Here is a 144,179-nt window from a genome sequence, read left to right on the forward strand (position 1 = left end):
AGGAGTGGTTAGCATTTGTTTTAACCGTGTACAGACAGATTGAAGGAGTGTCTCCTCAGCAGTGGTCTGGACTTGATCCCTGGAAATTTGTTGTTCCAAAAATTCACTGAATAGACAAAGGGAACAAACGGGTCTGTCTAGGTGGGATATACGGTACCTCTGCAGGGAAATTGGGAGCCCTGCCCTGGGAACAACCTGCAGAAGAGACTCTGGGTATTCCAGAGGAGGTGAACAGAATAGCTTGTCTTTGTGGGAGATTTAGAGCCTTCAGAGGATCAAGGGGTTGGCATCTGGCGTGGGTTTTATTACAGTGTGGAGATTGTGAAATATATTGGTATTGTTGCTCTAGTAACCAGCAGGGCGTATGCCCCAAGTGTAAATTGGAAAACTATCCTCATCAAGTCAATGTTGAATCTAAAATTTTGAAGCTGGTGTGTGTGAAAAGTGAGACTGGGTGCCTGTGAATTGGATTGTGTGTGGGAAGAAAACTGGGAAAGAACAGTAAAATTGTATGAGGAAAAGTTTGGCTCAAAACAAGACAAGACAAAAAGGAGAAGATAATGGGAACTGGACAAAGCAAAGAAATCCCTAAGGTCAGTCCATTAGGCTGTATTATTGCACATTGGAAATATTGCTGTTTCTCAGGAGAGAAAGGAAGTGGACAAAGGTAGCATAGGCAGATATGTTTTTCTCTCTGCCTGAATGGCAGAGGGATTGTGGGCTCAGGGCTCCATCTGACCCTCTGGTATTGGCCTTAGAGAAGGAGAGTAAGACTAAGAGAGGAAAACTTAAGCAGTGTTGTTCAGCGTGTAGCATAGGGCAAAGGTGCACAAAATCTGATCAAGTTTACCAAACTGTGGCCCAGGAACAAGATCTGACAGACGATTTGCTCAGGTCTCCACACATAAGACAAGAAGGGGATGAGGATGAGGATGCAGACCCAGAGGTACCATCAGCCCCAGCCCATTCATCCCCTCCAATTGCACACCGGACTAGACAGCAGACACACATATTCCAGGCACCTCTGTGAGAGGCAGGGGGACCAGAGGGAGAAAGGGTATTGGTTAAATCTCCCTTCTCCTCAATCGACCTGGAGGCATGGGAAAACGTTGCTAAAAATTACTGCAGTGATCCAGTTAGCACGGCTAACCATCTGTGATATATAATAAAACAACATAATCCAGACTGGAACAATAGGCAATTATTATTGGATGCTCTGACCAAGACAGAAAGACTATTACTTATAAAAACAGCAGGGGATTTGGCAGAAGATTATCATAAAATCCAACAATTGGATGTTAAAGATTATTTCCCACTCCAAAATCCACAGTGGGACCCAAACAAATCAGCAGAATTAAAAAGTTGGCAAGCTATCAGGAGTGGGTCGTAAAGGGGATGGAAAAGGCCATTTCCAAAACTATAAATTGGTCGGCATTGTATGAAATTAAGCAGGGGCCCTCTGAGCCACCATGGGAATTCCTCAATCGATGAAGGGATGCAATGCGCTGCCACACACCACTGGAGCCTGGGTCTGACACAGGGACACAGCAGCCAGTCAGTTTATTCCTGGGGCAACCTACGGGGGACATAAGATGGAAACTTCAAAAGATACGGGGACTGGATGGGAGGGACTCAGAGACTCCGGTGGATGAGGCATGGAGAGTCTTTAGGAACAGGGAAGAAGAAAAGAGGGAGCATGCAGCTGTTATAAGTGAGAGGAAAAAAGAAAGAGTGGACAAAGAGCACCTAGACAAGGCCCAGCCCGGCTGGGCAGAGACCAGTGTGTGATCTATAAAAAATATAGTCAGTAAAAAAATCAAAGCCCAGAACAAAGACGTAGTGGCCCATACGTGTCCCCCAGACCCTCCAGGATCCCTAAGTGCCCCCTCAGCGCCCACTTGGGACCCCCCAAGAACGTCCCCAGATCCCCTGAATGTTCCCAACCCCATCGATGCCCGTTACAGCCATTTCTGGGAATTCATCTCCTGCCATCCCCCGCGAGCTCACAGCACCCCATAACCCAGTTCCGTGCCTAAAACTCCTGCCGTGCCCCGCGCCCCGGCTCTCTGCGGAGCGGGCGGCCACTCGCCAATTGCCGGCTCCTGCAGCCGCTGTCAGGGCCGTGTCTCCTGCAGCCGCTGTCGCTGCACCTGCAGGGCCACGTCCGGCTCTGCTGGGCTCCCCAGCACGGCCCGCAAGGACAGGGACGCGCTGGAGCAGGTGCCCAGGAGGGACAGCGAGATGCTGCGAGGGCTGGAGCAGCTCTCCTGCAAGGAAAGCCTGAGACAGCTGGGCTTCTTCAGCCTGGACAAGACACTGAGGCTTAGGCTTAGGCTTTACTGAACTGTGGCCTTCCAGTACCTGATGGCAACCTACAAGAAAGCCGGACAGGGATTTTTACAAGGGCAGGCAGAGACAGCACAAGAGAGTATGGATTCAAACTGAAAGAGAGTAGATTTAAATGAGGAATTCAGAAAAAAAGACTTTCCTGGAACACGTGGCCCAGAGAATCAATCTGTGGATGCCCCATCCCTGACAGTGTACGAGGCCAGGCTGGATGGAGCTCCAGACAAGCCGGTCTAGAGCAAGGGGTTCCCAGCCACAGCAGGAGGTTGCAGCGATGTGATCTTTCAGGTCCCTTCCCAGCCAAACCATGCCATGACTCCATGATTCTGGGATGCCTCCCCTCCTCATCCTCTGGCAGAAAAAGAAACTTGGGACCAAGTTCCACATTGCAGATGATGTCGTTTGGCAGCCTGCAACTGTCTCAACAGAGAATGAAAAGAGATGACAATACTGACACGACTTCTCTTTTCTACTTGAAATTTAAATGCTCTGCTCCTGTCCACACTGGCAAAACTGTAAGAAGAGGCAATTCTTCCCCACGAAATGCTTCGTCTCACCCAAAGAAGAAAGCCACAAGCCGACAGTTTTCTTTATTCCTGCATTGCTTTATTTGGTTATTTCTCTAATACGAATTAGCTTCGGTTTTTATTTCTTTGCTTCGTTCCGCGGGGCGCGCGGCCGCTCCTCCGCTGGGCTCGCTCCGGAGGCTCCGCAGCAGCGGCAGCAGCGGCAGCAGCAGCGCTTCTCTCGATCGGTTTTCCGTTCGACTTCTAGCTCGCTCATCCGTCCCCTTCTCCCTTTCACACTCCCTCTACTCCTGTCCCGTCCTGTCCGTGTTCCGCCTCTCCCAGCCCGGCTCATGCCGCGCCCCGCAAGGCGGCCGTGGGCGAGCCGGGCCCCTGCCCACCTCTGTCCGCACTGGCTGCGGCGCCTTTTGAAGAGCCTCTGGAGGAGCTCCTCACTCTGCTGGTGGTGGTGCTGGAGCATCATCGCCTTTTGGCTCCGCCTGGCTCGGGCCCTGGCCCATCCCCGGCCCCGAACGAGGCCCCTCCCGCGGTTCCGCTCGGAGCCGCCCCGCAGCCGCCCGGCTCCCGCCCCGTCGCCGGCAGCTTCCCCGGGGCGAGCCCGCCACCCGTCAGCTCGGCCGCTGGCCTCGAGCCGCCGGAGCCCGGGGTGGCTCGAAAAGCAGCGCCGCCAGGGGCGGGTGGGTGCCCCGGGCAGAATGCCGAGAGCGCGGTGCCGTCCGCACGGGCGGAGAAGCCTCCCCTGGAGCAGCTCTACCGGGAGGGCCCGCTGCTGGGGAGGGGCGGCTGCGGCAGCGTTTACGCCGGGACCCGGCTCGCCGACGGCGCTCCGGTAAGAGACGGGGCCGGCTCGGAGCGGGGAGGGGAGGATCGGCGGACGGCAAGCTCAGCCCGCCGCTTGTCTTGGCTTGCAGGTGGCCATCAAGTGAGTGGGCCGGGATCGCATCTGGGAGTGGGCGCGGCTGGTGAGTGAGCGGGGCCAGCGGGAGCAGCCGGCGGGGCGTGCCGGGCGGGGCTGAGGCCAGGCCCGGCAGTGTGGGAGCCGGGACGCTGCGAGGGGAGCGAGCGTGGAGTGAGCGGGGGCCGCGCAGCGTCCCGGGCCGGGCAATGTGAGCTGCGGTGGCGCCGGGCAGGGGGTGCCGAAGGCGCGGCGCAGCATCGGCCCCGCTGACGGCATCGCGGTCCCCCCGCAGCACAAGGGCGCCCTGGTGCCACTGGAGCTGGTGCTGCTCTGGATGGTGTCGTGCCCTGGCTTCCGCAGCGTTGTGCGGCTCCTGGACTGGTTTGAGCTGCCCGACGGCTTCGCGCTAGTCATGGAGCATCCGGAGCGCTGTCGGGACCTGTGGCACTTGCTGGACGCGGGGGGTTCCTGCCAGAGCCCGTGGCGCGGGGGCTGTTCCGCCAGGTGCTGCAGGCCGTGCAGCACTGCACCAGCCGCGGCGTCCTGCACCGCGACATCAAGGCCGAGAACATCCTCGTTGACCTGGCCACGGGCGAGGCGAAGCTCATTGACTTTGGCTGCGGCACCATCCTCCAGGACACGTTCTACACCCACATGGCAGGTGAGCCCAAAGCCGGGGCACAGCTGGGCAGCGAAGGTTCTCCCCTTTGCTGGCACAGGGGAAGACGGAGGGAAGGAGGGGGAATCCTTCTTCAGCCGGCTGCAGCCAAGTTGTTTTTTGGCGGGGGCAGGGGCTGGTTGTTGTGGAGCTGGCTGGGAGGGAGGGAGCAGCATCGGCCTGATGAGCTGTGCCCGTGTCCCATAGGAACACCGCAGTACAACCCGCCAGAGTGGATCCTCTTCGGCTGCTACCATGGCCAGCCAGCCACCATCTGTCCCTGGGCATCCTGCTCTATGACCTGGTCTGCGGGCTCCTTCCTTTCAAAACCCCTGAGGACATTGTCCGGGGCAAGTTCTTCTTGCCACCCCGGGTGTCTCAAGGTGGGGATATGCCTTCAAGGCATGGGAGCAAGAATGGGCTTGAGAGATGGCCTCTGGCATATAAGGGTCCTGCTCTTGCAGCTAGGGAGGAGGTTGATCTCCTGGGTTTAGGCAGAGGAGGTGGCATGTGTGCTGTTCTGCTCCAAAAGGGAGGATGGATGGGAAGCTTTGGGTGCAGCTCCGAGCACTCCTAGTGTGGGGTGGGCACTGTGGAATCTGGGAGAGCCTGGACAGGAGGTGACCAGCGGTTTCTGGTTTCTCTCTGCAGAGTGCCAGCACCTGATCAGGTGGTGTTTATCCATGGACCCTGCAGACAGGCCATGCCTGGAAGACCTTTTTGAGCATTCCTGGCTACAGGACCCCCAGCTGGCCCAGGAGACAGCAGAGATCCATCCCTCTGCACAGTAGGATCCAGGAGCCCAGCAAGTCCCAGTTGCTCGTGTCTCATGGTGCTCAGAGCAAACCCCAGAGCGTTTCCCTGTGGCCGTGGCACGGAGCAGAGAGCGCGGCCGAGGAGACGCTTCCGTGGGTCCCCGGCGAGTTGTGGAGGGAGCGGCTCAGGGCTCCCCGTCCTATTGGAGAAGTGGTGGCACAGTGCAGTGAAGTCTCCACAGACTGGAAAAGGGGAAACATCCCCCTGCAGCTCAATGGCATCGTGATGTCCCCGCAAGCCGAGGCACAGCTGGCGTGTTCTTCTGGAGCACGACGTGGAGCCGGAGAACACCATCCTCGAGCTGGCCGCTGGCGGGGCAAAGCCCACGGGCTTTGGCTGCGGCCCCTTCCTGGAGGACAGGACAGGCTCTGTGCCCCGACGAAATCAAGATGAGTCCCCAGGCGGTGCAGGGGCGGGGGGATGCTCGTGCTCCCAGGCATGCCAGGGCTCGGCCTGGCCACGCGCCGGAGGTTCCTCGCTCGGCGGCAATGGGGAATATTCATCTTTGTGCCGCCCGCCCAGCTGCTTTTTGGCAGGACAGGGCACGGATGTTGTGCAAGGGGAGCCGGCTCCTGGCCTCGCCCACAGTTTCTGCCAGCCAGCCTGGTGCGGGCTGGGGTGGGGGCAGCCTGCCTGACAAAAGCATCCATCCATGAGGATGGGGGGCAGCAGAGGGGGGTGGGTTCCAAAGCCATGCCCCAGCTGGTCTGCTTTTCAGGCCCTTGAGGAAGGGGTGGTCTTACAGGCAGGAAAGGTGGGGTTTTCCCCACCTGTGGTGAGGTTTAATTCTTGCATGGAGTGGTCAGACCCTCCCCAGGCCCGTGAAACATTGATAGCCGTGTTTCCAGGTCTCGTTTTGAATTGGCTTTCATGTAATTGTTCTTTGTTTTTTCCAGGAAGATTGCACCTTGTGCCCAGACCGGGTGGGGAAGTGCCGGCACTGGACGCACTCCATGGAGGTGCCAGCACTACCCGGGGCAGCCACGGTGTGCAGGGACATCCCCCTCAAGAAGGACGAGGACCTTGTGTGGAATCAGCTCCTCTCCTGGCAGCAGCTCTGCAGAGGTGGGTACCCAGCTCCACAGCACAGATGGCACAGGGGCAGATGGGAGTGGGCACACGAGAATCTCGCTCTTGCAGCTGCTGAGGAGGTTGCTGTGCCGTGCTTAAGCAGAAGAGGTGGAGCGTGGCCTGCCCTGCTGCTCTCCTCTAAAAATGGGAGAATGGGTTGGGAGGTTTGGGCTCTGGGCACAGCCAGCAGCCTGGGCCACGCACAGGCCCTGGTGGGACAGGGGGGACAGGAGCCTTCTGTGACTGACCGTGGCTTTCTGGTTTCTCTCCCCAGGCTCCCAGCACCTCATGCCATGGAAACGTCACCGCTGGGCCTGCCCATCTGGGAGGGCTGGAGGGCAGCAGGTGTTCATTTGCTGCCAAAAATAAATCTTTTTCTTGTTATTACCATCATCATCAGAGCATTTCTTTCATCCTTTTCCAAGCTTTTGTCCTCCCTTCTTCCATGGAAATCTTTTTCTGTCCTTCCTCTTGGTGGCATTTGGGATGGGGGGTTAAGCAAGGTGAAAAATTCAACAGCAGCTCCTGTTGCCAACTGCAGCTGCCCCTTCACGAACCCTGAGCTTCCAGCAAGGTCTGCGTGTGCCTTGCAAAAGGGAGTGGTTTGCAGGGATGGAGCTGTCACCCCTCTGCAGAAGCTGGGAGGAAATCAGAAATGGCAAAAGGCCATTTTGGCTCAAACACTGCCCAAATTCTTCATCCTTCCCCCTTCCATGCAATTGATCAAACTACCCAGGGAAAACAGCTCAATGTCCTCCAAGAGCCCATTTTGACATGGAAGTTTACGAGTTCAATGTTGGTCATATGCCTTTTTCTGGGCACCAGATGTTACCCCCTCCATCACCATGCAGGCATCCTGCCTTGCTCCTGGTCCCAGACACAGCAGCCCCACCCCTCCTATGGCCTGGTGCCCTGCTTTCTTTGTCAGCCCTCCCCACACCCTCTCACTGTTCCCTGAACTGCCCAGGAAGGAAAAGCCACTTGGCATGGCAGACTGTGTGGCCTGCTGAGGATTCCAAAGCCACACTAATTTCACAAATAACTTCTGGGATTAGCACATCCAGGTCACATCCTCACTTGAAGATATCCTGCTCTCCCTTCACTCCCCTGTTCCCCACAGACAAGAAGAAGGCTTGTGCTGGAAGAAAACTGTTCATTTTTATAAATAGAACTTGTTTTTCAAACCTCAGGGTTTTCATTCTTTTTTTGCAAAGATACAGTATTATCTGAACAACCTCTGCATATATATCTATATAAAATAGATGTGTGTGCATATATTTATAAACTTAAACAATTCTGCAACCTTGTGTCATTCACAGCAGCCCTTCCTGCTTCATAACAGAGAAGAAAACTCCAAAAAGGGCAAAAATGCAGCCCCTCTCAACCAGAGGAACTGAAGCACATCCATCAGTTGCTGGAGAGCATCCCACCAGCTCCAGCTGGGAGGCTTGAACTTGAGTGTAAATGCATCTTCTTACAGCATTTCTAGACACTGGCCATTGCTAGACAGGGCCGTGCTGGGACACATGCCACCCTCCCCTGTGCCCATCCCTTGGGGAGGGCACACCAAGCACAAGGAGCAGCCCTTGAACAGGTGGCAAGTGGTCCTCACTCTGCAGGTGGGCTGTGACTTTCTAACTCCAATACCTACAGGCAGAACTGGAGAAAAGGGAAAAAGGCAAGGAGATGCCTTTCTGAGAGAGGTGGCCACAGTAACACAGACCAGCTGCCCGGCCTTGGGCTCCTTTGTCCTCCATAAGGTTCGGCAGCTCAGGGCTCTCGCTTTGTTTCCTTGCTGCTTTTAGTAAATTGTTCTTAACTCAACCTGTGACCTTTCATTTTTTTGCCTGCAGTTCTCTTCTCCATCCCCCAGCCGAGGGAAGGGGAGGGAGAGTGGGAGAAGGGAGCAGTGCGTGGTTTGGAATGTTTCAGTGGGAGCATCACACTGGGGATAACCGGGGTGTCACAAAGGGCTCCCTGTGACCTGCCACCTGCCCCTGGCAACAGCCCCCAGGCTTTGTTGGCATGGACCCAGCCCCCAGGCTGCAGTGTCCGGCAGGACAGCGACGGGACAGGACGGGAGCACGCAGCTGGCGACAAGCCTGCGAGCACAGCTCACATCTTGTCCCGCAGAAGGGAGACAGATATTTCACCCAGCCTTCCCCTTACCGATCTTTATACATTTTCTCTATTCCATAAGATGGAGAAGAGGCCTCCAAGAAAGCCCAGGGTGGCCTGGGAGGAGGTGGCGGCTCCTCAGGAGAGCAGCTCTGCAGCGGAGCCCCCCGAGGTGACCTTGGTGCAGCCACTGCAGCCCAGTGAGTGAGGGGCCCTGTGGGACTGGGCAGGGCTGGGTCCCCGTGCTGGGATCAGGTTTCCCTGGCACAAGGGCAGCGGGGCTTGCAGGGCTGGGAGTGATGCTGGAGTGCCAGGGCAGGTAGGACACCTGCCCTGGCACAGGCTCTGCTGAGGAGGGGGACAGCAGAGGGGCCCCAGCTCCTGCTCCTTCCTCTGCTCTGTCCTGTCACAGCACCCTCTGCAGCTCGCCCTTCTGTGAAAAACTAGGTTCCGTTTCCTGGTAGATTCTAATAAGTTTAATAAAAGACACTAAGAGACAATAAAGCAAAAGGTTACAAGTGTCGGGTGCTTGGCATTCCACCAAGAACACACCATAACTCAGATATTCATAGACCTTTCATGCATTATTCAAAATCCACCCCCAACCTGAAGATCAGCATTTTCACTTTTTAATTTTTTTCCTTGTGGCTCCTTCTTGTTGGTGCACTCCTTAATAACGGTGATCAATAAACCCTTTCCCTGGAGTTCTGGTGTTCGTCACCCCGTCCTCATCCAGATAGGATAATCCAAGAATGTGAAGAATTTCCTGATTATCTTTTTACCATTCTCTGTTAGTTACATGAACAAAAGCTTTTACATCACCATGTTCAAGTTCAAGAAAAATATTTATCACACTACTGCTTCTAAGTTTTTTTAATAGCAGAACTAAAAGAAACTATATTAATTCAGCAAAGTTTTCATTTAAATTCATTTTTCATTCATCCATTTGAATATTTGTGAAAAGTACATAATACGTACTTATAACACTTCTCTCCCCCTCCATTAGATGCCAGCTGGGTACCTGTTCATGTACAGGGAGCCATGGACTTCATCCAGGCCTTTGTCAGCAGCCCCGAGCAGGTAGCCAAGGCCCGTTGGGTGGTGGCTGTGCCTGGCCAGGGGTGCTGGCTCTGCCGAGCAGCTGCTCCCACAGGGCTCTGCAGCCCAGGGCTCTGGTCCCGCTGCCTGGCTCTCCTCACTTCACGCTGCCCCATTGTCTCTGTCCCCCAGCTCCAGGACAATGACCTGAAGCTGAAGTTCCTTGAAAGCATCTGCACCCTGTGCAGAGATGTCAAGGACAGTGGCTTCTCCCAGGTCCTGAATGATTTCTGTAGCAGATACGAGCTGGGACAGATGATCCAGGTGAGGAGGCACGCAGCGCTCTGGGGAAGGGGGCAAGGACCCCCACAGCCTGTGAGGGCTCCACTCGGGCAGGGCAAAGCTCTGCTGGCTGTGGGTGCTGGCAGCTGCCAGGTTCCAGCCCAGCTGTGCCCTGCAGGTGCTGCTGAAATTGGAGCCCAAGTACGAGATCTGTACCCAGGTGCGGCAGCTCGCCATGCTCGCCCTCGCTGGACTGAGGTACTGGCCCAAGGGCCTGCAGAGCCCTCCCAATGCTCCGTGCCCACCTGCCCATCCCTGCTGGCAGCCCTGCCCCAGAGCTGCAGGAGACCTTGAGGCCCTGCTCCCAGCACCAGTGTCCAACGGGGCCCCTCTCTCTTTGCAGCACCATCGGGACAGTGCTGGAGAAGAAGAGAAAACTCTTAAGACTCTGCTTTGACAGCATCTTTTTCCTTCCTCCAAAGAGGGAAATGCAGAGACTGGAAGCAACCCTCTTTTCTTCGGTAAGTGCTGCATGAACTGGAGGAGCCTCCAGTCCCTCTGGGCTGCTCCTGGCCACCCCATGCTGCCTTAGCACCAAAGATCCGGGGCAGGCCATTGTCTAAGCTTCACTTTCCTACCCTCATCCCTTCATCCCTTGCCAGGCGCCAGCCACATCCAGCAATGCTGGCTGCTCTGCCCCCAGCACAAAGCCTGCTCCTGTGTCCCTCCCCTCACCCTGGGAGTTCAGATCAGTCTTCTGGGGATGGGAGGGACAGCAGAATCACAGCCACTGCTCTGTGTCATCCTTGCAGACTCTGCATTCCATGGACACCATGCTGGAGGTGATGGTGCTCAGCTCTCCTCCCTCCAAAATCATCTGGATTCTTCAGCACATCTTGGAGGTCTGGCCCGTGCACAGAGTCGGGGGTCAGGGGGCTGTTCCTCACTCTGGAGAGGAAGGAGCCCGGGGTTGTGTCCAGTCTTGTCCTGCCTCCTGCCAAAGGAACCCAGTCCCAGCCAGAACCAGGACACCCCCAGTGCCTGCAGGCAGAGCACGCTGCAGGGAGGGTGCCCAGCTGCCCTGGGGAAGCAGGGGGTGGCCCAGAGGCAGGAGCCCCCTGGCAGGCTTTGCTTGAGGGCACAGGAAGCCTGGAGGGACGGTGCAAGTGTGTCTCAGGAGCGGGGCCAAGCTCCTGCTGCTGCTGGAGTGGGTGTGTGCTTGAGGGGCTCACCTGCAGCTGCTCTCTTCTCTCTTCCCAGGAGCTGCTGGACTACATTGACAGAGTGGCAGTGCAGGAGAGGGTCATGGGCAGGGTTAGGCAGCTGAGCCAATTGCTTGCCCACTCCTCTTCCCATGTGTTGGTAAGGACCTGCTACCCTCCAGCCAGGCCATTTCCCCTTCCCTTTGCTGGGGTACAGCCACAGCTCTGAGATGCCTGCAAGGCCTCAGCTGCCCACCCTCAGCCCTTCTCTTCTGCCTGCCTCCCCCAGGCTGGTCAAAATGAGGACAGTGCTGCTGCCTGTGGAGAGATCCAGATCCCAGTCCTTGGGAAGCTGCTGGGACATCTCCTGTTCAAGTCCTTCAGGACAGAAAAGACAAGCTCTATGGCTCTGGATAGTCTCTGCTGTCTCTTCACATTCATCTGTCATCAGAAAGGTCAGAGAAGCTGTGGTGGGCTGCATCCCCATGCACGGCCACATCCCCAGATACACCTGCTTGTCTTCCTGGGCCTTGTGACAGCCCCTTGTTGTCCTTGGTGCAGGTGCCATCATGTCCCCAGTGCTGCTGTCCCCTCTGCTCCTGCCAGGCTCTGGATGGTTCTGTGTAGCAGAGCTGCTCCTCCATGCAGGACTCAGCCCCACTCTGCCCCTTCCCCATGGCCTCTGCCAAGCTCATGTCCCACCCTGCCACATTCCAGCCCTGCCAGCCCTTCCCCTGACCAGTCCAGCAGCCACGGTGTAACTGGGGGCTGCATGCAGAGCTCCAGGGGCTCAGAGCTTCCCGGGCCAGCAGCAGTGGGTACAGACACTGGAGACAGGTCCCCCTTGCCACCAGTGCCCAGCACCTCTTCCCGTGACCAACTGCTCCCCAGCCATTCCTGCATCCCAACTCTTGTCAGGGTGGGGTCCCCTGCTGGCCCAGTGGCTGTGACTCACCTATGGGTCCGTGTTTCCCCTCTCTTTAGATGCCACACTGCCAGAGGGCCATGCCCAGTCCCCAGCACACTGGAAATCTGAGATCATCTCCTTGTTGAATACGCCCAGCACCTGGACAGTTAAGGTAAGGAGCCTTCCCCCTTGCTGGGACTCTCACCTGTGGCATCAGCAGGGCATTTGTGTGTGCAAAGGGTGCAGAACCAGTGGGGCTGTCCCTGGTGAGAAGGTTCCCACTGTCCCCGAGCAGGGAACACTGTGGTGTCCAGGCAGCAGCAGCAGCTCCCCAGCCCTGCTGGCCACCAGCGAGCCCTGGGTCTCTGCAGGGCCTGCGCCCCATGCCCGAGAGCCCAGACCTCCTCCCTGCCCCGGGGCCATCCTCATCCTCCCCTGCATGGGGACTGTGGCCACTGCTGCCAGCTTCCCTGTGGCCACTGCTGCCAGCACTGCCCAGCACCTCTGGCCAGGGCTGCTGACACTGCCCAGCCAAGCAGCACCTCGGGACACTGGCTGGCACTGGCCTCTGATCCCTTCCTTCCTGCCACAGGCCTTTGGGAGATACCTCAGGCCTGCTGAGAGGACAGGAGTTGTCCTTGCAGCCATCGAGATCTTGGGACGCTCCAGCCTCTTGGACAAGAAAGCTCCAACGGAGTTTCTGGAGGTGGCCATGAAATCCCCTGAGCTGTGGCTGATGGATGTAAGTGGCCTGGGGCTGGATTGCCCTGCCCTTGAGCCCTGTCAGGTTCCTGCCTCCTGCCCTCCCAAAGCCAGCTGTGTGAGGCTCCTGAAGCCACCTTGAGGCAGCAGAGAGGGTGTTAGGATCCCACTTCTGACATCCAAATAACGTTAGGATCTGGTCATTTTAAGATACCTAAACCAAAGTTAAGGTACGAAAAAGACCATATGCCAAGGTCAATAGTGCAGATTAAATATAAGAATAAATGGGATGTAGAGAGGGGGGGAAGGAGAAGAGAGACAACCACACAAACACAGATTACAAACACAGACAGTCACCAGCACATGGTGACATTGCACTGGGCCTTCTGATCTTCACGGTGGCAGGGATTCTCCCAGCTGTTCTCAAGGTACCACTTCTATCTGTCCGAGTCCTGGGTATCCACAAGGCATCTGTGCTCTTGGCACAACTGGGGCTGGCCTTCTGTAAGCAGTTCCTTCCTTCTCCCACAGTTTGCCAGGGTAGGAATTTTTGTCCAGACAGGTAACCCAGATCTGCCTCACCAGGCGTGGCGTCCTGCTGTGGTTGCTGTCTGAGCTTTTCCCACAATCTGCACAGTGGCATTTTGTCCACTGTGCTAATTCCAATCCTCCGTTCAGGCCTGGAATTAACACCTCCCTTTTTGCCATCTGTGCCTGCTGTGGTTGCTTATCTTATGTGAACTTCCTTCTTTGTCAGCGCTTTGAGATGAGTTAACTGCGTCCTTTAGGTCCTGACAGAGGGATGGGCAGGGCAGCCCAAGACACGGCTGCACTGCAGTGGCAGCACCAGCCTCACCTGTATTCCCTCCAGGTGCCAAAGATTGTGAGACACATCTTTGCCTACTGCGATGAGAAAAACACACCAGCAGCTCACAGCTTTTACTCACTGCTTGCCCTGATGGCGAATAAGTGGCCTGGGAGAGTCGTTGCAACAGCTCTGGACGTTGCACCAAGAATCAGGTACTGGCCCTGAGAGTCTGGAGGGCTTCATCCCTGTGGGGAGAGGCAGCCGAGACACTCTGGCTGCCAGAGCCAAGGAACACTGCAGGATCACCAAAGGGAGCAGTGCCCTCCATCATAGCACACTTCCCAGCCCAGGCCCGCAGCAGCCAAAGCTGGCCAGGCAGCCCAGAGCCAGCTCGCTGCTCCCAGCCCCATGGGGAACACCCTGGCAGCCGTGCCCACCTGCCCGGGCAGGGTCCCTGGGCAGCAGGGCCAGCCCAGGCTGTGCTGCAGTGGCCGGGGCAGCCCTGCTGACAGCGCTGTGCCTTGCAGTGACAAAGTCTGTCTGTGGAAGGCCATGTTCTCTGTGCGCCAGACTCTGGAGAAGGTTCTGAAGGAGTTGCAAATCCAACTTCAGCACTGGCATAATGACATCATCACTGAGAAGCAGAAGTCCTGCCTCACGTTCCTGGCAGTGAGTTATCAGGAAAAGCCCACGTGCTCTTGGCCTCAGCTGCTGGTGGGAAGCAGGAGCTGTGCCAGGGAGCCCTGCCAGCTCTGCCTGGGCTCTCTGCTGCTTCCTTCCAGATGCTGGCCTCTGATAATGTGGATGAAGAGGACCTGGATCCATTTTATACCGACTTGAGATCTCTGAGGTATTCAGGAAGAGAAATGGTCCCTCTGGTGCTCAGGGCCCTGGTGACACTGTCGGAGAGAGCTGAGACGGTGAGCAGGCCGCTGTGGGGGGACAGACATGTGGCACCTGGACTCTGAGGTCTCAGGGAAGGTGGTGGCTCAGCCTGGGCTGGGAGTCAGGTGCTGTGGTGACTGCTCCAAATGCCCTGCCTGCCATGGTGCGGCCTGGGGCTGCCTAGGGACCAACCAGCCACAGGAATTCTCACAGAATGGAAACTGTTTTCAAAAAGGCAAGAAAAATGAAGCGCGTTCTCCGAGAGCTCCTGAAAATCCGGTGGCGATTTTCTTGGGACTGTGCAGTGATGGTCATGGACATCTTCCAAAACGTTCTGGGGCACCTAAAGAAGAGTGAGGCCAGCCCCATGGCTGTGAAGGTGTTGCAGAAGCTCTGGCACTTCTTTGATGAGGTAAGGCTGATGTGGGAGCCTGAGCCCCGCAGAGGGACCCTGGGCAATGACCCCTGCCCTACAGCCCAGCCCTGCGAGCAGCACTGGGAACAGGCCCCGCTCCCCTGGGCTCTCCTGGGATGGATTCCGGGCCTTGCAGCCCAGAGCTGCTTCTGCCCTCTCTGGGCTGGGACCCTGCAGCATCAGCCACCTCAGCTCAGCCACCGCAGCTCAGCCACCTCAGCTCAGCCACCTCAGCTCAGCCCCTCCTGGCCGTGGGCAGGGAGCTGCTGTGTGCGAAGCTCAGCTTTCCTCCTTCCTACCAGAAGGAAGAGTGTGTACGGGAGCGCTCCATCTGCCTCTTCAGAGACGTGCTGGGCAAAACAGTGTGGTGGGACGAGAGGGCCATGAAGAAATACGCACGGAAGTCCCTGGTCTGCCTCCTCCTTCACATGAGTGACCAGGCCCCCGGCGTGGCCAAGGTACCGATGTCACGGCTGAGCACTGACCCAGAGAGGGGAGGCTGAAACTCCCAGGGGATCCCAGCCATGGGGGTGAGGGCTGCTGGCAGCAGGCAGCGTTCCCCCCAACAGCCCCTGGGAGCCAGGGCCCGCAGGGCCGGACAGGCTGGCACGGCCATTTCCAACCCCTGCCCTGCCTGCTCCAGCAGGGCTGGGCAGCAGCCCCCCACAACCGAGGCCTGGACACGTGTGTCCCCAAAGGCTTCTCAGCTGTCCCCACTGGTGTCCCTGCAGGGCTGGGCACCTCAATCCCTGCTCCCCCTGGCTGTCCCCAAAGAGACCTCGAGGATGCTTTGGGGAGGGCATGGCCCAGATTCCTAAGGGCACGATCACCCCAGGAACAAAGCCCAAGTCTCCTTCCACAGGCCCTGGTGCCACCTCCCAGCTTCTGCCCCACAGGCCTCCAAGGAAGCCGTCCTGGCTATAGCAGAGCTCCTCAAGTGGAAAGAGCTCGAGCACCTGGCACAGACAGAGCAGATGTGGAGGATGGGCGAGTGCTTGGTGAGGATGAGCCCCAGGCTGGGCGAGGACTGGCCAGCACACTGTGCTGGGGCTGTGAGCTCTGCAGCTGGGCCCAAAGCCTGGAGCTGCACCCTTGCCCCTGTCTCAAGTAGAGCAGCCTCCTCCAGGCCCATGTCCCCTCCATGGCCCCAGCATGGGGAAGGGCTGTGAGACACAGGGGTGCTGGCAGGAGGGGCTGCTGTGGCCACCTGGGGGCCTCCTAGAAATGCCCACAGCCCTGTGCTGTCTGCAGCTGGCCAAGGACAGGAGCAGGGCTGAACGGTTGGTGTGGGACAGCCAGCCCTACCTGCTGAGCCCTCAGGCCCCCATGCGAGAGGCGGCCCTCAGGCTCATTGGTGAGTCCCAGTCCCCAGGGTCCCTCTTGGGGCAGCCTGGCCCCGTCCCCCCAGCCCTGGGGCTGCCATGGGCAGGGCCTCGGCCTCCCTGTGCCCACTGTGCTCACATAGGTGAGGGGCTTTGGTGGCCACCTTGCCCAGTGCCACCCCCAGACTGCTGAGGGGGTCAGGCAGGGCCGGGGGCCACGCTGCTGGGAGCACGCTGGGGAGCAGGGGCTGATGGAGCTCTGTGCCCAGGGCTGGCTGCGCGGCACCTGAGAGAGCAGAGTGAGGACACCCTGGCTGAGATCCTCTTGGGTGAGTGGGGAGCCAGGGCTCGGGGGAGCCGGGGGGGTCTCTGCACACACTGGGGCTCATCTGGGCTCTCTCTGTGTTGCAGAACTTGAAATGCTGCAAGCAAGAGAGAAGGATGCCTCCATCCGTTGCCTGGCAGCTCAGACCAGCTTGATCCTGAAGTCTCTAAAACAGCAGCGAAGATCAAGATCCTCCCTGTGCACGCTGTGCTGCTGGTGCCGCTGAGCAGAGAGGGACCTTGACATAAGGAAGGGACACAAACTCCAACACCTGCTGACCCATGAGGAGTGGGAAGGATGCCCTGGCTTTCTAAGGTCCTTCTCAAAGTGCAGCCCAGCGTTTCCATGACTGCTGACTCCACCATCGCCCTGACCAGGTGGGACCCATTCCCCACAGCCCCTGAGCATGGTGTGAGGTGGTCCAGAATAACCCCGGGGTCGTGGCCAGTCCCCTCCTGGCTCCTGCCAAGAGCCTGAGCTGCCCATCCTCAGCCCTTCTGCTCTTCTGCCTGCCTCCCCCAGGCTGGTCACAATGAGGACAGAGGTGCTGCCTGAGGAGAGATCCAGATCCCAGGCCTGGGGAAGCTGCTGGGACATCTTTTCAAGTCATTCAAGACAGACAAGGCTGCTTTATGGCTCTGGATGGCCTCTGCAGCCACTTCAAGTTCACCTGTCAGCAGGAAGGTAAGAGAGGCTGTGCTGGGCTGCATCCCTGCACACAGCCACGTGCCCCCGATGCATCTGCTCATCTTCCCGGGCCTTGCCATGGCCCCTTGTGTGCAGACACGGGGGCTCACGTGGGCTCTGCTTCTGTCACAGAGTTTTTGAAACTGCAGGCCAGAGAGAAGGATCCTGGGCACTGGGACCTGGCTGTCTAAAATCCTTGGAGAGGAGTCAGTGTGGCTGGATCCAAGCCCAACCACAGACCTTTCTGAACCAAATTTAGTTCTAGAACCTGAATTACCTTATATATATAATTTATACTAGTAAACAGGATGCATAAATTATATAGATTATAAATATATATAATATATGAAAATTATATGAATAAATAATATATATGTTGTTGAAGTCTATACATCAAGAGTCTCTGTGAATTCTTCAGAGAGAAATCAGAGTGCAGGGATTGAATTAAAACTTTGGATGGACTGAAGTATGGTAAGCCACTCACACATAAAATAGAGGTGTAAGTTTAAGTTTTAGAATAAGTAAGCAAGTACGTAAGTAATTAAGAGTAAGTTTTAAGTGCTTTTAGTGAATAAAGGTCTCAGATGTCAGAGTAGAAGTGCAAGTTCTAGTGAAGGCTGAAAAACATACTCCTAGATACCAGTTGTTTCCATGGAGGCTCCAGGAACACAGTTTTAGACATAGTAAAACTATAGTAAGAATATTGCTGACATTTTTCAGGTAGAACAAGATAGACCATATGTGTAGTTTATATGTAACCTGGTGTGCTAAGGAACTAGAATTCTAATCAGTTAAGTAGTAGTGGTTCGAGTTTGTGTCTTTAGCTTGTTGGGAAGTTTCTATATAAGAATTTATGCATTGGGGAGAGCTTCACTTCTTGCCATTTGCTTTTTGCTTTGCTTTTGTTCCTGCTCTCTCCTCACTGCCATCATCAACACCCAAGAAGAAGACAGGAGCTGTCACACCAACATCAGCCCTGCCAGGACCACCAGGAGCAGCTTCTGCTTCTGTTGGGGACTTCACACCAAAGTTTTAGCATGGACTTCAACACTTGTGACTCTGCCTTTCGAGACTGATGTGCCTTTGCAATAAACAACTTCATAGCAACTATTAGCTGCTTGGCTCATTAAAGAAGACAACCTGACAAATTGGTGCCTAGAGCACCGGAGATTTAACCCCACACATTTCAATGGAGAATTTGGAATATCATCTCACACTTTAGCTTTAGAAGAAACCGGCCTCATATTCAATAATTACAAATATACAGGCTATTACCTCTGAAAGTCCTAATGGTATTTCCAGGTTTGTAATGGAGGCAGGAGAGGGGAAAAGAAAGGGGACTGCCAAACCTACAATCACTAAAACTGACAAAAGAGGGTGCTTCAAGTCCACAAATGCGATCTCAGCCATGCACACAAAAATAAAGCAGCTCCAAAACACCAGCAATCACTCTATCACACTCCAACACTCTCTCTGCAAATTAATTTTTATATCACAGGCATCCCCATATTGATATGATGGCAAACTCAAATCAACACACCACTCTTTCATGAAGAAACTCTCAGAGTTCAAGAAGAATGCAAAGAACACGAGGAATGCAAAGGAATTAACCAATCTTCACCACAAAGGCATCTCCAGACAAAGTCGAGGCCAGGATTCAGTTGTAAAGGGAGATTCTGTTTTTTCCTCTCTTCCTTCTTCTGTCCAAGTCAAGATGGTGGCAGCCTATGCTACCAGACAGCAGAACAATGATTTTTCTTGAAACTACAATCTTGGCCTGATCAGCTCCTGATGCCTCCCAGGGACAAGCTCTAATACTTCCTAACCCCTAATACTTCTTGGGGACTTGAAGCCTGGAGAGGGGAAACTCGAACTCCCTGAGGTGGGGAGCACAAATCTCCCCCAGATAAACTTACCCAGGGACTCAAACCCCGTCAGGGGAGACTCAAAACCCCCTTACCAATAACTCTGTGTGGGGATTTGCATCCCTTGTCAATAACCCCAAGAAAAATAATTTAAATGATATCTTTACTTACCCCAGGGATCTTGCCTTGAGTCCCTGAAGGTCTAAAGTTGAGGTTCTCCCCGAAAATTCCTCGGTGCTGGCTGGAGATCTGTTGATGTAGAGAGCCTGGTGCAGGAATAGCTGGAAGAAAAAGGCCATAGTCAGATCAACTTAGTAAAGCTAGCAAAGTGGGCCTCAGTCTCACGGATACAGTGTCCTTGAGATAAGGAAGACACGCAGAATTGAGAAAAACATGAATGCCGAAGTGCTTAGCTAAGTCGCACAGCTAGACCAATGATGAGCTCAGATTTTGCACTATGCATGAGCTAATTAAGCATTGTATTTAATCGCCACTCTGCGTATCAATAAATGAGACTTTGCTGATGACCATATGGTGTCCGCGTCTCCCTTCTCCGACAAATGGTGAACCCCGACGTCCCTCCGTCGCTGAAAAAGAAAACGGCGGAGAACGCGCCACGGTCGGTGAAGTAGAGTTGGGGCCTGCTGCAACCGGGTCGGTGTCAAACGACGTAGGGAAGACACCCCCAGGAGCCATAAAGGTGGTCCTGGGCCATACGTGCTGCCGAAGCCGGAGAGTTGCAACAGCGCTGACGACGAAAAATGGACAGGCAAGCAGCATATGATTTATTTATAGTACATATACATATACTACATATATACATATATATATACTATATACTACATATAGATAAGTTAGGGCTGAAAGAAATTAATCCCAGGAAGGACATACCGGGGTTGTTAGCCTGGGATTATGCTAAAGGTTTATTCTCTAATCCTCACACCGTGCATGATTTAAATGAGTGGCGTAAGTTAGGGGATGCACTGTGGGAGGCGGTATTAGAGGATGATAAAACAGCAAAAAAGCTGGGAAAGATCTGGCGGGTAGTTCACAACGCGCTGCTAAAGCAGCAGGCGGAGAGAAGGGCGGCTCGGGAGGCAGTAGAGGCATATAAAAGAAATGCTCAGTATGGCGATAATGAGCCCCGAGCACCCAGCACGACCAGAGTAGAAATACCTATCTCTGGGGAGACAGCAGGAATGACAGACATGGCTAGCTGCGCTTGGCCCTCGGCACCCCCCTTAGAAGAGCTTGAGGAGGATTCCGCCGCGGCGGCGGAGACAATTGCAGAAGGCGGAGTAACCCCGCCTTCCGAGGGCGAAGGGCCCCAGACCGGCGGCGAAAAATCCCCTTGCCGGTCTGAGCCTACCGCCCCTAAGCCCACCGTGGAGCCAGCTCCGGTCCCTAGGGCGGAAAGCGACCTGTGGGAGGAGATGGCAAGACGGCGGGGGGAGGCGTGGAGTATGCTAGCCAGACACGGCTTGGAGACTGGGGACGAAAGCGCTGTTGACGCAGCGAAAACCTGGGTTTTCCCCGTCACGTATACACAGGGGATAAATCAACAAGGACAAGCCGTCCAAGTGGGAGCATATTCGCCTCCCGACTGGAAGCTGCTAGCCCAGCTAAGACAGACAGTGAGTCAGTTTGGTTTCCGGAGTGAGCCAGCTAAGCAGATGCTAGATTTCTTGTTCGATACATACCTGCTGTTGCCAAATGATATGAGAAGTATAGTGAAACTGATTTTCACGCAACATCAGCAGTTGCTATTTAACGCCCACTGGCAGGCTCTTGTTCAGGAGTCAGTTGCAACACAGAGGGGCCCGGGAAATCCGTTAGCTGGAATTACCATAGACAAACTAATGGGGTTAAGACAATACCGCAGGACAGAGGCTCAAATGATTTCGGGACCCGACAAAGTTAGGGAAGCCATGCGTCTAGTAAGGAATGCCATCAATCAAGTCAAAGATAGCTCAGGCATACCCATGTATATGGGGATAAAACAGAGAAGAAATAAATCCTTTGGGGACTTTGTAGATAAGGCTGCTGCTGCTATTGAAAAGGCAGGAGTCCCAGAGTATATGAGAGGGGGGCAGGTTTTCTTAGTTAATGCACTAAAAGAATTAGGCTTAAGGCTGCAGAAACAAGCCGAGTCCACACAGTCACAGGTGTTAGCCGCTCTTGCTCCGCTCCGTGCTTCTACGGCGGCCCCAGCCACATCGAACGACCACCGGCCTCCCTCGGCGCGCTGCTACAGATGCGGGTGGATGCGGCGCGGCCCGACGGGCGCCGCCGATCAGCCCCCGGCGGCCGCCGCCATATTGGCCCCGGTCACAAGTAGCCGCCGTGACATCAGCGCCATCTCCTGTCTACAACCAGCCACAACAGGGAGCCTGGGACTCGACCTGGCAGCCGCAGTAAAAACATCTTTGATAACAGCTCGCCCTGTCAAAGTCCCAACTGGAGTTTATGGCCCGATAAATATCAAAGGACAAGCTTATGGAGGACTAATAGTGGGACGCTCGTCGAGCTCCATTGTAGGACTGTTTGTGCTACCAGGTGTCATCGATGCAGACTACACGGGAGAAATACAAATAATGGTTTATACTCCTTTTCCTCCTCTGACAATTGAGGCAGGTCAGCGTATTGCTCAATTTATTCCACTTCCACAGTTGAGCCGGGGTGTTCAACCACAAAGACAAACCCCACGTGGAGACCAAGGATTCGGATCATCAGGTATTGCTATGCTCACAATGAATCTCCATACCAGACCCAAAAAGAAGGTGAAACTAACCTATGCAGGAGAGACAATAGAAATGATGGGACTCCTAGACACTGGGGCAGATACCAGCATTGTCTCTCCAGAAAAATGGCCCCACAACTGGCCATCGCTGCAGACCACGGATACCGTGACAGGCGTCGGAGGATTCACCCTTGCCAGAAAAACTCCTCCAGTAAGGGTCACTATAGATGGGCAAAATTTGGTGACTGTGTTGTCCGTAGTTGCGTTACCACCATCGGTACATTGCTTGATTGGAAGGGACATTTTGGCTCAGATGGGGGTCGTTTTATCCAACGAGCACCCTTTGGGGTAATTGCCATTGCTTGGACTTTCCCAATCCCAATCACCTGGACTACCAATGAACCGGTAATGGTTAAGCAATGGCCTCTAAAAAGGGAAAGTCTAATACAAGCACATCAACTCGTAAAGGAACAATTCCAACAAGGACATTTAAAACTCTCAACAAGCCCATGGAACACGCCAATTTTTGTGATCAAAAAGAAGTCAGGAAAATATCGTCTTCTGCACGATTTAAGAGCAGTAAATAATCAAATGGAGGCGATGGGGGCATTACAGCCAGGCCTCCCCAACCCAGCAATGCTCCCACAGCATTGGCCTCTTCTAATCATTGATCTAAAAGACTGCTTCTTCACTATTGCCTTACACCCTCAAGATACTAAAAGATTTGCGTTCACCCTACCAGCAATAAACAGAAAAGAACCTGATAAACGGTATGAATGGACTGTTCTTCCACAAGGAATGAAAAACTCGCCTACCCTGTGCCAACTGTATGTTGATGCCGCATTACAACCATTGAGGATACAGTGGCCCAACACAATTATTTATCATTATATGGATGATATCCTCTTTGCTCAAGAATCAGCATTTACAGACACTCAGGTGCAGGAAATTCAAAGCACCCTAGCAAAGGCATCCCTCATAATAGCTCAAGAAAAAATACAGCAATCCACACCATGGAGGTACTTGGGGTGGTCTATCACAGACCAAATCGTACGGCCACAGAAGCTCCAGCTTGCAACAAAGATCACCACTCTAAATGAGGCACAGCGACTGCTAGGAGATCTGCAATAGCTCAAGCCGATTGTTGGGATACCCAACTCCTTGCTAGACTCCCTCAGGCCACTACTTAAAGGAACTGACCCAACCGCACCCGTAACCGTGACCCCGCAACAACATGAAGCCCTCAAGGGTATTATACGCTGCATCGATGAGGGGTTTGTCTCCCGCCGAGATATCTTCTCACCCATCGATCTTACCATCTGGAGTACTGCCAACCACCTACTCGGTGCACTCACACAGCTACAAAAGAAAACGCGGGAGACACGGGTACTAGAATGGATAACCCCACCTTTTTGGGACACTATAACAGCGCTGCCCGTGAGACGCTAAGGCAGCCACCACCGAATTGGGCTGATTGGATTGAGAGCCACGCCCACCAAGAAGAACAGCCTCTCAGCAGCCGTCCTTGTTGTGCGTGTGGGGGGTCATGGTGTGAAGCCTGGGTAGCCCTAAAGTGCGGGGGCTGTGGGGACTGCTCGTGGGTGGAACAGAGAACAGTGTTTAATTTGTGGTGCTGGAGGTGTCAAAGTGACGACCTAAGAAATTCAAATTGGGGTCGGGCCCTAGAAAAAGAAGCAGGAGTGCCATATGCCCAGGTACGAAACCTATACGAGACACCAGAACAACTCCTGTTAGCTTGGGCCCGGTGGGAACTTACCAACTGGATTAAGAGGCAGCACATCTATGCAAATTCGCACATTATCGCTGCAAGGTGCAGACATAAAGTCCCACACCTGCCTTGGCCTCGGGTAGGACCAGTTAAGCCCGGTACAGACCCAGAGGAGGTATTAAATCAAAGTATAGAAGAGGTAAAACAACTGCAGATAACAGGGAGCAATACAGGGCGTAAAAAGAATAGGCCGCCAAAGAAATCAAAATGATGATCATTACACTGCTTATGCTTGCTAACTTTGCTCACACAAAATCTTTTCCAATGCAGCATGCGCCTCGGGAAAACGTATAGGTAACATTCACTAACATAACAAGACAAGAATCAATCTGCTTAAGTCTAGGAGGAGTACAAAATCCTTTTAAAACCTGCCTAGTAAGGTTGCCAGTATGGTTGCAAGAAGTTCAAGGGAATGTGCTGCATGAATTTATCTAACCACTCTGAGTCCATCCACAAAAAGATACAAAACACGCAGCAGAAATTACACAACCTAAAAGAAGAAGATGGTTGGGGCATTGACGAGTGGTTAAAAAGCCTAGGTCTTGGGGGATGGATTCGAACCGTTATTAAGTATGCTATTATGGTGTTAGATATATTCTTGTGCTTAGCTTTATTGCTACCTTGCTTGATAACATGCTTACAAAATTTTATTCAAAAGACTATTAGCAAAGCTTGGCATGCCACTCTTCTAGCTCAAAAAGAAAACGGGGGAAGTGTAGAGAGCCTGGTGCAGGAATAGCTGGAAGAAAAAGGCCATAGTCAGATCAACTTAGTAAAGCTAGCAAAGTGGGCCTCAGTCTCACGGATACAGTGTCCTTGAGATAAGGAAGACACGCAGAATTGAGAAAAACATGAATGCCGAAGTGCTTAGCTAAGTCGCACAGCTAGACCAATGATGAGCTCAGATTTTGCACTATGCATGAGCTAATTAAGCGCTGTATTTAATCGCCACTCTGCGTATCAATAAACGAGACTTTGCTGATGACCGAATTGGTGTCCGCGTCTCCCTTCTCCGACATGTTGACTGTAGATTCATGGAAGCTCTAGGCTGATCTTCTGGCTGGCTCTCCAGTTTACTGTCACAAAATCTCCAAAGTATTGGAATAAGACTCCTTAACACTAATTTGGTTTAAAGAAGGCATCATTTATTCAGGCCTGAGGTCCCACAAAGGATACTCCTAACCATTTGAGCACACACAGTTTTACAAGTAAGTGCATATTACAATTTACCCATTACCATAAAGCCCACCCCAAGTTCCCAGATCCAGTCCTTCTTTTGTCTATTACTACATTCTTGAGCCAGATGTCTTCTTCTTATCTTCTTTTTCTTGCTGGGAAAGCAGTTTTTGCGTGCCTTGTTTCTCAGCTAAAAGTTCACAGGCACAGTAAAAATTAAATTAATTATTTTACTATCACCTTGAATGGAAGTTTCCCTCCGGTTTCCTTCCCTGATCACTCCTGTTCCTGCAGAACCACCCTGATAATGGACCTCCGTGTGTTGGACATGGTGGCTGTCACCTTGACATGGCCAACACTCACCTGGACGGGGTCCTGGCAGGTGTCCAGGGTGACACAGTAGCACACAGTTGTCCCGTTGTAGGTTGGGGGAGTCCCCCTCTGGGACATGCGGGTGTAGGTGTCCTCCAACCTGCCCAGGTGAGCTTTGACCAAGGACAGCTCCAGGCCCAGCTCCATGGGGAACAGGTTGTAGTCCAGGGGGTTGGAGAAGAAGATGGCCACAGTGAAGGTCTTGGCCTCATAGACCAGGACTCCCACACAGCCACGGAATGGGGGGCTGGAGAACTGGCAGGTGTCAGAGGAGCCGGGGGGCACGGTAGGGCTGGGGGGGAAGGAGCTGTGCCCGCTGTAGAAATAGGTCCTGGGGAGGAGAAATGGGGGGAATGCGATCAGGGCAGGATGGGAGATTGTGGTGGAGCAAGTGATAGGTGGTGGAACCAGTAGGAAACAATCTCACCACCACTGGGAGGTGCTGGAAGCAATGTGAGATAATGATGGGACTACTGGGAGATGGTGAGAGCATTGGGAGACCAGCAGGGGATGGACCAACCCCTGGGAGATGCTCCCACCAAGGGATGATGACCCCACCCAAACCTCCCCCCTGCACCCCAGGGTTCCTCCCATGTTGTCCTCTCACCTGGGGTTCTCCAAGGTGACATTTTGGGTCTTGTTAGATATCTGGATCTCCACACTCCGCTCCAAGAATTTCCACATCCTGGCACGGGATTGGCTGCTCCACAGGGCCAGAATCTACTCCTCTAATCTGGGGTTTCCTCACCTCTAGGATCTTGGCCTTGGAGACAGAATTTTCTCAGCTCCGGAGTCCCTTGAATCCGTAATCTTCTCACTCCAAGGTCTCCTTCTCAGATCTGGACTCTCTTTGTTCCAGAATCTTCTTCTTGGATCCAGGATCTTTTCCTCAGCTCTGGGGTCTCCTTGGATTCAAAATCTTCTCAGCTCTTTAATCTTGTTCTTGTCTCTGGAAATTTCTTGGATCCAGAATCTCTTTGGATCTGGAATCTTCTCAGATTCGGTGTCTCTTTGGACCCAGGGTCTCGTCAGCAGTGAAATCTTCTCCTTGGGTTTGGGGTCTCCTCAGCACTGGGGTCTCCCTGGATCCAGAATATCCACCCCAGCCTCTGACCTTCCTCAGCAGATCAGTCCCTTCCGTGCCTGTGGTCTCCTCCTCTGAGCACCTTCTGGGTCTCCACTGGGATTGGGAATGTCCTGGAGCAGAGAAATCCCTCCCCTGGCTGAAAAAAATCCTAAATTCCAACTTCCTGGTTATAAAATGGAAGCGACTTCCTGGTGGTGAGTCCGGGGCAAAGTCCCCTGGGGCCTGGCACCTTTAGCTGGTGTAACTGGTTTAACTGGCTGAATTGTCTAATGCAACTTGTTTAATTGATTTCTCTAATTTATGTAATTCAAGTAATTTAATCTAATTTATCTAATCAGATCTAACTCAACTGGTTTAAATATTTTAAATTATTTAAATGGTTTGACAATAAGTTCATAACCGGTTTAACTGGTTTAATTGGTTCATGAAATTGAACAAGTTTAATTGGATTATCTAGTTAAACTGGTTTAATTGTCTCACTGCTTGAATTGGACCAAGTGGAGTAGCAGACCAGAGGAGCAGCTGGCACTGGCTCAAAGCAGCCCAGTGGGAAGTGGTGGGGAACAGGGCAAGCTCTGTGTAGGTGGGGTGGTCACTGCTCACCCCCTGCCCTGCAGCCTCAGTCAGCCTCTGTTCCACACTGGAATGGGGCTACCCCACGGCCATCGGAGAGCCCCAAAAGGGCTCTGACCCATGGCTGCCTGAGAGCCTCAGAATGACCCCAGTGACAGTGTGGGTCCCAAGGGAATCGTGAAAAGCCCATGCACACCTGGAGGAGGCACAGTAGAGAGGAGCAGGGAAAAGGACAATGGATGGTGATGCTGCCCCTCCACTTCCCTGTTTTCTTTCTTTTTGCTGTTTTTGGGTGGGGTTTTTGGGGGGGGGTTGATTGTTTCGTTGTTGTTGTTGTTGTTGTTGTTGTTGTTGTTGTTGTTGTTGTTGTTGTTGTTGTTGTTGTTGTTGTTGTTTCAGGAGGGAGGGGAGATGGGTTGTTGGGTTTTGTTTATTTTACTACTGGTTTCATTAGTAAAAAACTGCTCAACAACAGGCAGAAGCTCTGATTTGTTATCAGGAGGAAACTTTAAACATCCAGCTGAGAATCAAATACAATCCCTCTAGGAAACTGCTTGTGGCTTGCTTCCATGTTCAGCAAAATTAATCATTCTTAAAGCACTTACTCATTACAGACCTCCTAATTCTCCTGTGTACAGCAAATATACAGGTCAGGCAGACTGTCTCTGCTCGAACAAAGCTGACTTTTTTCCCCCACATCTGTGTGTCATTTTTTCAAACTATGACAGTTCATGGACAAAGTATTATCAAGAGCAGAGTGCCAGGACATCCACAGAGCTGGAGAGAGCAACATACTGGATGGTATTATACAATTTTAGATGGGAATAGGCGACCTTATTAGAAGGGGACAAGACAGGGACTAATATCACCATCAGTATCTTTGTCGGTGGCAGCACAAGACCAGTTGCTACCCACCCACCAGTGGCTCTGCAGCAGAAAACTCTACATGCTGTCCATCTCCACCTAAATGAAGTCAATTGCTGATGTTTTCCAAGTACCTGAATTTAACTAAAGCAAAAGCTGAATCCTAGAATTGCTGCATCAATTCCCAAACCATCTCTCGTGTCTTCTCCACAGCTCAGGGCAGCACTTCAATGAGCTGCAGCAAAAAAAATCCAGCTGTTGTTGAGAAAAACAGCTTTCTGATAACAACTGTGCATAGTCCTCCTTTGGGCTGAGGGTTTTTAGGATGGGTCCACATCTTGAGATATTCAAAATCCTTGCCCTGGCTAGGAGCACTTGGGTCTATATTGCAGAATGAAGGTGCTGGATTCAAGGAAAGTCAGTTCTGGGTACTGGTGATGCTCTTGTGATTGCAGGAGTTAAACTGCAAAGGAGGAGGACACGTGTGTGGACATCAAAAAATGTTAGGGCAGGAGGTGATCACTGGGGTTTGCTCCTTATCTGGTGCCACATCTCCTGAAAAAGGCATTAAATGTCTGAAGGTGCTGTGAGATAAATCCTTGTCTCACATGAGAGGGAGGTTTCCTTGAAGCTTTTATATTTGATCAATCTGTCAGTGCCCCGTTTTGGGGTCCCCTGGGTTTGACTCACATGTTCAGGATCACACTGACATTGTCCCCATTCTCATTTTGCACATTATCAGTTTTGTCAAGTATGTTCCCCACTGCTGGTGGCTGCCAGTTGCCCATGAAGGACTCACACTTTTAACAGTTTGTGGAGTAACACCCTTGATCAACAAAAACGTAACAGAAGCCCTGAGTGACAGATTAGGGTTCAGAGATGGCTGCTGGTTGTAACTGACTACAAAAACGAATCAAGCTGCCATCCAGACAAGCCACAATCACCAACAAAATCTTGAAATAGCCATTTAGTGCAGAGAGAATATAGTGCCTTGCCTATTCAGTGTCCCTATGGGGGAGAAGACAGGTTCAGCCCATAAAGCAACCCCAGGAGTTATGATGGTGTCTTCTCTGACCTCTCCCCACTGAAGCATTATTTATATTGTTTTCCATTGGGGAGGAGCAAGGATAAAGTTACAGATAATGTCCTTTTATGTTTAGGTGGAGTTTTAGTTACTTCAGTCATTAGCATAGATACGGGTGTGAAAAGTAATTGGAATTTCTGAGTTCATGAAGCAAAGTTCAGTTTCTGGTTAATATCCGGATCACTCCTCTGCCTTATTAGCTTCATTGTTTTCAACAGAGCACGTCCACATGTCCATAGCACCTCAGTGCTGCTCCATCTCGTTTCCTGCCTTCTCTGGAGCCACACTGAAACCCCCTCGTTGTTCTGCTCCCCAAGGGTGCAGGCAGCCTGTCCCTGGGGAACTGCGGCCCATGCACGTCCTCCTTCTTGCTGAACTTGGCTTTTGGTCTTCTCTCCACAATCCTCTGGCAGATGGTGAGATGCTGGGGAGTGTCAGGAGGAGGAGAAGGCAGTTCTTATAAAAATAGAATCATAGAACAGTTTGGGTTGGGAAGATTCTTAAAGACAATCTCATTGTGTCACCTGCCATGGGCAGGGACACCTTCCACTAGACCAGGTTGCTCCAGGACCCATCCAGCCTGGCCCTGAACACTCCCAGGGATGGGGTGTCAACAGCTCCTCTGGCTACTTCTTCTTCCTAATATTTGGCCTTGGAAGGACCCATCATGTGGCTGTATGTGAGGGAATTAACCCTTTGAGGGGCAGTAATAAGACACGCAGCAACGTGGTCATCTTTCAGGATAGGAAAGAGCCGAATTTATTGTAAAACACCTTGCTTAAGTACAGTCACCTGCTACTCCAGGGACAGAATACAGCTGATTGGTCCAGAGAAAGCAACACCACTTTCTTAGGCTTTCCTCACATATCCAGCAGGTGTTTATCTTTGTTATTAATTCTATTCTTATGTTTACGTTAGAGAAAAGGGGCTAGCTTTGGGAAAAACCCTAGAAGAGCCTGAGAAAATTGGGCTGGAAAAATCCTCAGAAGAGGTTTTCTTGGGCCTGAAAGCCTCACCCATCACACATCCCAAAGGAGATATTACAGGCTCATCAGCATTACTTGAGTCCCTGGGAAAGTTCTATCCTCTTGGGAAATATCAGAAGTCAGATGACACGTGAGGGTGGGAGCAGCACAGATTCCCCAAGGGCAAATGGGACTTGACAAACCTGGTCACCTCCTAGGACAGTCCCCAGCTCAGCTGGGGTGGGGTGAGCAGTGGACATGGTCTACCTGAGTATTTCAAAGCTTGTGATAGAATTTCCCACAGCCTCCTGATGAAGAAAGAGATGTGTGAGAGTCTGGACAAGGGGTCCGTGCTGTGGGTGGGAAGTGGCTGGCAGGCAGTCCCCAGAAAGTGCTGGGAAAGGGATCCTTTTCAAACTGGGAACCTGTCAGAGGTGGGGGCCCTCAGGGAGCCATATGGGGACCAAAGGTGTTTATTATCTTCATCAATGTGTGAAAAATTCATGTTACAAGAGGTCAGCAGCTACAAAGGAGACAGAAGAGTCCTGTAAAAGTGACTTCATTCATGAACAAAGGAATATGTCCAAGGAGGTCTCTCTCGATTAGTTGAAGCAAGTAAACAAGTATTCTTCTTTTATTTTTATTTCACAGCCACATCACACCCTCCTCCCTTCCCCATTGGCTGAGGTATTTGGAATGTACAGACTTCCCTATGCACTCTATAACATACGATACATGGTAATTAAAATTATCTTTAAGTCAGCTCTGGGCAGAGAAGTTAACACTCATAACCCTCGTAAGTCTTTATTTTCTTCCCAAAGTTCAGCAGTTTAGCACGACCTTGGCTGAGCAGCAGTCCATGTCAATTAGTAAATCTTCCTAAAATTAATGACTTCCCTCGTTATTTCCTATGGACAAGTATCTGGCCTTACCCACAAGGAGAGTCACACAGCCAGTTTTCAAAGACACATTAATCTTATTCCTGTCAGATTTATGATTTATGATCAAATTTATGGAGTAAATCAGTGGAGATCTCCTTGGTTACACGAGGCCCTGCAGTGTCACAGTGGCCCCTTAGCTCCATGAGTGGGTGGGTCAGAGATCCTGCACTCTCAGCTGCTGCACGAGAGGCCACAGGAAAACCATGCTCATAGTCCTGTCATCCCTTCTGTCCCCATGCCCAGACCTGCCCCACTTCTCTGTCCTTCCCTGCCACACACTGGGTGTGCAACACCTCCATGTGCAGGTGGCATCACGAGCGTGAGGCAGGGCTGGCACCTGGGCGACCCCTGGGGCAGGAGGCCAGAAGGGATCAATTCCCCCCACACTGCAGCTCCCTGTGCCAGCCAGGACCTACACCTTCCCCAAAGTGAGCACTCCTGGGCTCAGCCAGGGCCGTGCCACACTGCAGCTCCCTGCAAACCACCGTGTCTTGGGGATGGTTTATAACCCCATACCGGTTTGGGGGTTTGGTTTTGTTTTGTTTTGTTTTGTGCCCAGGGGTGGCAGCTGTCCCTGCCACAGTCCCCATCCTCCCCAGCTCTGGGGCTGTCATGGTGAATGGGAGCCAAGTTGGGGTTTCCAGTGGGCACTGGGATCAGGGTGAGAGGCAGCCCTTTCCCTTCTCGGGGCACGCTGTTTGACTGGACACACACAGCCGGTGTCTCTGACCAGGATCCTGCTGCTCCTGTGGGTTGTGCCTGCTTTCTTTTGTTTGTTTTGGGGGATTTTTTTTTTGCTTTGGCACTGTGACTGAGCTTGCCAGCTTGGCTTATTTTGCTGCTTTGCTGTCAGAAAGCCCAAAGCCAGCACGTGCACACCAGGACCCAGGAACACCCTGTTTCCCACTGGGGCTTCTCCCCTCTCATAACCCGGACCCAGGCTCCTGACAGGGCCAGTGAAAAATCCCAGGGAGCCATTTCCCTGCCATGTTTGGGAGCCAGGCTGCTGCTGCCTGGCCCTCACCTTGCCTCTGCTGCTGTTCTGGAGCTTTTTTCTGCACTGCAGCTGTTTTGCCCCTGCCTGCTGGCAGGCCCCACGGTCCAGCTGCATCTGCAGTTTCTTCTGCCTCTTTCTTGCTGTCCCAGGGGAGCCCTCCCTGTCGTTCCAGCCTTCTGCTTCTGAGATTTCCTGCTACAGCCAGAGGGGCACCAGGACTGGGTGTCCCTGTGAATTTGTAAAGGAAGCGCCTCCTCCATCCCGTCCCACGGCTGCGCCCGCCATCGTTAACATGGACAAAGATGGCGGGGCCGGAGCCACAGCGCCCCCTGCAGGCGCGGGGGAGTCATTGCAGCTGCCCCGCCCGGCCCACAGCCACCAGCGCCCCTGCCGGCCGTGACCGGAACTGCACCAAAGGGGAAAGTGCCTGAAAAGAGAAGGCTGAGATTGGGTTTTGGGGGTGGGTTAGGTTCCACAATTTAAATATCTAGCATTTAGTCAAATTTTTATTTTATTTAATAAGCAGGTTTGTTGGGGTTTTTTTTTCAATTTCACCCCCTGGTATCCATTTCTCTCTTTGGCAGAAGAAAAGGGAACTATTGAAACCCTTTCTCCTTAGAGGAAATGCTCACTCCAGGGCATTTTCTCCCAAAATTTGTCTTGAAGCGGAGACAGACGGAAGTGGCTTCAAGACCAAAACCTGAGTCACAGACAATTTTCCACTCTTTATGTCCAGAGTTGACCAAGAAATGTCCTGTGGTGGGATGCCCCTTTCCTACAGTCACTGCAATGACCAATGGCAATGACCAAGGGCCCGAGGCACCGCACTGCTGCTGTGCTCGCCTGCTCCCAGGGCTCACCACTTGCAAGCTTGGCCTCTTGGCACACCCTGAATCCTGACGTGATCCTCTTCTTCCCCCAAAAACACAACAATATCTTGGCTTCCTGCACCACCATTGCAGCTCCTTTACACAACTTCACTCACCACGGCATGCTTTTCCTCTTCATGCACCAGATGGACAGTGCCTCATTGGGATGCCCAGGGCGCCTGACCCGTGCTGCTCCTCTGGCACCACAAGCCCTGGCACCTTGGCCAGCGCATGCCCACCCCACACTGGGACCTGCAGCACAAGCTCAGTGGCCACTTTTCCCCAGGGATCCCCAGGCCCACAATGTGGCACGCACAGGGTCATGGCAGCCAGCTGGGAATCAGCTCCTGCCATCACCACAGCCTCCCACCTTGGACCCCCCTCCACCCAAACGGGCACAGTTCAGAGCCCTAATGCAAGTGACCTATTGCACAGCACACATACACAGAGAGAAAAGGTGGGGTGTGAGACAGGCTGAAGGTGATGTTAAAAACACCTGATATAAAAATATGAAAGCCCTGGGGGAGTTTTCATCAGAAATGGCCTTGATTTTTTACACCTTCAGCCAGTGCAGAGATGTCCCACCCAATACCTGATCTTAGACAGTGGGTTTAGAGCATTTCCTGACGCCTTGCTGTATTGCACCTCCTTTATCTCAAGGCAAAATATTTTATTATTAGTCTGAGTTCAGACCTCAGGAATATTCATTCAGTTTTCAGTCACTGTTACTGAGATTTGCAACTACTTAATCTAATTAAGCATTAGAACTTAATTTAAGCATTAGAACTATTTCTAACCTGTGTATGAGACAGTTCAAGCTGGATGAGTAAATCCAATTTTTTATCCTGGATTTAACCACCAAAATCCTTATCAGCACCACATACCTTTATTGTTCTTTCTCAACATTATTGTTCTTTCTCAAGGCATCTCTCATGTTATCCCACTCAGTTTCCCATTTTACTTAAAAATCTTCATGTCAGATCAAAACAATCTCTTCACTCCTACTCTAATTTCCAACCACTCTCTTATGGGTTTTCACTCTGTACAGGTACAGCTGGGACTTGGCTTCAGCTCTCATCATCTTGGCAAACTTTATGGCATGACACCAATTAGGGCAATATTGCAATGGCAAGAGGCAACAGCTTCTCATTTTCATTTACCCTCGCCTCCTTACGCTGTAGCAAAAATGGAAAAAAACATTTGATCATAGATCAAATTACCTCAGCCTGTTCAAATATTGGATCACCCTCATGGTGAAATGCTACCAAAAGAAAGTTTTCCACACATGTAATAGGAATTTCTCACGTTGCAGCTTGTGCCTGTTGCCTCTTGCCCCATCAAGGTACCTCACCAAGAAGATGTGAAAAGGAGAGAAAAAAGTAGCAAGGCCACTGAGGCCCAAACTGGTCCCTGGGTCTCAGAGACTTTGTAATGTGGGGAGGTGGTGGAGCCTCCATCCTTGGAGATGTTGAAAGGCCTCTGGAAGAGGTTGTGGCCAACCAGTTCCAGGTGAGCCTGACTGAGCAGAGGAGTTGGACCAGGTGATCTCTTGGGGTCATTTCCAACCTCAACTACTCTGTGTTTCTGTGATTCTGTGCAGGGCACGAGACATCTGCAACCACAATTTTCAGAATCTCCAAAGTCAGACAGAGCTGTGTCTGTACCCAATTCCTTCGTGCATTTACTTTTCAATTCCTCTGTTTCTTTGCAGGTGTGGTGATAGAAAGTGCATAAGAAGATGAGTGGTGTGACGTAGAGGGATAGAATCCTTTGGAGCTGCTGCAGTATTGATCACCAAGCAGAATGGAAGTCAGGAAGCAATACAAAAGTGTTTGGAAAAAGGATTATAGTGTGTTGTCCGTATCACTTCATTCCCTAATTCAGTTGTGGTTGAAGAAAGAATGGAGCTGGAAATTACATGTCCCCAGAAGAAATCAATGGAGCAATTATATGTTGCTTAGGACTTCTTCTGTCCAGGCTTCATTACATTTTTCTGGAGTTTGACCTCCCACCCTGCCTGCATTCCCTGGGCTTGCTGTGCTGGGAAGTGCTCGTGCAGCCACAAGACTCAGACAACTTTTAGGGCATTTCTACCTCCTGTGATTTGGTGGGTGATCCTCCTGTGCCATGGCAGATACATCGGCTGTGTGCTTTCAGCAAATGAAGGAAACAAGCAGCCAAAGTTCCACCCAAACCAGAGCAGCTGAATTAGCCAGCGAGTTCTACACCAAACCTCTGGTAAGAGTCCTGCAAAGTCTGGATTTTAGATGTTTGAGCAAATTTGTGTGTGTGAAGAATCTGGAATGTACAGCAGTTATTAATCTTGAGTCCCAATTTTGCCATATCTATACCCAGAATTTATAGTGCTAGTCATTTATATAGAAAAATCTTGATATCTTCAAATATTCCCTTGACATAAAACATGGAAGAAAGAAGTAAAGAAGGAGGAACAATGTTTAGGCTGAAAGGGCAGAAGAAATGTGAGCTGGTCCTTGCTGAACATTGTGCTGCTTTTCCCTGATCCTATGGGCAAGGACTCAACAAGTGCCTCATGGCAATGAAACTCTGAGAGCCCAAGTCAAGTGTCTGTGTCTGTACCACCATGGCAGGGTGAGAGGTACATTCAGATGTTCCATTCCTCCTCGGGTGGGTTTGCTGTCTGGGAGGTTTGCCAGCAGAGTTCTGGAAGGAAAACAGCCAGTGTGACCAGTGCTCCAAAGAGGGGACACAGGGAATGAGCATTCCCAGCTGCAGGCACTCCTGGCCTCCGGGTTCAGAACTGGAAACTCAATCCCACGGTGGCTTTTCCATCCCAGCAGAGCTCTGTGCCCTTCCTTGCGTGCCAGGAATTTGGAGGCTGCTGCTGTTCTTCCAGAAGGTGCTGATGAGGATGGACAGAATGGAGGAGGGACTCTGAGCTTCTCCAGGTGTTTGTGACAGAGTCAGTTCATGGGTGGGGTCACTGGGAACCATGGCCAGGCAGGAGCATGGCTGCAATGGAGCTTGAGACACAAACCTGCCTCTAACACAGCTCAGACAAGGACTCAAGGCCAAAGCTTGAGCTGAAATGGAGCTTCTGGGATGTAAATGGAGCTCCTGAAGCTAAAATGGATTTTCAGGCTATGTGGATGTGGCCCCAATGTAGCAGTACTGCTCTCTGCCTTGTTGTTAACCAGCCCTCAATCCTGCTGGATCAGAAATCACAGAGTTTCCAGTGAAAACATTTTGAGACCCAGCACAGCTCAAGCTTGTGCTTTAGCTGAATTTTCCCAATTAGTTCTCCTCTCATTTTCTGGGAAAACCAAGACCTGGAAACTGGTGAGAGCCAAGGTAACACAATATGTAAATCTCGGCACTTTGATTCAGTTACACGTCAGAGAGCCTTAAATATTTCACATTTTTGTAGCAAAAAACTCCTCTATATGGATTTCATAATATCTTTAATAAGAAGAAATAAAATAAGCCCTTTTATTTTGGCAGCATGACTTAGATATAAAGTCCAGTTTTAGTGAACTGACTCATACCCAGGACAATATTGTCAAAAAGTACCAGTTAAAACGGCTCTCAGGGGCAACGAGCAGACAGTGTTCAAGTGAAAAAACCTGCCTGAAGGGACAATCCCTTCAGCAGACAGTCTGCTTCAGTTGCACAAATTCTCCCTCTGAACATTGGGACACACTTTATTACTTTGTGGGGACCAAGTCCAGGTACGAGCTCCCCAGAGAGGCTGTGGAGTCTCTGTCCTTGGAGATATCCCAAAGCCACGTGGAGATGTGGGGTGACCTTGCCTGGTTGTAGGTGCCCAACAAGATGGTCATCAGTATCCCTCCTCAACAAAATGACAAATCACAGACAATTAGGAAAAAATACAGTCATTTTCCAGGAAAACTCAGAATCCACTGGAAGGGCTTTTTCAATTATACCATGAAGGAACATTTTTTTCCCCAAGCACAAAAAATTTCATTATTTTTCAATCTGATGCATAATGAAAATAAATTCAGAGCTGACCACCATAACAGATCTCTCCTCACCTTCCTTAGCTTTGTTAAGGAGACACAAATTAGGCAGCAGCCTGATTACAATGTGATTTGATCACTTCCTTTACATTATCCACCTCTGAAATGCAGGGTGAAGAGACTTTTTCATCATCACCAGAAAACTGCAGTATCTCAGAGGCTCAGGGTCAGGCTCTGCACTCTCAGGGCCTGTGGAGAAGAGGGCAGTGAATTTCCCTTCCTGGCAGCTGCCATCAGCAGAGCTAAAAGTGTTCAGAGCTGCTCCCTTAAGTGCATCGTAAGAAGGCACCTGCTGGTCCGGGAAGTGCAGGAAGATCCCAAAGTATTGCACCTTGCCACCCACACTCAGACAGGTCCAATAATCTGTGTAGGCCCAAGAGTTTCACCCATCTGCCAAGCCAAGGGCCCAGAAGCCATTCTCAGGGCACAGAGTCAATGGTCCTTTGTGAGACACAGATTGCCAGCCAACCCCCAAGGCCCAGAGGCTTCTTCTCACAGCAAGCACTCCCCAGAAGTGTTTTCCAGATCTGTATCCTTCCTTTGCCAACACAGAAATATGGGAATCAAATATCTTCTCATTGCTGGTCAAAAATCTGATGACACCAGTGTCAGTGTGGTGCAGGGTCCATTGTGACACTGTGTTGTGTACAGGTAAAGCCTTACAAAGTAAGGGCCTTGTTACCCTTGTGAAATCATAGCTTGGGCCTGTTTTTTTGGCTAAGTAGAAAAGGGCTATGGGAAAGTGGCTCAGCTGAATTAGAGGTAGAAAAATGTGGTTACTGGGCTGCAAAGAGAGAGAAAGGACAGTAACACACACGGACCTCTTTTGGGGGAAAAAAGCCAACTTTATTGTAAGGACATCTCGTATTTAAAGTGTGTTACGTGCAGCTAGGACAGGACAGTAGTTCATTGGACAAATGGGAAAAACATCCTTGGGACAGCACCTCAGGGTGTATCCCACGGGAAAGACACCAGCTGCTAATCTTTATGATGAATTCCACTCTGTTTTCTACCATGTTATCACCCTGGGAGACTCCTCCCTAACTGAAGCTGCAGTCAGCTTGTCAGCCTGGGAATGGAGCTGAGAGTCAGGAGAAATCCAGGCCTGGAAAGAATTTCCAAGCTGTAATTCCCTAGCTCTCTAAATGTGTGTGTCCACAGAAAACCAAGTTATATAACCATTATATGTTCACACTGTGGTTTATGGTGCTTGGTTGAGTTACATTTGTTGTGCTTAAATGGAATGCAACTGATAACGGCCTAACTGCTTTAAAAGGCCTGGGTTTTGCAATAAAGATCTCTCTCTTGCACCTGCCAGGCAGCTCTGTGTCACTCTGCTTCGTACAACTGCTGGGACCCTCTGGGAGAGCTCCCAAGGCCAGGGATTTTAACTGCTGGCAGTGGATCCTCTTCACAGCAGTGGCTCCTGTGACCCCACAGGTCCCCATTTAGTCCCCACAGTCAGACCAGGTTTCCTCCCGGCTCAACCCCAGTTCCACAAAGCCATTTATTCAGGCTGCAGTAACACAGGAACAGCTGGAGCTGCTGCACCTGAGCAGGACCCTGAACGAAGGACTCTGGGCTCATGTCATTTCTCTCAACCTTCTTCCATTTTTATTCACATTTCCCAGCCTTTTCCCCTCAAGTTTTCCACCATTTTTGCCCTCAGATTCCCTGCTCATCTGTCTCCTCACCTTTCCTGCTATTTTTGGCCTCATCTTTCCTTCATTTTTCCTCCTTTTGCACCCATTTTCCTCCCCACGTTTCCCCATTTTTCCCCCTGATGTTTCCTGTCCTTTTCCCCCCTCAAGTTTCCTGCTTTTTTCTCCCCTCACATTATCCCCCCATTTTCCTCCCTCACATTCCTTGCCATTTGTTTCTTCTCACGTTTCCTGCCATTTGTTCCCCCTCACACTTCCTGCCCTTCTGTCCCCTCACATTTGCCATCATTTATTCCCTGACATTTCCCACCTTTTCTTCCCTTCTATTTCACACCCTTCCTTTCTCTCATTTCCTGTTCTTTTCATTCAAATTTCCCATCATTTTTTGCTTTCCATTTCCCACCTTTTTTCTCCTCAGGCTTCCCATCCTTTTCCCCCCACTGTTTCCTGCCCTTTTGTCCCCTCACGTTCCCCTCCATTTTGTCCCCTCACGTTCCCCTCCATTTTGCCCCCTCACGTTTCCCGCCCTTCCCCCCCCCCCCGTTGTTTTCTGTGCTTTTTTCTCCTCATGTTTCCCCACCATTTTGTCCCCTCACGTTCCCCACCATTTTGTCCCCTCACATTTCCCTCCATTTTATCCCCTCACATTTCCCTCCATTTTGTCCCCTCACATTCCCCATCATTTTGTCCCCCTTTACATTCCCCACCATTTTGTCCCCTCACATTTCCCTCCATTTTGTCCCCTCATATTCCCCACCATTTTGTCCCCCTCACGTTCCCCATCATTTTGTTCCCTCACATTCCCCACCATTTTGTCCCCTCATGTTCCCCAATATTTTGTCCCCTCACATTCCCCATCATTTTGTCTCCCTTACATTCCCCACCATTTTGCTCCTCATGTTTCCCCACCATTTTTACCCTCACATTAACCACCCTTATCCCTCTCTGTTCTTTCCCACCCTTTTGTACTCTTACATTTGCTGCCACTTTTCTCCCTCACAGTCCCAACCATTTTGTCCCCTTCACGTTCACCACCATTTTGTCTCCACACAGTCCCCACCATTTTGTCCCCTTTACATTCCCACCATTTTGTCCCCTCATGTTTACCACCCTTTCCTCCTCACATTTTTTACCCACTGTTCTTCCCCAAGTGCCTCTGCTACCTTTAACATCAGTGCTTCCATATTGCTAGGAAATGGTGCACTATATTCATATATAGAGCTACCTGTGTGGTGCAGTCACTAATATTTCTGTAATCCATTATAAAGAGATTGTTTATTTTATTTCAAGAGCTAATATATCACTAATATATAGAATATATATTAATTATATATATAATTAATATACATGAGATAATATATATGACTGATATTATTTAAGCATATTATTATAAAAATTAGATATATTTAAAAGCTATAAAATTTATACATCACGTTTACAAGAATAAATGAGATATATATAAGTTAATTATATATATAAGGTAAGGCTGTAGAACTAAATTTGGTTCAGAAAGGTCTGTGGTTGGGCTTGGATCCAGCCACACTGACTCCTCTCCAAGGATTTTAGACAGCCAGGTCCGAGTGCCCAGGATCCTTCTCTCTGGCCTGCAGTTTCAAAACCTCTGTGACAGAAGCAGAGCCCACGTGAGCCCCCGTGTCTGCACACAAGGGGCCATGGCAAGGCCTGGGAAGATGAGCAGATGCATTGGGGGCACGTGGCTGTGTGCAGGGATGCAGCCCAGCACAGCCTCTCTTACCTTCCTGCTGACAGGTGAACTTGAAGTGGCTGCAGAGGCCATCCAGAGCCATAAAGCAGCCTAGTCTGTCTTGAATGACTTGAAAAGATGTCCCAGCAGCTTCCCCAGGCCTGGGATCTGGATCTCTCCTCAGGCAGCACCTCTGTCCTCATTGTGACCAGCCTGGGGGAGGCAGGCAGAAGAGCAGAAGGGCTGAGGATGGGCAGCTCAGGCTCTTAGCAGGAGCCAGGAGGGGACTGGCCACGACCCCGGGGTTATTCTGGACCACCTCACACCATGCTCAGGGGCTGTGGGGAATGGGTCCCACCTGGTCAGGGCGATGGTGGAGTCAGCAGTCATGGAAACGCTGGGCTGCACTTTGAGAAGGACCTTAGAAAGCCAGGGCATCCTTCCCACTCCTCATGGGTCAGCAGGTGTTGGAGTTTGTGTCCCTTCCTTATGTCAAGGTCCCTCTCTGCTCAGCGGCACCAGCAGCACAGCGTGCACAGGGAGGATCTTGATCTTCGCTGCTGTTTTAGAGACTTCAGGATCAAGCTGGTCTGAGCTGCCAGGCAACGGATGGAGGCATCCTTCTCTCTTGCTTGCAGTATTTCAAGTTCTGCAAGACAGAGAGAGCCCAGATAAGCCCCAGTGTGTGCAGAGACCCCCCCCGGCTCCCCTGAGTCCTGGCTCCCCACTCACCCAAGAGGATCTCAGCCAGGGTGTCCTCACTCTGCTCTCTCAGGTGCCGCGCAGCCAGCCCTGGGCACAGAGCTCCATCAGCCCCTGCTCCCCAGCGTGCTCCCAGCAGCGTGGCCCCCGGCCCTGCCTGACCCCCTCAGCAGTCTGGGGGTGGCACTGGGCAAGGTGGCCACCAAAGCCCCTCACCTATGTGAGCACAGTGGGCACAGGGAGGCCGAGGCCCTGCCCATGGCAGCCCCAGGGCTGGGGGGACGGGGCCAGGCTGCCCCAAGAGGGACCCTGGGGACTGGGACTCACCAATGAGCCTGAGGGCCGCCTCTCGCATGGGGGCCTGAGGGCTCAGCAGGTAGGGCTGGCTGTCCCACACCAACCGTTCAGCCCTGCTCCTGTCCTTGGCCAGCTGCAGACAGCACAGGGCTGTGGGCATTTCTAGGAGGCCCCCAGGTGGCCACAGCAGCCCCTCCTGCCAGCACCCCTGTGTCTCACAGCCCTTCCTCATGCTGGGGCCATGGAGGGGACATGAGCCTGGAGGAGGCTGCTCTTCTTGAGACAGGGGCAAGGGTGCAGCTCCAGGCTTTGGGCCCAGCTGCAGAGCTCACAGCCCCAGCACAGTGTGCTGGCCAGTCCTCGCCCAGCCTGGGGCTCATCCTCACCAAGCACTCGCCCATCCTCCATGTCTGCTCTGTCTGTGCCAGGTGCTCGAGCTCTTTCCACTTGAGGAGCTCTGCTATAGCCAGGACGGCTTCCTTGGAGGCCTGTGGGGCAGAAGCTGGGAGGTGGCACCAGGGGCTGTGGAAGGAGGCCTCGCGACAATGCCCAAGAGCCCCAGGGGGTGTCAGCCTCCCCTCTCTGGTTCAATGCCCAGCCTGGACATCAGTATCTTGGCCACACCAGGGGCCTGGTCACTCATGTGAAGGACAAGCCGGACCAGGGCCTTCCAGGAGTTCCTCCTCATGGCATTCTTGTCCCTCCACACTGTTTTGCCCAGCACGTCTCTGAAGAGGCAGATGGAGCGCTCCCGTACACACTCTTCCTTCTGGTAGGAAGGAGGAAAGCTGAGCTTTGCACACAGTGGCTCCCTGCCCACGGCCAGGAGGGGCTGAGCTGAGGTGGCTGAGCTGAGGTGGCTGAGCTGAGGTGGCTGATGCTGCAGGCTCCCAGCCCAGAGAGGGCAGAAGCAGCTCTGGGCTGCAAGGCCCGGAATCCATCCCAGGAGAGCCCAGGGGAGCGGGGCCTGTTCCCAGTGCTGCTCGCAGGGCTGGGCTGTAGGGCAGGGGTCATTGCCCAGGGTCTCTCTGCGGGGCTCAGGCTCCCACATCAGCCTTACCTCATCAAAGAAGTGCCAGAGCTTCTGCAACACCTTCACAGCCATGGGGCTGGCCTCACTCTTCTTTAGGTGCCCCAGAACGTTACGGCAGGTGTCCATGGCCATCACTGAAATGTCCCAAGACCGATGCCAAAGGCATTTCAGAAGCTCGGGCACGAGGTCCTTCATTTTTCTTGCCTGTGTTAAAGACAGTTTCCATTCTGTGAGAACTCCTGTGGCTGGTTGGTCCCTAGGCAGCCCCAGGCCACACCATGGCAGGCAGGGCATTTGGAGCAGTCACCCCAGCACCTGACTCCCAGCCCAGGCCGAGCCACCACCTTCCCTGAGACCTCAGAGTCCAGGTGCCACATGTCTGCCCCCCACAGCGGCCTGCTCACTGTCTCAGCTCTCTCCGACAGTGTCACCAGGGCCCTGAGCACCAGAGGGACCATTTCCCGTCTTGGAGACCTCAGAAGACTCAGGTTTTTGTACAATGGATCCACTTTGTTATCCAGCACATCACCATGGGCCAGCATCTGGAAGAAAGCAGAAAAGAGCATGGGCAGAGTTGGCAGGGTTCCCTTTGTACAACTGAGGGAAGGGCACGTGGGCCTTTCCAGATGACTCACAGACAAGAAAGCGAGGCAGGACTTCTGCTGCCGAGTGAAGACGTTCTTACGTAAGTCCTGCAGTTGGATTTGCAGCTCCTTCAGAACCTTCTCCAGAGTCTGGCGCACAGAGAATATGGCCTTCCACAGACAGACTTTGTCACTGCAAGGCACAGCGCTGTCAGCAGGGCTGCCCCGGCCACTGCAGCACAGCCTGGGCTGGCCCTGCTGCCCAGGGACCCTGCCCGGGCAGGTGGGCACGGCTGCCAGGGTGTTCCCCATGGGGCTGGGAGCAGCGAGCTGGCTCTGGGCTGCCTGGCCAGCTTTGGCTGCTGCGGGCCTGGGCTGGGAAGTGTGCTATGATGGAGGGCACTGCTCCCTTTGGTGATCCTGCAGTGTTCCTTGGCTCTGGCAGCCAGAGTGTCTCGGCTGTCTCTCCCCACAGGGATGAAGCCCTCCAGGCTCTCAGGGCCAGTACCTGATTCTTGGTGCAACGTCCAGAGCTGTTGCAACGACTCTCCCAGGCCACTTATTCGCCATCAGGGCAAGCAGTGAGTAAAAGCTGTGAGCTGCTGTTGCGTTTTTCTCATCGCAGTAGGCAAAGATGTGTCTCACAATCTTTGGCACCTGGAGGGAATACAGGTGAGGCTGGTGCTGCCACTGCAGTGCAGCCGTGTCTTGGGCTGCCCTGCCCATCCCTCTGTCAGGACCTAAAGGACGCAGTTAACTCATCTCAAAGCGCTGCCAAAGAAGGAAGTTCACATAAGATAAGCAACCACAGCAGGCACAGATGGCAAAAAGGGAGGTGTTAATTCCAGGCCTGAACGGAGGATTGGAATTAGCACAGTGGACAAAATGCCACTGTGCAGATTGTGGGAAAAGCTCAGACAGCAACTACAGCAGGATGCCACGCCTGGTGAGGCAGATCTGGGTTACCTGTCTGGACAAAAATTCCTACCCTGGCAAACTGTGGGAGTAGGAAGGAACTGCTTACAGAAGGCCAGCCCAAGTTGTGCCAAGAGCACAGATGCCTTGTGGGTACCCAGGACTCGGACAGATAGAAGTGGTACCTTGAGAACAGCTGGGGGAATCCCTGCCACCGTGAAGATCAGAAGGCCCAGTGCAATGTCACCATGTGCTGGTGACTGTCTGTGTTTGTAATCTGTGTTTGTGTGGTTGTCTCTCTTCTCCTTCCCCCCTCTCTCTACATCCCATTTATTCTTATATTTAATCTGCACTATTGACCTTGGCATATGGTCTTTTTCGTACCTTAACTTTGGTTTAGGTATCTTAAAATGACCAGATCCTAACATTATTTGGATGTCAGAAGTGGGATCCTAACACCCTCTCTGCTGCCTCAAGGTGGCTTCAGGAGCCTCACACAGCTGGCTTTGGGAGGGCAGGAGGCAGGAACCTGACAGGGCTCAAGGGCAGGGCAATCCAGCCCCAGGCCACTTACATCCATCAGCCACAGCTCAGGGGATTTCATGGCCACCTCCAGAAACTCCGTTGGAGCTTTCTTGTCCAAGAGGCTGGAGCGTCCCAAGATCTCGATGGCTGCAAGGACAACGCCTGTCCTCTCAGCAGGCCTGAGGTATCTCCCAAAGGCCTGTGGCAGGAAGGAAGGGATCAGAGGCCAGTGCCAGCCAGTGTCCCGAGGTGCTGCTTGGCTGGGCAGTGTCAGCAGCCCTGGCCAGAGGTGCTGGGCAGTGCTGGCAGCAGTGGCCACAGGGAAGCTGGCAGCAGTGCCCATAGTCCCTATGCAGGGGAGGATGAGGATGGCCCCGGGGCAGGGAGGAGGTCTGGGCTCTCGGGCATGGGGCGCAGGCCCTGCAGAGACCCAGGGCTCGCTGGTGGCCAGCAGGGCTGGGGAGCTGCTGCTGCTGCCTGGACACCACAGTGTTCCCTGCTCGGGGATAGCAGGAACCCTTTCCTTCACTTCTCTCCCCTCACATTTCCTGCCCTTTTCTCCCCTCACGTTTCCTGCCCTTTTCTCCCCTCATGTTTCCCGCCCTTTTCTCCCCTCATTTTCCCCACCATTTTGTGCCCTCACATCTCCCACCCTTTCCTCCTCGCATTTCCTGCCGCAATTTCTTGTGTGATAAATGTGATTCATGCTAATTAAGTTGTAACTATATTAACAAAATTGTATTTAGATCAATAGAAGACAATTGTTACAGAGTGAGAAGGGGGAGATGGGTGAGACAGGATAAAAGACATCTTACAGAGGTTGGGAGTCGAAGAAGGAGGTTAGAAGAAAGTCAGATAAGAATAGTAGAAGGACGGAGGTCTGATAAGCAGCATCTAGAAATACAGCTTCAACCTTGAAGCTGTCAAAAATGGAATGATTCCAAGCATGGGACTTAATTAAAGTAATGTTATGGAAAACATCTGCTCAGTCACACAGGGCGCCTGCGCTACGTGCAGGTCACACCTCGGTCACTGATGAAGATGATGAGCCTTCATCGGAAATAAGACCCTAAAAAGGATAAGAGACCCCCTAACCCATTAGTAGAGCATGCGCCGTGCAGTATAGTTATGTAAATTTTAGGAATAGAAACTAGGAGGAGTTTTCTAGAAACTTCTGTAGCCTACAGTCAATAAGTGGGATTGTTAGCCTGGATGCTTTGATACGTGAGGAATGGCGAACCACTCCCCGTATCCCCGGTCGGAGGGGGGCCCCTCCCCGGTCGGTTTTGCTCATGCTTTATACGAACCTCAATTATACTAAATTACTTACTGCCAAATTTTGTATATTCTTAAATATATGCACTTTGATTGTTTCATCCCCAATACTTTAATTGTCATCTCCAATACCTTGATTGTATTCATTTTGTTACTATTAAAAACTTACTATTAAATTTAATCTTGTTGCTTGATATATTGGAAAAAATAGAACATCGTTCATAACAATTTGGTGCCGAAACCCGGGAACTCCAGTCCAAGTGAAGAGTGGCTAGTTTTGGGAAGGAGCTCCCCACCAATTGTTAAGGTGGTCCCAAAGCTAGACCAGGCTCTCTTGGAGAAGGAGTTCCAAATTAAAATAAAGCATAAGCAAAAGAAGCTCGCTACAAGGAGGTGTGCCAGAAGAAGGCTCCTGTGGGAATGCTGGCAGAAAGGGAAAGGTGCCCGTAAAACGTCTTGTGCACAAGAGCCCTGTGCGAAAACAGGGCTGTGTGAGTACCACGGGGTTGGGTAAAGGGGGCGGCTGTGTGCTTGTGTGTGAGTGAGAAATGTCTGAAAGGGGAGAGCGAGTGAATACCCCAGGAGGGACTGGGAGGGAAAGTCCCAGCCCGAGAACTCAGGGAAAAGTCTTTGAGAAGGGAGCTGATGCTCGGAAAAGTGATTTAAGAAGGGAGTGAATGAGTCAGGTTCAACTATCTGTTGGGAGGATAATAGATGGAAGATTCAGTACGTGATTAAGAAAGGATTGTGGAGAATGGCCAGAAAGAGAGGTTGGGGAGAGAATAAAAGGAAAAGAAGGAATTAGGTAGGAAACAAGTGTTTGGCAAAAGAAGTGAGATTGGTATATTAAGCGAAGGAGTTGAACCGCAGAACGAATGAGAGAGAGCAAGGGAAATGTTGCTGCCAGAGATGGGTCAGAGGAAAAGTAAAATCTCTGACCCAGGGGTTGTGAAGTGTGAGAAAAATTCACAAGAACCCAGTGTGCCTGGGAACCGAGAGGGGGTTCCCAGAAGGGGAGCGAGATTCCTCAGGACAGCCCCCTGGGGATAGTGTTACAATACTAAAGTACAAGGGAATCCCAAAGAGAAAAAGTAAGCAGAAAATGATACAGTACTGTATGTTTGAGTGGACAAAAGAAAAGATTTGTGCAAATAATTTATACTGGCCAGAGTTTGGAGCATTTGAGGATTGGATTTGTCAGGCTTTAAATCTATATGTGAATTTAAAAGAACCTTTTAACCAGGCGGAAAGTGAATATGCTGCTTTGTGGCTTCCAAAGAGTGGGGGGGTCAATTTATAGTTCAAAGGCAGGAAAAAGAAGGTTATTCGTTATACCCTTTGCAAACTAAAGGACAGGCAGCAAGAAGGGACCAGATAAAGCCATGGGACTCATTAGATCACCTCCCACCCCCATACAGACAGCCTGTCCAGCCTGTCCAGCCCCTGGTCCCTGATGCACCCCCTATTCAGGACGAGCCAGTAGCACACAGAACTAGAGGCAGAAGGGAACAGGAGGAAGAAAGTGACAAAGAGGACGAGGAAGCAGGAAGGGAGGATAGATTATACCCTCTTAGAGAGGTTCCAATGGCAAATCTGGCCCCAGGACAGGGACCTATTGGTTACGTGAGTGTTCCCCTGAGCACTGGGGATGTTAGGAAATTTAAGAAAGAGATGGGCAGGATGCTAGAAGATCATATTGGGGTAGCAGAGAGACTAGATCAGTTTTTGGGGCTGAATATTTACACCTGGGTGGAATTGCAGTCTATTTTAGGAATCTTGTTTACAGTGGAAGAGAGAGCAATGATTAGACAGTCAGGAATATGGGCTTGGAATAGAGATCATCAGGGGCCAGGCCAGGGAGATCAGAAATGGCCTATAGTAGATCCAAATTGGAGTAATCAGGAGGCAGAACATAGGCAAAATATGAGGGATTTCAGGTGGATGATTATCCAAGGAATTCAGGGAGCAGTGCCCGGGGGACAAAATATAGGAAAAGCTCTGAGTGAACACCATGGGAAGGACGAGTCCCCAGCAGAATGGCTGGACAGACTGAGAAAGGATTTGCAATTGTACTTAGGCATAGACCCTGATACACCATCAGGGCAGGTCCTTTTAGAAACACAATTCACATCTAAGTCCTGGGGGGACATCAGGAAAAAGCTGGAGAAATTGGAAGATTGGCAGGACAGGGGCTTCAGGAGTTGTTAAGGGAAACACAAAAAGTGTATGTTAGACGAGATGAAAAAAAACCAAAAAACAAAAGCCAGGATCCTAATGGCAGTAGTTAAAGAAACACAAGCAGCCACAAACACAAAGAACCTGGTAGGAAAGGATAAAAAGAAAAGATCAGGACCTCCTCCAGAGGACACTAGACCTATGTGCTTTTCTTGTCACAAAAGAGGACATTTACAGAATTCTTATTCTGTGTTCAAGAGTACAGGTCCTATCTGTTGCTATTGTCACCAAAAAGGACATGTGCTGAAAGTCTGCAAAAAGAGGCAGCAGGATCAAAAGATGTTTAGAGAGAGGATTAGGGGGGTCAGGGGCTCATTTATTTAATGAGCACCAAAACATCAAAAGAATCCTTGATAACATTAAAAGTAGGTCCTCAAAGTGAAGAAATCACATTTTTAGTAGATACAGGGGCTTCTAGGTGCACAGTGAGAAAACTGCCTCCAGGCTGTAGTGTTAGCTCCAAGCATGTCCCAGTAGTAGGGGTTAAAGGGGAGGTTTTTCAGGTTCCTGTAATTAAAGATGTACAAATAGAATCTGATATGAGATTCGGGTTGAATGATTTATTACTAATACTCGAGGCAGATGACAACTTATTAGGAAGGGATTGAATAATAGCCCTGGGAATTCAAATAAAGCCCTGTGAAGGACAACTTAAAATTTATTCTTTAACTGAAAAAGATGATCAGGAGATTAGTGACACAGTGTGGTATTCCAGAGAAGTGGGAAAGTTAAACATTCAGCCCCTAAGCATTGAAATACAGAATCCAGAAATCCCCATTCGAGTAAAACAATATCCAATATCACTAGAGAGTCGGAGGGGATTGAAAGCAATAATTGAGAATTAGAGGCACCAGGGGAGATCAGAACCTTGCATGTCAGCACATAACAGCCCCATTGTGCTGGTAAAGAAGCCTGATGGCAGTTACCGACCAGTTCAGGATCTCAGGGCAGTCAGTCAAAGCACCATTACTCGTTTTCCAGTGGTGGCCAATCCATGTACTTTACTAAGCCAACTGGCCCCTCGTTATACTTGGTATAGTGCAGTGGATTTAAAAGATGCCTTTTGGACTTGCCCTCTGGATGAGAGTAGCCAGGACTATTTTGCCTTTGAGTGGGAGGACCCAGACACAGGCAGAAGAGAACAGCTTAGGTGGATGGTAATACCCCAAGGTTTCACTGAGTCACCAGATCTTTTTGGGGAGCATTAGAAGATCTCTTGAAGTCCTTTGAGTTACCTAGAGGGATTAAGTTGTTACAGTATGTAGATGATTTGTTATTAGCAGGAGAAACTGAAGAAGACACTAGGAAGGGGACTATACAGCTTTTAAATTTTTTAGGAGAAAATGGGTTAAAAATATCCAGGTCAAAGTTACAATTCATGGAGTCAGAAGTCCGTTATTTAGATCATTGGATCAGTAGAGGAAGAAAAAATTAGACCCTGAAAGGGTTTCAGGAATATTAAATATGGGACCCCCAAAGACTAAAAGAGAAGACAGTTTTTGGGTCTTCTGGTTATTGCAGACAGCAGATAGAGGGATTTAGTGGGAAAGTAAAATTCTTATATGAAAAACTGACTATAAATCTCTTAAAATGGACTGAAAAGGATGAGGAAAATTTTGAGCAAGTTAAAGAGGCCCTGCTGCAAGCTCCTGTCTTAAGCCTTCCTGATTTAGATAGGCCATTTCAATTATTTGTTAATACAACCTATCAAAGAGCTCATGGAGCAGTGACTCAGGATTGGGCAGGAAGCAGAAAGCCAGTGGGATATTATTCTAAGTTGCTCAATCCAGTTCCAAGGGCTGGCCAACATGTTTACAAGCTCTTGTAGCAACGGCATTGTTAGTAGAAGAGGTTCGAAAAATAACTTTTGTGGCACCACTGGAAGTATACACCCCCTATAACATTAGAGGAATTCTTGCTCAAAAGGCTGAAAAATGGTTAACAGAAAGTGGAATATTAAAATATGAGGCTAACTTGATAACGTCTCCAGAATTAGAGTTGAGAGTGGCAAACGTACAAAGCCCAGTCCAGTTTCTGTATGGGGACCCAGGGGAAAAATAATACATGATTGCATGGAAGTCATAGAGATAGAAACAAAAATACATCCAAATTTAAGAGAACACGAACAGCAAACAGGAGAAAAATTATTGATTGATCATCACGAGTGGTAAATGGGAAAAGAAAATCTGGGAATGCTATAATTAGTGGAGAAAAATTAGAAGTAAAAGAATCTGCTTCCCTTAGCTCGTCCTAGTCAGCACACGCCTGTGAACTTTATACATTACTCCGTGCATTGTTGTTATTAAAGGATCAAGAGGGACCCATATATACAGATTCGAAGCGTGCTTTTGGGATTGTGCATACCTTTGGAAAGATCTGGAAAGAAACACCCAAAGAAAAGTATTAATACATTAAGGATTAGTAAGTGAAATACTTGAGGCTTTAAAATGTCCGAAAGAGATAGCAGTTGCACATGTAAAAGGACACCAGAGGGGGAAAGACATTAAAATAAGAGGAAACAATTTGGCTGATGACGAAGCAAAAAAGGCTGCCTTAAGGGAAAACAACAGTGTAATTATGACTTTTAAGGAGACAGAAACACAAACACCATACTTTTCTTTAACAGAGGTAGAAGCTACAAAGGAGCTAGGGCCATCCCTGAAGGCAGGAGAATGGATTCTACCTGATGGTGGAAAAGTAGTCCCAAAACCCATAGCCCAACAGATCCTGGACAACTTATATTGAAGAACTCACTGGGGCACAAGGGCACTTTGTGATCAATTATTAAAATTTTATAGGTGTATGGGAATATTTGAAATTGGGAAACAAATCACACAAGGATGTCTCACATGTCAGAAGATGAACAAAAAGATGTTGAGGAATTCTCCCTCTGGAGGCCATGGGACAGCCTATCGGCCATTCAAAAAGATCCAAGTTGATTTCACTGAATGACCTAAAATAGGCAGGTGGAAATATTTGCTGGTTATAGTAGATCAGTTGACTCAGTGGGTAGAAGAATTTCCTGCAGCTCGGGCCACAGCTCAAATGGTAACCAAAATTTTGTTGGAGCATATTATTCCACGATTTGGATTAGTACAAGTTATTGATTCAGATCTGGGCACTCATTTTACCTCGAGAATAATTAACAGTTTAAGCCAAGCACTAGGAATTACCTGGGAATATCATACCCCATGGCATCCTGAAAGCTCAGGATGAGTTGAAAGGATGAACCAAATTATTAAACAACAACTAACTAAATTAATGATAGAAACCAAATTACCATGGAGCAGATGCCTTCCCTTAGCCCTGTTAAATATAAGAACCAAGCCCCACTCCAAAACTGGGATCTCACCATATGAGATGTTATATGGATTCCCTTACCCCCAAGACATGACAATGGATCCCTCACTAGTCGGGGACAAAACCATCCAGGGGTATCTTACAACCATCACAAACAATTTGAGGGAATTAAGAGAGAAAGGCATTTTAGCTCAAACAACTCCTCTCGATTTTCCAATACATTCTATCCGACCAGGACAGTATGTGTTGATAAAATACTGGAGAGGAGAAAGTTTAGAACCTCGATGGCAGGGAACATTTCTGGTTCTTTTAACCACAGAAGCAGCAGTCCAAACGGCAGAAAAAGGCTGGATTCATGCTTCACTAGTAAAAAAAATGATACAAAGTAAAGACTGGAAAGTTATTTCAGCACCAGGAGACCTAAAAATCAAACTACAAAGGAAATTTATAAGTTGATTAAATTTCCATCCAGATTCAAAAACATAGAGAAATTGAAATAAATTCATGATTAGGTGGAAAGGAGTACTTGGTGCCAAAAGCTACAGTCTATAAGAAGTTGACATAAAATCATTGTATCTTGGGACAAAAGGGGGATATATAACAGGAAAGATATTATTGTATGGTTTTACTGCTTGAAATATCAATTGAAGTTGTTTTGAGAAGTACATGGTTGTCATTTAGACATCCTGCATTGGCTGCCAACTGCAACCTCATTGCATTCAGAGGCTGAACAGCGCCCATGGGAAAGAATCAGACGCCTCCCTGATCAGTGGGAAAAGCCCAGATGGATTGAAAAGTTTCTCAGGAGCTTCTGATGGTCAACATTAACTGATTCATTTGAGGAGCTGCAACTCCAGAAAAAGAGACTTGTAACACCCATTATTGAGGAGGCCCTACAACAATTAACACATTGGGAATGTAATAATCATGGCTTAGAACGCTGCCCTTGGATTTGTATTGTTTGTACCTGGTGTTTTAATTAATGGTGGAGGGTAAATAGGGCAAAAGAAAAAGAGAGACAATTGATTTGTTGAAGTTGTTTAGATTGTGTATATGGACAGCTAACAACAGAAAGATTTTCAATTACCTTTATGCTTAACCATTGAGACAAGAAAATGGGACCTTTTTTGCAGCAATTCAACTAATAGAGAACCAAGACCAACTACTCCTCGCCATATTAGCTTTTGTACAGACTAAAGAACAAACAATCCATAATATTATAGACCAGTGTATTATAAATGACAATTGCTGTGGAGAAGAAATCTATGTGCCACGTCATAGATTTGTTTCAGCAGCTGATTGGCATCGTGAGTGTATCTATTGATGGTGACAAATATTTAACTACCATCCCTGAATTCAAAGCAGAAAAAGACCAGTAAAACAAACTGAAGCAGTGTGAAAACAAATTTTGTTATAGTTGGCATATCTCCGGAGCTTTAGTGGATTAGGAAAAATAGCTGATCAATCTAGGGAAAGAGATAGGGCAGTGCTGCAGAACTACAAATAATTGATGCCATCTTTGGAAGAAAAAAAGCTAAAATGGCTTTATATGAGCTTTATGAGGCCAAGGATGCCAAAAAGAGACAAATCCCAGGATAAAAGCTTTGCTACCAAGAATATGGACATCTCTGCCCTTGGTTGCAATCCAAGGGGCCTTGAGACGGGTAGAAAGTTAAATTTCCTGAGGATTCTTTTCATTGTGCTTACAATAATACCCCTGGCAACTGGCCAAAGCCATAAGACTGCATGGATCAGAAGAGAACAGGCCATGCAGGAACAAATTCCAAGACAACAAGCAGCACAAGAGCCAGCAGTAAAGAAACAAACCATTCCTGATCCCTGTGACAAATGCAGTCATTCCATGTGGGTCAAGGATAAGATGGAATCAGTTTTTGTGGCACAGTCACATGTTAGTGCTGCTGGTTACGATTGTAGCAGTTTCTTAGAATTTTGTGTGAAAATTCCAAAATTGTATTGGGTGAGAAGGAATTTGGGATTCAGTGGGAGAGCTCCTTATCCTAACAATGATCAACTTTGTCCTAGATATGAAAATTTCTTGTGTTTTAAAAAGGATGAAAAGGAAAAGGGCCAAAGAGAAAATTAATAGGAAAACAAAAAAGAAACAATGAAGGATAAGAAAAAGATCAGAGGGAAAGAGTTAGAGGAGCTGGATGAGCTGTATAAACAATTAAAACAGCACATTAGCGACTGGGATTTGCCAACTTCAAATAAAAATCTGTTTGCAGATCAGACGGAAGAAATTGCCACAGAATTGGGATTATCTAAATGTTTTGTTTGTGGAGGACTCAGAATGGCTGAAAGATGGCCATGGAGAGGTGAGGGTTTAGCTCCAGAACAATTTTTAAAATGGAATCATACACAAATTTCTAAGACATTAAAACAGCCTGAGGGTTGGGTCCTGAGTCATCCAGTAATTGGAACATTTTGTATAACTCAGGAAGGGAGAAAATACACTGAAGTGGTAGGATATACTCCTTGCCTATCTACTTTAGTAGTAAATTCAGACAATAACACAAAGACCTGGCGACCCAAGAGTCCTACTGGATATTGGGGAATAGCGAAAGAAATGGATTGTGAGTGGAATCATCAAACTGATTTGTGCTGGCATAGCAGTCCTGGAGCTAATCCCTACCAATCTATAAAAGACTTAAAATCTTATTGGGAACAACCAGAAAGCACAGAAAACAGATGGAAAGCCCCTGATGGAATATACTGGATTTGTGGGCAACGAGCATACAGTGAACTACCCTGAAAGTGGGAAGGAACTTGTACCTTAGGAGTTCTATGGCCCTCCTTCTTTGTCATACCAAGGTCTAAGGGCAATATACTAGGAACACCACTTTATGAAACCTTAGAAAGAGAAAAAAGAGAATTAAATCTCGACTTTCCAATGGCGGGAGGAAACCAAAAAATGGAAAGATGAAGAATGGCCTGCAGAAAGAATTATAGCACACTATGAACCTGCAACTTGGGCTCAGGATGGGTCTTGGGGATATAGAACTCCAATTTACCTACTAAATTGGTTGATAAGGCTCCAGGCAGTAGTGGAAGTCATCTCAAACCACACAGCAGACACTTTAAAGTTGTTGGCCAAACAGCATTCACAAATGTGAGCATTTGTATATCAAAAGAGAATTGCCCTAGATTATCTGCTGGCAGAAGAAGGAGGAGTTTGTGGGAGGTTTAATGAATCTGAGTGCTGTGTGGAAATAGATGATCATGGGGAAGCCATCACAAAACTTGCTGATGAAATTAAAAGAGGGGCACATGTACCAGTTCAAAAACGGAATTCTATCCTGAAAGCTGATTGGGGGGATAAACTTTTTGGGGGCTGTGTGGGGGAAAAAATTGGGATTCATGCTATTATGTTTTGGTTTAGGACTATTGTTTCTGCCTTTCATGATACCCCATCTAATTAGAGTAATCCACTCAATAATTCCAGGAATGCTACTTACAGCCATGCCCATGGATCCAGAATCAACAGCAAAAAGGAAAGTAAATTTCTCGATGGTACTAAAAGCACGATCCACTCACACTCGAGAGAGAATGAGAAAATGGTGATTGAATGCAAAGAGAATACCCTGGCATTGTTGGAGTCAGTAAGTCAGGAGTCTCTGAATCCTTCAGGGAGAGATCAGAATGCAGGGATTGAGTTGAAACCTTTAGATGGATTGAAGTATATTAGGCCTCTCACCTATAAGGCAGAAGTGAAAATTTAAGTTGTAACATAAGAGAGAGAGAAAATAAGTAAGTAAATGGAATAAATTCTAAGTGCTTTTAGTAAGCAAAAGGACTTAGATGCCTGAAAAGTAGTACATGTTCTAGTGAAGGTTGAAAAACATGCTAGTGTTTCCTTAGAGGCTCCAAGAACCTAGCTTCAGACATAATAGAGTTAGAGTTAAGAATATTGCTTACATTTTTCAGTTAGAACAAGATAGGCCATGAACGTAGTCTATACGCAGCCTGGCATGCTAAGAAACCAGAATTCTAATAGGTTAAGGAATAGTGGTCCGAGTTTGTGTCTTAGCTAGTTGGAAAGTTTCTATAAAAGAACATGCATCAGGGAGAGCTGGGGCTCTATGCCATGGCTTTATGCCATGTGCATTTTGCCATTGCATTTTGCCACTGCAGCTTTGCCATTGCTTTATGCCATTGCTTTGCCTTGCCTTGTATTTGCTTTTGAGACTGATGTGCTTCTGCAATAAATAACTTTACAGCAACTATTAACAGCTTTGCTTTTACATAAAAGAAGAATAGGCCCGACAGTGTGGGTGCACAGGAGGCACCCGGAGGTCCTTCTGAAACCTCACATGGCATGAGAAATGTTAATAAAATGTGAGAAGGAGTGTGAAAATCTGAATGTAGCATGAGAAATATTAGAAAAATTGGAGGCTAGTATGAAGGAACATAGAGAATACCAAGCAACAACTTTTTAGAGCACAAATCAATATGATCAAAAAGAGAAATGAGGGAATTGTGATAAATGTGATTCGTGCTAATTAAATTGTAACTATAGTAGCAAAATTGTATTTAGATCAATAGAAGACAATTGTTACAGAGTGAGGGGGGAGATGGGTGAGACAGGACAAAGGACATCTTCCAGATGTTGGGAGTCGAAGAAGGAGGTTGGAAGGGAATAGTAGAAGGACGTAGGTCTGATAAGCAGCATGTAGAAATAAAAGTTTCAGCCTTGAAAGGAGTCAAATTGGGATGATTCCAGGCATGGGACTTAATTTTATTGTGGGAACTTATGCTTAGTTATATAAAACAAGCTTAGGGCGCTTGTGCTACCTGCAAGGTTACACAGCAGACACTGATGAAGATGATGAGCCTTCATCGGAAATAAGACCCTCAAAAGGCTGAGAGACCCCTAACCATTAGTAGAGCATGCACAAAGAACATAGTGATGTAGATTTTAGGAATAGAAACTAGGAGGAGTTTCCTAGAAACTTCTGTAGCCTACAGTATATAAGTGGGATTGTTAGCCTGGATGCTTTGGTACGAGAGGAAATGTGAGCCACCCCCGCTCTGTTTTGCTTATGCTTTATAGGAACCTCAATTATACTAAATTACTTACTCTTAAATTTTACATATCCTGAAATATATGTGTTCTGTACTTTGTATTCATCTCATATACTTTGATTGTATAAATTTATAAAAATTACTATCAAAAATCTGCTGCTAAATTTAATCTTGTTGTTTGATAAATTGGATAAATAGAATAACATTCATAACCCTTCCTTCCTTCCTTCCTTCCTTCCTTCCTTCCTTCCTTCCTTCCTTCCTTCCTTCCTTCCTTCCTTCCTTCCTTCCTTCCTTCCTTCCTTCCTTCCTTCCTTCCTTCCTTCCTTCCTTCCTTCCTTCCTTCCTTCCTTCCTTCCTTCCTTCCTTCCTTCCTTCCTTCCTCCCTTCCTTCCTCCCTTCCTTCCTCCCTCCCTTCCTCCCTCCCTCCTACCAAATGATCCTCCATCACTGACCAGGATCACAAAAAATGCTCCCAGCTGCAAGGCTGGCACAGCTCCAGGAGCCTTTGGACACCTCTCCCAGGGATGCACAGCCTCACCTTGCTGGGCTGTCTGTGCAGGGCCGGGCCCTGGACTCCATGATCCCACCGGGTCCCTCCCAGCTCAGCCCCTCCCGCAATTCTCACCCTTTGGCTCAGCCTTTGTGTCCTTGAGAGGAGCTGGCAGAGCTGTTGGGGCCGGGCCAGGAGCAGGGCACCCCAACATTCCCCTCTCTGGGACACGGCAGCTGTGGCAGCCCCAGCGTTCCCCTGTCTGTGACACCACAGCCCTGGCAGCCCCAACCTTCCATCCCTGGAGACGCTCCATGGCAGCTTCCAGTCAACGCAAGGCACCGGCCACGGAGCACCCCCAGCCTGGCCTGATGGGGATTCCTCTGCACACAGCTCGGGCAAGGCCCCCCTGGACACCTTCACTGTGCCACACACAAGTGTCACACACAGCTACAGAGCTCTGCCCACAGCTGCCACGAGGAGATGATTAAAAAAATAAAACAAAATTTAAAATTATAAACCGTAATAATCAAACCCATCCAAGAAAACAAACAAATCCAACAAGAACAACAACAACAGAAACAAAACCAAAACCACTAGAAACAAAACCAAAACCACTAGAGAAGGAGAACATCTGTCCCCAATAGATCCGTTCCATCCTTCACTCCGTACACCTGCACGCACACAGGTGCTGAGACTGCAAAAAAGAGAATGCCTTGAGTACATTTGCAGGAAAAGCAGTTTTAGGACAGCCTCTCAGTTCTGACTGTTCTCAGCAGATTGAAAACGGCCCCTTTGGCACCTGCAGATCCCTTGCAAATGGCAAGTGCCACACCCTCAGCCCATGGGGGAGAAAAGGGCTCTGAATTGCCCGCCCTGGCATGTAAACCCTGTTCCCAGGCTGCTGCACACACAGGATTCTTCTGGATGAATCCAGAAAGCTGAGGGTCTGCTCTGGCTCCTCCATATCCTAAAGCTGCCTGACAGAAGAAATTTAGGGTGGGCTCCAGCAGCACAATCCCTGCTGGCCCAGGGCACAGTGCCAGGAAGGTCTCTGCGTGCCCAGCCTTTGCTCCAGCCAAAAAAAGCTCCCGGCACAGGCTCACCTTTCCTGCTCAGCCAGAACCCCCGAGGGCCCCAGCAGCAGGAAACTGACGGCTCTGGGCGGCACCGACGCTGGCAAACGCCAGACCTGGGCACTGCCAGCGTCAACAATCTGCTGGATCTGCAGTCCTGGCACCCACAAATCACCAGATCTGGGCAGTGCTGGTGCCAGAACCGGGGAATTGCCGAGTTTTGGCTTTCTGTGCATGCAAATTGCTGGACTTGGGATGTGCCAGGGTTGGGATGGATAATGATTGGGCAGGAAAGTCTCACAGATGTGTATGTATGTGACAAATGTGATTCGTGCTAAGTAAATTGTAACTATACTAGCAAAATTGTATTCATATCAATAGAAAATAATTGTTACAAAGCCAAAAAAAAGAAATGTGAGACAAATATGAGACAAATCTCCAGATGTTGAAACGGAATAGTAGAAGGGCGTAGTCTGACAAGCAGCATCTAGAAATAGAAAGTTTTGACCTTGAAATAGGCCAAAATGGGATGATTCCAGGCATGGGACACAATTAAAGTCTTGCTATGGAAAACATCTGCTCAGTCACACAGTGCACCTGTGCTACCTGCAGGTCACACCTCGGTCACTGATGAAGATGATGAGCCTTCATCGGAAATAAGACCCTCAAAAGGATGAGAGACCTCCTAACCCATTAGTAGAGCATGTGCCATACACATAGTGATGTAGATTTTAGGAATAGAAACTTGGAGGAATTTTCTAGAAACTTCTGTATTAATATGTATTAACATATAGTAGATAAGTGGGATTTTTGGCCTTGATTGTTCAGTACGTGAGGAAGGGCGAGCCCCTCCCCGTACCCCCAGTTGGTTTTGCTTATGCTTTATAAGAACCTCAATTTTACTAAATTAATAACTGCCAAATTTTGAATATATTCAAATACACATATCCAATATATTTTGATTGTATTCATTTATATACAATTGCTACTATTAAAAAAATTGCCGGAAAATTTAATCTTGTTGTCTGATAAATTGTACAAATAGAACGACATTCCTGACAGATAGAAGCATTTCCAGAGTGATCTTGATGCTGAATGTCTCCTTAGGAGCTCTGGGCACAGAGAAGAATGAGCCCCTTGCTGGCTGGCCCTGTTTGGACAACCTGCTCCTCACCCCCATCATAACTGTGCCATGATATCACCCACCTTTGACTGACAGCCTGAAATAGAAAAAAAACACATAAATTTCTCTTTAAATTAAAACTGTTCTAAAATATTAAAATATAATTATATTTTTCTTATTTATAAAATTACTATTCTATATTTTTATAACCAAATTTTTATATTTATAATAAAACTCCATTATTAGCAACCAAAAAAATCATTGGCCAATGGTTCTAAATAACACAATTTCCTTCATTAATTAAATAAGCTTTATTGATTATTTATTTCTCCCTTTTTGATAATTTGTAATATTTGTTAATTTGTAATAATTGTAGTCATTTTGTCACCTTTATTATCATCTTTTTCTCCAAAAGGATCTAGGGGGACACTTCGGGTCCAGGGAGACATTCCTGGAGCACATTCGTGGCAATTTTGAGTCTGGGGAAAGAATTTAGAAGGAAGTTGAGGACGGGAGGACACTTGGGAACATCGAGTGGGCACTAACAGAGAACTTAGAGATCCTGAGGGAAAGTCTGGGCTTGTTACCTGGGGATGTTACCTGGCTGTTTCAGGGAGGCCTTGGCGGTCAGGGAGGGGAATCTGGGGCCATTCGGGGTCCGGACGGGCACTCGGGGGCTCTAAGGGGGCTCTCTGGGGCGCGGGGTATTATGGGAGTTGTAGGCGCAACTATATTAAGGTTCAATGGAGCCGTGGAGCATCACGGGAGTTGTAGGCGCAGGTGCAGTGTGTCTTTGAGGGGCGCGGGGCACGATGGGAGTTGAAGGCATGGTTAGAATGGCGTTTTACCGGGACAGCGGAGCATCATGGGAGCTGTAGTCCCGGAAGTGGGTCTTATGGCTAGTTTGGGGCTCTGGGAAGGCACTTGAGAAACACGTTTGCCTCTGAGTGGCAGCTTCAGCTCCTCAGGGGGGAATGTATACGAGTCAGGAGGATTGAGGGGAGCCTGGGGAGCTCTAACCTGACTCTTTAGGGCACCGGGCAGGGCAGGAGTTTTCGGCGTGGGACTGGGTTATGAGGTGCTTTGAGCTCGCTGGGGAGGGCAGGAGATGAATTCCCAGAAATAGCTGTAAGGGGCATCTATGGGGTTGGGAGCATTAAGGGGATCTGGGGACGTCTTTGGGTAGTCAAGAATGGGCCCTGAGGGGGCAATTGCGGATCCTGGAGGGTCCGGGGGCACGTATGGGGCAGATGGGGAGCGGATACCGGGAGGGTTCTCTGGAGCGTGGGGCATGATGGGCGTTGTAGTCTTAGCTCCAATAGGGATCTATGGGGCCGCAGGGCATGATGGGAGTTAGAGGCAGAAAGGAAAGATGGCGCCGACTGCAGGCACCGCCCCCGAAGCTCCGATCCCCGGAGCTGAACCTCCTTGGTGGGACCTTGGGCTGGCACACACCTGAGGAGTGTGTCTGTTTTCAGTGGGGGAAATTAGGAGTTTTAGATTGCTTCAAAACTGAAAGAAAAAAAGGAAAAAACCCTCTTTGCCTGAGTGCAGCCAGTTCTCCAAGCAAAGCAGGTCCCAGGTGAGTGAGGACAGACAGGATGGGGATGGGGAATGTGGAGCAAGGTTGTCCACACTGGGTCAGACCTCAAGGCACAGCTTCTGTGAGCAGGTCAGACCTCCTGAGGAGAGACTCTGGATCAATATCATTCACAAAATGCTGCAATCACATCTGCTCTAAAGAGAACAGTGATAAAATACATCCTTTAAAATACAAATGTGTATTTCTAAGAATCTCTTTAAAATATTTCTCCATAACTGTAGTAGGAAACCTTCCTAACGAACTGCACTAGGCCAGAGGGAAATCAAGGCAGGGGCATGGTTTGTTAGGAAACCTCTCAAGAATTCAGCCATAATTGAACTCCAAAGTTTCTGATACTGTTCATGGGTCCCACTGAGGGACACAACTGAGAAAGTGTCCCCAGTTTCCAGTCACAGCAGGAAATTGGAGGCAGAGATGACAGGTGGGGACAAAGAGAAGCCAAGTCTTGGTGCCCTGGGGCACAGCAGGGTCTGTGCCACCAAGGGCTGGGAGGAGACACCTTGTCCTGAGCCACTGGGGCCTCCTGGCACAGCCCCAGCAAGGCTGGGCACTGTCACCCCTTGTCCTGCCCTCAGCATCCCCCCACATCCCAGTGGCCTCAGGGATGTGCTGGGACGAGTCCCTGGGGAGCCTTGGTCAGGAATGGCCCTGGGGGCTCCTTCATGCTCCCAGGGACTGCAGGTTTTTCAGAGGACTTTGGGTTTTGCTTTTTCCTTGGAGTCTCTGAGAGCTTTGTGCAATCGTGGCCTCCAATTATCTGCTTTAATTAGACCCTTGAGGGCCTTTCTCAGTAACAACACTCAGTGGAGCTCATTACTGCTTCAAGGTACTCAGTTTTTTTAAGGTACTTGGAGTTTCCCTTTTGACACCAACTCTTTTAGTAGTTTATGCAATCATCGCCCCAATTATCTGCTTTAACGAGTCCCTTGAGAGCTTTGTATTGACACTCGGTGGGGTTGATTAATATTTTGAGATACTCAATGTTTCAAAGGTACTTTGGATTTTCCATTCTTCTCTGACTATCTGAGGGGCTTTTGGGCAATCCTGGCATCCAGTTCTCTCCTGCAAGGAGTCCATGAGGAGCCTGTGCTGGGGATGGACCTCAGTGGGACCCATTAATGCTTTGAGACACTTTGGGTTTTTCTTCTGATTTGGACTCCTGGAAAGGTTTGTGCAATCTCCTCTCAGGCCCTGATGTTCAAGGGCTCAGCACCAAATGCACCACGGGGCTGATTGGGATCCAGCAAGTCCTGACAAACCATGGCTCTGCCTTGATTTCCCTCTGGTCTGGTGAAGTTCATTCTACTGCGATTATGGAGAAATAATTCAAAGAGATTCTTAGAAATATACATTTGTATTTTAAAGAGTGTGTTATATTTCTATTCTCTTTATGGAAGCTTTTTGTGGTTGATATTGATGCAGGGTCTCTCCTCAGGAGGTCTTGCCTGCTCACAGAAGCTGTGCCTTGAGGTCTGACCCAGTGTGGACAACCTTGCTGCACATTCCAAGCCCATCCTGTCTGTCCTCACTCACCTGGGACCTGTTTTGCTTGGAGAACTGGCTGCACTCAGGTAAACAGTTTTTCCTTTTTCTATTTTTGAAGAATCTAAAACTCCAAGCTTTCCCCATTGAAAACAGTCACATTCCTCAGGTGTGTGCCAAGCTTAAGGTGCCACCCAGGATGTTCCCCTTCATCCAAGGCAGAACCCTTCAAGGAATGTTTGAGTCCTTTGGACTCCTGAGGCCTTGCTGTGTCACAAAGGCCCCTTGGTTCCATGAGGTTATGCACTGTCACAATGGAGATTTGGGTCCATGGGGCCCCACGGTGTCACAATGCTCCTTTGGATTCTATCAGACCTTGATCTGTCACAATGGACTTTTTGGTTGCTCAGCAATGGTCTCTGTAGTTCCCAAGTGTCACAACAGAGCCTTGGTTCCATGAGGTTCACTGGTGTCACCAGGGTCTCCTTGGTTCCAGGAGCCATCACAATGTCACAACAGACCCTTGGTTCCATGAGGTTCACTGGTGTCACCAGGGTCTCCTTGGTTCCAGGAGCCATCACAATGTCACAACAGACCCTTGGTTCCATGAGGTTCCTGCAGCAGGACTTCCCCTATGGCCCAGCAGAGCTCATCTGTTCTGTCCATCAGCTGGGCCATCACTCAGGGCATCTTCCCCCTCTCAGGAATTGCTGAGATAACCCAGGCCGGACATCTGTCCTGTCCTGAGTTCTCTCTGGTGCCAGGGAGGTGGAATTCCCAGCTGACCATGAACATCTGGCCTTGAGAGCAGACTGAAGGGAGATAAGCCTTGAATTTCTGAGTGACACACACTTCACTTTACAAACTGTAAAAGCTACACAAAACTTTCACCAAGCAGAAATCTTCTGCATACTCCCTGCAAACAGGTAGGGCTCCTCCCCCAAGTCTGGATGCATCTTTGTGGTTCCTTTTCTGGAAGCTGAGTGATCTCATCCAGCCTCTGACAGCGACCATGGTGACACTGCAGAACCTCATGGAACCATGGGTCAGTTGTGACAATGCGGGCCCAAGGACACCATGGTGACACCATGGAACCTCATGGAACCAAAGAGACCATTGTGACACTCTGGTGCCTCATGGAATCAGGGCGACCAGTGTGAAAATCAGGACCCCTATGGAACCAAGGGTCAGTGATGAAGCTGTGGGGCCTGTAGAACCAAGGAGCCATTGTGACACAGTGGGGCCACATGGAGCCCAGGGACCATGGTGACACTGCAAGAAATTATGGAAGCACAGGGCCAATGTGAAGCAAGGAGAATATTGTGACACTAGAGGGACTCATGGAATCAAGGAGATCATGGTGACACTGTGAGGCCACCATGGAACCAAGGGACCATGTAACAGGTCTGGCTGGTGTCACGATCCACTATTAATACAGAGCAGGGGTCGTGATGGTTCGTTTGATCTCAAAGGTGCAAACAGGCAAATAGCAGGGGACAAAATCAGTTTATTCAACAACAGCAATGCATTTTCATTAAATGCCAACAACTCAGTTGCGATAGAGGGGAGAGATACAGGAAACAAATTATAGAGAGAGAAAAAGAAAAAGAAGGGGATGGGAAAATAGCTACCAACAGACGAAAGGGACATGCTCACAGGCCAGCCAATAGATGAGTCTTCATCCGTGGGGAGATCTCAAGGGTCTTCCCCAGAGGGTCACTCTTTTATAGTCCTTCTCCAAAGCGAGTGGCTTCTGGCCAAGAGGTGGGGAGATTTATGGACCATTGTGTGGTGCTGCAGGAGACAGGTGCGGTCAAGCAGTCCTCAGTTGGTACAACACAACCTCTGGTTGGTGCCACAACAGCACAGTCCAGTGAACACAATACACCAGCACACAGTCACAAGCATCCACCTTGGCCAGGCCAGGAAACCATTGTCCAGAGTCAGCCTGGGTGGGGGTCCTCAAGGTCTCCTTGTGATGGTTGGGAGGCAAAATCGAGGGGAACTTGGGACCGACCCTTACACCACCCCGTGACTCACGATCGTCGTCAAGAGCGCCCTTTTGTAGAGTTGTGGTGAAGTCTTCAGTTGTGGCGTCTTCAGGACTCATCCAAGTTGGTAGCATATCCCAGAAAACAGAGACACAAAAGTAGGAAAAAAAAAAAAAGGGAAAGGAAAAGGAAAAGGAGAAAAAGAGGAAAAGAGGAAAACAAACCCAATCAATTATATTCAACTTTTCATTGCTAAAAATTTTAAACAATTTGTTCAATTCTTTAATTTTTCAATTTTTTGATTAGAAATAAATCAATCTTTCATTACAAAAAAAGTAAATTTTTGATTAAACAATTTTAATTACAATTAAAAGATAATCAATTTTAGTTAAAAATCATATTTTATCCTATTTAGAATCTTTTATTCAATAACCCTAGGGATGTCAACAGTGACCAAGCTGGATACATCTGTCACAGATGCCAATTGTGCTAACCGTTTCATCATTCTCCAATTCATAATGTATAGAATTACTGATAAAACAAAACCAATTAAAACCAAAATCAAGAGAACAATGGTGGGATGACACAATTTGTTCAGGACACCTGTAGCAGTAGGTGACCACACAAATAGAGTATCCCACCACCTGTGTTCAGCATCTGTCTTTACCCTTTCCAAAACACGATGTATTTTTTCCACATTGTGATGAACAGCTATTAGAGTTTTCTGTCCGTTTTTCTTGATCATTTCCAAATTTTCGATCAGATCTTGGTGGAGCAACAATTGCTTCACCTGAGAGAGGTTCATTCCAATTGGAGTGGGCAATAGATGGTGGATCAGTGTGTGATTTGACTGCAAAAGTTGTTAAGAAGTAACTGGAGCTACATAGGAAAAATCACAGCCTGCAATTCTAGTAGTTACAGCCACAAAAATTTGAATAATTTTTAGTATCCACTACCAAATTTTCTATAAAAACACTATCACAAGCAGTTCTAAAGCATGCACATCCATTGCCTACATATACCAGTACTGTTTCAGGAATCTCGTTTGGATTGATTTTCAAAATTACAAACATTCAGTTCTGTGTCCAAGCAGATATCTTGAGCTCAGATTGCATTACTTTCACAGATAAACCCTTGTTGTTCCAGGACAATGCAAGTTTCCAAATTGACAGTTTGCCATTTCTCACCAATTTGACAGGCCCATTCCCTATGCTCGAAAGGATAGAGAATAGCTCCATCATGGTTCAACCCTAATGCAATGATGGGGAATATTGAATGCACTGAAGCATTGTGTATGGTCAGTACAAAGGCTGTGGCTGTGTTTGTGCTGGGGTCATAGGTAAAATTCACTAAGTTCCACCAGGACTGGAATTCTCTTTCAAAATCGGTGGCACTATCCCAAATTATTTTCCGGATTTCAGTGGGAAAATTGCCTTCCTCACCTTCTCTTATAATTGAAGCAGCAACCAACTGCATCCACAACTGGGCCTGGATACAGCTGAGAGCCAGAGAGATGTTATTTTGTGTAGCACAAATTGCATCGATTATCAATTTGTGGTCATTCACATTCACCTTTTCCCAGTTTGGCAATATGTTTGATAACAACCACTGTTGGGTTTCCAAAGCTGTTAAGGATGATTGCAGGGGCTGCTGTAATTTGGTTACATCTCCAGCTGTGGTAGCCAATTTATTCATTAGTACTTCTGAATCCATGCTATTCAAAATTCCCAATCCTGTTCCCACAACACCGGTTATGTCTCTTGCCATTCGTTTTTTAGAAGGATTCTGTTTTCGTAACCAGGTTGTCCATCCCTCAAAAGAAGTCTGCAGAAAGGGTGAACAACCTGGCTGAACTTCTGAGACATTATTTTGCATCAGCAATTTGATTTGTTTGAGAGACCAAGCCGGATTAAAAATATTTGTTGTTGGCCAGTTTTTCTAATTACATATGGTCCAAATTGAAAAAATCGTAGGACTCAACACAACCAGTGGTTGGGTGGTAGGTGTTACAACATTAACATCAAGTTCCCCCCAGTATTTTGTATTGTTTTTACCACACATGATTTTATAGGAAAATTGTATAGCAGTTAAGTTTAGCCAACAATTCTAATTTTGAATTTCACAATATAAAACATGGCCACAAAGTCCTGTGCCATAACTGTATACAGGTTCGGTGAGGGATCCAGACACTAATTTACAAGTTATTGTGACATCATCATGTTGTCACCATGAAAGGAGGAAAAAACTTGGTTTTGTTATCTAACACTAAGGGGGTGCTTCTTCGTGTCCCTCGGTGTTCTTCTGTGAAAAGTAAACACAACAGAGTCTGCCTCCAGGAGGCAGGAGATTAAAATGATGGAACCATCCAGCGTGTAGTGCAGACTGGAATTCTGTTAACTTCCCAATCATTTTGCTGCTGAAAAGGAAGCCACTCTGTACCTCCTTTAAACACAGCATAGGAGTCAGTGTAGATGTAAACAAGAGAGGTATTCTGTACCTCAAGTTGGAAAACACTCCAAACAACTGTCAGCTCCCCAGCCTGAGAGCTGCCTTCTCCCTCAGGAATAATTCGTTCACCAGCAGAAGTGGGGAGGGCTACTGCCCTGTATTTCCACACCTTTCCCTCTCGTTTGGCAGAAGCATCAGTGAACCAAGAATTTGCTGATTGTTCAGGGGAGAAAGGAGGGGCCACTTTAATTACCAAGGCAGGTTTGTCATGGCTATTTGCCAAGCTCTCAGTTTCTTGTATTGCCAGATTTTTTACAGCTCTTTCTATCACTGAGAAGATGTTACAGTCATGTTCTATCTGGGCATACCACTTCCTAACTGAGGATCTCTGGGCCACCCCGTGAGGTGGAGGGGTCTCAATAGTGACTGTGATGTGTTTTCTCCAGAACACCAATAATTCTAGAGCTTGTTGGATCTCTTTCCTGGATTCAGGCAATTTAATTTGATCCAGGGAGGTTAGAGTATCAGGTGGAATACCTGTCATACTTCCTTTCCACCAAATTCCCAAAAACTTCACCTCCTGAGAAGGTTTTTGAATTTTCTCTGTGGGAATTTGTAAATCAAGGCTTTCCAGATGAGAGATTATTTTTTGTTGGGTATCCCCCACTACTTTTATTTCATCCCTTCCCACCAGAATATCATCAATGTATTGATAGACATCTGTATTGTCATATTTGGGTATCTTTTCTAATTCCTGGGCTAAAGTGTGGTGAGCCAAAGCAGGGGAATATTTATGCCCTTGGGAAAGCCCAGGGCAGGTGAACTGCTTTGGCTCAACTCCCAGAGCCTGTGGAGGAGATTGATTTGGTACATTGTTCAGAACTTGTGGAGAAGTTTGCTCTGGTACACTGCCCAGAACCTGTGGAAAAGGTTGCTTGGGGGGTGCATCACTGATATAATCTTATTCTATTTTAATCCCAGGTTTCAAGTTGGGGCAGCAGTGTTGCCCACAATTTTTCATCAAAGTCAGGTCTTTTTGAGAGTGTATTGGATTAATGTGAACAGCTTCCTTCTCCTGTGTTTCTTTTGGTGTTACACCCTGTTTTGAATTTTTGTCCCATTCTTCTCTTAAGGCAGCTTTTAACAAATTATTTTCATCTAGCAACAAATGGTTCTCATGCCTTTCTTGATCTATTTGTTTTTGCAAAATTTGAACAAGATTTTGTAGAGAGTCTATAATTGTTCTTTCCTCATTTCTGCACTCAGAGCGAGTTTCTATAGCTGCCATAAGACAAGCTCCCAAAACTGAGCAGAGCATGGTTTTATTTTTGCCCAGTTTCAACTTGGATTCTTGTTGCAAAGAACATATCCTATCAATCACATTCTCCACATTAAACCAATTATTGTTCGCCCATTCCTCCCCACCTTGGGACGGTCTGGTGCTATACTTAGCTAATAGAGCATAAAATGCAGCTTTATCTGTTGTAGTGGAATTCTCAGTCATTTTGTGAAGGGATAAGTAAAAACCACAACAGGGAGGTCTATTGCTTAAGTTACCACACACAACGAAACAGCTTTCGCTGTGTGCCCCCCTTCGCTTCCCTGTGCGGGAGAAGAGACCAAACTACTTGGGAGGCACTCCTTAGTTACAAAACACCAGGATGTCTCTTCACTGCACCAAGTAGTCAAACATCATAAAACAACAATAACAATAACAACAACAACAATAACAGTGTCCCGCCTTTTGCACCAGTAGATCTTTTGTGAAATTCTGACGACAGAGCCCTCGAGTCTGGGGATGCTCCACACCAAGGTGTCTGCAGTCTGTGGGAAATCAGAAAAACCCCCCTTGCTTTCTAGACAGGCTCACCCATTCAAGGTGGCCAGCTAGGTACGGCTGGAGAGACAGACAAGGGCTCAGGAAGCACCTGGGTCACACAGGGCACAGCAGGACACTTTATTTTACTTCAATGCACAGTGATCATGGCTCCTTACTATCTCTGCTTAACACAAGCCCACTAGATACTGATGTAGCAATACTGTGACTAATGGCATCCCTTTATGGAAAATATTATCAAAAGTTAAGAAAAAAAAAAGAGGAAAAGTAGAACACACTAATTAGAATAGCAAAAATGACACATGGCACAAAGCAGTCTGGGCAGCCTGTAATGAGTTCCATTCTTAATGTCATGCAGACAGGCACTTTATTGTTTCTGGAAAGCAGTAATAAAATACACCCTTAAAAACTGGAATGGATATTTCTTACACAGTCTTTGAAATATTTCTCCATAACTGGAGAAAGAAACCTTCCTGATGAACTGCACCAGACCAGAGGGAAGCCAAGGCAGAGCCATGGTTTGTCAGGACTTGCTTGACCCCAATGAGCCCCGTGGTGCATTTGGTGCTGAGCCCTTGAAGCTCAGGGCCTAAGAGGAGATTGCACAAACCCTTCCAGGAGTCCAATACAGAAGAACCTTTCAGCTGCTGCACATCCCTGTGCCTTGGGCTGGCCCAGACTTCTTCTGGGGGATGTGTTGTACCACAGCCCTGCCCTGGGAGAGAGATTCCTTTCGCCTTGTTTCCAGTCTGGGCCTCCCCAGCTCTCCTTGGCATTAATTGTTTCTTTCTCTGGATATTCTCTACGATGTCAAAAGGATCCATCATCTCTGAAACTGCCTGTCAATCCCTCTCAGGGCTCTCCTCTGCTCTCCTCAGTCTCCAGCCCACTGAGCACAGAGCTCCTTTGACCACTATAAAGTGGTCATGTGCTTGAGGCCATGGGCACCTGGACATGAATGACAGTTCTTGTCTGTAGGAAGGAAAGCACAGAAGCCCAGGGTTTTGAAGGCAGATGAGAGGCAGTCACCAGAGGCCAAGGCAAGCCAGACCTGTTTGTGTTAGACTGAGAGCAATCCTTGCAGAGATGGAATTTGGGAGGCCAAATCCCAGTTCTGTCCATGGGCGTCAGGACAAGGACAGTTCTTTTCCATAGGAAGGAAAGTGGGGAGCCCCAGGGTTTCAAAGGCAATGAGAGCTGGCCCTCAGGAAACCAAGGGAACCTACACAGTCCTGGCAGCTTTTGTCTGGGAGCTATCCTTGCATAGATAGGGAATTTTGGAGGCAGATTCCCAATTTTGGCCGTGGATGCCTGCACTTGAAAGATGATTCTTCCATGGGAAGAGAAGGTTCAGGGGGTGTCCCTGGGGCACGCGGGGCTTGGCACGGGCGTGAGCAGGGAACGGAAAAACGGACACGGGGACAAACGGCCCCAGGGCTTCAGTTGCAGCGGCAGCAGCGGCAGCAGCGGCAGCGGCGGCAGCGGCGGCAGCAGCAGCAGCAAAACAAACAATTTTATCGACTCTCTGTTTCCCCTCTCCCTCTCCCGCTGTCCCGCACCCTCTCTCGCAGTCCCGCACCCTCGCTGTCTCTCCCTTTCCCGGTGTCTCCCTCCTCTCCCAGTCTCCCTCTCCCCGTTCCAGGCCGGGCCATGCCCCTGGCCCGCCCCCGGCCGGGGTTGCCCCGTCCCCGGCCCGGTCCCCGTCCCCGGCCCCGGGCGTCCCGCCTGGGTCTCGCCTTCGCCTGGCTCTGGGCGTGCTGCCGGTGGCGCTGCTGGGCGGGCATCAGTGCCTGGGGCTGGGGCGGCATCGCCGCCCTTTGGCTCCACCTGGCCCGAGCCCGGCCCCGGCCCCAACGTGGGATGCGGCCCCGGCCCCGAGCCCGGCCCCGGCCCCGGCTCCTCCCGGGGCCCGCGGAGGACACACGCGGCGCGGCCGCTCCCGCCGCCTGCGCTGCGGCTCCCCCGGCCCGAGCTCCGCCGCTCGGCAGCGCGGCCGCCGGCCCCGAGCCGCCGCTGTCCCGTTCCGCAGAGAGAACGCCTGGGGCTGCCCGGCCCGGGGCGGCTGAGGGGCGCTCGGGGGCCGTTCCTGGCCCCGGGCCGAGCGCTGACAGCCGCGTCTCGCCGGCAGGGAAGGCCCAGGTGGGCCTGAAGGAGCGGTACCGGGTGGGTTCGCTGCTGGGGCGCGGCGGCTTCGGCAGCGTCTGGGCGGCGACGCGGCTCTCGGACGGCGCCCCGGTGAGTGGCGGGGCCGGCGGCGGGCACAGGACGAGGGGGCGCAGGAGGAGGAGGATGGGGCTCGGCAGAGCGGGCGGCGAGCTCAGCCCGCTGTTGGCCTTGGCTTGCAGGTGGCCATCAAAAGGGTGCCACGGAACCGCGTCCGGCACTGGGGCGAGCTGGTGAGTGAGCGGGACCAGCGGGAGAAGCCGGGACGTGCCGGGCGGGGATGAGCCGAGGGCCGGCAGAGTGGAAGCCGCCAGGACCCTCGAGGGAGAGCGGGCGTGGGGCCAGCTGAGCATCCCGGGCTGCATGAGGGCTTCCCGAGCCCTGGCACGGCACCAGCCCCGCTGACGGCATCGTGGTCTTCCCGCAGCCCGACGGCACCAGCGCACCCCTGGAGATCGTGCTGCTGGACAAGGTGTCCACCGGCTTCCCTGGTGTCATCCAGCTGCTGGAGTGGCTCGAGCTCCCCAACAACATCGTGATGGTGCTGGAGCGCCCGGAGCGGTGTCAGGACCTGCAGCATTTCATTCGGGCACGGGGGTTCCTGTCCGAGGAGGTGGCGCGGGAGCTGTTCCGCCAGGTGCTGGAGGCCGTGCGGCACTGCACCAGCTGCGGGGTCCTGCACAGGGACATCAAGCCACAGAATGTCCTGGTTGACCTGGCCACCGGGCAGGCAAAATTGATTGACTTTGGCTGTGGCACCTACCTTCAGGACACAGCCTACACTCACTTTGCAGGTAAGCCCACACAGCGGTGTGCTCCCGGTCCCAGCATCTCCTGGCCCAACATCTCCTGGCCCAGCCTTTGTGTGGTAGTGGGGATTCTCCCTTTTGCTGCCAGTCATGGCACTGAGCCTTCAGCCGAGTTGCTTTTGAGTTGGGGCAAGTGGAGGGCCAGCTTCCAGCCTTGCTGGCAGCCTTTGCCAGCCACTCTGCCCAGGACTGGGGCTGGGCCACCCAGCCCTACAGAAACACTTGTGGGTGGGGGTGGCAGAGAGGGAGGCCAGAACCTGTGCACCAGCTGGTTTGGTGTGCAGATGAGAAAGGGCTTGGACTGCTGTGCTCACCTTGTTTGCCTTGGCCTCATAATGCGTTTTGGGCCATGCAGGCAGGGAGGATGAAAGCATGGATTTTCCCCAGCACTGCGTGGGTTTTACCTTGTCATGGTCAGGCCTTGCCAGGGCTTCAGCTGCCCTCTTCCAATACCAGTGGCTTCTTTTCCAACCCCATGTTTGTACACAAGTCCCAGGTGCTGCAGAGAGGACAGCAGGTCACACCATGTGCCACTGGGGCAGCCCCCACATGCCCAGGGATGCTGGGACCAGGCTCTGGGAGCAGCAGCATCCCCCTGATAAACGCCATCTGTATTCCATAGGAACCCTGTCCTACAGCCCTCCAGAATGGACCAAGTTTGGCTGGTACTATGGCAAGCCAGCTACCATCTGGTCCCTGGGCATCCTGCTGCACCAGATGGTCTGCGGGGAGAACCCTTTCAGGAGGGGCCAGAACATCAGCTGGGACCATCAGCTCTCACTGCCACAACGGCTCTCTCAAGGTGGATCCTCATCTCTGGGCACGGGGGAAATACCAGTGCTGGGAGACAGCAGCAGGCTCGTGAGCATCCTGCTCTGGCAGCTGCTGAGGGGCTGGCACATGTCCTGCTCTCCTCCAAAACAAAGAACTGATGGGAAGGTTTAGGCCCAGCTGTGAGCACATGCAGCATGGCCTGGGCATGGGAAGAGTGGGGCAAAGCAGACTGGAGACTTCTCCAACTGACCAGCGGTTTCTGGTTTCTCTCCCCAGCATGCCAAGGTCTGATCAGGAGGTGTTTATCCATGCTCGACACGGAAAGGCCTTCATTAGAAGATCTGTTCAGTGATCCTTGGATGCAGAATATTCATCTGCCATAGAAGAAGGGAGAGAGCCACAGGCACGCTTTGATGCAGGGTCCTGGTAAGTTAGAGCTCCACAGATGCCCTGGCAATCAGAAGCAAAGAACCCCAGACGTTTTTGTCCTGCCTGTGTCACTGCACGGGGGTCATCAGATGGGAACACACAGCCCTTGTGCTGGAGCTGAGCTGCTCTGCCCAGCACTGGTGGCCCCCATCTGAGCTGGTTTGGCTTGTCCTGGTTCACTGGCAGCTGGGGCCCTGGGCAGAACACTGACAGCCTGGTCTCACCCCCAGGGAAGGAGAAGGAGCCCCTGGAGTAGCTGTACCAGGTGGGGCTGCTGCTGCTGCTGGGGACAGCAAGGAAGACATCAAGGATGACAGCCTCTTCCTCCACCTGGCCACTGGCAAGCTGAAGATGATGGACTTGGATTCTGGCACCTCCTTCAAAGCCAGGCTCCACAGCGAATTTGCAGATGAGTCCAGACCCAGGGGGATGCTCCCAGATTTGGGCATTGCACAGCTTGGCCGGGAACCAAAGGTTCCCCCTTTGCTGGGGAGGATAAAACGGATTCTTCCGTCGGCTGCCAAGCTGCTTTTTGGCAGGGCTGGGGGGATGGGCTGGGCTGGGTACGAAATGGGAGTTGGCTCCTGGCCCTGCCAACAGCCCCCAGCACCCACCGTGCCCTGGGCTGGGGCTGGAGCTGGGGCAGCCAGCCTGACACAAACAAAGCCCATGGCAGGAGCAGAGGTGGGACTCCAGAACTGTGCATGGCTGCTTTGCTTTGCAGGCAAGGAAGGGCTTGGGCTGCTCCACTGCCCTTGTTTGCTTTGAGATCACCATTACTTTTGGGGGCAGTGCAGGGGGAAAGGGAAAAACCATGGGCTTCCCTCACCCCTGAGTTATTTTTTCCCTGGCATATAGAGGTTGGGCCTTCCTCCAGCCCCTGACAGAGATAAAATTTTTTACATTTTCTCGTGTCTCCCATTCTTGTCTGTAATCTATTTCCATTCATTTGTCATTTGTTTCTCTAAAGGAAGCGTTCTAGGTGGTGTCCAGTGTGGATCAGGAAGTGCTTGGGCCCAGCTGCAGCGTGGATGGGCCGTGTCCTTGGAGAAGGCTGAGGACATCGTTTGGGACCAGCTTTTCTTCGGGCAGCGATGGCGTGAGGCGGGTCCCCGTCTCCTTGGCAGGGTGAGATAAGAGCTTTTGGGAGATGGCAGCGAGCACAGGAGCATCCTGCTGTGGCAGCTGCTGAGGGGCTGGATGTGCCATGGCTGGCTGCAGGCTGGGCACAGTCCTGCCCTCCTGCTCTGTGCCCAAGGCAGCAATGATGGGCAGCTTTGGGCACCGCTCTGGGCACGGCCAGCACGGCCTGGGCACGGCGGGAGCTGGGACAAGGGGGACAGGAGCCTTCAGCTGACGGGCGGTTTCTGGTTTCTCTCCTTGCAGCCGGGCTCTGCAGATGCTGAGGCTGCTCTGGGCTCTGCCAGGGCTCAGCTGCAGCTCAGCACCGGGCCGGAATCAGCCAAAGGAGAAATGGTGTGACCTGCAGCACAGACTTGCTTGAGCATTTCGGGAAATGCAGCTCAAGTTTGCAGAGCGTACACCTGCAGGGGAAAACATGACACCCCCCAAAAATTAAACTTGTTCCATACCTTCTGAAATGAAATCAATCTGGGATGACCCCAAATGACATTTTTCAGCTTGCTCAAGCTGTAGCTCAGCCCTTCTCTGAACAGTTCTCTCCCCCACCTGCCTTTTACTTCACAGCTGTTCCCTCCTTTCCCCCAGTGAGTTCCCAGCCCATCGCAGTCTCCATCACACTGGTGCCTTCCTTGATGCCCCTCACCACGAGGGAGGCCGAGCCCCAGGCTTAGGGACACATCCTGTCACTGGCTGAAGAGCAGCAATGTCTCAGAGGCCTGATGAGATTTTAGTGTCATTCAGAGCTGCTCTCCAGCCCTCAGCTCTCCTCACTGCTGAGTTTCCACTCCCTTTTCCTCATCCTTCCAGCAGGATGAGCTCTGTGACTCCCCTTGAGCCTCCCCACTCCTCCCAGCTCACTCACCCAGCTCAGTTAGGCTTAAGCTGAAGCTTCTTTGTTTCCCCTGGCACTTCAGTCCAGTCCCCTCTGCAGGGAGCCCCAGCCCCAGAGCACAGCACACAACAGTGCAGTCCGGGCTGGACCAGCTCCCCTCCAGCCCTGGCTTGGCTCTTTGTGGCAGCTGAATGCTCCCTGTTTGCAGCTGTCACTGCAGGATGGCCCCAGGGCAGAGCCCAGCCAGGCTCCCACTGCATCCCCTGAAGCTTGGGGCACACGGTGGTCCCAGGGCTGAGCTTCATGGGGAGCACCCAGAGCTGTGGCTTGCAGGCAGTGTTTGCAAGTGTTGTGTTCTCATCTCCTGCAGCCTGTGGGGAAAACAACCTGTGCTGCAGGTCAGCACTGCCCCTCTGGGCAGGGACAAGGCTGAAGGGCTTTCCCATTCCAGAGGAGCCAGCATTGAGCCTTGGTAGGGTCTGGCATGGCTGGAGCTGGGTCTGGTTCCCGTTTGGGACTCGCTGCCCACTCACCCTCACTGCCCTCCCTCAGAAGGGTGTCTCTTGGATGTCTCTGTATCCATGGACAGGAGGGTCTGTGCCAGGGGCTCTTGGATCTCTCTGTGTCCATGGACAGGAGGGTCTGTCTGTGCCAGGGGCTCTTGGATGTCTCTGTATCCATGGACAGAAGGGTTTATCTGTGCCAGGGTTTCCATAATGTCTTTGTACCCATGGGTATGGAATGAACACGGAGAGTGAAAGTGTCAGTCACGTTGCTTGCACACTCCTTCCTTTGTACACAACACACATCCATGCACACCCCCCATACAGATATATTAAAAGGATAGGGCTGGATAGAGATTTCCCACAGAGCTCTTACTTTGGCACAACTCACTTTGTCAGGCAGCGGCCAGAGGATTTTTTTTCTCAGCTCTGTGTGAGTAGGTGTCCAAGAGATGAAGGGAGCAGCATTTAGAAGCAGTTTCAGGATTTCTAGGCAGGAAGTGGAGTTGACAGCCATCTGCATCTGTGCTGCTGTGCTGGGAGTCTGGGCACATCTGACTGACAGGGCAGCACTTCAGACTAGAAAAGCCCCGTCTCAAATTTTAGTGGCAGCATCTCCTGTCATTTCCCTTCTTGGGGGAGTGTGGAGATTCCTCCCTGGAGTGGAGACTCCCCTCAGGGTCACTGCTTGAGGCTGAGCTAAAGAGATTTGCCCAGGGTCGTTGGTCTGGGGGAGTGACACCCATCTCTACTTAGTTCTGCTTTGATCAAATTGCTTCCTAGAACACTATATTAAAATAGATGTTACAACTCCTGTACTGTGGAGTAAATAATTTGATTTAGACCTTTGTGTCTAATCATGATCATAATCAATCATATCTCTATGTATATAAATACTTCTGATTTGCCATCTTTAATGCTGAGGGACAAAGTTGTACAAAGGTTCAATTCCACCTGTATAATCCTTTAACATAAATCCTTGACAAAGTCTGGGGCTGGGGTTGGATCCAGGCACTCCCAGGCTCCTCTCACAAAAGGAGTTTAGAAAGCCTGGGGGTCCTGGTTTGGGGGAGCTTGGGGGTGTAATTGGGGTGTTGGGGGTCCTTTCTGCACCTCGTGACCCAACAGGAGCTTCTCTAATAAACTTTGTGTGAACTCCCACTGTGCCCATGACAGGAACCCCTGGGAGTGTCTGTGACATCCCGGCTCTTTGGCAGCCTGGATACTCCTGGGATGTCACCCTGGAACCCCTGTGAGTGTCTGTGACATCCCGGCCCTTTGGCAGCCTGGGCACTCCTGGGGTGTCACCCTGGAACCCCTGTGAGTGTCTGTGACATCCCGGCCCTTTGGCAGCCTGGGCACTCCTGGGATGTCACCCTGGAACCCCTGTGAGTGTCGGTGCCCTCACTGTTCTTTAGGAGCACAGGGATGTCCCCAGTGCACTCCTGCCACTGCCTGTGACAAATTGGCTCCTTGGCAGGGCAGAGACACCTCTGTTGTCACTCTGGAGCCCTGTGACTGTCACCTCATGAGCCTTAGGAAGATTAAGCACCCCTGGGATGTCCCCATGGAACCCCTGTGACTGAGTGTGACCAAACAGATCTTTAGGAGCCCAGAGACCCCTCAGATGTCCCCATGGAGCCCCTGAGCCTGCACGTGAGCTCACAGCTCTTGAGCAGCCTGGAAACCCCTGGAATCTGTTCATTCCTGCTCTGCTGAGGATGGAACAACAGCAACTTGGAGGTTCCCTGATGGATTTTAGTTCTCCAGAGACTTGTTCATTCTTCAGCTCTTCAGTTTAGGAATTCAGTGACAAAGGCTCATTATTATTTCAAAACACCCTAACAAGACATAGCTCTGGGAATATTTTCATTTTAATGAATTAAATTCTTCTGCCGTTAATTATGCAGATTTCAAAAGTGTATTCAAAGAGAATGTATTAGATTAAAAAAAAAAAAAAACCAAACTTTTTTTGTCCTATTTATTTAATTTTCTTGTTTATAGATTGATATCAGCAATCTCCAGTTGATATTGATCCTGAGCACCTCCTAATGCAGTCTGAATAGATATGAAAATCCACACCCGTAACAGTGGTAAGAGTTTTGCACCACTGAATTAGTGGTTTGTCTCAGTCTCTTCTGCCTTCACTTAGAGCCTGGATTAAAAAAATATACAAAGGAAACAGATTTTCTCGTGTTTGGGCTTGGTTGTTTATTAAATCTTATCAAAAAGTACAGAGCGTTCAGCAACACTTCTAGCCACCTGCTAGAAATGAGCAAAATGGAGCCAGATGCAGCTGCTACAAGGCCTCCTAAAGCTAAGCAGTCCAATATAGAATTAACACCTCTATTATTTATCCTTTTAACCCAATAACTAACTTCCCATGACCCTTAATGTGACACTAACTGTCCAACCAGAAACTCCTACCTGAAACCATGAAGAAGAAGGAAGATGAAAAGAAGAAAGAGACACCACCCAAAATCCTTCATCTTGTCCCATACCTATTACTGTATTATAAAAACCTCAAATTTAACACCCTTCACCATATGAAAGCACACACTTCTGTTTAAATACACACCTGTGATTTTAACTTCATCACTCAAAGTTGGAAGCCTTCTCCAAGGCCTCAGGTCAAAAGCAGTGTTCTCCAGGGGGTCAGTGCCAGAAAGCACAGAAAGCTCAAAACCCCCAGGGCTCTGGGATCCAGCTAATTTCCACACACAAACTTTAGAATCTGAGGTTCAAAATCAGATTGGTTAGGATGCCTCGATTTACACTGAGGGCAGAGCCCTTGCTGTCTCTCAGAGGAACAATACCAATGTTTTTCACCAGTCCTACACTGGAACAGTAACCACACAGAGTGCCAGCCTCTAGAAGCCCCAAAACCTCGTAACACCCACAAAAGCAAGCTATTCCTCTTCTCTCTTGAATGACCAGACTCTCTCGTGCAGGCTGTTCCCAGTCCAAAGCTACCAACCTCCCTGCTGAGGTTCTGTATATTCCTTCCAGATGAACCTGATCGTTTCCTCTTTCTATCCAATAGTTCATCAGATTCACAAATTCCCAAGGATCCAGTCCAAACCACTGAGAGAGGGGGACTCCTATGCTTTTAGCCACAATTTAAAATACCAAACAACGACACTGCAATCCTGACAGTCCAAAAATACGACCCCCCTTAAATTTTCAAGGGTCAAGGACATACCACTGCAGGAGGGAAATGCCTTTAATTTGTCCTGCAAGGTTTACACCGTCCTTTCACCCTCTGTATTCAAAAACTCTCGTGGCTCAAGCTGAAACCATCTAGAAAGAGCCTGCCTGGATGGCCGGGCTCCTTCAGCTTGGGCTTCAACAGCCACTTCCATCAGCAAAGTACAACAGAGCAGCCAACAACACAGCCCGAGTAAACAACACAGGAAACCCAGGGCAGAATTACCGGTTTGCCACAATTATAACGTTTGTCACAAGATGGCAGTATTAAAATACACAATTTCAAATCTAAAAATACACAATGACAGCGGTGGCAGGGACCGGTTAAACCCGAACACCGAGTGTTAGAGGGAATACCGTCCCCAAAACCGGGAATCCCCACACACAACCCGAATCCCAAAGTCAAAATCACTGTGGGGAAGGGTATCTCTTTATAAAGGGACTAAGAATTCACCTCTTTTCAACACAACACACAGCATGCAGCAATTTTAAACGTTCACCAAAATTGCTTCACCCTTCTCCAGCCATTTCGGTCTCCTGAAAATGAAAACGCGGATCCGAGCTCCCACTTGTCTTGTACTAAATGCATCTCACCAGTCACACACACAGACACTCACACAGTCAGGACACAGTCAAAATAATAACGATTAAAATAGCAACAACAAAAATAGCAGCAATAAACAAGGGTTTGTCCAGTTCACCCCCAGAACTGCTGGCGGGTCCCCTGACACAACAAACCCTTTCTCCGGCCACTGCACTCTCCTGATGCTTGCAAGCAAAACTGCACAGCTTGAGCTGAGCACAGAACGTCTTCTGTGACTTATCAGCTGCCTTTTAGCTATGTGTACGTCTTACAGGCTACCCCACACACTGTTAAACACACTGTTTTGTCTGCAGTGCAGCAACAGGTCTTGTCTATCCCTGTGATGAGCAGCCGGGGAGCAGAGATCCCTCCAGGAAGGTCCCGGCAGTGCCAGAGATGTCCCCAGCCCGGGCTGTTCTCACAGACAAACAGAGGAGTCCTGCCACGGTCACCAAATTGATGCAGAGACAAAAACTCTCTAACCAGTTAAAGTTAGAAAGTGATATGGTTATTACCACACTGGGCACACCCGGGAGAAATCTCCCACAGGGATGTGCGAAGTGCATAGGGCTCTTGCCTTCTTTTATCCACAAAAGTCTTACATATTCATACCAAATACACATATACATATGCCTTACCTAACCCCATCTAACCCCACTTCATATTAAAATTCGTTCAAAATCCTTTTACTCTTGCACAGTTGCTTCCTTCAAGTGGGTTGCTGGGTGTTTGAAATGGGTCAGTGGTTTCCTAATGATGAAGTCAGGGAGTCTTCCTTGCCTTCAACTTTTCATCTTTGTCTTGTTGGTAGGTTCTCGGGCCCCTTGGCCATAGTTCAAGCTTCCATCCTGGTTCTGGCTGGTTTCAGGGTCCAGATGCAGTTATGGTTCCTTGACTTCAACAATATCCCAACCACCTGTGTTGACACAACAAAATCAAGTGAGTGATTTATTGTCTTTGCTCTACTGGCTCAGCCACTTTCTACATTGCTTCTACTCTAATCATTATATGTATAGCTTCTATCCCTCAGCTAAGCTCTTAATCCTTTGATTTTTGCTTCAACAGAACATTAAAACCTCTTCTTGAAAAACAAAAGGGGGAGTTGGAGTGCCCACTTGTTAGATAGGTTAGCAAAAGCCCTGTACGTTCTCAGCTTTCTGAATGGAGATGAAGCTGGCCAAACAGCACACGAAAGGCAATATTCTTTTGATACAAAGGCTCATCCCAGGCCTCTGATGATGGTAAAGGACCCGGTAACAAGGCAGTGGACAGGACCTGTAGACTTGTTGGGGTGGGGAAAGTGATTGTGCTTGTGTCTCCACAGGTCACCACATGAAATGAGTTCCTTTGTGGTGTGTGTGACCATTTGTTGCATCATCCTGATTGGCAAAAACACTGTGAGTGTCTTACCCCCTACACTGGATGGCACAAACGTATGGATCACCCCTGCAAATGCTGCTCACACCGATACTGTGTGCATCTCTGTGACAACCCCTGGTGATCCCTTCCACACGTGCTTGGTGGGGATGTCCATTGGCCAGAAGCGTTTTGGTAAGCTGTATGAGAGCGTGCAGCAAAACTGCACAGCCCCAGGTATATTGCAGCCCAGGTGGTGGAGCCAGGACACCTGGCAAAAGACCACAGGATGGGATGGGATGTGGTACAAGGATCTGAGAAGGATGCACGACTTTCCAGATTTGCTCTCACAGCCACAAGAACCAGATACACCAGGGACTTTGTCTGCTTAATACCAGCAATTGGTACTGCTCAGGCTTTGGCTTCTTTAAACAAGCTTGGCTGCTGGCTTGCAAAGGAAGCTAATGCCACTAGTGCTGCTCTTTCAGCAATGCTAATTGATGTTAAATTGGTGTGACATGCAACACTGCCAGAGCAGCCATTGATTTCATGCTGTTGGCTCAAGGCCACGGGTGCAAAGATTTTGATGGATGTGCTGCATGAACTGAAGGGATCATTCAGAGTCCATTCACAAGAGTATTGGTAACCTTGAGCTGTTCACTAAACAGCCACAGCAACATGATGAGGGTGATTGGTGGGGGCTGTCTTCATGTCTCAAACACCTCAGCTTCGGGACACTACTTAAACATTTATTAATGTGTGGCATAGTTATCCTTGGTGTTTTCTTAATGATTGTGATATGCATCCCATGTATTTTATCTTGTGTGGCACAAATGATCAATAATAGCCTTAATGAGATAATGGCTTTGTTGGCACAAACAGTTTTAGCTGTGCAATACACAAAGAAGGGAGAAATATTACCAATAAGTAAAACTTTAACAAAAGGAAGGCCTTGTAAAATCATGGCTCAGGCCTGTTACTTCAGCTAAGTAGAAAAGGACTGTGGGAAAGAAACTCAACTGAATTAGGGCTAGAAAATCATGTTACATAAACCTTGCGTGTTTTTATCATGGTGTGGGGTGGTTGGTTGAATTATGTTTGTTATGTTTTAGAACAGTGTAACTGATAATGGCTAATTGCTTAAAAAGGCCTGGTTCTTGCAATAAAGCTTCTCTTTTTTGTACATACCTGAGGACTCTGTTTCACTACAGACCCTCCCCCACATCAGCCCAAAGCTCTACTTTGACCAAGTGGGGCCTCATGGCACACAGGTGCCACTGGGACATTGCCAGGCCTAGTGGGAACAAGGCTCCATTATTGCACAGCAGGGCCTCAGGGCACCCAGGAGAGCACAGTGACACAATGGGATCTCATGGAACAGTGTCCATTGTGACACAGCAGGGCCTCAGGGCACCCAGGAGAGCACTGTGACACAATGGGATCTCATGGAACAGTGTCCATTGTGACACAGCAGGGCCTGATGGCACCCAGGAGAGCACTGTGACACAATGGGATCTCATGGAACAGTGTCCATTGTCACACAGCAGGGCCTGATGGCACCCAGGAGAGCACAGTGACACAATGGGATCTCATGGAACAGTGTCCATTGTGACACAGCAGGGCCTGATGGCACCCAGGAGAGCACTGTGACACAATGGGATCTCATGGAACAGTGTCCATTGTGACACAGCAGGGCCTGATGGCACCCATGTGCCACTGGGACTGTGCCAAGGCTCGTGCAAGCAAGGCTCCACTGTGACAATGAACAGCCTCATGGCACCCAGGAGACCATTGTGGCACAATGGAATCTCATGGAACCAAGGCCCCATCATAACAAAGCGTGGCCTGATGGAAACCCAGTGCCACTGGGACATCTCCAGCCTTGGAGGAAGCAAGTGTCCATTGTGACACAGCACAGCTTTGTGAATCACAGGAGAGCACAGTGACACCATGGAATCTTGGGGAGCCAAGTGTCAATTGTAAACACAGTGGGGACTCACAAAACCCAGGAGAACATTGTGACACCGTGGAATTGCATGGAAGCAAATGTCCATTGTTTCATGTTTCATGTTGCGGCCTCACAGAGCGCTGGAGACCATTGTGACAGAATAGAAAAATGTGGAGCAAAGGCTCCTGTAAGAGTCAGTCTGGAGTTCCCTCATTTCCCTCACAACCATCACGAGGATAGAGGCTGTCCCAAGGACCCCCACCCGCTTCTGGACAGGAGTTCTGGCCTGGCCGAGGTGGATGCTGGCCAAGGGACTGTTTGCTGCTGCTCTGTGCTTGCTGTGCTGTCCACAGTACAGAGCCTTTGAACAGGTACTGCACCTACAGCTGCTTCTTGGAGCACCACTGCATGTTCTGTCTCGAGCACCTCACAATGGCCCTTAAATCTCCCAGCTCTTGGCCAGACTCCACTCGCTTTGGAAAAGGACTATAAGAAAGCGACCCTCTGGAGAAGCCTTTGAGATCTCCCCACAGAAGGCGAGTCTATTGGCTGGGACCACGAGGACACTGGAGTCTATTGGGCCAGACCACGAGGACATCGGTCTCGTCTGTTGGTAGCTATTCCCTATTCCCCTCTTTCTCTCTCTCTCTCTCTTTACTTTGTTTCCTTTAACTCTCCCTCTATTGCAAAACTGATTTGTTGGCACTCAATAAAAGTGCATTTCTGCTTTGAGCAAACTGACTTGTCCCCTGTTGTTGTCTTTTGCACCTTTGAGATCAAAAACGAACCATCATGAATCTCGGATGTTTCAAAGGAGGATCGTGACACCAACCCAAACTATACTGTGACTCTAGAAGATGGGTGGATGTGTAACTTAACTTGAAAATATTAATAAAATCATTATTATCATCATACCTTTATTATTTTTATTATAATTATTTATTACTACTTCTATTTCTTCCACTCCTCTTCTTCTTCTTCTTCTTCTTCTCCTCTATATTATTCTCCTTATGTCTATATTAAAATTATTATTACAATTACTACTACCGCTGTTTCCTCATCTTAATATGTCTATTCTTCGTCTTCCTATTATTATTTTCTTCTTGTTATAACTATTTCTTCTTATGTGCTTCTTGTTCCTCTACTTGTACTTCTACTTCTACTTCTACTTCTTATTTATTCTTATATTATTATTCTTATTCTAAATTCCTATTGTTTTTCCTATTCTCATTCTAATTCTTCATATCATTCTTTCTGTTTCTTTTTTTCTTATTCTAACTCCTTTTTCTCAGCCCTGCTCCTGGGGCAGTGGAGCCAGGCAGGGGCAGGGCAGAGTCTGCACAGCCCCCGCAGTGCCTGCCGCAGCCGGGATCGATGTTTCTTGATGGGGGCCGGCGCTTCCAGACGGGCAGGGGAGGCACAGCACGGGCCTGGGGAGCTCAGCTCAGGTGGGCCCGGCTCAACCCAGGCCTGGCAAAGGGCAGCCAAGGGGAACCCACCTGCTGACAGACCTGCCCATCTGTGCTCTCTCTCTGCCCACTCTTCACACAGCTCGAGGACGCTCACTCCATCCCCCTCATCCTCTTCTGCTGGGGAGAGCTCCTGCCCAGTGCACGCTTCCTCATGGCACTCTTGATGGTACATGCTGGTTTCTGTGGGGGACAGCTCCTGCTCAATGCAGGCTTCCCCTTGGGATCCCTCATGGCAGCTGTTGCTAAGGTTGCTGCATGGTTGCAGGCCTGAGCCGTTGCCTCCTCCCAGCCCCTGCCCACTGAGGGCCTGCTCTTCCAGCCTTCTGGGCATGGGGCTGGCTGCTTTGGAGTTGGGCTTCCCCCTTTCCTCCTCCATGTGCAGTGCAGAACGTCTGGCACACAGAGATCCCGGGAGCTGCTTCCTCCTGAGCCAGTGGCACTCCTGGCACGGGGCAGCGCAGGGCCCTGTGCCCCGTATATACCCCTGCAGGGCAGGGCTGTGCCATGTCACCAGGACAACAGAATGTCCCTCATCACCCAGGAACCCGATAGAACGGCCCTGTGTCACAAAGGGCCAAGCCCAGCAGCCCTTCAGCAGCCCAAGCCCCTGGAAGTGGCATGGAGCAGCAGCCAGACTGGAGGGCTTCTAGCTCCTTGTTCTGATCCACTGATTCCAATGATGATAAATGGCTCTGCCTCGATTAGGGTGCAAATGAGACCATGTGCCAAAGTCAATAGGATGGGTTTTATTGAAGAGTAAATGAGGGAAAGACAGAATGACAAAGAGAGAAAAATAGGCATGGAATAGAGGTGGGAGGAGAGAAAGAGAGTGTCAGAGCCAGATTAAGTAGTAAGCCTCACCACTCTGTGGATCCCAATGGCTTCCTGTGGATGCTCTACATCTCTGTCTTCTTGGTGCTCAGGGTCCCCCACAAACATGGAGTTCAGGGGGTCCATACACACTTGGGCCAGGGGGGAAGGCCCAGGTACCTCCCCTGGCAGGGTCAAGTCTGACACAGGCTCTGGCAGCAGCCTCGGGCTCTGCTGCATCCCTTTGCATCAGGAGCAGTGCTCTGCTGCAAGGCCTCAGCAGTGAGTCTGGGCAGCGCTTTGGGGCTCTTGGATGGATTCTGGCACCTCCTCAGCTGCCCCTCACGGGAATGTGCCCTGGATGTGGCCTTCCTGGGGTGGGGATGTTCCAGCTGAGCCAGTTTGTGTGAGGGAGGATGGATGTTCACTGCCTGTGAGCAGAGGTTCCACCACAGCCCCAGAACTCTCCTCCTCCCTCACAGGACTTGTGTTCCACACCCCTCACCAGCCTTGTTGCCCTTCTCTGGACACACTCCAGCCCCTCCCTGTCCTTCCTAAATTGGGGTGCCCAGAACTGGGCACAGCATGTGAGGTTCTGTCCAACCAGTGCTGATTGCAGGGGAAGAATCACTTCCCTGCTCTTATTGGCCACACCATTCCTGATCCATAGGAGTCCTAGGGTTTGGATGAGGGAAATGCTGGGAAGGAAGTGGGGACAAAGTGTGATTTATTGTTAGCCTTGAAGGGTCTTGATTGTCATATCTATTCAGACTGCATTAGATGGTGCTGGGGGCCAATATCAATTAGACGTGGCTCTTATCAATCTATAAACAGGAAAAGAAAACAGAACAAAGGAGTTCTCTCTGCATTTTTTTCATTATCATATACTCATTTTAAATGGACTTCTGAAATCTATCTAATTAACCACAGAAGAATTGAAACTTCAGTTATTCCCAGGGGCTTTTCTTGTTTAGGTGTTTTGAACAAATGTTTATGAGAATTTGTCTCTGGATTTCTCAGCTGAAGAGCTCAAGAAAGAAGAGGTCTCGAGTAGGAAAATTCATCAGCATCTTCCAAGTGTGGGAGGATCCATCCTCATCAGAGCAGGAATGAACAGAAATGGGCACAGCTTTCTGGCTGCCCCAGCTCTGGGATGGGCCCTGGGCCTGGAGCAGGAGCAGCTCTGGAGGGCCCCAAGGCCAGGGCTGTTGTGCTGGCCTGGGCAGATGGGATGGCAGGAGGGGCTGCAGAGCTCTCAGGAGCTCAGGGAGAGGGGAGCAGGGCACACAGGCAGCCTCCTTTTGCCTTGGCCAAGCACCTTCCCCCATGGCTGGGGCTGAGTCCTCTCTGAGCTGCAGCTGCTGCTGTGCCCTTGGCAGGGGCTGAGGCCGTGGGGCCACTGCCCAGAGCCCCCTGGCCTGAGCAGAGCTGTGGGGCCAGAGCCCGCTGGGCTGTGCTGGGGAGAGGCCCTTGGTGCTGCACAGAGCTCAGGGCAGCTGGCACAGCTTGCAGGGAGCTGGGCTGGCCTGAGAGAGCCTGCCAGAGAAAGCAGCAGTGTCCATCTCAGCCTGGCTGAGCGGGCAGGGGCAGGACTCAGCCCAGGCCTTGTGGGGCAGGGCCAGCGCCTGGGGAAGGCATTGCAAACAGGCAAGTGGCCCAGAGAGGAGGCTGCTCTGTGCCCTTGGTGGCACGCACAGAGCAGGGAGGGGGTCCAGGACATTTGTCACTGCCAGCCTCTGTCCCCAGCCCTTGCCAGCCCTGGCTGCTGAGCCCACGTTTGCCCTGGGCTGAGTTTGGCTGTGGCCCAGCTCCATCCTCCTGCAGGGCTCAGGGCTTGTTCCCGGCCATGGCCAGCCCTGCCTGGCCTCTGTGCTGGCCCGGGGCCTGGCAGAGTCCGGGGCAGGGCTGTCAGTGCAGGCCCACAGGTGCCACGGGCTGTGCAGGAGCTGGCAGAGGCTGCCCAGCAGGGAGGCCATGGGGCACAGAGCCCCAGGGCTGCTGTGGGCACCACGGCTGCACCTTCAGCTCCATAGGAGATGGGACAGATTGGAGCAGGGACAAATAATCCCTGCTGGATTGTTTAGTGTGTTTGCTTATACAGGTGATGTCCATCCACATGTCGAGGAGGTGTTTTGTGTCAGATAACACTGGCAGAGTGATAAGTATAATATTATTCATCTGAAAAATTGTTCATGCATAATACACAATGAGGAAAATAAAGACACATATAATCAGAAGAGCACCTGACTTTTGCAGATGATGAGAGAGTCATTGATCTTCCAGTAGTCAAACCTGTTTAAATACTTTCTCCAGGGCTTCCTTGAGATGAGAGCTGACCACCAGAGGCCATGGGAAGCCAGAACTCTATGTCCTAGCAGCCTTTGACTGGGACTAACCCTTGCGTATAGGGAATTGTTCAGGGGGAGTATGAATTTTGGCTGTGGGCACCTGGAAAGAGGGATGGTTCTTTTCCACAGGAAGGAAAGCTCAAAGCCCCAGTGGTCCGGAGACTGATGAGAGGCCGACCTCAACATTCCAAGGTTAGCTGGATCTTTCAGGTGGCCCCTGGGAGGCCAAACCAGCCATATCTATTTCATCTCGCCTTGGTTCCATGAGGCCCCACAGTGTCACAATGGTCTCCACAGGAAGGAAACCACAGAGCCCCAGTGTTTCAGGGGCTGATGGGCAGCAGGCACCAGATGCCAAGGCCTGGCAGACCTGTCTGTCCTGGCAGCTTTGTCTGGGAGCAGTCCCTGCATATACAGAATTTTGAATGTGGAATCCTAATTTCAGCCATTTGTGCCTGGAGGAGAAGGCTGTTCTTTTCCACAGAAAGGAAAGCACACAGCCCCTGTGTTTGGAAGGCAGGGGAGAGCTGGCCCTCAGGAGGCTAAGGCCAGTTAGACATGTCTGTAATGGCAGCTTTTGTGTAGGAGCAATCTTTGGATGTAGGACTTTTGAAGGTGGAATCCCAGTTTTGGCCATGGGCAAATGGAGAAGGATGGTTCTTTTCCACTGGAAGGAAAGCATAGAGCCCAGATATTTCAGGGGCAGATGAGCAGTAGCCACCAGAGGCCAAGACCAGCCAGACCCATCTGTTCTGGTATCTTTTGTCTTAGAACAATCCTTGATTACATAGAATTTTGGAGGCAGAATCCCAATTTCAGCCATGAGTACTTGGGGAAGGATGGTTCTTTTCTGTAGGAAGGAAAGCAAGGGGCCCCAGTGTCTCAGGGCAGATTAGAGGCGACCACCAGAGGCCAAGGCCAGCCAGGCCTGTCTGTCCTGGCAGCTTTTGTTTGGGAGAAACCCTTGCACATAAGGAATTTTGGAGCAGAAATACCAATTTTGGCCTTGGGTGTCTGTTCAGGAGAGACAGTTCTTTTCCATAGGAAGGAAAGCACAGAGCCCCAGTGTTTGGGGGCAGGCGAGACCCAGCTCTCAGGAATACAGGGGCAGCCAGACTTGCTGGTAATGACTGCTTTTGTCTGAGAGCAATCCCTGGATATTGGAAATTTGGGAGAGGGAATCCCATTTTGGCCATGGATGCTTGAGTGAGAAGGACAGTTCTTTTCCATCTGAAGGAAAGCCCAGAGCCCCAGTGTTTCAGGGACACATGAGAAGAAACCCTTGACCTGCCAAGGGCACTGGACCAGTCAGGCCAAGTCAACCTTTTACCTTTTTCCTTGGTTCCATTGGACCCTGCAATGTCACAATGGTCCCTTTCTTCCATGATCCCTTGCAGTATCAAAATGGTTTCCTTGGTTCTATGGGACTGGACAATGGCACGATCGCCCCTTGGTTCCATGAGGCCCCACAGTGTCACAATGGTCTCTGTGATTCCATGCAGTCCTGCAGTGTCACAAGGGTCCCTTGGTTCCATTGGGCTCCTCAGGATTACAGTGGCCCTGTGGCTGCACAAGGCTGAGCTGTGTCACACTGGTCCCTGGTTTCCATGGGGCCCCACAGTGTGACAACTATCCCTTGCTTCCATGGGGCCTTGCAGTGTCACAATGGTCTCCTTGCTTCCACAGGGTTCTGCAGAGCCCCTTAAATCAACGAGGCCTTGTGTCCCTGTGGTCTCCAGTATTCCATGAAACCTCACGATGTCACATTCAACCTTTGGTTCCATGGGGTCCAGCACTGTCACATGAACCCTTAGGTCCATGGGCCCTGCAGTGTCACAATGGACTCCTTGGTTCCGTAGGGCCACAAAGTGTCACAATGGCCCCTGTGTTCAATGAGGCCTGTTGTGTCACAGTAGTCCCCATGATTCCGTAAGGCTCTGCAATGTCACAATAGACCATTGGTTCCATGAGACCCCACAGGGTCATAGTGGACCTTTGGTCCCATTGAACCCCACAGTGTCACTCTGGTTCTCATTGGTTTCACAAGGCCTTGAAGTGCCACAATGGCCCTTTGCTTACACAAGGCCACAAGCTTTTAAAATGGCTTCCATGCTTTCATGAGGCCCTGCTGTGTCACAATGGACCCTTGGCTCTGCAGTGTCAGAATGCCCCCTTGGTCCCTTGGTTCCATGAGTCCCTGAAGTGCCACAATGCTCCTTAGGTTAGCTGAAGCCTCAAAGTGTCATCATGGTCTCCATGGTGCCATGAGGCCTTGCAATGTCAAAACGGACATTTGGTTCCATGAAGTCCCACCGACACTATTGGGCCCCTGGTTCAAAAGGCCTGGAACAATCAGAATGGCCCCTTTCTTTCATGGGACACGGTCCCTTGCATTCCTGAAACACATCCAGGTTTGCTCAGCATCAGAGACACCTTTCCCTTGCTTGTCCCCACCTGTCATCACTGCCTTCAGTGTTGTGCTGTAACTGGAACCTGGGGACACTTTCTCAGTTGTGACCCTCATTGGGACCCATTAAAACTTCAAGAAACTTCAGTGTTTCAATCTTTGAGTTCTTTGAGTTCTTGAGAAGTTTTTTGAACACGCTCTGAGGGACTGAGTCTGATGCAAACACCACCAAAGCCCTGAGAGGGTCATTAAAATGCTTGTGCTGTGTCTGTGCTGCTGAACTGCGCCGGGCTCCTGGCGCAGAGGCAGCTCCTGGCAACCAAGAAGAGCTTCAAAAACACATTTCTCTTCATGAGCAGCTCTTCTCCCAGCCCACTGCAGCCACCCCGGGCACAGCACAGAGGCACAGAGAGCTTCAATCAGTCAGGGCTGGGAAGATGCTCAGAAGTGCCTGGGGCAGAATCACTCCCAGCCCTTGACACAGGAAGCCTCTGGCTGCAGGACAATGCAGCTGCAGCTCCTGCAGTGATCTCCTAAAGCTGCAACATCCCAATGCCTGCAGACTCGGTGAGTACATTCTCTGATGATCTCTTGTGTAGAGCAGCCAGGGGTGCCCAGGGCTGTGGTGCAGAGCAGGGTCCTGCAGCCCAGGGCGCTGTGCTGGGGCAGGGACTCTGCTGCCTGCCAGGGACAGCTCTCAGTCAGCCCTGGGAGCTGCTCCCAGCACTGGGGGACAAGGTCTGGGTGGAAGGAGACAGCTGGTAATGCTTGGAAGTGTTGTCCTTGTGTGGTGAAGATGCTGCATTGTTCAGGACTGCTCCCAGCATGACATTTAACTCCAGAACATTTCCAGGTAGATTATATAGGGAGCACAGCTAGACAGGGGCAGCAAAAAAAGGAAAACCCAGGTTTTTAAATCGACTGTTCTTGGTTCTTTCGATGGGAAATTGCATACTGATATTCGCCTCTCAGTTCAGATGGAGAAAAATAGAAAAAAAAATCTCTCCAATCTTAATAAAGCAGGCAGTCACAGAAATCAGCACAAGGTCCCTTACAGTCAGCATCAGTGTTGCATTTCCAGCCTCCTCAGAGTTGCTGTGACGTTGCCGTCAGAGTCTGCAGAGGCAGAGCTGTCCCTGGGCAGTGTCCTGTGCTGGGAGGGGTCTGCAGGGCAGAGCTGAGACCCCAGGGCTGGGCTGGGCTCTGGCAGCAATGGCAGGGCCCAGCCCTGGGCACAGGGAAGCAGCTGCTGGCAGGGACAGCTCCAGGCACAGAGCCCTGGGCAGGCAGTGGGGGAAAGTGCCACCAAGCTGGGTTGGGATATCTAAAGTCCTCTCTAAACCAAACTATTTCATGATTACTTTTTTTATAGATCCCCATGCCGAGACACAGCAAATGTCCAACAGCAGCTCCATCAGCCACTTCCTCCTGCTGCCATTGGCAGACACGTGGCAGCTGCAGCTCCTGCACTTCTGCCTCTTCCTGGCCATCTCCCTGGCTGCCCTCCTGGCCAACGTCCTCATCATCAGCGCCGTAGCCTGTGGCCACCACCTGCACACCCCCATGTTCTTCTTCCTGCTCAACCTGGCCCTCAGCGACCTGGGCTCCATCTGCACCACTGTCCCCAAAGCCATGCACAATTCCCTCTGGAACACCAGACACATCTCCTATGAAGGATGTGCTGTTCAGCTCTTTTTCTTTATGTTCTTCCTTGGAGCAGAGTATTTCCTCCTGACCATCATGTGCTACGACCGCTATGTGTCCATCTGCAAACCCCTGCACTACGGGACCCTCCTGGGCAGCAGAGCTTGTGCCCACATGGCAGCAGCTGCCTGGGCCAGTGGCTTTCTCAATTCTCTGCTTCTCACAGCCAATACATTTTCCCTGCCCCTGTGCCATGGCAATGCCCTGGGCCAGTTCTTCTGTGAAATCCCACATATCCTCAAGCTCTCCTGCTCACACTCCAACCTCAGAGAACATGGGCTCATTGTGTTTAGTCTCTGTTTTGTATTGTGCTGTTTTGTGTTCATTGTTTTCTCCTATGTGCAGATCTTCAGGGCTGTGCTGAGGATCCCCTCTGAGCAGGGACGGCACAAAGCCTTTTCCACCTGCCTCCCTCACCTGGCTGTGGTCTCCCTGTTTGTTACCACTTCAGTGTTTGCCTACCTGAAGCCCCCTTCCATCTCCTCCCCATCCCTGGATCTGTCCCTGTCAGTTCTGTACTCGGTGGTGCCTCCAACCCTGAACCCCCTGATCTACACCCTAAGGAACCAGGAGCTCAAGGCTACCCTGAGGAAAATGATGACAGTATCTATCTTCAGGAGCAATAAATTTTCTTTTCTGCTTCAGAGCCTTCAGAATTTAACTCTTTACAATTTTAGATTTTTTTTTCTCCTATTTGTCCATTTTTTCATTGTCTTATTGTTTTTCTATAGTTGTAATGTGTGATAATTGATAAAAGATTCGTGTTAATCACAAAAGCATTAGGGTTTGTATAAACCAGAATACTAAGCTCTAAAGTGAAGCATGGACACTAGATAAAGTAAATTATATGATTAAATAATTCTGTTTAAAATCACCTTGTTATGTTATATTATGTTGTATTATGTTACATTATAATATGTTATGTTATGTTTTTCAAATAAGTTGTATCGGCCGCCAGCTTGCAAAATTGGACTTCCCAAAAAGCCCTTCCTGCCTTTGTCTGATCAATACTGCCTATCCCAAAAACCAGACTCCCAGAACTTTTCTAGTGGTTCTCTACAAAGACCAGACCTCCAGAACTTCCCTGGTGGTCATCTACAAGGACCGGATGGCAATCTGTGACTAATTATCACCCAAAGGCTTTGTGAATTTGTGAACAATGAGAACCCACAGTATAAGAAGAGGCTGCAAACCAAGGTTCGGTGGAGCGTGGAGTGGGCGGTGACCCCTCACGTTCCCCAGCGCTGCTTGCTCTGTCTATATCAAATAAAGCAATCTAAATTTGTTAAATATCGAGACTTTTGTCTCTCATTTATAACAGCCCTAAAGCGGGGACCCGCTTAGCGGGCGGAATTTTTCAGGGTTGGCTGTGGTGGCGGTGGCCCGAACCCGGCAGAGAGTCCCCGGGAATGCCGTGGGTGAGGCTGGAGAGTGAGAGATGTCGATGGAGGGGCTGGGGGGAGTGAGAGGCGCGGTCCTCGCCCCCAGCCCTGGCCCGTGACCCCCGTGGCTAACACGGGTTGTATGAGGCACCCTGTGCTTTTTATTTGTTTGGGGTTTTTGGTCACTGGTTGCCGTCCCCCGGCTTTTCCGGAGGGAAGCCGATCGCTGCGGGGTGGGCAAAAGCCGCTGGCCCGTGGCATGGTCGGTGGCAGCTTGTCCCACGCTTGGTGGATGGGTTCCCTGGGGGCGGTGAAACGCGGCTGCCACGGCCGTCCCCTCCCCATTGTGCACTTTTCTCACTAGGCAAACATCCTTCCATGTCGGCTCTCCCAATCATTGTGAAGCAGAATTCACCAGGCCTTGGATTGTTCACCCACTGATAGGGAACGTGAGCTGGGTTTACACCGTTGTGAGACAGGTCAGTTTTACCCTACTGATGATGTGTTGTTGCAACAGGCTGCTCCTGCTCCTTCTAAATTACTTTCTTGAAGTGTGTCTATCCTTCCTGGAACCCTTTGTTCAGAAGGACTGTTCCCCTTAAATTATCAGTACCTGATTTGGTACTGTCCAAAACTGTATCCTGAATAGACCAAAGTGTGCCCTCCATAATTCCAGTGTAGAAGTTTTATTGATGCCTCTCCTTATTTCACAGAATATTGAAAACTGGATTATTTCATGGTCACTGTACCCCAGGAAGCCTCTGACCACCACATCTCCCACCAGCCCTTCTCTGTTTGTGAACAGCAGGAGACAGAGCTTTCCTTGGGAGTGAGAGTGTTACCAAAAATTTGTTCAAATTAAAAACTCCTTAACACCAACGCAGCATAAAAAGCAGCATTCTTTATTTGGCTGGATACACAGGGGGACAGCTCCTCCCAAAGCTGTGCATGCTGAGTACAGGAAAGTTTCTGTTTATATTCTGTACTTTGCAAACATATTCATCGATTGTCCTGGAGTAAACACACATATGATAATCATTTCACCAAAATCATTAACATCTTTCCCCTCCCCTTTACCCGTGGGTTCTTCTGTCCTGGGGGTCTCTCTGGTGGTCCCTGGTGGTCATTAACCCCAATGTTCCAGTTGGCCTGGCTGAGTTGGCAGGACACTGAGGCTGGGGAACTTCCAGTTCCCCTTCTTAGACAAGGGGCGTTGTGAAGTTTCCAGAGGCCAGTGGTTTTGGAGAACAGGAATTGTGTTAGCTCACCTGGGATGGGCAATTTATCATCTGGGAACATGAGGTCACAGAGTAGGCTATGACATCACAGAGTGGGTTATGACATCACAGAGTGGGTGATGTGAGGTCATTGAACATCACAGGCTGTCCCTGTGACATCATAACGCTGACTGTGACATCACAGGACAGAGGTCTGACATCACAGCAGGGCTGTGTGAGGTCACTGGGTTGGTCACTCTGCCCCAGACCCCCCTCACAGTTTCCCCAGACAAGTCCAATGCTGTTCATGCCCAGCAGGGTCCCCTGTCCCCCGGGATCCCCCTGCTCCACCTGGAGCCACAGCCTCCCCCAAGGATGTTCCACAAATCAACCCCAGAGCCTGACACGGGGACAAGGGGCCCGGGCAGTGTGACCAGGACATCAAGGACGTGGATTATCCAGGTCACTGGGGCCTGGTTTGAGTTCCCCAGGGCAGGAAAGATGTCTGGCAGCTGGAGCAGGGTGAGGGAAGGGCCTCCAAGGTGGGGCTGGAGCCCTTTGGCTGAGAGGAGAGGCTGAGGGAGCTGGGCTTGTCCAGCCTGGAGCAGGGAAGGCTGAGGGGCTCCTCATGCCAGCCTGGCAGTGCCACCCAGGAGCTGATGGAGAACACAGAGCCAGGCTCTGCACTGGGGGGCTGGGGGGGACAAAAGACAATGGGTGGAAGGGGAATGAGGGGAGATCAGATAGGACATGTGGAAAACCTTTGTTCCCATGGGCTCAGACAGGTTCTGAGATGCTGCCCCATCCCTGGCCTTTGGGATTTTCCAATCCACACCAAATCAAGGTTTGAATCACTTGGTCTGACCCAGTTTCTGACACGTTGGGCTGCAGACTCCCTGAGATCCCTTCCAGCCTCACCTCCCTGATGATCCCTGGACGATGCTGCTCCCGATTTTGGAATGGGCTGGAGCAGATGTTTATGGGACAGGAACCCTCTGGGGCTGTAGGGGACCTGCAGCTTTCAAGGTGCACGAGCACATCTCATTAGCTGGGGCATTTGAGTACTTTAAGAAATGTCAAAGTTTTCCAGCCAGGGGAGAGCAGGAATTTCCTGGAATTGTACAATGGTGAGAGAAGAAATATTGATCTTTCCCTCTATTTGTGTCACCAATATTCTGTCTATTATTTCATGTCCCTCTTCATTTGGGTGTTTCCACCTCTCCTGTTTAAATGCCCATGTCTAAGGACATCTCTTAACTAGAGCAGCTGGATCTATGTCCTCCCCATTGCTCCCAGATTTCATCCTCTAGCTGCGCTCTGGCCATTCCAAAGCCTCTCAATTGAGTGTCTTCACACTTTGAGCTTCAGGGAGTTGCCCAGGCTTTCATAACTTTAAATAACTCAATAGTCAATATCTTGTGTTTATGTCTTTTACAATTACCTTTGTCTTTATCCAAAAATGTTGATGTATGGATATCCCTTGTGGATTATGGGCATGTCAGATGCTGCTGAGTCATCTCACATTGCTGAGGGAGGACTTTTCATGTTTTTAAAATTTTATGATGATTACAATTCTTTATGTTGGCCATGAAGAGAAGCCTTTCTGTGCCTCTGAGTCTCACCAGTTCCTGATCCCCAAAGAACACAAACTGCAGACTTTCTAAAGTCCCTTCCAACCTCAGCTCCTGGATGATCTTGGGACGATGCTGCTCCCGATTTTGGAAAGGGCTGGAGCAGATGTTTATGGGACAGGAGCCCTCTGGGGCTGTAGGGGACCTGCAGCTTGCAAGGTGCACGAGCACATCTCATTAGCTGGGGCATTTGAGTACTTTAAGAAATGTCAAAAATTTCCCACCAGAAGAGAAATTTCCTGGGTTTGTACTGATGGCAGGACAAGAAATAATGATCTTCCCCTATACCTGTGTTACCACTATACTGTCTATTATTTCATGTCCCTCTTCATTTGGGTGTTTCCACCTCTCCTGTTTAAATGACCATGTCTAAGGACATTTCTTCCCCAGACCAGCTGGTCCTACGGCCTTGCCATTGCTCCCATATTTCCTCCTCCAGTTGTTCTCTGGTCATTCCACATTAGTCAACATCTTAATTGTGTCTACATCTATCACAGAATCACCCTTTCTAATGTCTGTGTCTAAAACTGTTCCTGTATGGAAATACCTTGTGCATGGTGGATACATCAGATACTGCTTTGACATTGAACAGAGCTGAGGGAAGAATTTTGAAGTTTATTGAATTTTATCATGGGTACTTTTTTTATGTTGGCCACGAAGAGAAACCTTCTGTGCCTCTGAGTCTCACCAGTTGCTGACCCCCAAAGGACACAAACCTGATGAGTTGTGGTTCCCACTGCAGTGCTGGCATTTGCACCTCCCTCCATACCCACAGCAGAGCTCCCTTGGCCCACAAAGTCCCTGGCAATGCAGGGATGAAGGAAACAGGACAGGCTGTGGGGATCAGGGGCAGGGCACAGCCAGGGATTTGGGGTGCTTGTGAGCCCAGGACAGGAGCCAGCCCTTGGCCTTGGTGAACCTCATCCAATTGTCCTGGGCCCATGGCTCCAGCCTGTCCAGATCCCTCTGCAGAGCTTCCTGCCCTGCAGCACAGCCACACTCCCACCCAGCTTGGCCTCACCTGGACACTGACTGAGGGTGCCCTCCATGGCCTCGTCCAGATCAGCAATAAAGAGATTTCACTGCCCTGGCCTCAATCCTGAGCCCTGGGGACACCCCTGGATGTGGCTCCACTGCCCAGCACTCCTTGGGCTGGACTTCTGATTTTTATGGAGCTGTGCCTGCCTTTGGTTTTGTTTGCTGACCATAAATGAACATCCCTCTGTGTCTCAGGCAGCTCCTTCTCCAAGGAAAGCAGGTGGGAGTTGGTGCCAAGGAGCTGAAAGCTGCAGGCACAGCCTGGAGGGGAGGAAGCTCAGATTTGCACAAGGCTGCTCTGAGTGCCAGGGGTTGGATGGGGGAAATGGTGGGATGGGGGTAGGGACAGAGTGGGACTGATTGTCAGCCATAAAGGGTCTTGATTTTCATCTCTATTCAGACTGCATGAGGAGGTGCTTGGGATCAATATCAACTGGAGATTGCTGATATCAATCTATAAACAGGAAAACAAAACTAAATAGGACCAAAAAAACCCGGATTCAAAAAAAAATATATAGCATATTCTCTTTGAATACACTTCTGAAATGTGTATAATTAACCAGAAAATAATTGAAGACTTTAAATTAAATTATTCCCAGAGGCTTGTCTTGTTAAGGTGTTTTGCAATATTAATGAGCCTTTGTCACTGAATTCCTGAACTGAAGAGCTGAAGACTGAACAAGTCTCTGGACAGTTAAAATTCATTAGAGAACCTCCAAGTTGCTGTTGTTCCATCCTCAGCAGAGCAGGAATGAACAGATTCCAGGGGTTTCCCGGCTGCTCAAGAGCTGTGAGCTCACGTGCAGGCTCAGGGGCTCCATGGGGACATCTGAGGGGTCTCTAGGCTCCTAAAGATCTGTTTGGTCACACTCAGTCACAGGGGTTCCATGGGGAATCCCAGGGGTGCTTAATCTTCCTAAGGGTCATGAGGTGACAGTCACAGGGCTCCAGAGTGACAACAGAGGTGTCTCTGCCCTGCCAAGGAGCCAATTTGTCACAGGCAGTGGCAGGAGTGCAGTGGGGACATCCCTGTGCTCCTAAAGAACAGTGAGGGCACCGACACTCACAGGGGTTCCAGGGTGACACCCCAGGAGTGCCCAGGCTGCCAAAGAGCCGGGATGTCACAGACACTCACAGGGGTTCCAGGGTGACATCCCAGGAGTGCCCAGGCTGCCAAAGAGCCGGGATGTCACAGACACTCACAGGGGTTCCAGGGTGACATTCCAGGAGTGCCCAGGCTGCCAAAGGGCTGGGATGTCACAGACACTCACAGGGGTTCCAGGGTGACATCCCAGGAGTGCCCAGGCTGCCAAAGGGCTGGGATATCACAGACACTCACAGGGGTTCCAGGGTGACATCCCAGGAGTGCCCAGGCTGCCAAAGGGCTGGGATGTCACAGACACTTCCAGGGGTTCCAGGGTGACACCCCAGGAGTGCCCAGGCTGCCAAAGGGCTGGGATGTCACAGACACTCACAGGGGTTCCTGTCATGGGCACAGTGGGAGTTCACACAAAGTTTATTAGAGAAGCTCCTGTTGGGTCACGAGGTGCAGAAAGGACCCCCAACACCCCAATTACACCCCCAAGCTGCCCCAAACCAGGACCCCCAGGCTTTCTAAACTCCTTCTGTGAGGGGAGTCTGGGAGTGCCTGGATCCAATCCCAGCCTCAGACTTTGTCAAGGATTTATGTTAAAGGATTATACAGGTGGAATCGAACCTTTGTACAACTTTGTCCCTCAGCATTAAAGATGGCAAATCAGAAGTATTTATATACATAGAGATATGATTGATTATGATCATGATACATGACACAAAGGTCTTAATCAAATTATATACTCCACAGTACGGGAGCTGTAACATCTATTTTAATATAGTGCTCTAGGAAGCAATTTGATCAAAGCAGAATTAAGTAGAGATGGGTGTCACTCCCCCAGACCAACGACCCTGGGCAAATCTCTTTAGCTCAGCCTCAAGCAGTGACCCTGAGGGGAGTCTCCACTCCAGGGAGGACTCTCCACACTCCCCCAAGAAGGGAAATGTCAGGAGATGCTGCCACTAAAATTTGAGACGGGGCTTTTCTAGTCTGAAGTGCTGCCCTGTCAGTCAGATGTGCCCAGACTCCCAGCACAGCAGCACAGAGGCAGATGGCTGTCAACTCCACTTCCTGCCTAGAAATCCTGAAACTGCTTCTAAATGTTGCTCCCTTCATCTCTTGGACACCTACTCACACAGAGCTGGGAAAAAAAATCCTCTGGCTGCTGCCTTACAAGGTGAGTCATGCCGAAGTTAGAGCTCTGTGGGAAATCTCTATCCAGCCCTATCCTTTTAATATATCCATACGTGGAGGTGTGCATGGATTTGTCTTGTATAGAAAGGAAGGAGTGTGCAAGCAATGTGGCAGACATTTTCACTCTCTGTGGTTATTCCATACCCACGGGTACAAAGACATTATGGAAACCCATGCAGAGACAGACCCTTCTGACCATGGACACATTGACATCCAAGAGCCCCTGGCACAGACAGACCTTTCTGACCATGGACACAGAGACATCCAAGAGCCCCTGGCACAGACAGACACTTCTGTCCATGGATACAGAGACATCCAAGAGCCCCTGGCACAGACAGACCCTTCTGTCCATGGATACAGAGACATCCAAGAGCCCCTGGCACAGACAGACCCTTCTGCCCACGGGTGAGGGAGGGCAGTGGGGGTGAGTGGGCAGCGAGTCCCAAACGGGAACCAGACCCAGCTCCAGCCATGCCAGACCCTACCAAGGCTCAATGCTGGCTCCTCTGGAATGGGAAAGCCCTTCAGCCTTGTCCCTGCCCAGAGGGGCAGTGCTGACCTGCAGCACAGGTTGTTTTCCCCACAGGCTGCAGGAGATGAGAACACAACACTTGCAAACACTGCCTGCAAACCACAGCTCTGGGTGCTCCCCATGAAGCTCAGCCCTGGGACCACCGTGTGCCCCAAGCTTCAGGGGATGCAGTGGGAGCCTGGCTGGGCTCTGCCCTCGGGCCATCCTGCAGTGACAGCTGCAAACAGGGAGCATTCAGCTGACACAAACAGCCAAGCCAGGGCTGGAGGGGAGCTGGTGCAGCCCAGACCGCACTGTTGTGTGCTGTGCTCTGGGGCTGGGGCTCCCTGCAGAGGGGACTGGACTGAAGTGCCAGGGGAAACAAAGAAGCTTCAGCTTAAGCCTAACTGAGCTGGCTGGGTGGGCTGGGAGGAGTGGGGAGGCTCAAGGGGAGTCACAGAGCTCATCCTGCTGGAAGCATGAGGAAAAGGGAGTGGGAACTCAGCAGTGAGGAGAGCTGAGGGCTGGAGAGCAGCTCTGAATGACACTAAAATCTCATCAGGCCTCTGAGACATTGCTGCTCTTCAGCCAGTGACAGGATGTGTCCCTAAGCCTGGGGCTCGGCCTCCCTCGTGGTGAGGGGCATCAAGGAAGGCACCAGTGTGATGGAGACTGCGATGGGCTGGGAACTCACTGGGGGAAAGGAGGGAACAGCTGTGAAGTAAAAGGCAGGTGGGGGAGAGAACTGTTCAGAGAAGGGCTGAGCTACAGCTTGAGCAAGCTGAAAAATGTCATTTGGGGTCATCCCAGATTGATTTCATTTCAGAAGGTATGGAACAAGTTTAATTTTTGGGGGGTGTCATGTTTTCCCCTGCAGGTGTACGCTCTGCAAACTTGAGCTGCATTTCCTGAAATGCTCAAGCAAGTCTGTGCTGCAGGTCACACCATTTCTCCTTTGGCTGATTCCGGCCCGGTGCTGAGCTGCAGCTGAGCCCTGGCAGAGCCCAGAGCAGCCTCAGCATCCACAGAGCCCGGCTGCAAGGAGAGAAACCAGAAACCGCCCGTCAGCTGAAGGCTCCTGTCCCCCTTGTCCCAGCTCCCGCCGTGCCCAGGCCGTGCTGGCCGTGCCCAGAGCGGTGCCCAAAGCTGCCCATCATTGCTGCCTTGGGCACAGAGCAGGAGGGCAGGACTGTGCCCAGCCTGCAGCCAGCCATGGCACATCCAGCCCCTCAGCAGCTGCCACAGCAGGATGCTCCTGTGCTCGCTGCCATCTCCCAAAAGCTCTTATCTCACCCTGCCAAGGAGACGGGGACCCGCCTCACGCCATCGCTGCCCGAAGAAAAGCTGGTCCCAAACGATGTCCTCAGCCTTCTCCAAGGACACGGCCCATCCACGCTGCAGCTGGGCCCAAGCACTTCCTGATCCACACTGGACACCACCTAGAACGCTTCCTTTAGAGAAACAAATGACAAATGAATGAAAATAGATTACAGACAAGAAGGGGAGACACGAGAAAAGGTAAAAATCTTATCTCTGTCAGGGGCTGGAGGAAGTCCCAACCTCTACATGCCAGGGGAAAAATAACTCAGGGGTGAGGGAAGCCCATGGTTTTTCCCTTTCCCCCTGCACTGCCCCCAAAAGTAATGGTGATCTCAAAGCAAACAAGGGCAGTGGAGCAGCCCAAGCCCTTCCTTGCCTGCAAAGCAAAGCAGCCATGCACAGTTCTGGAGTCCCACCTCTGCTCCTGCCATGGGCTTTGTTTGTGTCAGGCTGGCTGCCCCAGCTCCAGCCCCAGCCCAGGGCACGGTGGGTGCTGGGGGCTGTTGGCAGGGCCAGGAGCCAACTCCCATTTCGTACCCAGCCCAGCCCATCCCCCCAGCCCTGCCAAAAAGCAGCTTGGCAGCCGACGGAAGAATCCGTTTTATCCTCCCCAGCAAAGGGGGAACCTTTGGTTCCCGGCCAAGCTGTGCAATGCCCAAATCTGGGAGCATCCCCCTGGGTCTGGACTCATCTGCAAATTCGCTGTGGAGCCTGGCTTTGAAGAAGGTGCCAGAATCCAAGTCCATCATCTTCAGCTTGCCGGTGGCCAGGTGGAGGAAGAGGCTGTCATCCTTGATGTCTTCCTTGCTGTCCCCAGCAGCAGCAGCAGCCCCACCTGGTACAGCTACTCCAGGGGCTCCTTCTCCTTCCCTGGGGGTGAGACCAGGCTGTCAGTGTTCTGCCCAGGGCCCCAGCTGCCAGTGAACCAGGACAAGCCAAACCAGCTCAGATGGGGGCCACCAGTGCTGGGCAGAGCAGCTCAGCTCCAGCACAAGGGCTGTGTGTTCCCATCTGATGACCCCCGTGCAGTGACACAGGCAGGACAAAAACGTCTGGGGTTCTTTGCTTCTGATTGCCAGGGCATCTGTGGAGCTGTAACTTACCAGGACCCTGCATCAAAGCCTGCCTGTGGCTCTCTCCCTTCTATGGCAGATGAATATTCTGCATCCAAGGATCACTGAACAGATCTTCTAATGAGGGCGTTTCCGTGTCGAGCATGGATAAACACCTCCTGATCAGACCTTGGCACTCTGGGGAGAAAAACCACAAACCGCTGGTCAGTTGGAGAAGTCTCCAGTCCGCTTTGCCCCACTCTTCCCATGCCCAGGCCATGCTGCATGTGCTCACAGCTGGGCCTAAACCTTCCCATCAGTTCTTTGTTTTGGAGGAGAGCAGGACATGTGCCAGCCCCTCAGCAGCTGCCAGAGCAGGATGCTCACGAGCCTGCTGCTGTCCCCCAGCACTGGTATTTCCCCCGTGCCCAGAGATGAGGATCCACCTTGAGAGAGCCGTTGTGGCAGTGAGAGCTGATGGTCCCAGCTGATGTTCTGGCCCCTCCTGAAAGGGTGCTCCCCGCAGACCATCTGGTGCAGCAGGATGCCCAGGGACCAGATGGTAGCTGGCTTGCCATAGTACCAGCCAAACTTGGTCCATTCCGGGGGGCTGTAGGACAGGGTTCCTATGGAATACAGATGGCGTTTATCAGGGGGATGCTGCTGCTCCCAGAGCCTGGTCCCAGCATCCTTGGCCATGTGGGGGCTGCCCCAGTGGCACATGGTGTGACCTGCTGTCCTCTCTGCAGCACCTGGGACTTGTGTACAAACATGGGGTTGGAAAAGAAGCCACTGGTATTGGAAGAGGGCAGCTGAAGCCCTGGCAAGGCCTGACCATGACAAGGTAAAACCCACTCATTGGTGGGGAAAATCCATGCTTTCATCCTCCCTGCCTGCATGGCCCAAAACACATTATGAAGTCAAGGCAAACAAGGTGAGCACAGCAGTCCAAGCCCTTTCTCATCTGCACACCAAACCAGCTGGTGCACAGGTTCTGGCCCCCTTCTCTGCCACCCTCACCCACAAGTGTTTCTGTCGGGCTGGGTGGCCCAGCCCCAGTCCTGGGCAGAGTGGCTGGCAAAGGCTGCCAGCAAGGCTGGAAGCTGGCCCTCCACTTGCCCCAGCTCAAAAGCAACTCGGCTGAAGGCTCAGTGCCATGACTGGCAGCAAAAGGGAGAATCCCCACGGCCACACCCAGGCTGGGCCAGGAGATGTTGGGCCAGGAGATGCTGGGACTGGGAGCACACCGCTGTGTGGGCTTACCTGCAAAGTGAGTGTAGGCTGTGTCCTGCAGGTAGGTGCCACAGCCAAAGTCAATCAATTTTGCCTGCCCGGTGGCCAGGTCTACCAGGACATTCTGTGGCTTGATGTCCCTGTGCAGGACCCCGCAGCTGGTGCAGTGCCGCACGGCCTCCAGCACCTGGCGGAACAGCTCCCGCGCCACCTCCTCGGACAGGAACCCCCGTGCCCGAATGAAATGCTGCAGGTCCTGACACCGCTCCGGGCGCTCCAGCACCATCACGATGTTGTTGGGGAGCTCGAGCCACTCCAGCAGCTGGATGACACCAGGGAAGCCGGTGGACACCTTGTCCAGCAGCACGATCTCCAGGGGTGCGCTGGTGCCGTCGGGCTGCGGGAAGACCACGATGCCGTCAGCGGGGCTGATGCCGTGCCAGGGCTCGGGAAGCCCTCATGCAGCCCGGGATGCTCAGCTGGCCCCACGCCCGCTCTCCCTCGAGGGTCCTGACGGCTTCCACTCTGCCGGCCCTCGGCTCATCCCCGCCCGGCACGTCCCGGCTTCTCCCGCTGGTCCCGCTCACTCACCAGCTCGCCCCAGTGCCGGACGCGGTTCCGTGGCACCCTTTTGATGGCCACCTGCAAGCCAAGGCCAACAGCGGGCTGAGCTCGCCGCCCGCTCCGCCGAGCCCCATCCTCCTCCTCCTGCGCCCCCTCGTCCTGTGCCCGCCGCCGGCCCCGCCACTCACCGGGGCGCCGTCCGAGAGCCGCGTCGCCGCCCAGACGCTGCCGAAGCCGCCGCGCCCCAGCAGCGAACCCACCCGGTACCGCTCCTTCAGGCCCACCTGGGCCTTCCCTGCCGGCGAGACGCGGCTGTCAGCGCTCGGCCCGGGGCCAGGAACGGCCCCCGAGCGCCCCTCAGCCGCCCCGGGCCGGACAGCCCCAGGCGCTCTCTCTGCGGAACGGGACAGCGGCGGCTCGGGGCCGGCGGCCGCGCTGCCGAGCGGCGGAGCTCGGGCCGGGGGAGCCGCAGCGCAGGCGGCGGGAGCGGCCGCGCCGCGTGTGTCCTCCGCGGGCCCCGGGAGGAGCCGGGGCCGGGGCCGGGCTCGGGGCCGGGGCCGCATCCCACGTTGGGGCCGGGGCCGGGCTCGGGCCAGGTGGAGCCAAAGGGCGGCGATGCCGCCCCAGCCCCAGGCACTGATGCCCGCCCAGCAGCGCCACCGGCAGCACGCCCAGAGCCAGGCGAAGGCGAGACCCAGGCGGGACGCCCGGGGCCGGGGACGGGGCCGGGGCCGGGGACGGGGCCGGGGCCGGGGACGGGGCCGGGGCCGGGGACGGAGCAGCCCCGCCCGGGGGCGGGCCAGGGGCATGGCCCGGCCTGGAACGGGGAGAGGGAGACTGGGAGAGGAGGGAGACACCGGGAAAGGGAGAGACAGCGAGGGTGCGGGACTGCGAGAGAGGGTGTGGGACAGCGGGAGAGGGAGAGGGGAAAGAGAGAGTCGATAAAATTGTTTGTTTTGCTGCTGCCGCTGCTGCCGCTGCTGCCGCTGCAACTGAAGCCCTGGGGCCGTTTGTCCCCGTGTCCGTTTTTCCGTTCCCTGCTCGCGCCCGTGCCAAGCCCCGCGTGCCCCAGGGACACCCCCTGAACCTTCTCTTCCCATGGAAGAATCATCTTTCAATTGCAGGCATCCACGGCCAAAACTGGGAGTCTGCCTCCAAAATTCCCTATCTATGCAAGGATAGCTCCCAGACAAAAGCTGCCAGGACTGTGTAGGTTCCCTTGGCTTCCTGAGGGCCAGCTCTCATTGCCTTTGAAATACTGGGGCTCCCCACTTTCCTTCCTATGGAAAAGAACTGTCCTTCTTGTCCTGACGCCCATGGACAGACCTGGGATTTGGCCTCCCAAATTCCATCTCTGCAAGGTTTGCTCCCAGACTAAGACAAACAGGTCTGGCTTGCCTTGGCCTCTGGTGACTGCCTCTCATCTGCCTTCAAAACCCTGGGCTTCTGTGCTTTCCTTCCTACAGACAAGAACTGTCATTCATGTCCAGGTGCCCATGGCCTCAAGCACATGACCACTTTATAGTGGTCAAAGGAGCTCTGTGCTCAGTGGGCTGGAGACTGAGGAGAGCAGAGGAGAGCCCTGAGAGGGATTGACAGGCAGTTTCAGAGATGATGGATCCTTTTGACATCGTAGAGAATATCCAGAGAAAGAAACAATTAATGCCAAGGAGAGCTGGGGAGGCCCAGACTGGAAACAAGGCGAAAGGAATCTCTCTCCCAGGGCAGGGCTGTGGTACAACACATCCCCCAGAAGAAGTCTGGGCCAGCCCAAGGCACAGGGATGTGCAGCAGCTGAAAGGTTCTTCTGTATTGGACTCCTGGAAGGGTTTGTGCAATCTCCTCTTAGGCCCTGAGCTTCAAGGGCTCAGCACCAAATGCACCATGGGGCTCATTGGGGTCAAGCAAGTCCTGACAAACCATGGCTCTGCCTTGGCTTCCCTCTGGTCTGGTGCAGATCATCAGGAAGGTTTCTTTCTCCAGTTATGGAGAAATATTTCAAAGACCGTGTAAGAAATATCCATTCCAGTTTTTAAGGGTGTATTTTATTACTGCTTTCCAGAAACAATAAAGTGCCTGCCTGCATGACATGAAGAATGGAACTCATTACAGGCTGCCCAGACTGCTTTGTGCCATGTGTCTTTTTTGCTATTCTAATTAGTGTGTTCTACTTTTCCTCTTTTTTTCTTTTTTAACTTTTGGTAATATTTTCCATAAAGGGATGCCATTAGTCACAGTATTGCTACATCAGTATCTAGTGGGCTTGTGTTAAGCAGAGACAGTAAGGAGCCATGATCACTGTGCATTGAAGTAAAATAAAGTGTCCTGCTGTGCCCTGTGTGACCCAGGTGCTTCCTGAGCCCTTGTCTGTCTCTGCAGGGCAGTGCCTGTGAGCAGAGGTGGAGGGAAGAGACTCCCAGCACAGCAGCACAGATGCAGGTGGTTGTCAGCTCCACTTCCTGCCTAGAAATCCTGAAACTGCTTCTAAATGCTGCTCTGCTCTGATGCCTTGAGGAGCTGGAACAGAGGCTACACACAGAGTTCAGGGGAATCAAATGGGTATTTATTGAGAGGCCACGAAAGGCCTCCAAAAGCCACACCCTAGCAGGATGAGTGCTACAGGTGTGACCCCTGCCTGGATGGCTCCAAGATGGAAGCAAAGGAGGGCTTGGTCACAAAATCTTACACTTTTATAGGTTTTGGTTCATTTGCATGAACCCACTCTCCACGTTTCCATGTTGTTTGTGCTTAGGGCCTGAAGTCTGGAGAAACTGTCCTTGAGTTCTTAACTGGAATAGGACTGTTTTGTCTTCATCACCCTAGCACATCAGAAAAGCACATCCAAGGAGAATAGGGAAACTTGAAACTAAAGGCATCATTTCCCCCCTTTAGAGGCTCTACAAGGCCTCTACCTTGTCGAGTCTCTATTCTCAATATTACTAACAACAAGTATTTAATTACAGATAAGTGACCAACAATAATAAATACCTAACTTTAAATAAATACCTAGTAGTAAATACATACTTAATAATAAATGTAAACATAAACCTAATAATTATGAACCTCTAACAAGAACAATATCTTAACCAATCAAATGTTATATTAAAGGAAAGTAATTAGACCCAGAAGAAAAACGATGATGTCCACCAGTCTTTGTTGTTACAATTGTTCAGAAGCTGAAGCTTTCTTAATTCTGGAGTAGTGAATCCAGGGTCCTCTGCCAGCAGCTTTGACTAGAGTGAAGGTAGTCAGCAGGACTTTAAATTGTTCTTTGCACTTGGCTTGCAGAGGATCACTGTCCCACCACTTCACATAGACCCAGTCTCCAGGCTGGAACAGATGTGCAGGGCTGTCCAGTGCTCTGGGTCTGGATAGCACGATGTAACTCTGAAGCTTTTGGAGCTTCTGCAAAGTGAAACTTAGAGCCATTAAATAACCCTGTAAATCACGTTTCCTCTTCATGTGAATTAATTTCACCTGGAATATGTGGGGTTTTACATGGTCTACCATATGTTAACTTTTTCTTCAATCAAACAATCAAACATATTTGCTTGGAGAGGTTGTGGAGTCTCCATCTGTGGAGATGGTCAAAGCCCAGCTGAATGCAGTTCTGGGCAATCAGTTCTAGGTGCCCTGACTTGAGCAGGTTGGTTCAGACTAACTGCAGGCTGGTTGGCCTGTCTTCCCCTCCCTTTCATCAAGGTCTGGCATGGCGTGTGTCCCCTCCACCCAACACCTGCTGGGTTGCAGCCAACAGTGGAGCCATGAGATCTTCTTGGTGGCAAACACAGAGGCCAACCCAGGCTTGCCCCTGATTATTTCATGAGGGTCTTGGCCAGCCCTGCTCCTTTCACCTGGTTATCAAAGCAGAGTTTCACCTGCCTCATCCAGCAACAAGTGGCTACCAAAGCACACAAATTTGCATTCACAGTGTAGCTACAATGGGGTGCAGCAGCTCGTTGAAAATGCCAGTGGCCATGGGGAACCAGCCAAAAGGAACTTCCCACCAGTGGTGTTCTCCTGCCCTCCTAATTTGTTCCATTCCCTGTTTATACCTTTACCATGATGGTGAACTGTTATTAGGATCTTTTTAGCTTTGGCCTTGGCATTTTCTGCCAGCTGCTTCAGATTTGCATGCTGTAACATTTCTTCTACAAGTGTTTGTGTTTATACACAAAACCACAGTCCCTAATTGTAGTTACATTTCAAATACACATATTTCAGTTACCAAACACAGTCTGGTTACAAGCTTCCAAGCTTCCAATTCTTCTCCCCAGCAATGGTTTTGGTGAGTTAGGCATGTAAAGAAATTGATGCTTCTCCAATTTGAATTCCAAAGGTAGAAGAAAAACTGTGTTTCTCTTACCCCAGTCACCCCAATAACATGTACAGTGTTGTGACTCAGTTTCCCTTCTAAGGTATTTAACATAGAATGTGCTGCTCCAGAATCTACAAAAATTACTTGATGTCAACTTTCCCCAGCTTAGTTATAATCAAGGGCTCTGCTGGGGGAATAGCCCTTGGTCACCATCCCTCAGAGCCTGAGCCACTTGAGGTTTGTGCTACTGAGAGTTGGGGAACTGAGGATTTTTCTTTTAACACTGGACAGTCCTTTTTCCAATGCCCCCACTTTCTACAGTATGCACACTGGTCCTTCTGTGTAGGGGAAGCTTTGTTGGGTGACTTTTCCTCAGTTGCCTTCTTACTAGGTTGGGATTTAACTCTTTCAGTTGAACCTCTATCTCAAAACACTTTCCAGGCAACCTCTAGCAGTCTCTCCATATCTCAGACCCCTCTATCTTTTGCAGCTTCCTTCTTATATCATTTGAGGCCTGACCCATAAACAACAAAACCAGATGTGCTTTACCATCAGCTGATTCAGGGTCTAGATCAGTATATTTGATAGCAGTTTCTCTTAACTTGTTCAAAAAATCCGATGGTGATTCATCATCATTTTGTCTTACTTCATAAAGCTTTGACCAATTTATAGCTTTAGGTACTCCATGTTTTAACCCATATACCAAAAGACTTTGATATCGTTTTAGCCTCGTGATATGTTCTGGTATATTTGGATCCCACCCAGGATTCTCAAGGGGAAATATCTGAGTGACAGTACCTTGAAGCAATCCACTGGCTGTGCTCCCCTCCACTGAGGTTGTGATGGCTTTATTGACCATTTGTCCCTCAGTGGGGGCGAGTAATGTATCCAACATGGAGTTTAAGTCTGCCCAGTCAGGGTTTTGTGAGTTAATGGCCTGTTCCACCAATTTTGCCACTTTATTTGGGTTCTCTTTATATTTTCCCACTGTAGTTTTCCACTGGTCTAACTCTATAAGGGAGTATGGTACTTTCACATACACTGGCCCCTGATTACCGACTGCCTGTCGTAAAGGGGCTTGCAAAACTGGTTCTCTGTCTCTCTCCCTTTTTGATCTATTGCAGTGAGCAATTGGGCTATGCTCTCTGAGGGCTTTTCTTGCTATCCTTCCCCTCCTCCGCCTGTTTAAGGCAGCAATAATCTCGTCCATTTCCTCATCCTCCTCTTCCTCCTCAGAGTCGTTTGAGTAAGAGCTGTCTGACTCTGTTGTAGCCAAGAGTCGATCTCGGCTAGTCCCAATCCTGGAAAGCATCAAACAAGACCTGTTGTGACTCTGCTGCCAGGCTGTGTGTCCGTGATCTTTGATGCTGTCACCTTCCGAGGCAGCTCCCTGGCCTTTGGTTTGCCATGGCACCTCACAGGCCTGAGAAGGGAGGAGGTGTCGCTCCCCCTTTGGGAGGTTCCCTCTCCTCCTTCCCTGTAAAAGGCCCTGTCCCCCGGCCCCTGCTCTCGGGGCCGTGCCCAGGGCTGCACACACTGGCTGTCTCCTCCCCCTTGTAAGGGTCACTCCCAAGTTTCCCTCATTTTTGCCTCCCGACCGTCGCAAGAAGACCCCGAGGACCCCACCCAGGCTGACTCTGGACAATGATTTTGTGGCCTGACCAAGGTGGATGCTTGCCAAGGGACTGTGTGCAGGTCCTCGCTGTGCTTCATGGTACACTGCTCTGGAGCAGGCACTAGCTGGAGCAGCAGGTTCTGTACACCTGTTTATTGGAGCAACCCTCACAATGGCCCATAAATCTCCCACGTCTTGGCCAGAAGCCACTCGCTTTGGAGAAGGACTATAAAAAAGAGACCCTCTGGGGAAGACCCTTGAGATCTCCCCACGGATGAAGACTCATCTATTGGCTGGACCATGAGTACGTCTGTCTCGTCTGTTGGTAGCAATTTTCCCATCCCCTTTTTTCTCTCTCTCTACTTTCTTTGCTATATCTCTCCCCTCTATTGCAATTGAGTTGTTGGCATTTAATAAAAATGCATTGCTGTTGTTGAATAAGCTGATTTTTTCCCCTGCATTTTGCCTGTTTGCACCTCTGAGATCAAACGAACCATCACGACCCCCACTCTGTATTAATAGCAGATCATGACATTAAATTGGTGTCACAGACAGGATATTCTGGCAAACAGAAGGGATGCAAGGTTGTGTGTAATCTGTATCAGGGGAAGGAAGTCTTACTCCAGCCGCACCTAGCTGGCCACCTTGAATGGGTGAGCCTGTCTAGAAAGCAAGGGGGGTTTTTCTGATTTCCCACAGACTGCAGACACCTTGGTGTGGAGCATCCCCAGACTCGAGGGCTCTGTCGTCAGAATTTCACAAAAGATCCACTGGTGCAAAAGGCAGGACAGTGTTGTTGTTGTTGTTGTTGTTGTTGCTGTTGTTGTTGTTGTTTTATGATGTTTGACTACTTGGTGCAGTGAAGAGACATCCTGGTGTTTTGTAACTAAGGAGTGCCTCCCAAGTAGTTTGGTCTCTTCTCCCGCACAGGGAAGCGAAGGGGGGCACACAGCGAAAGCTGTTTCGTTGTGTGTGGTAACTTAAGCAATAGACCTCCCTGTTGTGGTTTTTACTTATCCCTTCACAAAATGACTGAGAATTCCACTACAACAGATAAAGCTGCATTTTATGCTCTATTAGCTAAGTATAGCGCCAGACCGTCCCAAGGTGGGGAGGAATGGGTGAACAATAATTGGTTTAATCTGGAGAATGTGATTGATAGAATATGTTCTTTGCAACAAGAATCCAAGTTGAAACTGGCCAAAAATAAAACCATGCTCTGCTCAGTTTTGGGAGCTTGTCCTACGGCCGATATAGAAACTTGCTCTAAGCGAAGAAGTGAGGAAAGGACAATTATAGACTCTCTACAAAATCTTGTTCAAATTTTGCAAAAACAATTAGATCAAGAAAGGAATGAGAATAATTTGTTGCGAGATGAAAATCATTTGTTAAAAGATGCCTTAAGAGAAGAACGTGCCAACAATTCAAAGCAGGGTGTAACACCAAAAGAAACACAGGAGAAGGAAGCTGTTCACATTAATCCAATATACTCTCAAAAAGACCTGACTTTGATGGAAAATTGTGGGGAACACTGCTGCCCCAACTTGAAACCTGGGAATAAAATAGAATATGATTATATCAGCGATGCACCCCCCGAGCAACCTTTTCCACAGGTTCTGGGCAGTGTACCAGAGCAAACTTCTCCACAAGTTCTGAACAATGTACCAAATCAATCTCCTCCACAGGCTCTGGGAGTTGAGCCAAAGCAGTTCACCTGCACTGGGCTTTCCCAAGGGCATAAATATTCCCCTGCTTTGGCTCACCACGCTTTAGCCCAGGAATTAGAAAAGATACCCAAACCTGACAATGTAGCTGTCTATCAATACATTAATGATATTCTGGTGGGAGGGGATGAAATAGAAGTAGTGGGGGACACCCAACAAAAAATAATCTCTCATCTGGAAGGCCTTGACTTACAAATTCCCACAGAGAAAATTCAAAAACCTTCTCAGGAAGTGAAGCTCCTGGGAATTTGGTGGAAAGGAGGTATGACATGTATTCCACCTGACACTCTAACCGCCTTAGATCAAATTAAATTGCCTGAATCCAGGAAAGAGCTCCAACAAGCTCTAGAATTATTGGTGTTCTGGAGAAAACACATCACAGTCACTATTAAGACCCCTCCACCTCACGGGGTGGCCCAGAGATCCTCAGTTAGGCAGTGGTATGCCCAGATAGAACATGACTGTAACATCTTCTCAGTGATAGAAAGAGCTGTAAAAAATTTGGCAATACAAGAAACTGAGAGCTTGGCTAATAGCCATGACAAACCTGCCTTGGTAATTAAAGTGGCCACTCCTTTCTCCCCTGAACAATCAGCAAATTCTTGGTTCACTGATGCTTTTGCCAAACGAGAGGGAAAGGTGGGGAAATACAGGGCAGTAGCCCTCCCCACTTCTGCTGGTGAACGAATTATTCCTGAGGGAGAAGGCAGCTCTCAGGCTGGGGAGCTGACAGTTGTTTGGAGTGTTTTCCAACTTGAGGTACAGAATACCTCTCTTGTTTACATCTACACTGACTCCTATGCTGTGTTTAAAGGAGGTACAGAGTGGCTTCCTTTTCATCAGCAAAATGATTGGGAAGTTAACAGAATTCCAGTCTGCACTACACGCTGGATGGTTCCATCATTTTAATCTCCTGCCTCCTGCAGGCAGACTCTGTTGTGTTTACTTTTCACAGAAGAACACCGAGGGACATGAAGAAGCACCCCCTTAGTGCTGGATATCAAGAACAATGTTTTTCCTCCCTTTATAGTAACACAAAGTGATGATGTCACAATAACTTGTAAATTAGTGGCTGGATCCCTCACCGAACCTGTATACAGTTATGGCACAGGACTTGATGGCCATGTTTTATATTGTGAAATTCAAAATTAGAATTGTTGGCTAAACTTAACTGTTGTACACTTTTCCTATAAAATCATGTGTGGTAAAAACAATACAAAATACTGGGGGGAACTTGATGTTAATGTTGTAACACCTACCACCCAACCACTGGTTGTGTTGAGTCCTACGATTTTTCAATTTGGACCATATGTAATTAGAAAAACTGGCCAACAACAAATATTGTTTAATCCGGCATGGTCTCTCAAACAAATCAAATTGCTGATGCAAAATAATGTCCCAGAAGTTCAGCCAGCTTGATCACCCTTTCTGCAGACTTCTTTTGAGGGATGGACAACCTGGTTGTGAAAACAGAATCCTTCTAAAAAACGAATGGCAAGAGACATAACCGGTGTTGTGGGAATAGGATTGGGAATTTTGAATAGCATCGATTCAGAAGTACTAATGAATAAATTGGCTACCACAGCTGGAGATGTAACCAAATTACAGCAGCCCCTGCAATCATCCTTAACAGCTTTGGGAACCCAACAGTGGTTGTTATCAAACATATTGCCAAACAGGGAAAAGGTGAATGTGAATGACCACAAATTGATAATCGATGCACTTGGTGCTACACAAAATAACATCTCTCTGGCTCTCAGCTGTATCCAGGCCCAGTTGTGGATGCAGTTGGTTGCTGCTTCAATTATAAGAGAAGGTGAGGAAGGCACTTTTCCCACTGAAATTCGAAATATAGTCTGGGACAGTGCCACCGATTTTGAAAAAGAATTCCAGTCCTGGTGGAACTTAGTGAATTTTACCTATGACCCCAGCACAAACACAGCCACAGCCTTTGTACTGACCATACACAATGCTTCAGTGCATTCAATATTCCCCATCATTGCATTAGGGTTGAACCATGATGGAGCTATTCTCTATCCTTTCGAGCACAGGGAATGGGCCCATCAAATTGGTGAGAAATAGCAAACTGTCAATTTGGAAACTTGCATTGTCCTGGAACAACAAGGGTTTATCTGTGAAAGTAATGCAATCAGAGCTCAAGATATCTGCTTGGATGCAGAACAGAATGTTTGTAATTTTGAAATTCATCCAAACGAGATTCCTGAAACTGTACTGGTATATGTAGGCAATGGATGTGCATGCTTTAGAACTGCTTGTGACAGTGTCTTTATAGAAAATTTGGTAGTGAATACTAAAAATCATTCTAATCTTTGTGTTTCTAACTTTACCAGGATTGCAGGCTGTGATTTCTCATATGTAGCCCCAGTTACTTTTTACCATGTTTTGCAGTCAAATTACACACTAATCCACCATCTATTGCCCACTCCAATTGGAATGATCCTCTCTCAGGTGAAGCAATTGTTGCTCCACCAAGATCTGATCGAAATTTTGGAGAGGATCAAGAAAAACGGACAAAAAACTTTAATAGCTGTTCATCACAATGTGGAAAAAATACATCGTGTTTTGGAAAGGGTAAAGACAGATGCTGAAAACAGGTGGTGGGATACTCTATTTGGGTGGTCACCTACTGCTACAGGTGTCTGAACAAATTCTGTCATCCCATCATTATTCTCTTGGTTTTGGTTTTAATTGGTTTTGTTTTATCAGCAAACCTGTACATTATGATTTGGAGAGTAATGAAATGGTTAACAAAATTGGCATCTGTGATAGATATATCCAAATCGGTCACTATTGACATCCCTAAAGTTATTGACACAAGATGAACTACACAGGTATTTAAAAATAAGATAAACTGCGATATTGACTGAAATTGCTTATTTTCTTTTTTTTTTTTTTTTTGATTGTGTGGTATTTTTGGAATCAATATCATTTACTTATTCCTTTGTAATCGAAAAATTGAAAAAATTGCTTATTTCTTTGTAATCACAATTGAATGTATATTGTGAGAATGAATTATTTGTTTTGTTTTGTTTTATCACTCTCTCTCTCCTTTTCCTTTTCCTCTCTCTTATTTTTTCCTACTTTTCTACTTCGTCTGACTCTGTCTCTGTTTTTTGGGATATGTTACCAACTCGGACGAGTCCTGAAGACTTCACCACAACTCTACAAAGGAGAGCTCTTGACGACGATCGTGAGTCACGGGGTGGTGTAAGGGTCGGTCCCAAGTTCCCCTCGTTTTTGCCTCCCGACCGTCGCAAGAAGACCCCGAGGACCCCACCCAGGCTGACTCTGGACAATGGTTTCCTGGCCTGGCCAAGGTGGATGCTCGTGACTGTGTGCTGGTGTATTGTGTTCACTGGACTGTGAGGTTGTTGCAACAACCAGAGATTGTGTTGTACCAACTGGAGACTGCATGTACTGCCCAACCGCACCTGTCTCCTGCAGCACCACACAATGGCCCATAAATCTTCCCACCTCTTGGCCAGAAGCCACTCGCTTTGGAGAAGGACTATAAAAGAGTGACCCTCTGGAGAAGACCCTTGAGATTTCCCCACAGATGAAGACTTGTCCATTGGCTGGCCTGTGAGGATGTCCGCCTCGTCTGTTGGTAGCTATTTTCCCATCCCCTTTTTTCTCTCTCTATACTTTGTTTCCTATATCTCTCCCCTCTATCTCAACTGAGTTGTTGGCATTTAATGAAAATGCATTGCTGTTGTTGAATAAACTGATTTTGTCCCCTGCATTTTGCCTGTTTGCACCTCTGGGATCAAACGAACCATCACGACCCCCACTCTGTATTAACAGGGGATCGTGACACCCCCAGCACACAATCCCAGTAAAAACCAGTTCAAACCAGTAACCCCAGTAACTCCAGGCACCCCCAGGACCCCGTCCCAATATAAACCAGTGCAACCCAGTATAACTCACAGTTGGCCACCAGGTCCTCCTGGCCAGCAGGGTGCGCTCACACACCCCCACTCCCTCTCCCAGTTCAACCCAGTAACCCCCGGCATCCCATCGCAGTACAATCCAATGTAAACCAGTAAAACCAGTACACACAGGGCCAGGTACTCCTGGCCATCAAGGGATGCTCACACACCCTCTCCCAGGTTAATCCAGTACAACCCAGTGACCCCAGCCCGGTCCCAGCACCCCCAGGACCCCATCCCAGCACAAACCAGTATAAACCAATACAAACCAGTACAAACCACTCACAGTTGTGGGGATCAGCCGCCAGGAGGTGCTCACACAGCACCAGGTCGTCCCGGCCAGCAGGGGGCGCCATGGTGCAGCCCAGCACCCAGCCCCAGTGGTGCACCTCCCCATAGCATTTGGGATTCACCCCCAGGATCTGCCCTATGAACGACAGCTCCAACAGCACCCTGAAACCTGTATAAACCAGTATAAACCAGTACAGACCACAATGGACCAGTATAAGTTATAAAAAACAGTAAAAAACAGAGAAAAGCAGTGTAAGGCAAACCAGTATAGACTATTATACAACATCACAGAGCAGTGCATACCAATATAAACCAGTATTGACTGCTACAAACCAGTATAAGTAGTGAAAACCGGTAAAAAACAGTGTAATGCAAACCAGTAGAGATCAGTAAAAAGCAAGATGGACCAGTAAAAAGCAGTATGGACCAGTACAAACCAGTATAAGTGGTAAAAATCAGTACAATGATTCAGGGGGCAGCGCCCCGGCCTTGCCCTTCCCAGAGCTCGTGGTGGGCACCAGCAGCCACAGACGGTGGTGCCAGAGGAGAAGTTGGAGACATCGCAGCTCAGCAGGGTCCTGGAAAAGGTCAGCTTGGCCTCGGGGTCCTGCCTGGCTGCCAGCTACCACCGTGTTCCCAGGCATGGACTGGGAGGGCACCAGTATAAACCAGTAAGCACTTGGAGCCACCCCTGAGCTCCTGAGGCCCGTGGCAGCAGCTCCCAGTATAAACCAGTAAGAGCTGATGCAGCCAAACCCACTCTCAGTGCGATCTAGAGGCTCCCAGTGTGGTCTAGGAGTTCCCAGGTTTATACTGGGAGGGCACCAGTATAAACCAGTAATGCCTCATGCACCCAAACCCACTTCCAGTGCAGTCTAGAGGCTCCCAGTGCAGTCTCAGGGCTCCCAGGTTTATACTGGGGGAGCACCAGTACAAACCAGTAAGCACTTGGAGCCACCCCCAAGTCCCTAAGGCCCATGGTGGCAGCCCCCAGTATAAACCAGTACGGCCAGCATCCCCAGAAGTTGCTCCCAGTGGAGTGCCAAGTGTCCCCAAGACCCCTCCCAGTATAACCCAGTAAAATCCAAAAAAACCCAGTATAACTCAGTACAAACCAGTATAACCCAGTAACCCCCAGGACCACATCCCAGTATAAACCAGTATAAACCAATGATCCCAGCACCCCATCCCAGTACAAACCAGTTCAACCCAGTAACACCAATAACTCCCAGCACCCTATCCCAGTATAAACCAGTATAACCCAGTATAACTGGGCACCAGGTCCTCCCGGCCAGCAGGGGGCACCATGGTGCAGCCCAGCACCCAGCCCCGGTGGTGCCACTCCCCATAGGATTTGGGATTCACCCCCAGGCACTGCTCCATCAACAAAAGCTCCAATGGCACCCTGAAACCTGTATAAACCAGTATAAACCGGTACAGACCAGAATGGACCAGTATAAGTTATAAAAACCAGTAAAAAACAGTAAAATCCAGTGTAAGGCAAACCAGTAGAGACCAGTAAAAAGCAGTATGGACCACTGCAAACCAGTATAAGTGGTAAAAACCAGTACAAAGCAGTGAAAACCAGCATAAAACTGTGAAAAATAAGGCAAAGCAGTATAGGCCAGTGTAGCCCAACAAAAACCAGTATGAACCAGTACAAACCATTAAAACCAGTAACAACAAGTAAAAACCAGTATAAATCAACAAAAATCAGTATAAGGCAAACCAGTATAGACCAGGATAGCCCCGCATAAAGCAGTAAAAACCAGTACAGACCAGTATGGACCAGAACAGACCAGTAAGGGCTCTCCCATTCCCTCCCAGTATCACTTTAACCCTTCCCAGTGCCCTCCCAGTATAAACCAGTTTAAACCGTTATAAACCAGTATGAACCAGTAACTACAGACTCCCTTTTAACCCTTTTTTACCCCCTCCAGACCCCTCCCAGTCAAACAGTGCCCTTCCGGCCCCTCCCAGTCAAAACCAGTATAAACCAGTACAAACTAGTATAAACCAGTCCCCTCCCAGTGCTCCTCGTGCTCATCTCTGCAGGCTCAAGCAGGTGCCCATGTCGGGATTGGCCACCAGGACTGACCCTGTGAGGGACAGCACCTGGGTGGGTAGTGCTCCCTGCTAGCCAGGTGAATCCCAGTATAAACCAGTATGAACCAGTATAGACCAGTATGAACCAGTATAAATCAGTAAATCCCAGTTTCTTCCAGTTCCAATAAGAGATAACACCTGGGCATGGGGCACCCCCTGCTGGCCAGGTAAATCCCAATTCAAACCAGTATAAACCAATATGAACCACTATAGCCCCAGTAAATCCCAATGCCTTCCCAAGCCCCTCCCAGCCCCTCCCAGTATATCCCAGTAAACCCCCCAGGGACTTCTCAGTTCATCCCAGTAACTCCCACTGACCTCCCAGTATGGCCCAGTCACCCTCCCAGTTCAAACCATTTCCCTCCCATTAACCCCCCACTTCAAACCAGTGACTCTCCAATATAAACCAGTAAGGCCCAGTGACCTCCCAGTGACCTCCCAGTATAAACTAGTATAAATCAGTGACCTCCCAGTCAGCCCAATCCCCTCCCAGTTTGTCCCAGTCCATCTCAATCCCTCCCAGTACACACTAGTCCCAAAACAGCAAGAACCAGTATAAACCAGTACAAACCAGTATAAGCCACTACAAAAATCACCCTTCAACCCAGAGTTCTCCCTCTTCTTAACCCTTGAATCCCATCCCAGTTCCTCCCAGTCCTCCCCAGTCCTCTCCCAGTTCTCCCCAGTCCTCTCCCAGTACACACCAGTACCCCCAGTAAGGCATCCGTGGCCTCCCAGTACTGCCTCAGTTTCTCCTCCCGCTGCCAGTGCAGGGCTGGTTCCATGAGTTTCCATTCCATCAGGATGATCTCCTGCATTCCATGAGGCCCTGCAGTGTCACTATGGAGCCTTTGTTCCATGTGTTCCCATTGTGACACAATGGTCTCCAGCGCTCTGTGAGGCTGCACCATGAAACTGTGGACACTTGGTTCCATGAGATTCCCTCTTGTCACTGTCAGGAGAATCCACAAACACCAGAGGTTTATGTCCAAAAAGGAGACAGAGGAGTCCTTCAACTTTATTTGAATAAAGGGAGAGAGTTCACCAGGCCACATACCTGCAGGGTTTTCTCTCTCGAGGTTTCAGAGGGCGCAGCCTCCTTTTATCCTGAACTCCCGGCTGCACGTTGCCCTCTTCCTTTCCCCACTGGCCGAGGCACTATGAAGGTAAAGCCTTCCTGAACATCCTGCCCCATATCCCTCCGTGAACCTGGCATTTCCCCCCAAAGTTCAGGAGTTCAGCCTTGTGCAGAGCCTTGTCTGTCAGGAGCCAAGCTGTCTGAGCCTGGTAAAAAACCTGCTGCTGAAAGTCAGTAGAAACATTACAACCCATTTCAAACATGTTAACACCCATCCCTTCACACACCAAATGATTTGTAAAGACATGAGCACACATCTTTCCTCTCACATTGATGTTTCCTGTGCTGGTGACAGTCTTTTAAACCCAGCCTTCAGCCTGAGCTCTCTGCTGTTGTAGTTCCATGCACAGAGGTTGTTGTCTCTCAGCCCTGCCATGGGCAGGCCGGTGTTCAGCCATCTCCAGGACAGCAGGGCCCCACCCCACGTCACTGTGCCCTGGGAAGACAAAAACCATCACTCCAAATGTCCTCCCCTCCTTCTTCCCAGGCATTTGGCCCTGCTGGTTACCACAGGGAAAAGGAGACCCCTGTGACAGTGTGGAGTACATGGAACCAAACATCCATTGTGACACTGCAGAACATCACAGAACCAAGGAAACCCCTGTGACACTGGGGGGCCCCATGGAACCAAGAGTTCATTGTGACACAATGGGGGCCATGAAGCCAAAGAACCATTGTGACACTGCAGATCCAAGGAGACCATTGTCACACAATGAAAACTCATGGGACCAAGGGTCCACTGTGACATTGTGGGGCCCCATGGAACCTGTGAGCCATTGTGACACTGCCTGGCCTTGTGGAACCAAGGAGACCATGGTGACACTTTGGGGCCCCATGCAATCAAGGATTCCATTTTGACACTGAGGAACCTCGTGGAACCAAGGGTCCATTGTGACACTTTGGAACTACAGAGACCATTGTTGAGAATAAGGACACCCAAGGAACCAAAAGTCCATGTGACAGAACAGAACCTGACAGAACCAAGACTGCACGGTGGCACAGCAAGGCCTCGTAGAAGCAAAGAGTCCAAAGGCCCAAAAGAGTTCTTGAATGGTTCTTCCTTGGGGAAGGGGAACTTCAATGATTGCAGCTTGGGCTGACACACACTAATCAAAGGTGTCTCTTTTCAATGAGGAAATTGAGGGGTTTTAGATTTAAAAAAAAAAAAAAAAAAAAAGGAAAACCATCTTTTTCCTGAATGTAGCCAGTTCTCCAAGCAAAGCAGGTCTCAGGTGAGTGATGACAGACAGAATGGGGTTGGGGGATGTGGAGCAAGGTTGTGCACACTGGCTCAGACCTCAAGGCACAGCTTCTGTGAGCAGGCCAGACCTCCTGAGGAGAGACCCGGGATCAATATCAATCACAGAATGCTGCAATCACCTCTGCTCTAAAGACAAAGCAATGAAATACACCCTTCAAAATAGGAATGGGTATTTCTTAGAAGCTCTTGGAAATATTTCACCATAACTGGATTTGAAAATCTTCCATTAGAATGGCACCAGAGCAGAGGGAAATCAAGGCACAGCCATGGTTTCTCAGGATTTGCTTGATCCCAATCAGCCCCGTGGTGCATTTGGTGCTGAACCCTTGAACCTCAGGGCCTGAGAAGAGATTGCAGAAACCTTTCCAGGAGTCCAAGTCAAAAGAAAACCCCAAAGTGTCTCAAAGCATTAATGGGTCCCACTGAGGTCCATCCCCAACACAGGCTCCTCATGGACTCATTGGAGGAAGGAATGGGAGGCCAGGATTACCCAAAAACCTCTGAGACTGAGAGAAGAAAGGAAAAAAGAAAGTACCTTAAAAACCTGAAGTACCTTGAAGCATTAATGAGCTCCACTGAGTGTTGTTACTGAGAAAGGCCCTCAAGAGACTAATTAAAGCAGATAATTGGAGGCCATGATTGCACAAAGTTCTCAGAGACTCCAAGGCAAAAGCAAAACCCAAAGTCCTCTGAAAAACCTGCAATCCCTGGGAGCATGAAGGAGCCCCCAGGGCCATTCCTGACCAAGGCTCCCCAGGGACTCGTCCCAGCAGATCCCTGAAGCCACTGGGATGTGGGGGGATGCTGAGGGCAGGACAAGGGGTCACAGTGGCCAGCCTTGCTGGGGAAGATGCCAGGAGACCCCAGTGGCTCAGGACAAGGTGTCTCCTCCCAGCCCTTGGTGGCACAGACCCTGCTGTGCCCCAGGGCACCAAGACTTGGCTTCTCTTTGTCCCCACCTGTCATCTCTGCCTCCAATTTCCTCCTCTGACTGGAATCTGGAGATACTTTCTCAGTTTTGTCTCTCAGTGGGACCCATTAAAACTTTAGGAAATTTTGGAGTTTGATTCTGACTTGGAGTTCTTGAGAGGTTTCTTCAGCTCCCTCTCAGGGACTGATGTTCAGGGCCTCAGCACAAACCCCAAGAGGGTCATTAAAGTCCTTGTTCTGTGTCTGTGCTGATGAGCTGGGCTGGGCTCCTGGCACAGAGGGAGATCCTGGCAACCAAGAAGAGCTTCAAAAACACCTTTCTCTTCATGAGCAGCTCCTGTGCACAGCCCAGCAGGGCTGGGGCACTGCTTGCAGCCACCCCGGGCACAGCACAGAGGCACAGAGAGCTTCAATCAGTCAGGGCTGGGAAGGTGCTCAGAAGTGCCTGGGGCAGAATCACTCCCAGCCCTTGACACAGGAAGCCTCTGGCTGCAGGACAATGCAGCTGCAGCTCCTGCAGTCATCTCCTAAAGCTGGAACATCCCAATGCCTGCAGACTCGGTGAGTACAACTCTCTGAGTGTTTCTGGGGGAGACGAGGTGAAATTCTCATGAAGCTCTGACATGTTGTGGGTTTATGATCAGTCATAGAATATTTCCAAGACAAAGATTTTGATAAAAATGAAGACATTTCCTAAGACTTTGTATTCAGTTTCCTACTATTGGAGGACAGTGGGAAGGGGTGTATAAATATTAAAGTTATTATAAATGTTGATAAGTGCTTGAGACATCCGAAGTGTTACTTTTAGTGATCAATAGTCTCACAGGCGATTCCTGATGTGTTTTCAGTCACTCTGCCCATGCACAGCACCAGCATCCCCTCTGCTGGACCCATCAGGCTCCGTCTGACCTGTCCTTTCTCTAAGCTGCAAACAGAACCTGCCCCAAGCCAGTGCCCTGCAAACAGGCAGGGTTCTGTAGGGCCAAGGAGAGTGCACAGAGATTTGGGAGCTGTGAGTGCTGGCAGGGATCAGGCACAGGGAAACAACTACAGGAGGAAAATCCCCAGGACACAGAGAGAAGATCAGGCAATGAGAGAAAACAAAACCCAGAAATGTTGTGGCAGGGAGAGTTCAGAGATCTCCATAGGATCCCCTGCAGTGCAGCCCCTCCCTCTGAACAAGCCCCCTCCCTCCTGTCCCCCAGCCAAGCCTCTGCCCTCAGGGCCGGGGGTCCAAGGTGTGAAGCCCCTCCTGTGCAGGCAGAGCTGCAGCAGAGCCGTGGGGCAGCTCTGCAGCCCCGGGCCCAGTTCCCTCTGCAGAGCACAGGGCTGGGAGCAGCTGCCCAGCACTGGGGGCTCTGGGAGGGGGCACAGCTGGCTCAGGGTGACGCTGTCCCCAGTGCCTGGCTGTGGGCAATGCTGTCAGTGCAGCTGGGGAAGGAGCTGGATCTGCCTTACTCCAATGCCATCACTGGGACACTTGGAAGTGTCTCTGAGATTTCAGTCCAAGCTGGGAGCTTCAATCCAGGATGCAAACCTCTCCTAAAGTACCTTTGTGTTATCTGAAACACCTAAGAGGAACAGGAGAGGTGTTCTGACACTGAAAATGTTGTTGGGGTGGTGAAATGAGCAATGTGAATACTTGGATAGAAAAATGGTGCTGGGCTGTGGTGGATCTATCTGCTCTCAGCCATATCTGGTAATCTTTATGGAGAACACGGGAGTGTGAACATCCTCCGTTTGAGAAATATGAAAGCCCAGAGAAATTCTGAACAGAATGAAGGGACAGATCATTTTCCCTCAGTCTCCATTGATCATCTTGCCTCAAGGAACTCACTCTGCTCTACCAGAGGGCAGCAGAAATGCTGAGGGTTTCTGATATCCAAGAATACCAGGAGAGACATGGGGGGAGCTTAAAAAGAAAACCTCAGAACTTTGAAACACCAAAATATGTTTGTGTGTGTTACAGGGGAGGGTGTATGGGAATTGGCTGTGATTTTGGTACAGTCATCTCTTCTAACTCCTCAATAACTTTTTCTCCACGAACAGGTTCCCATGTCCAGAGTGAGGAAATGTCCAACAGCAGCTCCATCAGCCACTTCCTCCTGCTGCCATTGGCAGACACGCGGCAGCTGCAGCTCCTGCACTTCTGCCTCTTCCTGGCCATCTCCCTGGCTGCCCTCCTGGCCAACGGCCTCATCATCAGCGCCGTAGCCTGCGGCCACCACCTGCACACCCCCATGTTCTTCTTCCTGCTCAACCTGGCCCTCACTGACCTGGGCTCCATCTGCACCACTGTCCCCAAAGCCATGCACAATTCTCTCTGGGACACCAGACACATCTCCTATGAAGGATGTGCTGCTCAGCTCTTTTTCTTTCTGTTCTTCATCTCAACAGAATTTTCCTTCCTGACCATCATGTGCTACGACCGCTACGTGTCCATCTGCAAACCCCTGCACTACGGGACCCTCCTGGGCAGCAGAGCTTGTGCCCACATGGCAGCAGCTGCCTGGGCCAGTGGCTTTCTCTACTCTCTTCTGCACACGGCCAATACATTTTCTTTGCCCCTGTGCCATGGCAATGCCCTGGGCCAGTTCTTCTGTGAAATCCCCTCAATCCTCAAGATCTCCTGTTCCAAATCCTACCTCAGGGAACTTGGGCTTCTTGTAGTTAGTGTCTGTATAGTACTCGGGTGTTTTGTGTTCATTGTTTTCTCCTATGTGCATATCTTCAGGGCTGTGCTGAGGATCCCCTCTGAGCAGGGACGGCACAAAGCCTTTTCCACCTGCCTCCCTCACCTGGCTGTGCTCTCCCTGTTTGTCAGCACTGGCATGTTTGCTAACCTGAAGCCCCTCTCCCTGTCCTCCCCATCTCTGGATCTGGCAGTGTCAGTTCTGTACTCAGTGGTGCCTCCAGCCCTGAGCCCTCTCATCTACAGCCTGAGGAACCAGGAGCTCAAGGCTGCAGTGTGGAGACTGATCACTGGATGGCATCAGAAACGTTAAACTACTTGCCAGTTTCTGCAAATCACGTGCAATAAAATTAATCTTAATTGTTCTTGTTGGTTTCATTTTGGAAGTTGTTTTTCTTTGGTGTACTATTTCAATATTGTCCACAAAGAAATGTCATTATTTAAACCAATTCCCATTTTGTCTGTCTCCACCTTCCCTGTGGTCACAGACTGTGTGAATGAGGGGCTGTGCTCTTGATGTCTTTAAACAACCTAAAGGATCTCTCTGCCAGCAAAGATTTCTCCAGAGATGCCCCTTCCCGTCTCTGGAGCTGCAGCAGCAATGTCTGTGTGCAGAGCTGGGGGCAGATCAGTGCTGGCACAGCAGCTGTGCCCAGCAGCAGCAGCAGCACTTGGTGTTGCCAGTGCTGCTCCCGTGCCCCTGCCCCGCTGCCCTCCTGGCCCTCGTGTTGCTGCAGGGTCTGAGTGCTCTGGGGCCAGGCACAGCCCTGGGGGTGGCAGTGCCGGGGCTGCAGCAGGGACAGGCCATGGGCACTGCTGGGGCAGCGATGATGCCTCAGGGCAGGGCCTGGGGGCTCCAGGCTCCATGGCCAGGCTCTCTCCACAACACTTGGCCAGCCCAATGCTGAGCACAGAAAAGCCCTAGGAGCAGCCCCAGGCTGGCCGTGGGCAGGCTGGGGGCAAACAGCATGGCTGGTGCTCTGCAAGCTCCCTGCAAGTGGGACACCCTGGCAAGGAGCAGCAGAGCAGGGGCTGATCCATCCCCACTGCACTGGACACCCCAGGGCAGCGTCCCAGAGCATCCTCATGCACCTGCCAACAACATCCCCCCTCTGCAGCCCTGGCCTCTCCCCCAGCTCACACAGGAGCCGCATCCTTGCAGGCACACACACGGCAGCACTGGCTCAGGAGCCCCTGTTTGCATTGCACACAGCAGGGTCAGCACCCCCATGGTGCTGCTGTGGGGACATGGAGCTGAGTGAGCACAAATGCCATCAGCCCCTGGGGCCAGCAAGGGCTGGGGGATGGCAGGGAAACCACTCGGGTTTGTCGTGGTGTATGAAGTCAGCCAGAGAGTTTGTTCTGATGGGCTGTGAGTTTCCTGTCCCACTGCAGACGTTGTTGCTCAGAGCCAGGGCTGCCTGGCAGCCATCCCCAAACTGCCCTGAGCATTTCCTTTGCTTGACCTTTGCTTCCTTTACGCTTTCCTTCACCAGATTTCTTCGTCTTGCCCATTCCTGTCCCCTTCCCTGCAAACAGCCCATCCCTGTTTGCCTTTTCCTCTCTGACCCTGTGAGGTTTCTTTTTCCTCACACGTGGGGTACCAAATGTGAGGTTTCTGGGAACCTCCCGGTGCCTCCTGTGCACCCACACTGTCGGGCTACTTCTTCCTTTGTGTAAAAAGCAAAGCGGCTAATAGTTGCTGTAAAGTTATTTATTGCAGAAGCACATCAGTCTCAAAAGGAAATATAAAGCAAGGCAAAGCAATGGCTAAAGCAATGGCAAAGCTGCAGTGGCAAAATGCAATGGCAAAATGCACATGGCATAAAGCCATGGCATAGAGCCCCAGCTCTCCCTGATGCATGTTCTTTTATAGAAACTTTCCAACTAGCTAAGACACAAACTCCGACCACTATTCCTTAACCTATTAGAATTCTGGTTTCTTAGCACGCCAGGCTACGTATAGACTACGTTCATGGCCTATCTTGTTCTAACTGAAAAATGTAAGCAATATTCTTAACTCTAACTCTATTATGACTGAAGCTAGGTTCTTGGAGCCTCTAAGGAAACACTAGCATGTTTTTCAACCTTCACTAGAACATGTTGTACTTTTCAGGCATCTAAGACCTCTTGCTTACTAAAAGCACTTAAAACTTATTCCATTTACTTGCTTATTTTCTCTCTCTTATGTTACAACCTAAATCTTCACCTCTGCCTTATAAGTGAAAGGCCTAATATACTAAAGGTTTCAACTCAATCCCTGCATTCTGGTCTCTCCCTGGAGGATTCAGAGAAACTCCTGACTTACTGACTCCAACATGACCCCACTCCCCATTTCAGTTCCTGAGATGGCACCATGGGAACATCCCGTGGGGAGCAGGATCATCCTCCAAGTGCTTCAGGAATTGTCTGCAGGGTCCTGCAGTGCCTTGTGCGGCTCCCTTGCCAGAGGCACCACAGGCCAGGGGGGCACATCTGCACTGCTGTGTCTGGGTGTGGGGCTCTCTGTTCTGGGCAATGAGGAGGGACTGGAGAGGCTCTGCAGGACTGACAGGATGAGCTTTGGGGCCTGTGTGGAGAAGCTGAGGGACATGGGCTGCTGGACCTTGTGAAGAGGAGGCCCAAGGCTCATCCTGCTACTGCTCCAAGGGTGGTTTCACAGAATTACAGAATCAGCAAGGCTGGAAAAGATCTTGGGGATCTTCAAGTCCAACCTGTGCCCTGACACCGCCTTGTCTCCCCTGAGCCTCCTCTTCTCCAGAATAATCATCCCCAGATCCCTCAGCCACTTCTCACAGGACTTGTGTTCCAAACCCCTCACCAGCCTTGTTGCCCTTCTCTGGACACTCTCCAGCCTCTCCATGTCCTTCCTAAATTGGGGGCCCAGAACTGGACAGAGCACTCGATGTGCTGCCGAACCAGTGCTGAGCACATGGGAGGAATCACTACCCTGTTCCTGCTGGCCACACCATTCCTGATCCAAGCCAGGAGCCATTGGCCTTCCTGGCCACCTGGGCACACGGATGGCTCATGTCCAGCCTGCTGTCAATCAGTGCTCCCAGGTCCATTTCTGCCTGGTTGCTGTAAAGACACTCCGTCCCCAACCTGTAGCACTGCAGGGGTTTTTGTGGCCAAAGTGCAGGACCCAGCTCTTGGACTGGTTGAACTCAACCTTATTGGATTTGGGCCCTGGATCCAGCCTGTCTAAGTCTGTATACAGAGTCCTCCTAGCTTCCAGAAGATCCACACTCACACCCAGCCTAATGTCAGCACAGTTCCATATGGCTCCAGAATGTCACAATTTCACGAGGCCTCCAAGTGTCACAATTTTCTTTAGGTTCCATGGAGCCCCTGGGTATCACAAAGCCCCTTGTATCCTTGAGCCTTGCAGCATCACAATGGCATCTTGGTCCCCCAGAGCCCTGCAGTGTCACAATGGATCCTTGGTTCCATGGGGTCTCACAGTGTAGCAATGCTGTCCTTGGTTCCACAGTGTCACAACGGCCTCTTGGTCCCAAGGGGCAGCATGGTGTCAAACATGTTTCCTTCATTCCAGGAGTCCCTGAGGATCAACACTGGCCCCTTGGTTCCATAGTCCCTGCAGTGCCACAATGGCCTTTTGGTTATACAAGGTCCAGCAGTGTCACAGTGGTCTCTGTGGTTCCATGAGGCCCCAGAGACTAACACTGGCCCCTTGGTTCCATGGGGCCTTGCAGTGTCACCATGGCCCCATTGTTACCCGAGGTTCCACAGTGTCACAATGGACTCCTTGTTTGCACTGTGTCACAATGGAGCCCTGGTGACACAAGATCCTGCAGTGTCACAATGGATTCTTGGTGCCATGACACCCTGCAGTGTCAGTGTCACTGTGGTGTCTGAGTACATGAGGCCCTGCAGTATCACAGTGGGCCCTTAGTTCCATGGGGCACCCAGGTGTCAAAATTATTCCCTTAGTTCCACCAGTCCCTGCAGTGTAACAATGGCCCCTTGGTTCAACAAAGCCCACTGTGGCACTGTGGCCTCCGTGGTTCCACGATGACCCAGAGTCATCAATGGACCTTGGTTCCATTTAGCCCCTTAGTGGTGCAGTGGGACCTTGCTTCCCTGGGGCCCTCCAGTGTCACAGTTATCACAGAATCACAGAATTATCCAGGCTGGAAAAAACCTTTGAGATCATCAAGTCCAACCTGTGGCCCAACACCACCTTGTCACCCAGACCATGGCACTCAGTGTCACATCCATTCTGTCCTTAAACACTTCCAGGGACAGTGACCCACCCACCTCCATGGGCAGCTCCTGCTAATGCCCCATCATCCCTTCTATGAGAAACCTGTTCTTAATGTCCAGTCTAGACATCTCCTCGTGCAGCTTAGGGATGTATCCTCTTGTCCTGTCACTGTTTCCTGGGAGAAGAGGCTGACCCACCTCTGGCTGCACCCTCCTGTCAGGGAGTTGTAGAGAGTGATGGGGTCTCTTCTGAGCCTCCTCTTCTCCAGGAAAAACATCTCCAGCTCCCTCAGCCACTCCTCACAGGACTTGTGTTCCAAACCCCTCACCAGCCTTGTTGCCCTTCTCTTGACACGCTCCAGCCCCTCCATGTCCCTCCTAAATTGGGGGCCCAGAACTGGACACAGCACTCGAGGTGCTGCCCAACCAGTGCTGAGCACAGGGGAAGAATCACTGCCCTGCTCCTGCTGGCCACACCATTGCTGATCCAGGCCAGGTGCCATTGGCCTTCTTGGCCACCTGGGCACACTGCTGGCTCATGTCCAGCCTGCTGTCCATCAGTGCCCCCAGGTTCCTTTCTGCCTGGCTGCTGTCCAGCCACTCTGTCCCAGCCTGGAGCACTGCAGGGGTGGTTTTGGCCAAAGCACGGGACATAGCACTTGGTCTTGTTAAACCTCACCGTGTTGGATCACTGCCCTGGATCCAGCCTGTCCAGGTCCCTCTGCAGAGCCCTCCTGCCCTCCACAACATCCACACTCACACCCAGCTTGGTGCCATCTGCACATTTGCTGATGGTGCACTCAATGCCCTCATCCAGATCATCAATGCAGACAATGAAATCCACGCTGGCTGGCTCTGATCCCTCAGCCATCCTGTAGGTGCCCTGTGATGGCACTCAAGGTGATCTGTTCCATCACCTCACCAGGCACCCAGGTCAGGCTGACAGGCCTGCAGTTCCCCAGATCCTCCTTCCAGCCCTTCTTAGGGATGGGCTCACATTGGCACCTCCCGTCCTCTGGCACCTCCCTGCTGAGCCAGCACTGATGAGAAATGATGGAGAGCAGCTTGGGGAGCTCATCCAGCAGCTCCCTCATCCCCCAAGGATGGATCCCATCTGGTCCATATACTCACACCGGTGAGTATCTGAGTGGCTCAGCAGGTCCCCAGCTGCTTCCTCCTGGATTACAGGGGTCTGTTCTGCTCCCTGTCCCCATCTACCAGCTCAGGAGAACACTTGTCCTGAGGATAACTTGTCCTATTGTTGAAAACTGAGGCAAAGAAAGTGAAGTAGCTCAGCCTTTTCTCATCTTTGATAACCATATCCCCCCCAGGATGGAATGAAGGTTCTCCTTACCCCTCCTTTGGCCATTAATATATTGATAAAATAATTTTTGTTTTCCTTCACAGAAGTGGCCTGGTCAAGTCCTAATTGAGCCTTCACCTCTCTGATTTTCTTTTTGCATGTCCTATTCTTAAGCATTTCCTGAGTTCCTTGCCCCTGTGTCCCAAGGTAATGCACCCTCTTTTTTCCCCTGATTACCCACAAAATCCTGGTGCCCAGCCTGGCCAGTTTTTTTCCATTCTGGCTCAGCTTTGCACACACAGGGAGTGGCTGCTCATCTGACTCCAAGATTTCTTTCTTGAAGTGTTTTCATCTTTCCTTGACCCCCATCTTACTAAAGGCTATACCCCAAGTCACTCTCCAAATCTGCATCCTGAATAGGCCAAAGTCTGCTCTCTTTAAGTCCAGCATACAAGTTTTCCTTCTCCTTCTTTCACAGAATATTTAAAAATTCAGTAATTTCGTGGTCACTGTACCCCAAACAACCTCAGACCACCACACCATCCCTTCTCTCTTTGTGAACAGCAGAAGACAGAGGTTTTCTTGGGAGTGAGAAGAAAATCTCCCCAAAGTGCAGCCTGGAAGGTTCAGCCTGGAGGTGAGGAAACAGAAAAGTCCCTCCCAGGGCAGAATGTTGGTGCCCGAGGTGTCCCAGCGTGAGGCTGGGCCATGCCATGGCTCTGTGTGCCAGGAGCCGGCAGCGCTGGGTGCAGGGAGCCCAGGGAGGGCACAGCAATGCTGGGCTGAGAAATGCTGGGGGGGACAGCGAGATGGGCGTGTGCAGCCGGCCAGGGCACAGGAGCAGCACGCACAGGGGGCACAGCCTGCAGGAGAGATGGCCAAGGGCTGGGCAGGGCTGGCAGGGCCAGAGGCACCCAGGCCTTTGTGCCCTGGGCTCGGGCAGGGCCTCTGCAGCCCCACAGAAGGAACTTTCCTGGCAGGGGCTGCACTTTGCTTCTGCCTCGGCCCTCCCTCAGGAGGCTGGCAGGGCTTGCAGCTTGATGACATTTGTCCTTGCTGCCCCTGCCATCCCACTGCCCCAGGAACAGCCCCGAGGAGCCCCCCATGAGGGACAGGCCCTGCTGGGCCAGGCCTGGGCTCAGGCCTTGGCCTTTCTGCTTCCTCCACCCAGCCCAGGCCTTGCTCAGCATTGCAGTTCCCTGCTCACAGCCTCGGGCTCCTGCAATCCTGCCCTCAAGGATCTGCTCTCACCACTCCCTGGGGAGCCTTTGGCACTCCCTGCCCTCAGTGGGGCCAGTGATGCTCCAAGGGACTTGGAGTTTTGCTTCTGACTCCTTGAGCAGCTTCTTCAACCTTCTCTCAGTGCCTGGGGGTCCTGGACTCAGCCCCAAATCCATCCTGGGGATCATAAAAATACAGAAAGTCCTCAGGAGCACCTTGTCTTCTTCCCATTGTCTTCAAGTTATGGGAGATTGTGCAGATGCTTGGAGACAATTTTGAGTTTTGTTAATGAGGAAGGATTTCAATGTGCACCTCATGACTTTTGTGTTTTTAATCACATGAATATTTTTTTATTTTTCATTTTAGAGGAGAGCTGATAGAACTATTCCCCAGGTGCTCTTGATGCTGAATGTCTCTTTAGGAGGTCTGGACACCCAGAAGTACAAGCCCCTTGAGGGATGACTTTGTTTGGACAACCTGCTCCTCACCCCCAACATCAGCATGTCTCACATCACCCACCTGGGACTGACATGCCAAAAAAAAGATTATTAATTTACAAAATTAAAATAATATATTTTTCATAATAATACTATTCCATACTTTTATTACCTTAATTTTTTATTTATGTTAAAAAATCCATACATTTTTGGCAACCAAAAATTTTTTGGTCATTGATTCTAACTAACACAATTCCCTTCATTAATAAGTGGCCAGTATTGGCTATGGGTTTCTCCAGCTTTATGATTATTAGTCCAATTTTTAGTACCATTGTTATCTTTTTAATCATTTTCTCATATTGCATGAAAAAGGACCCATTTGGGGTTCATGGAGACATTTCTGGAGTATATTTGAGGCCTTTTTAGGTCTGGAGAGGGAATTTAGACAGAACTTTAGAGTCTGGAGTAAACTTGGGGGACATGACTGGGCACTAGGAGGGGCACTGAGGGATTGTGATGGACACTTCAGGGCCCGGGGGAGCTCTTGGGGGTCCAGGAGAGCACTTGGGAGGTCAGGGAGGGGAATCTGGGGCCCTTCAGGGTCTAACGGGCGGGCACTGTGGGGCTCTAACGGGGCTCTCCGGGGCGCGGGGGGTGATGGGAGTTGTAGGCACAGGTATAATAGGGTTTAATAGAGCCGTGGAGCATCATGGGAGTTCTGGGCACAGTTACAATGGCTCTCGGCAGGGTGTGGGGCATGATGGGAGATGAAGTCACAGCTGAAATTACACTCTATGGGAACTGTGAAGCATCATGGGAGCTGTAGTCCCGGAAGTTGATCTGACGAAAAAAGAAAACCTCTTTGCCAGACATCCTGGGAGACCCTGGATCAACATCAGTCACAGCATGCTGCAATCACCTCTGCTCTAAAGAGAACAGTAATAAAATACACCCTTGAAAACAGGAATGGATATTTCTAAGAAGCTCTTTCAGATATTTCTCCATATCTGTAGTTGAAAACCTTCCTAAAATGAATTGCACCAGAGCAGAGGGAAATGAAGGCAGAGCCATGGTTTGTCAGGACTTGCTTGATCCCAATCAGCCCCGTGGTGCATTTGGTGCTGCCAAGGAGCTCCAAATAATATTTTGGAAATATTGGCTCTCTCTCTGCAGTGCTGCCTTTGCCAGGAGCCCGGCCCAGCTCAGCAGCACAGACACAGCACAAGGACTTTAATGACCCTCTCGGGCTTGGGGCTGAGTCCCTGAACATCAGCCCCTGAGAGGGAGTTGAAGAAACCTCTCAAGAATTCAAAGTCAGACACAAACTCCAAAGTTTTTCTTACTTTTAGTGAGTCCCACTGATAAACATGAAGAAGAAGGTTTCCCAAGGGTTGAATTAGAGCAGAAAATTGGTGACAATGATGTCAGGTCGGAAAAAATAGGATAAAGGAGCAACAGAAACCTCTCAAGAATTCAAAGTCAGATTCAAAGTCCAAAGTTTCCTGAAGTTCTAATGGGTCCCACTGAGGGACATGACAAAGAAAGTGTCCCCAGGTGCAGGTTTTATTGTTTTTATGTTACAATTTTAAAGTATCAATTTTTTCATTTTATGATATAAGTCTTAAGTGGGCTTATTGTTTTTATATTACCTTTTTTGGTCTGGATTTTTTCTTTTTCTGAATGAAGCAGAGAGATGGGACTTCTGAGTTGCTTTAGAATGTTTGGTTTAATTTTTTTTATTTTCTATCCAGTCAGAAAGGGTAAATTGTCTTACAGATGTTCACAGCATGGCGTAGAAGTCACAGGACTTATGGTTACAAGGTCTTTTCAGGATTTATTAAGCAATAAAACACTGTCAATAGAGATATTTAAATTTCTAATTCAATACTAAGTTATTTTGTCTCACTGACTCATGCTACAGTGTCAACTTCCTTAGCCAATTATATCACAACACTCAAACTTACATTGCTGCACTCTAAAACTTCTTGTTCCCTTTGTAACTACCTTTATTTTTTCTATATCTTAAATTCTAAAGTTAAACCTATCCTTACTTAACTATGCATAGTTCTAAGCTTCAGCTTACAGACCCAGTGTTCTGAGAATTCCTTGCGTTTTGAATTTCAACACCCAGGTTCCAGTTAGAGCAGAACACTGGTGGCAGTGATGACAGGTGGGGACAAACAAGGGAAAGGTGTCTCTGGTGCTGAGCAAACCTGGATGTGTTTCAGGAATGCAAAGGGCCAAGGGCTGAGCCCCAGCCCCTGGCAAGGCACATCCTGTCCCTCCCTCTTTGCTCAGGGCTCTTCCCGGCCCACTGGGCTCTGGCCATGTGCAATGCCAAGGGCAGCACCATGGGGCGGCCCCTGCCAGGCTGCTGAGCAGGGACAAGGAGGCAATGAGGCCCCAGCACAGCAAGGCTCACTTGTCCCCTGCTGGCCTCAGGCCCAGGGCCAGCCTGCATGGCCCAAGTGCTGCAGGAGTTGGCTGTGTCAGGGCCTTTCAGCTGCTGCCCATCCCTGTGGCCTCTGCAGCCCAGGCTGTCCTACGGTGTCCATGCCCTGCGCCTCTGTCCCTGCAGGCTGTCGTCATCCCCCGGCTGCCCCACCTCGCTGGCCCCTTCCTTTGCTGACAGCTCTGCCTCCTGCCTGCCTCTGCCTGGACACACAAAGCCTTGGGCTTGACACCAAAAGAGTTCATTCATATTTTACTGTGCCTATGTTCTTGTGAACTTCATGTGCCTATGAACTTTCAGGAGAAAAACAAGGCATTGTGGGGCTGCTTTCCCAGATGGGACAGTTGGAAGAAATGAAGAAGACATCTGGCTCAAGGCTGCAGTGATAGAAAAATCACGGACTATAACTGGGAAATAGGCATGACTTCTATGGAAATGGGTAAATTGTAATGCACATGTAGTGACTGAAGATAAGCCACACGCTTTTAGAATCACATGTCCGCATGAGGTTAGGTGTTATCCTTTGCTGGACCTCAGGCCTAAATAAATTATATCCTTTTTAACACCAGATTAGTTTCAAAGAGTCTTATTCTTATATATCGGAGATTTGGTAACATCGTGGCCTCAGGGACCCAAAGAGTCAACTGTGACACTGTGGAACCTCATGGCACATGGCCTCCACTGTGACACAGCAGAATCCCATGGAACCAAGGGGCCATTTTAACCCTGTGGGGCTGCATGAAACCAAAATCCATTTGGACACAGCAGGGCTGGATGGCACTGATGTTCCATTGTGATAGTGCAGATCCATGGAGACCATTGTGACACCACAGAAATGCCTGGAACCAAAAGGTCATTGTGACAGAGAAAGGTCTCATGGAACCAAGGGGCCATTGTGACACAGCAGGGCCTGACAGAACCAAGGAGTCCATGGTGACACTGTGGAGCCTCATGGAACAAAGGGTCCGTTGTTACACTGGGGGCCCTGTGGAAGCATGGGGACCATTCTGATACTGTGGTGCTCCATGAAACAAAGGGGCCGTTGTGACAGTGCCATCCCTATGGAACCAAGGGTCCAATTGTGTCCAGTGGGGCTTTATGGAACCAAACGTCCATTATGACAGTGTGGGGCCTTGCTTAACCAAGGGGCCATTTTATCACAGCAGGGCCTCATGGAATCAAGGGGACCACAGTGACAGTGTGGGGCTCCATGGGATGAAGGGTCCATTCTGACACCATGGAACCAAGGAGATCATTATTTACACTACTGGGCATCATGGAACCAAGGAGGCCATCTTGAAGCAGTGAGGCCTCATGGAACCATGGAGACCATGATGACACTTTGAGGGCTCATCTAACCTAAAGACCATTGTGGCACTGCAGGGACTCATGGAACCAAGGACACAAGAGTGACACTGTGAGGCTCCAAAGGACCAAGGGGGCATTCTGACACTGCAGAACCAAGGGTCCATTGTGACACAGCAGGACCTCATGAAAGCATGGAGGCTATTTTAAAAGTTTGAGGCATTTTTAAACTAAAGGGCCATCGTGACACTTCAGAGCCCTGTGAAACCAAGGGGACCCTAGTGACACTGTGGGGCTCAATGGGACCAAACGGCCACTGTGACACTGTGGTGGCTCATGGAACCAATGGTCTGTTGTGACATTGCAGAGCCTTATGGAATCATGGACACTACTGTGACACAACAGATCTCATTGAACAAAGGGGCCATTGTGACACTTTGCAGCCCCATGGAACCGAGGAGTCCATTGTGACACTACAGTGGCTTGCCAGGCCAAGGAGCAATTGTGGCACTGTGTGGCACGGTTACGAGGGGCAATTGTGGGGGTTTAGATAAGTCCCTGTCCTTTGCCCAGGCCTCTGGCAGCAGGCAGTGTCTTTATTGAGGTGGTCAGCACCCAAAAATTCACTCTCATTTGCAATATCTTTAATAAAGGCTGATTCAGTCTATTATAGAATAAATTCTTTATTTAATAGACAGAAAACTAACAGACATAAGACTTAAACTAATACTACACAGAAATAAGGACAAAAAGAGACTTCTACCAGGTATATACAGTACAAGGTTAAAGGTACCTCTTAATATTACAGCTAGCAAAGATATAATATAACTTAGGATTCATTGTATCTTACCATCCAACTGTTGGTGGAGTCTCACATCAAGATCCTTTCCCTCAATCCACAGTGAAGTACCCGTGGAATCTGTGTGCAAACTACAAGAAGAAGCTCTTTACACCTTCAGGGTGTGCATGTAGTGGCTTCTGCTTCTGTGATAACTCGTATGTCTCTTAGTTTGTAAAACAGTGTCTCTCAGTCAAGAATATTTCTTTTCTCTCTTCCCACATCTGCTCCCCAGACTAAGATGTTGATTCTGAGCTGAGGCCTGAGCCCTTTTGGCCCCAGAGATGATCCCTTGCTGGGTCTCTCAGCCCGGATTATCTCTTTATGCACCGACTGTCTGTGGTAGGGGTGGGTGGATGTCCTGCCACAGGCACCCCTGAACCAAGGAGACCCTTGTGACACTGCAGGGCCCATGGAGCTAAGGGTTCATGTGACAGTGCAGGACCCCACGGAACCACTTTCTATATGCCTTTACTGTAATCATTATATGTACAGCTTCTATCCCTCAGCTAAGCTCTTAACCATTTAATTTTTGCTTCAAAGCGTGGAGAGAAAGCTCAGATTTGCACAAGGCTGCTCTGAGTCCTGGGAGTTGGATGGGGGAAATGGTGGGGTATGGGCAAGGACAAAGTGTGATTGATTGTCAGCCAAAAAGGGTCTTGATTTTCATATCTGTTCAGACTGCATTAGGAGATGCTGGGGATCAATATAACTGGAGATTGCTGATATAAATCCATAAACTGGAAAAGAATAAATGGTAAAAAAGGTATTAACTCTTTTGGTTTTTAAATAAAATATGTTTTGAATGGAGTGGAAGTCCTGCTTTATGCTCAGGTTTCTAGTAGTAGCTCTGTTTCAGGTGACCTGCACCCCAAGCTGGCACAGCTTGCAGGGAGCTGGGCTGGCCTGAGAGAGCCTGCCAGAGAAAGCAGCAGTGTCCATCTCAGCCTGGCTGAGCGGGCAGGGGCACGACTCAGCCCAGGCCTTGTGGGGCAGGGCCAGCGCCTGGGGCAGGCATTGCAAACAGGCAAGTGGCCCAGAGAGGAGGCTGCTCTGTGCCCTTGGTGGCATGCACAGAGCAGGGAGGGGGCCCAGGACATTTGTCACTGCCAGCCTCTGTCCCCAGCCATTGCCAGCCCTGGCTGCTGAGCCCAGGTTTGGCCTGGGCTGAGTTTGGCTGTGGCCCAGCTCCATCCTCCTGCAGGGCTCAGGGCCTGTTCCTGGCCATGGCCAGCCCTGCCCGGCCTCTGTGCTGGCCCAGAGCCCGGCAGAGCCCGGGGCAGGGCTGTCAGTGCAGGCCCACAGGTGCCACGGGCTGTGCAGGAGCTGGCAGAGGCTGCCCAGCAGGGAGGCCATGGGGCACAGAGCCCCAGGGCTGTTATGGGCACCAGGCAGAGGGGCCGTTCCCACCCGCAATGCTCCTGTCCTGGGCTGGGCCTGCACAGGGGCTGGGCCACCATGGCTGGGGCTGCAAGATTTGAACCAAGGGCAGGGTGGCAAAACCCCCTGGCTGAACCTTATGGAGGAGCCTGTTTTGAGTGGGTCCACAGCTCAGGAATCCAACATGGAGTTTTAGTCATCAGTAATAGGTTGACAATTAACTCGTGTTTCCTTGAGATTCCATTGTACCACAATGGTCTCCTTGGTTCCATGAGGTTGCAATGGGAAACAGTGGACACTTGAATCCATGCATTTCTATTCCATCAGAGTGGTCTCTTGCATTCCATGAGGCCCTGCAGTGTCACTAGGGACCCTTTGTTCCACATGTTTCCATTGTGTCGCAATGGTCTCCAGAGCTCTAACTTGTTCATTTGTGCAACATGAAACAGTGGACATTTGCTTCCAAGTGTTTCCACGGTGTCACAGTGGTTTCCATGAGGTCCCTCTTTGCAACAATTCAGACTTGGTTCCATGAGATTCTATTGGGTCACAATGTTCTCCTGGCATCCATGAGTCCCCGCTGTGTTTACAATTGACACTTTGCTCCCCAAGATTCCATGGTGTCACTGTGCTCTCCTGTGATTCACAGAGCGGTGCTGTGTCACAATGGACACTTGCTTCCTCCAAGGCTGGAGATGTCCCAGTGGCACCAGGTTTCCATCAGGCCACGGTTTGTCCCAATGGATTCTTGGTTCCATGAGAATCCATTGTGCCACAATGGTCTCCTGGGTGCCATGAGGATGTCCTTTGTCACAGTGGAGCCTTGCACAAGCCTTGGCAATGTCCCGGGGGTTCCATGAGGCCCTGCCATGTCACAATGGACACTTGCTTCCATGAGATTCCATTATTTCACAGTGCTCTCCTAGATCACATGAGGCCTTTTTCTGCCACAGTGGTGTCTTGTTTCTACTAGGCCTGGCAATATTTCCGTGGCCCTTGTGTTCCATGTGGCCCCTCTCTGTCAGAATTGACCTTGGTTTCATTGCCTCAGAACACTCCTTGTATTTCCATGACCTGCCCTGTGTCTCAATGGACACTGGATCCCACAAGAGCTGACAATGTCCCCATGGCACCTGTCTCCTACTTGGCCCCACAGTTAGAATAAAGACTTGGTTCCACAAGATTCCACTGTGTCACAATGTTCTCCTTATTTTCCTGAGATCCTGATGTTTTCACAATTGACCCTTGGTTCCTTGAGATTCGATTGCATCACAGTGGTCTCCTTGGTTTCATAAAGCCCAGGTTTGTCACAACAGTCTAAGGATATTCCATTGCAACACAATGGTCTCCACCACTCCATAAGGCTGCACTGTGAAACAGTGGACACTTGGTTCCATGAGATTCCATTGGATAACAATGTTCTCCTATGTTCCATTACTCTTGGCTCTGCCACAGTGGATGCTTGCATGAGCCTTGGAAATGTCCCAATGGCACCTGTGTTCCATGACACCCTGCTGTGTTACACCTGACAGTTTGTTCCATGAGATTCCATGGAGTCACAATGGTCACTTGGGTTCCATGAGGTCTCTCTGTTTTGACAGTTGACACTTGGCTCCATCAGATTCCATTGCTCACAATGTTCTCCTGGGTTCCAAGAGGCCCTGCTGTGTCACAATGGCCCCTTGTTTCCATGAGCCATGGCACAGTCCCACTTGCCCTGGGTTCCATGAGGCTGTGCTGTGTTCACAATTGACACTTGCTTCCATGAGATTCCATTGTGTCACCATGGTCCCCATGTTTCCATGAGGCTGTGCTGTGTCACAATGGACACTGGATTCCACAAGAGCTGGCAATGTCCCAGTGGCACCTGTGACCCATGAGGCTCCACGTTGTCAATGTAGAGTCTTGGATCCGTGAGGTTCCAGGTTGTCCCAATGGTCTGCTGTGTCCATGTCCATGAGGCTGTGCTGTGTCACAATGGACACTGAGTTCCACGTGCCCTGGCAGTATCCAAGTGGCACCTGGCTTCTATGAGGCCCCACTGTGTTTGTAGGTGACACTTGTGTTCCCCAGACTGCCTTGTGTCACAGTGCTCTCCTGGGTGCCCTGAGGCCCTGCTGTGTCACAATGGACACTTGCTTCCATGAGATCCCATTGTGTCACAGTGCTCTCCTGGGTGCCCTGAGGCCCTGCTGTGCAATAATGGAGCCTTGTTCCCACTAGGCCTGGCAATGTCCCAGAGGAACCCGTGTGCCATGAGGCCCCACTTGGTCAATGGGCTGATGAGGGTGAAGGTCTGTAGTTATGCAGAGTCCCCAGGCAGCTGCAAAGGAGAAACGCTTTATTGCAAAAACCAGGCAACTTTTAACCTTTTAAAGCATTTAGCCTATTATCAGTTACATAGTTTTAACACATAAGAAACGTAATTCAATCAAAGACCATATGCAACAATGTGAACATGCAATGATTATGAAACATGTTTTTCTATCCCTAATTCAGCTGAGTCTCTTTCCCACAGTCCTTTTCTACTTAGCCAAAGTGACAGGCTTGAGCCATGATTTTACAAGGCCTTCCTTTTGGAAAGGTTTACTTATCAGTAATAAGTTGACAACTGACCCTTGTTTCTTTGAGATTCAATTGGACTACTATTGTTTCCTTGGTTCCATGAGGTCGCACCATGAAACAGGGCACTCTTGATTCCATGAGTTTCCACTCCATCACAATGGTCTCTTGCATTCCATGAAGCCCTGCTGTGTCCCTAGAGAGCCTTTTTTCCCACAGTTTTTCATGGTGTCAGAATGGTTCCCAGTGCTCCAAGAGGCTGCAACATGAAACAGTGGACATTATCCTCCATGTGATTCCATGGAGTTACAATGCTCTCCTGGGTTCCATGAGGCTCCACTGTGTTTAAAATTGAAACTTGGCTCCCCAAGATTTGATGGCCTCACTGGGCTCTCCTGGGATTCACTAGGCTGTGTCACAATGGACACTTGCTTCCTCCAAGGCTGGAGATGTCCCAGTGGCACCAGGTTTCCATCAGGCTGTGCTTTGTCACAATGGGACCTTGGTTCCATGAGATTCTACTGTGTCACAATGTTCTCCTTAGTTTTATGAGAACCTGATGTGTTGACAATTGACCCTTGGTTCCTTGAGATTCCATTGAACCACAGTGGTCTACTTGGTTCCATCAGGCCCAGGCTTGTCACAATGGAGCCTTTGTGCCCTGCATTTCCTTTGCAGCACAATGGTCTCCAGCATTCCACGAGGCCCTGCTGTAAAACAGTGGGCAGGGCTGGTTCCATGAGTTTCCACTCCATCAGGATGATCTCTTGCATTCCATGAGGCCCTGCAGTGTCACTATGGAGCCTTTGTTCCATGTGTTCCCATTGTGACACAATGGTCTCCAGTGCTCTTTGAGGCTGCACCATGAAACTGTGGACACTTGGTTCCATGAGATTCCCTGTTCTCACTGTCAGGAAAATCCACAAACACCAGAGGTTTATGTCCAAAAAGGAGACAGAGGAGTCCTTCAACTTTATTTGAATAAAGGGAGAGAGTTCACCAGGGCACATGCCTGCAGGGTTTTCTCTCTCGAGGTTTCAGAGGGCGCAGCCTCCTTTTATCCTGAACTCCCGGCTGCACGTTGCCCTCTTCCTTTCCCCACTGGCCGAGGCACTAGGAAGATAAAGCCTTCCTGAACATCCTGCCCCATATTCCCTCTTGAACCTGGCATTTCCCCCCAAAGTTCAGAAGTTCAGCCTTGTGCAGAGCCTTCTCTGTTTGAGGAGCCAAGCTGTCTGAGCCTGGTAACAAACCTGCTGCTGAAAGTCAGTGGAAACATTACAACCCATTTCAAAGACATTAACACTCATCCCTTCACACACCAAATGATTTGTAAAGACATGAACACACATCTTTCCTCTCACATTGATGTTTCCTGTGCTGGTGACAATCTTTTAAACCCAGCCTTCAGCCTGAGCTCTCTGCTGTTGTAGTTCCATGCACAGAGGTTGTTGTCTCTCAGCCCTTCCTTGGGCAGGCCAGTGTTCAGCCATCTCCAGGACAGCAGGGCCCCACCCCACATCACTGTGCCCTGGGAAGACAAAAACTCCAAATGTCCCGTTCTCCTTCTTCCCAGGAATTTGGAGCTGCCAGTGGGGTCTGATCCTGAGTGCCACAAGAAAAAGGAGACCATTGTGACACTGTGGGGCCCCATGGGAACAAATATCCATTGTGACACTACAGAACCTCACAGAACCAAGACTCCATGGTGACACAATAAGGCCTCAGAGAACCAAGGGAGTCCAAAGGTCTAAAACAGTTCTTGCATGGCTGTACCTTGAGAACAGAAACCTCCTTGGTGGCAGTATGGGCTTGGCACTCAATTAAGGAGGGTGTCTGTGTGTAATGGGGAAAATCAGGAGTTTTAGCTTGCTTCAAAACTAATAAAAAGGAAAAAACCCTCTTTGCCTGAGTGCAGCCAGTTCTCCAAGCAAAGCAGGTCCTAGGTGAAATAGGAAATTGAGAATTGTAGGAGCGTCAGTCGGTCAGGACTGAGAGATCTCTAAAGCCAGGTTTTGGAACTTATGGTTTATTGCATAGGGTGTGGGTGAAAGGGCCCTGCTTGGAGCTGCCAGCTGCAGCTCAGAGCAGGCCTGTGAGAACAGGAGGGCAAGAGTAAAAGGAGTAAAGAGAGGGCAAGGGGTAGGAGGTAAGAAGGGTAAGGGCGGTAAGAGGTAGGAGCATAAGAGGGGTAAGAGTAGTAAGAAAAGTAAGAGCATAAGACAATGAGGTTCCCGTTACAATACAATAAATCTTCTGTTTTGAATATTCTAATTCTCACTAACCAATCTAATACAAGATACAAATTCTATAGCATTTACATACAGCCTACAAGAATCACTAAATTACCATACTGTGTTACGCTTTAAACCCTCAAAACTAATCTTTGGACCCCCTCTGCCATGCTAGTAGGGTCTTCTCTGACCCTTGGACCTGTCTGCAAGCAAAGGGGATTGTTCAATCAAGAGGGGATTACTTTCAGATGGCCATACTCTTGTTCTCTAGTTGTTCAGTAACTAAGGTTTGGTATCTCAGAGATGGCTTTCATTTCAATCTTGCTTGTAGTTTCCATTTTCTCAAAATCTTTTGCCAGACAATCATATTTATAAGGTTTTCCATTTTCATCTTCTCCAACAGAGAATTAAGAATCAAGCATTAAGAAAGGTTTTGACTAAAAAGGGGACTGACAAAACTATATTGTTTGCTATAATTTATCGTGCTTGCAAAACAGGAAGAGAGCCAAGTTGCAGAGTGAAGTCAATGGGTTAAATGTGCAAACAGGATGGAAGGACAAAGGCACCACAGAATAAGGGGGTCCCCAGATCCCTGAGACCGGGAAAACTGATATCAAAGTCCAGAGAATGACCAAAGGACTAAAGAGAGAGCATGCACAAGAAGGCAAGGTGAAAAGTTCAAACTGAGAGGAAGACGATTTACTTCATCTAGAGACCCCCAGACGACCACCAGAGCAACCTAAAAGGAATAATGTGCAGTCCCAAAGAGGCGTGAAACTAATTTCCATATGAAGCAGGGATAGGCAATTGATATGTATCAGGTGAATCGTGTATTCCTAGTTTGTAGAGAATAAAAGGCAAAGCGCAGGTCACCAAAGGTGTGCATGGTTTTGGAGGAGCTATCCCCCATGCACCTCAGCGCTGAATAAATACATACCTACTGTTATAACTTATTTTTGTGAGTTATAGGTTGTTTTCCTGGGCATCAGATTGGCGAGCTAGGCAGGAGAGAGTCTGTGTGGCTGCGGGAGCGGCCGAGGAGCGGATTCCCTGGCACACCCCGGGAGCTTCCTGGAGGGACCCCAACCTCGGCTCGCTCACTGCGGGGACAGACAACGACCTGCTGGCAGTGCGGATAAAACGGTCTGTATTAAATATCTATAACAGGGCTGCTGGTGAGTCGTACAGAGACGTCTGACACTCAGCACAGTCCCGGTGGGCTTGCAAGCAGCCGGCCGGGGGGGCAGAGACAGAAGGAGAGGGATCGATCCTGGCCGATAGCGCGGCCGACGGAGGGGTCTCACTGAGCTGATAGAGCAGCCCGCTAGTGACTCTGGGGGTGAGTCGAGTGAACCCTTGTTTTTGCTGCTTTTTGTGTGACTGCCAAGTCCAGACACGTTGGGTCGTTGAGTGTGTCAGTGAGTGAGGGGGTGAGATGTACCTCTGGTACGGAGCGAGTGCGGAGCTCTATCCGCGTTTCCGACCTCGGGCGACTGAGGCGGCCGGAGAAAAGAGAAGCGACTGGGGCCAGTGTGGGGGAGTGCAAGTGTGAACAGAGGAGTGTTGTGCTTGAACACGGAGTGGTTAGCATTTGTTTTAACTGTGTACAGACAGACTGAAGGAGTGTCTCCTCAGCAGTGGTCTGGACTTGATCCCTGGAAATTTGTTGTTCCAATAATTCACTGGATAGACAAAGGGAACAAACGGGTCTGTCTAGGTGGGATATACGGTACCTCTGCAGGGAAATTGGGAGCCCTGCCCTGGGAACAACCTGCAGTAGAGACTCTGGGTATTCCAGAGGAGGTGAACAGAATAGCTTGTCTTTGTGGGAGATTTAGAGCCTTCAGAGGATCAAGGGGTTGGCATTTGGAGTGGGTTTTATTACAGTGTGGAGATTGTGAAATATATTGGTATTGTTGCTCTAGTAACCAGCAGGGCATATGTCCCAAGTGTAAATTGGAAAACTATCCTCATCAAGTCAATGTTGAATCTAAAATTCTGAAGCTAGTGTGTGGAAAGTTAGATTGGGTGCCTGTGAATTGGGTTGTGTGTGGGAAGAAAACTGGGAAAGAACAGTAAAACTGTATGCGGAAAAGTTTGGGTGAAAACAAGACAAGACAAAAAGGAGAAGATAATGGGAACAGGACAAAGTAAAGAAATCCCTAAGGCCAGTCCATTAGGCTGTATTGTTGCACATTGGAAATACTGCTGTTTCTCAGGAGAGAAAGGAAGTGGACAAAGGTAGCATATGCAGATATGTTTTTCTCTCTGCCTGAATGGCAGAGGGATTGTGGGCTCAGGGCTCCATCTGACCCTCTGGTATTGGCCTTAGAGAAGGAGAATAAGACTAAGAGAGGAAAACTTTAGCAGTGTTGTTCAGCATCTAGCATAGGGCAAAGGTGCACAAAATCTGATCAAGTTTACCAAACTGTGGCCCAGGAACAAGATCTGACAGACGATTTGCTCAGGTCTCCACACATAAGACAAGAAGGGGATGAGGATGAGGATGCAGACCCAGAGGTACCATCAGCCCCAGCCCATTCATCCCCTCCAATTGCACACCAGCCTAGACAGCAGACACACATATTCCAGGCACCTCTGTGAGAGGCAGGGGGACCAGAGGGAGAAAGGGTATTGGTTAAATCTCCCTTCTCCTCAATCGACCTGGAGGCATGGGAAAACGTTGCTAAAAATTACTGCAGTGATCCAGTTAGCACGGCTAACAATCTGTGATATATAATAAAACAACATAATCCAGATTGGAACAATAGGCAATTATTATTGGATGCACTGACCAAGATGGAAAGACTATTAATTATAAAAACAGCAGGGGATTTGACAGAAGATTATCATAAAATCCAACAATTGGATGTTAAAGATTATTTCCCACTCCAAAATCCACAGTGGGACCCAAACAAATCAGCAGAATTTTAAAAGTTGGAAAGCTATCAGGAGTGGGTCGTAAAGGGGATGGAAAAGGCCATTCCCAAAACTATAAATTGGTCAGCATTGTATGAAATTAAGCAGGGGCCCTCTGAGCCACCATGGGAATTCCTCAATCGATGAAGGGATGCAATGCGCTGCCACACACCACTGGAGCCTGGGTCTGACACAGGGACACAGCAGCCAGTCAGTTTATTCCTGGGGCAACCTACGGGGCACATAAGATGGAAACTTCAAAAGATACGGGGACTGGATGGGAGGGACTCAGAGACTCCGGTGGATGAGGCATGGAGAGTCTTTAGGAACAGGGAAGAAGAAAAGAGGGAGCATGCAGCTGTTATAAGTGAGAGGAAAAAAGAAAGAGTGGACAAAGAGCACCTAGACAAGGCCCAGCCCGGCTGGGCAGAGACCAGTGTGTGATCTATAAAAAATATAGTCAGTAAAAAAATCAAAGCCCAGAACAAAGACGTAGTGGCCCATACGTGTCCCCCAGACCCTCCAGGATCCCTAAGTGCCCCCTCAGCGCCCACTTGGGACCCCCCAAGAACGTCCCCAGATCCCCTGAATGTTCCCAACCCCATCGATGCCCGTTACAGCCATTTCTGGGAATTCATCTCCTGCCATCCCCCGCGAGCTCACAGCACCCCATAACCCAGTTCCGTGCCTAAAACTCCTGCCGTGCCCCGCGCCCCGGCTCTCTGCGGAGCGGGCGGCCACTCGCCAATTGCCGGCTCCTGCAGCCGCTGTCAGGGCCGTGTCTCCTGCAGCCGCTGTCGCTGCACCTGCAGGGCCGCGTCCGGCTCTGCTGGGCTCCCCAGCACGGCCCGCAAGGACAGGGACGCGCTGGAGCAGGTGC

At 50.2% G+C, this 144,179-nt stretch overlaps 1 pseudogene; it reads left to right on the top strand.

Moving 5' to 3' along the window:
- Positions 1-42,961: 42,961 nt before the first annotated feature.
- Positions 42,962-112,896, top strand: LOC148220698 (uncharacterized; annotated as a pseudogene).
- Positions 112,897-144,179: the final 31,283 nt, after the last annotated feature.

This window comes from Sturnus vulgaris, chromosome 32 (genome assembly GCF_052056855.1).
Source record: "Sturnus vulgaris isolate bStuVul1 chromosome 32, bStuVul1.hap1, whole genome shotgun sequence".
Taxonomy (NCBI): domain Eukaryota; kingdom Metazoa; phylum Chordata; class Aves; order Passeriformes; family Sturnidae; genus Sturnus; species Sturnus vulgaris.